Source organism: Eublepharis macularius, chromosome 9 (genome assembly GCF_028583425.1).
Source record: "Eublepharis macularius isolate TG4126 chromosome 9, MPM_Emac_v1.0, whole genome shotgun sequence".
NCBI classification, from domain to species: Eukaryota; Metazoa; Chordata; class Lepidosauria; order Squamata; family Eublepharidae; genus Eublepharis; species Eublepharis macularius.
In genome coordinates, this window is record NC_072798.1 from 44,492,582 (window position 1) to 44,612,445 (window position 119,864).

Genomic DNA, 119,864 nt, shown 5'->3' on the forward strand with positions numbered 1-119,864 from the left:
AGGCTGAAAAAAAATCCAGCTATTTATGAAGGAAAAGAAATAAGATAGCAGCCCTAAACTTCAAGCAACTTCCCTAGTGCAAAATTTCTTCAGAATAAAGTGGTTTTAATAACTGATCACATACATAAGGAACAATTAACTCAGCACAAAGCTAAGTCGTCTTGGCACTGATTTTTTTTTATCTTATGCTAAGAATCTGCAAGAACAAAAGCCATGTGAAGCAGGGGCTGTAGAAAGGAGAGAAGTGAGACTGAGCAGAAAGGTTGACTGGATCCAATTTACTGTTTAATCCTCTAGCAAAAGAAAGCCCTCTAATTCTCAAGGCAATTTGTTCCACTGTTCCACTTACCATTATTAGGAAATTCTTCTTACTACCTAGATGAAACTCACAGTTCCATCCTAAAGCAGATAGTTTCAGGTGGGTTACTGTGTCTGCAGTAGAAGAACAAGATTCAAGTCTAGCAGCACCTTAAAGACCAAAAAGATTTCCAGAGTATAATTTTTTAAGTCTCAAGTTCCCTTTGTCAGAAACCAAAGTAGAGTTACACCCTTCTAAATCAACTGAAGTCAATAGTTTTGGAAATGTCATGTGTATAGAGAAGGCAGAAGACACAGAATACCTGCAGGGGGCAGCAAATCTGACAGACAACAAAATAAGAGATTTCTGCCTCTCTTCTGTCCTTCTTGCATGTCTCCAGATTAGTCTTCTTAGGCTTCTTCCTGCTTCTTCCCAGAAGTCCCTCTCTCCCAGTTTAGTAAGGTAGTTAGTATCTATTCTATTTCTATGTTTTCTATCAAAAGTTGTACTTCCTGAATAAACTCTCTTCATTCACTCCTTAATGAGACTCAGAGCCTACAAATAGGTTTAGAAGGCACAACTCTGCTTGAGATAGCACTGTCATCTTGTGAGTTGATTTGTTTAGAATATTCAGGGCTTTTTTTTCAGCGGGAACGCAGTGGAACAGAGTTGGCACCTCTTGAAAATGGTCATATGGCCAGTGGCCCCGCCCCTTGATCTCCAAACAGAGGGGAGTTTAGATTGCCCTCCATGCCGCTGGAGCAGCGCAGAGGGCAATCTAAACTCCCCTTTGTCTGGAGATCAGGAGGTGGGGCCACCGGCCATGTGACCATTTTCACCGAGGGCAATTTAAACTTTAAAAAACTCCCCCCTTGTTCCAGTTGACCCAAAGTGACGTCATTGTGTGGTCCTGAGTTCCACCACTGAGTTCCACCACCTCTTTTCCCAGGAAAAAAGCCCTGAGAATATTTATATGCCATGTTCCATAAAAATTGTCATGATAGCTTACAACAACAATAAAATATGGGTATATTAATAATTATTACAACTGATGTGTTTATAGGAAGTGTTATAGTATGTTCTAGTATATTTCAAGGTATTCAGGCTACCTGGCTGTAATTTTTGGGTACTTGTATTAAAAGACAGCAACTATATTTGCCCATATCCAATCTGCCAACTCTATATTAATTCTCTAAGAATGATCAAAGATCACAGAATAAATTTCATTTAATACTATAGGTTGAAATCAATTTGGGCTTGAACTTAGACATTTATTTATTTGTTTGTTTATTTATAGTCCGCCTTTCTCACTGAGACTCAAGGCGGATTACATAGTGTGAGATCAGTACAATCAGTAGCAAGGACAAGGGTAGGCATTTCCATACAGTGTCAAGGACATTTCCATAAACAATGTCATAGGGTAGATGAATACAAGTTTATAGAGTCATAGCATTAGCAAGGATCTAATACAGGGTTGAAGGATTGCTGAAACGGAACATAATCCATTCTAGGATTGACATTAGACAACATGAAGCACAAGCAGTATATACGAGTACATATTCAAAACAACAGATAATATGTAAAGAAACATAATGGTGGAGCCCATGGTTCCCAACTCATTGGCCAAGCATCCAAGACCCCCTCCCTACAATACTGAGGGGTTGACTTAACATGTGCAGAAAGCATATCCCAGTGGGTTATGGGCACTCACTTCAAGCAATGATTTGAATGTGTGAAACAGCCTTCATAGCCCGAATTCAAACCATATACTCCCAAACAAAATTCAATAGAGGCTGTTCACATATTCAACTGGCAGGTCGATGATATAAATGGATGAATATGGTTTATTTATAAATCAAAAGTTAGATAGGATTAAAAAAAGATGAAAAGTTTTCTCTGTTTAGGCACCAAATATCTAGACTTGGTCATATTTATTTATTTCTCTTTCACATTTTCTTTCTCTGCGAATCTAGTCTAAACACACCACTTTGGGAACATAAAGTTCCAAAGAAGTTTTTATTCAATTATAGTTGGAACTTCAGCTAAACACTGGCAACCTGATTTTATATTCTTTGCCTTCATATTTTTAACATCTAAAGAAAAAATATCTATTGTTATGATGGCTAAGGACATCTAGAAAAACTGGTTCTACACAGAATTTTTCAAGCATTTTTCAAGTATGTCAGTAAGATTCATTCTGCTTCTTATATACAAAATATATTGATTTTATATGCAGATTGTTTCTGATGGAAAACAATAGGTTACAGGTGCAAATTTGTAAGATATACATCTGCATACATAGTCTAATACTAATAGGGAAATGCTGGAAGATATCTCAGTTGTTAGGGTTATGAAGAGAAAATACTGCCACAAAAAGAAGACAGCAGTACCTTTTGGATTGGTCCCCTTACAAAATATAGGATGGATCCAAACTAAATTTCCCACTAACAGAAATTCTGCCAATTCCCCTTTCTTGTAAATGACCCCCCTCCAAGTTATCCCTTGGGGGGTCTGCTGTCACCCCAGAAGCAGATTTTTGTAGAGATCCATGGGCTGCAAATTGAGGGGAAATGCAGGAAAGTTCCATTCCTCTGTTGCAGGAATGTCAGATCTCCTGCTTTTGCAGGATACATCCCACCCCCTGCCTGTTCAGCTGGGCAGTAGGAAGTGGGAGGCAATTGTCCATGTTGAAATGACTACAGTTTTAGACAAATGCTAGAGTGTCAACAGCAACACCAATATGTCACCACACCAGTGAGGAAGAGCCCCCAACTGGAGGGTCTCCCCCACTGTTTGACAGCCGCGTGCTAAAAACCCTACCTGCCACATGTTGTCCCCCCCCCCCACACACACTCTACTTAACACTCTAATCAGAAGAGTAAGATTTATGAGACAAAGGAGGATACAAGCACAGGTGACCTCAGTCAGATTGAAAACTTTCCAAATCTTAAGAACTCATTTTCCAAGTGGTAAACGAAAAGGAAAGAAGCCTTGGCAACAAACTCAAACCAGAGTACACGTTTCTGGTTTCAGAAAAACTTTCCATGAAGGAAATCTACTTCTAGTAGCCTTAGGCATTATTCGTACACACAGAATGGAAGAATGGACTGCTGGTGGAGAATCATGGAGTGATTCTGGAATGCTCTGTATTCAAAATAGGGTTGCCAGCCTACAGGGGATGGCTGGAGATCTCCTGGAATTACAACTGATCTCCAGGTGACAGAGATCAGTTCCCCTGGAGAAAACGGCTGCTTTGGAGAGTGGACTCTATGGTATCATACCATTCTGAGGCCCCTCCCCTCCCCAAACTCCACTCTACCCAGGCTCCAACACCCAAATCTCCAGGAATTTCCCAACCTGGACTTGGTAACCCTAATCCAAAACTCCCTGCAAAAGCAAAGAGGTAGAACCCCCCTCTCTCTGTGTCTGCTGATCTTGTTTTCTGTTTACATAGAATTTTTTGAGCTAAGAGGCATTGAACCCTGGAATCCACTTCCTGCTGCCCATTTTACAATTTCAGGACTCTACCACCTCGTTTTCCCACATGTGTGAACTAGGCCTTATTTCTGATGGTAGAAGCATACAGAGCAATCAGAGCTGTTGATGGGCAGGCTGAGATTCAGAAGGAGGTGGTCCTTCACTGCCAGTAGGACCGAGGCCTCTACTCTGAGCTTCTGTGGCAACTTGCTGAAGGAAAGAGCAGTTGGTCTGCTGTGATACAGTGCCAAGACTGAGTTGGTTAGAGAACAATACCATACTAGTAACCAAGTTAACAAAAGATTCCACCTGCTCTAACTGGCTATACAGGCTAGACAACTCGGACTCAGCTCCTGCTCGCCCCCAGACTGTCAGCCCTGACAGCTATGAGAAAGCACCAGTCCACCCAAATCCTTTCTTTCTCTTGCACCTTCTACAAGCAGCTGCTGTGTGTTGCTAGTGGCAATTTTGGGATACATCTAAATCTACAGTTATCAGATAATAAATGTATCCCAACTGCACTTTAAGCTCGCAGGCTGCAGCCCACCTGCCTGTGAAGCCAATGCAAAATTCTCATGGTTTTAAGATGGCACCAATAGTTAATATCAGGAAGCTAAAAGTTGACCAAAATTGCTTATCATAATTTCTAAATAAACTGCTGTGCTCATTGCTCCATTTTGACAACAGTAATAAATACTTACAAGGGACTGAGAAGGCTCGGCTCTGTAATGTGCACACAAATACACATAATTTATGATGGTCCTGCTTTACAGGTTCCTGTAGAATGCTAGGCTCAGCAGAACAGGGCTGCGCTTAGTACTGCTATTCATCAGAATGACACTTGGTGGTAATTATGTCCTTCCACCTGCAAACACAGAGGCTGATCCAGGATGCTCCTGTCTCCACAACAGCATCTGAATTTTTGAAGGGTAAAATAAACAAATGGTCTTTGCATTTCAGAAACAAAAAGCCTGATCAGCAAATTACACAGATTATAAGAAAAATACACATTTGTGATCATTATTTAAAACCAAGTACTAGTATAACATTCTCTATCAGATAAAACTAAACAGAGGCTGCTTCCACACGTCCTTAATGGGATGGCCTGCCAATGGAACTCTGGCAGGTTATCTTACTCATTACACACGTCATCGTTTCCCATGCACAAGAGGGTTATGATGTTGTTGGTTTTCAGGCGTGTTTTGTGAGACCTGTTTTGGATTATGTTTATTTTTGATGCAGGTTTTCCACATGATCAATGAATGCAGAGGCTTTTTTGCACTTCAGAAGAGCCCTCCCACAAATCTCCAACCCCTCCTCTCACCATTACCCCTCCTTTAAATATCACGCATACGTCTGGCTCACATGTGTGAACGTATAATTCCCTCCCCCCCATTTTACTTTTTTAAATGGTCCTTGTACTATTACGATATCTATGTATACAAAGGGAATCATACTGCAATGCATACTACATTGGATCACTCAAAAACCGGACTACCAGTCTAGGAACAACATTGAGTATGGAATGCCATTTCTGCTTTTATCTTAAATATGGAATTGTGCGATCGGCTACTCTACTGTTCGCTTATTTTTGTATTTAAAACTTTGAGTGGGAAATCAACAGTATGGAACAGAGTACTATGCATGCGCAATTTCTGCAGAAGCTGAAAGACAGGATGATGGTATAGCATAATCCCACATGCACTAAAAAAAAAAAGGGAATTTGGGCGCGAGTGTGCTAACATCATTTGTGATGAGGCACAGATAAAGAACACATTTTTCTGTTTTGGGAACTTTTTCCGCAACAAACACCCGTAAAACACACATGAGGATGATGCATGTGAAAGGTGAGTTCTCGAAACAGATTGGGAAGATGTGGAAGCGGCCAGAATTTTGTATTGTCGAAGGCTTTCACGGCCGGAGAACGATGGTTGTTGGGGTTTTTCCGGGCTGTATTGCCGTGGTCTTGGCATTGTAGTTCCTGACGTTTCGCCAGCAGCTGTGGCTGGCATCTTCAGAGGTGTAGCACCAAAAGACAGAGATCTCTCAGTGTGAGAGATCTCTGTCTTTTGGTGCTACACCTCTGAAGATGCCAGCCACAGCTGCTGGCGAAACGTCAGGAACTACAATGCCAAGACCACGGCAATACAGCCCGGAAAAACCCCAACAACCATCGGCCAGAATTTTGTCGTTATATTAAAATCACTGGGCGGAAAGACTATCCTTTTCAATACTAACACTCCATTCCCAAGAACTCTCCCCTTGGAGTGAGCCCCGTTGCATAAACTTTAGTAAGATTCTGAGTAGTCCTACTTAGAATTGCACTCTAGCATGACATAGAAAGTCAGAGTTTTAATTTGAAGAATAAATTTAGACTTTAAATCCACTATTCAGCTTGTAGTGTTACATATATGTGTATGTGTGTTATGTGCTCTCAAGTGGCTTCCAACTTATGGTGACCGTATGAATTAATTACCTCTAAAATGTCCTATTAGTAACCATCTTGTGGGCAGCCATAGCTTCCTTTATTGAGTCAATCCATCTCATTTTGGGCTTTCACTTGTCCTAGTGCCTTCAACTTTTCCTAGCATCTTTTGGATACATCTTTTCCTAGTATTATTGACTTTCCCAGAGAGTCTTGTCTTCTCTTGATTGAGGTACAGTAGCCTCAGTTTAGGCATTTCAGCTTCTGTGGAGAACTTAGGCTTGATTTGATCTAGAATCCACTTATTAGTCTTTTTGGCAGTCCATGCTATCCTTAAAACTCCTCTCTTACACTGCACTTCAAATGAATTAATGTCAGCTTTCTTCAATATTCAACTTTCACATCCATACATAGTAATGAGGAATCCCATAGTATAAATTATGTTGGTCTTGGTCACATATGAGCTATGCTCAAATATCAATTCAGACAATCAAAAATTGGAGTGATAAAAATGTAGGTTAAAGCGCAGTTGAACTGAGTTCAGCTTGCAATGAAATAACTGCTTTTGAGCAACACTTTGCTTATATTCACCTTACCTTCACCACATATATTCCAAAAGCAGGTTGAGGAACAGGGCACCCATGGCAGCTGCAATTTATAGCCAGCCTGTAGTGATTTCAGACAGCTAATGGAATTATGTGCATCCAACATGATGCACACAACTGTCTTCCCATGAGCTAGAATCGTTAACAGTCAGACCTGGACTCACACAAATAAAAGGCTTATGAATATGGCAATATATCATAAGCCCCTCTCTGTATGTGGCTGGAAAACGCTGCACAGAAAAGCAGGAAAATGGCTGCCAGATCTCATTCAGGAGCTGGAAATTTAGTGATGTATCAGTCAGCAGACGAGACCAGCTTTCAGCCTCCACACCCTGGAGACATGCAAGAGTTCCTGAATTAATCTCCTTAACACATCCTACCAGTCTTCCCTTATCCATTCTCCCATTCCAGGCTATTGAGGGCTTTGATAGCCTCACTAGGGGTGTGCACCACCAAAAAGTTCGGGTTTCCTGCTTTGGGTTTACCCAAAGTGGGGGGAAAATCCAGAATTGTCAGAATCCCGAAGCAGCTTGGTATTTAGCTCGCTTCGGTATGCTCTGTAAAGATTTGTAAATAAAATAGGGAGACATTGTTATTGCACGGGAAATTGTGTTTTGTTGCTGCCATACTTACCGTGTTGCTCCATATTTTGTGCTAATTACTTAATTTTGGAGCCATGTCCAACTATGAGGGATTGTTTATGTATACTGAGGAGGATAAGACACGCATCATCTCAGAAATGTCCTCCACGCCCTTTTCTTTTGAAGATAGTACTAATACTATGGATACTGATTGGAACAATTTGCAGTTTTTAAAGAAAAAACAGAAACGGTACCAATTGCATGCGGGGTCACTGATTGAATATTGTAAAATTAATAAAATTCCGAGGGGTCTCCGTATACATAAACCACCTGGCCTCTTTCGAGACCAGGAGGAATTTAAAAATAGATGGGCTGCAGTATTGAACAAGTGTTCTATGGATTTGATGCTACTATTGGTGGAGACAGCACAGGTTGAGGTTAAAAGCATAGGTAAGGACATTGAAGCCCTAGAGACTAAGCTCAAGAATAGCTTTGATGAGGAACAACTTAAGAATAAGTTCAGAGATATTGAAAAACAGGTTAATGACTTTGAAAACAAGATGAAGGAAGTCAAAGTGAAAAAATATCAGAGGGACAACAGGGACTATGCTATGGGACGTGTTTATAGTTGGTGGAATGAGGATACTACCAAGAAAAAGAAGGTGTCCTGGTCTCACCCCTTAACCTTTTCTTCTGATTTGGAGACTACCGAAGGGGAGGATACTGATACATCATTAGAGGAAGGGATGTCCACTAGATCTATGACCACACGACCAAATAGGAATACACGGAATTATGAAAATAGGGGCCGTTTTTTACGAGGGGGCCGGCCCAACAGGGGGAGACGGACTTGACATTAGGGAATGTGGAGTGTGGGCAATCAGACCTAGTGGTCAATCTCTCCAGTAGGACCCTTTCAGATATGGAATTAAGAGCTCTTATTAAAGGGCTTGGGTTTGTACCAACTCCACATTACAATGATTTTCAGACCAGGATAGATGTCTTTAAATTGATACGACAAATTAAGTTAAAAGCCTTCTTTGATGGGACAATGACAACACAAACAGAGACAGGTATACATACACGTTCCACATTTAACCCCACTGTTAATAATGCCCATATCCAGACTTTTGAGAGAATGTTATTGAGGGAAATTAGCAACATAGAAGCTAGAGTGAACACTGAATATAATAACTTACCAAGAGGGGAGAGGATGGCCCTGAGAAATTTAACATCGGATAACTCTATCATAATAAAAGAGGCGGACAAGGGGGGTGCCATAGTTGTTATGGACAAAAAGGATTACATGACAGAGATAAATAGACAACTCAGCAATGAATTAGACTATAGGGCTATTCCCACTGATCCAGTAAAGAAGATCAGTTTTTTGATTAAGGTAACATTGGATGAGGCACTGGCATTAGGATATATTACAGAACCAGAGTATAGGGGGTTAATTAATCCTTCCCCCAGAACACCGGTGCTATATATCCTACCAAAAATCCACAAGGAAGGATTCCCACCGCCGGGGCGTCCAATAATATCTGGAAGTAATTCAGTATTGGAACCCCTGTCAAGATATTTGGATCATTTTTTGCAGGGCTTCGTGAGAAATTTACCAACTTTCTTGTTGGATACGGGCGATTTTGTAAGGAAGTTTGAGGGATTTAAGTTACCACCTGGGGCAATATTGATTACTCTTGATGTTGCCTCATTATACACTAATATCCCACATGAGGAGGCACGCCTAGTAGTAATGGAGACTCTGGATCTGAGGGAGAATCAAAGACCACCTACGTTTTTCCTTATATCTCTCCTGGAAATAATATTGGAGAACAATTATTTCAGAGTGGAAGATAATTTTTTTGTTCAGATTCGAGGCGTCGCGATGGGTTGCTCTGCGGCACCTTGCGTGGCGAACCTCTTTATGGGGAAACTGGAACGTAATTTCTTTTGCAACCCTGCTTGCAACCCCTTTTGGAAGGACATCATTATATTTGTCCGTTTTATTGATGACCTCTTTTTGGTGACAAATGGGAATGTTGATACCCAGAAGTTGGGAGAGTGGATGAATGGGGTACATCCGAATATCAAGCTCTCTTGGCATGCAAGCAAGGAGTCTGTGGACTACTTGGATGTGACCGTGTATAAGGGGGAGAATGATACTCTAGCAGTACGACCATTCAAGAAAAAAACTGATAAAAATTCATTATTGCACTATAAATCTTTTCACCCTGGCCATTTGAAGGCTAATTTACCCTTTGGACAATTCTTAAGGATAAAAAGAAATTCCACTAGGGATTTTGATTATAACATTGAGAGTAATAGATTACAGGAGAATCTCAAACAACGGGGCTATCCAGAGAGGGTATTGCTTATAGCCAGACAACGTGCTAAGGAGGTAAATAGGAAAGATTTATTAAAATTAAAGGAACGTGCAAAAGTGGAACGTCTAGTTGGAGTCTTTGACTACAGCAGCAGGGCTAATGCCATTAGACGGGCAATTTTGAAGTACTGGCCACTTGTCAATGAGATTCCTGGCTGTGAAACTCCTCCACTAGTAGCATTTAGAAGAACACGGAATATCAAAGACCTTATTATTCATTCCGATTTAAGTCATAACGTTAACAAGGTGGATACTGGGCTGCCAAAAGGCTTATACAAATGTGGGAGGTGTAAACAGTGTTCCTTGATTATGAGCTTAGATGATATGAGACAGATGGGGATACATACTATACGTGAGTTTGTTAATTGTAATACTGAGGGAGTTGTGTACCTAATAAAATGTCCATGTGGATTAATGTACGTGGGTAGCACCATACGTTCTGTCAGAATCAGACTTAGTGAGCATCAATCTAGAATAAAGAACAACGTATTAGAAGCCCCATTGGTTCCACATTATCAGGAAAAGAAGCACAGTGAGATGGATATGAGCTTCACTGTGCTGTTTAAGACCCATAAAAGGGGTCATGAGGCAGCAATAAGAGAGCTTCGTCAAAAAGAGACCCTTTGGATTTATAAACTGAATAGTCTCATACCTAATGGTTTGAATATAGCTAATGACTTTACCTGTTTTTTGGGCTAGTGACCCTCAGATTGTGGATCACTTTAAGAAAGGATAGTATACTAATTGGGCGTGGAAGGGCTGTTGTAGATAAGATGATTATGAGATAATGGATTGCAAATGGTGAAAATTGGAAAACTGATGACTAATATGGAGTGGTAGCTGCATGAAACTTTGAGTGAGTACATGTGATATTGATTGTATATGCAATAATTATTGCTGTATTGTAAATGTAAATTATTGTAAGATGGTGTTTAATATGTGTTATTGCATGTTTTTCCAGCAACTGTGTTCTTTGAGAAAGAGTTTGGAAACGGATACAATGGTGATCTGGACCTTCCGTTAGAATAATGATGTCACAGAATTATCAATGTACACCTAAAGAATACACGTAAAGGTCTACTTGTGATCTGTGAACTACACAGTTTATTGGAACCAAATCTTGGACTATACCCAACTCCAGTTGGAATATAAGGCGAGCTTGTATGAAATAATTAATGTGTACATGGTGCTAGGAAGCATTTGCACTTTAATACCTGTTGCAATATTAATAGAGCACTTGAAGCACTGGACACTTTATGTATGGACTTTGGAGCATATATGACGCCTGCAAAATAATTTTTCCTAGAACTGGTTACATGTGGTATAGTTCTGTTAAATTATGCAATTACTGTAAATAAAATAGGGAGACATTGTTATTGCACGGGAAATTGTGTTTTGTTGCTGCCATACTTACCGTGTTGCTCCATATTTTGTGCTGTAAAGATTTGGAGCATACTGAAGTGAGGGGGAGCAAACACCCACTTCCATCTAGTCTGGGATCAATAAAATAAAACACCCAATTTTAGATAGTATTAAATTTTCCACTGTGCTACTTGATCACTTCTCCTGCAGATGCAATGGAAGAGAATGTATATGAACACAACTGGAGATCATTTTTTTCTGTACCAGACATATTTCTTGCATCTAATGGCAGGACCTGTACAAGAATAGAGTTCACTGTAAAGGAAATCTTTACCTATTGATCTGAATACCATGCAGAAGGAGCAATAAAGTAAAAGCAGTTTTTCCCCAGGTGCTCATCTCTATCTTGCCCACCAGAGGCCCTCAGAGTATTTCTAGATTTGACTTTATTTTAGAAATTATCTTTGCAACACAAGAACAATAACCCAAGTATATAGGGGAATGGAGGAACTGAATTCACAAAACTGAGTAACACTATACTTGCTTATAAATCTTAACCCCTCCCTTCTTATATCACAAGTTCCTTAACATTAAGTCACAATCAGAACCCTATTCTTTAGGAAGTGGATTTCTTAATCTTTTAAAATAACATTTTCATTTACGTTCTTTTTACAAAACAATGTAAACAAGAATGGTTAATTTTTTTTCATGCAATGGTAGTTGGGGTGGAGGATTATTTATTATTGGCATGTCTTTGAAAATGTTACTATGGCATTCTCTCCTCTTTAAACACCAGAGGTGATGGGAATTTTTAAAATCCCAAAATAACTAACTAGTTTATTTACTTTAGAGAGGAAAGGTCATTAGGTCAAGTGAAACCAGGGTTGAAATTTCTGAGGTCATTCAACACACACACACACACAAGGTAAAATCAGAACATGCAGACATTTCTTATACTCTTCACAGATACTTAAAGGCCTTTTTTTTTTGAGGCTTTGGTTCCCTTGTTTTTCACCAAGCACTCGTGTGTGTGTGTGTGTGTGTGTGAGAGAGAGAGAGAGAGAGAGAGAGAGAGAGAGTTAGGAATGCTAGTACCCACTTTCTAACACCCCAATCCTCTTCTCTTCATATTCTAGTGTTTTCTTTCTATTAACTGAATCTGGAGGTCTCCCTCCCAGGCAGTTTCCAACCACACCTGACCAGGGATCTCTTCACTCTCCAGAGCTACCTCCCTGTTTGACTGGGAAGGAAAATCTCCTGTCCTTAGAAAATCCATGCCCTTTTCTTTGGCTTGCTTGTGATTCTGCACATACTTCCCAAACCTCCTTGCCAACTTTCCCCAGTTCTCCTGCTGGTGTTAAAACTACTTCACACTGGATTCCTCTCTGCTAGGACTGAAAAACACCTTGGAGTAGTCTGTCACTCAAAGCTCTCTGTGTCTGTGAGGGATTAACTCTTAATAGTTCTGCAACTGTGTGTACAGCAGTTCTAGGCTTTTTAAAATGTGTAGTTTGTCATAGTTACATTCATTTTATTTATAACCAGGTCTGCTGCATCCACGGTCAAAACTTTCTTCAGTCCTTTGAATAATTTAGCTTTCCTGTATAGTGGCTGTTAAAGCTGTCATCAAATTCTTTAATACCTAATAGGCTGGAGGAGCCTTTTCCATTGGAAAATTGATGAGCTTCTTTGTAGGTTTGTGACAAGAGTAGTTTTGTTGCCTTGGGGTCTGGCTCTGGTGTCTGAGCTCAGGAAACCTGATAGGGCTTTTGAAGTGACAATGGTGGTCTCAGTTATAGTCTGAGTTACAGCAGGGAAACAAGTTATAGCAAGGAAACCTGAAAACAGGGGGAAGAGACTAAAAGTGAGGAAACAAGATGGAGTGAAAATGTGAACATCAGAGAGAAGCCCTGACTATCCAATGGGAAGCTGGGCATGACTAAAAATGTGGTATGATGTGCAAACATTGCCCTTTTTCATTTGGTGGAGGGCCAATGTTTGCATATGGATGGGCCTTTGACCTGTGGGGGTAATTTTGAGGGCTATGGATGGTCATTTGGTCTTTTGTCCAAGAGCGGGGTGACTGTTTGGAGGGCAGATGGATGATTCAGATTGCTGTAATCCAAGTCCTATTACATTGCTTATCAATTTTTTCATCCTATTGATTGCATTGATTTGCACTGTGTAATATATGTTGAGTCTCAGTGAGAAAGGCAGGTGAAAAACAGTTTAAAAATTAAGTATAGACACAGGTAGGTCTCCATTTGTTTAGAAGCCATGTAGTATACAACGAACAGTTCCCATGAATTTTGGAAAAAAAACCTTCATCTTCACACATTTCAGCTTTGGCTCTTCAACAAAAGTCATAACACACAATGCCATTTTATAGTACAGCTGAACCAACTCTGATACGTTAAATAATATTACTCAAATGTCCAAGGCATCTTTTGTGACAACTCTTATTAGATTCCTAAGATTCTAATGCAATGGTTTGACATTTTCATATGTATACTCACATTTCCCAAGATGACAAAAGGTCAGAAATTTGTATTGAAAAAAGAAAAGCTTTATTATTACACTATATAATTACATTTGGATCATAAGTAGCTAATATCTCCAGAATCAGAACTCTCTTCGTTTTCCCATTTAGCACACTTTTATCCTACCTCCCCCACCCCATCCCCAGGAGGATGGTGTACATTGCTTTCCCCTGCTTCATTTTAGCTTAACAAAACCCCTGTGAAGCAGGATAGGCTGAGAGAGTGACTGGGCCAAGGCCACCCACTGAGCTTCATGGCAGACTGGGGTTTTACAACCTGTAGCTTCATTTTTTAGCTTGCCTTTCCTCTGTTCACATTTAGTGTTCCTAATGTTGCTTGGTATTTGAAAAATTTCTATGCCTTCTTTCCTACTTAATTTCCCAAGACAGAAACTTTTAGAAACATTGACTCAATATATTTAGATGCCTTAATGTCTGATCTGCAAACCACAGATGGAAAAGGGGAACATGTTGCAGGCTTGCATGCTCCGTCCTCTCATCATACAGCCAAATAACCAGAGTTTGCTATGAGGCACAAAGTATAGTTGGTACCAAGGTTGCCAACTGCAGTTTGGGAAATTCCTGAAAATTTGTGGATCTTGGGGAGGGGAGGGTCCTTGGCAGGGTGTAATGCCATAGATTCCACCCTACAAAGCAGCCATTTTCTCCAGGGGAACTGATCTTTAATGGCTGGGCATAATTTGTAATTCTAAGAGAAATACAGTCCTCACCTAGAGGTTGGCAACCGTCGTTGGTACTAATGAAGATTATTTGTAACCATGACCTAAAACACCACTTCTTCTAATTGCACTTTCAGATTGTGACTTGGAGGCAATATCCAGTTTGTACTAAGCCATAGTATGCACTCTTTCCCAATAGTCAGTTTGCTGCGTGATGCAATCTGAGAAAGGACATGGAAAGCTGTGCATAAAAAGAGCACAAGTCCATTGTTCATTCCCATGCTTTAGAGACAGGACTGCGATAAGTGAAAGGATGTGTAAAAAAACAGATTGCAAATTACAATTAAAAAACTCAAAAAAGTAGTGGTGTAATGGATTTTATTGCTTTAAATAATATCAGTTGTGCGTAAAGGGAACACAGGAGATAAATATTAGGGAGTTTACATTTTCTTACACAGATTTGTTACTAACACAATGTAATCACAATTTTTAAAATGATTAATTTACTCTGCTTAGAATTACTAGGTGTTTACAGCAGTTTGTGTTGGTTTACTATTTAATTTTTAAAGCTCATCTTCGAAGTACTTTTTCCAGTAATTTTGGAGAGGCTGTTGCTAATACAGGACCTCGACAACCAGTACATTAGTCATTATTAGAAACAGACTAAATACAAGCCAAAGCTCCACTCTACAATCTTTTACTGGCCAACCAGTTAGATGTGATGGAGGCATTCACATGTAACTATACATAGGTCCACCCTTTCATGAATAAAGCAGGGAGTGTGTATTTTTTTAAAACAAGGGGAAGCACATTGGCAAGGGAAGAACCTAAATCCTCCTCCATCCACACCTTCACTCTCATGCTCCATAGCTTTCAGCACTTTTCTTTCAGCCTAGATCTGAAACTTGAAATGTAAGCACTACAGAGCATGATGTAGTAAGGCAGGGCAGATGGTCATACAGGGTTTTGCTTCCTTGGCATGTGGGCTTTTTTTAAAAAGACATTCTCCTTGATTTAGATATGAATAGATGGACATGGATATAATACACATGAATTTGAACCTTAAACATGGACACTTTTGCTTATACTACCACACGCACAAAGCAAGTCCCATTTACCTAAACAGAAAAATCAAAGTTGGCTTAGAATCATACTCAAAACTTAAACATAAGTTTTCAAGTTGTTACTTTTGTAGTGTTTCTTTAAGGTGTTACTGGACTTGAATCCTGCTCTTCTTGCAGACCAACATGGCTACCCACCTGACAAGCTATCCAGTAAGTGCATTTTGGGAGTCATAGAGAAAGATGAGATAAAGCACCACCCAACCCCATTCTGATGTCTCCAACCACCATTGGATCTAGATACTTATTAGTGAGTTCCAGTGGCTTATATGGTTAATTCCACCCTGAAATGATGTTGCAAGCAACTAATCTCCTATTGTTCTAATTGTTGACATAATATTTCTGCTCTGTGAATGTCCTAGATCTTGATTCTATTGTATTCACTTGCAGTATGCAATTCCCCCTTGATCTCAGTGAGAGGCAGATTATAAACAATAAAAATAATAAGCAGTCATTATTTGTAGCAGACTTGTATTGTCTTAGGATGTAAGATAAATTTATTCCAGAATTGTCTCAAGTACTTTGGTAGCGAGGCAGTGGAAACATATTTTATATAATAAATAAATAGGAGCCTCTTTTGTATTATATGTACAAATATCAAATTCTTCTCCCCTGATCCAGCAAATCCATGTGTGCAGCATTCAGATTGGTGCAAATTGAAAAGACAGGTTAATTGAACCATCAGGCATCAGGAGAAAGGCCTGAGAAATTGTGGGGTGGGAATGGAGACCAAACCAACATGAGAAATCCCAGTAATCTATGATGAATGAGAAGTCCCAGAAACTATATTGGGTGTGGGAGAGTATTAAAAAAAAGGCCACTCGTGCTCATTTAAATAAAGAATATGTCAAGGATGTGTTAACTGTGCAACCAATGCAAGAGTATGGGAATTGCTAGTAAGGGAAGAAAGAGGAAAATAGACTTAAACCAATCACTATTTTTACTAGTTAAAAAAGTATCAAAAGCCATAGATGTGGATGAAAAAATATGGGAGATTAGAATGATAGTGATTCTGTTAGACTGATAAAGGTTGGTGTTTTGCTGGAAGAGAATCCTTGAATGACCAACATTCTTTAGCCCCTTCCTTTAAAAAACACGTCACAGACCAGATTGAAAACATGCTGTTCTCAAGTATGGGCAGGAACAGGCTGCGGGAGGCTGCTTGAGTTCACCTGGCCGATAGGACAGCCGTTATGGGGTCCCAAATGCCCAGAGTCATTCTGCCGCCCCCCCAGGCACAGCTGGTGCTTCTGCTTAAGGATGAGAGCCAGACTTATACCAATATGAGTGGCCAACCAATAGTCTATAGACAGAGGTGGTCAGATTAATTGCATCTGCATTAGACTAGAAGCTCGGACAAGTATTGGATATACTATAGAAATATTCTCTAAGAACTATAACTAAATTATATAATGAACAAACACTAGAGAGTGCTGTGAAAATGAAGTGTTGGATCCAGAAATGGTAAGGAAAAAGGAAAATGTATTTCGGACAGTTTTACTTGTACAAGCATCAGCAAAACATGGCAGGAACACACAGCATTTAAATATAATCTTTTAAAAAGTATGCTTTAATTTAATTTAGCTCTGAAACTCAGAAGAAATACTTTGCACTTCTTGGGAACACGGAGGACAGATTGGGAGGAACACTGCTGCCACCCACAATACTCTAGCTGTGTTTTTGTTTGCTCCTTCTGTCTCATGTATGCAGCCAAGAGGCATGAAGCCTTGATTGTGAGCCAAATAGCAAGAGCAAAAAGGCTCTTAGTCTGATGCTCATCCCATGTAGGTTTGGATACATAAGTACAACCACCTCCTCCAATGAACTATATGCACAAACCACTTGAGGAGGAACTATATACACAGTATAGGCCCTAAAGGCTCTATTGTCCTGCTTCCATTTTCAGATACACAAACCTTATACACCATAGCTCAGAACTGGTTTAACTAAGTTGCATGCACAGCAAGCTACAAAACACATCAAGTCCCATTCTGTGCACACACATCTTTACAGCAATTAATAAAGTTTTTCCACAATAAAAAAATGTGCAGTAATGTGTACAGAGGAGTTCCATAAGAGATGTCAAGGTAGAAAATCCTGTGGACTTGAGCTGTTTTAAAGACCTGGATTTTCAAGTCTCAATTAAATATCCAAATGCAACAGTAGTCTGCTGTATTACAGTAGTAGTTCCATTTCTTGTACACTACAAAAGCTGTATTTTCAAATCCATAAATAACTGAAATGAGATGCAGAACTAAATGTTTAAGCTGCTATACTAGATTTGACACTTATTTGTGAGTATGTCTTCACTGCAGTTTTCAAATAAATATGTTCACTTCAGGTACAACTGTTACGTACCAGCCAAAGCCTCTTATCACACTCGCTATCCAGAACCAAGGGGTAAATTGGTTGTTGTGATATACATTGAACTGTGGAATCTGTCTATTCGTACTGCGCTGTTTTAAGGGGGATGCACATCTCAAGGTACATTCAAATGCATACCGCTTGTCGACATTCTAGCACAACCAGACAGGTCTGTGGATCTTTTAAAAGTGCAACTAAAGCAGGTTTGCAGAGTCATGAAAATGAACATTTCACATTCAGTAAACGACAATGATCGATCTATGATTTTTGGCAGGAATCAAAATTTCACTCAGTAAAGATGAATTTCATCCTTGCTTTCCATGTATGTTCAATCTAAAGATACAATATGGTTTAGAATGCCATTATTGGGGGGGATTTAACATCGATTATACTTAATCATACTTTTCTTGACCCCTAAATACAGTGAAGTCACAGCAAAATATAAAAAGGATTGCCTAAAATGTTGCTTTAATAAGTATATACAAGTGGTAGCAGCACCAGCTTCTTGAGAACTTATAACTTTTTATACAAAGCCTGGTCCACACATGCAGGAGAAATGAAATGAGAATGAGGTGGTAAAATGGATCAGACCACTTCAGATTGTAGATTCTAGCTCTGAATGATCCTTCATAAGAAAAACTGGGCAAATTGAAAAACTAACACAGCAGGAAGAAAGTTTCTACCTCCCCCCCCCCCCCCCACACACACACCTTGTTTGCTGTAATGGTTTTCTATTTGCAGAGAGTTAAAAGAGAAGCATTCTATAATGTGGCTCCATACCTATATTCTTAAGTGGTACAGTCCAGTCAACCACTTCTGCTCTCTGTCACCCCATCCTCCTGCCTATGATAATCAGGCCTCAGCCTCAACAACTTTTACTCTAAGTTAGTTACATAAGGGAGATTGCACTAGTAGTGAAAATAGTAATGCTGCAAGAAATGCCCTAAAAACATTAAAATAACATGATATATACATATAAAATCATACAGGCAGATTATTTCAAAGGCATTTAAATTGTGCTTATAAATGTTAGGTGAGGTTTGGAAGAAACTCCCTTACTTTGCAGGTACAAGCTTATTGCTCAGAATATTACTTATCTTACAAGGGTAGTTTGCCTATTGCAATGTAAGCATACCAAGTGCTGTGGCAGCATTATCTCTGTCTGAAATGAAGAGTTTCACAAAATCAGAGTATATTAAACTGGTTTCATTTGCTTAAACTCAGCAGATCTCAGCACGGCTTAAAGCTGACTCATATTAGAAAGTGCTAAACATACACCTGGATCAAAACTATAATAATAGTATCCCATGATTAAAAACTAAAAGTGCACATCATGTTGCTAAGGCATTGCAGGGGTTAATCTGCTTAAGGCAAAGATTTGCAAAGTGATCTAGTGATACTGAAAGCTTAATCAGACTTACACATTACAAAAATAAAAAGATTTAATTGTAATGATCAAAGATAATACTGCATTTTTGGGTAATCCACCTGATCCCAGTCCCACACATATTACTAATCCAGATAGGATATTGCTAGTCAATTGGCAATGAAGAAATTCTATTTTAAAATACTGTTTAGATACAACAGGAAGGCCCAATTTTCAAATTCACTTTTTGATTTTTAAGGCCACCCTCAGCTCTTATATCTGTAAATACTAGAAGTAAATGCTAAGTGGCAACACTTCATATTTACTAACATAGATGCTTGCTATTCTCAAAATTTCCACTGACATGGTACATATCAGGCATGTGGGACTAAAAAATATTTACTGTATTGTCAGAGCAATTGTAAGCAGAGTTACTCCAGTCTAAGCCCATTGATTTCAATGAGCTTAGACTGTAGTAATTGTTTAGGATTGCATTGTAAAAGTGCCATCTTGTGACAGTTCTCTCACATCAAGCATGAAATGTGAAAAATGGCTTGAGGTGCATATAATACACCCTACAGTGCCCCATAATGATTCAGTATACTACTGCCTTAGGGAAGGCAATGGAAAATGTATTTAGCTCCTTTTTGTGGTGACTCAAACTGTTTCATTAAAAAAAAAAGTTACCATTTCAGTTACCATGTTATTGAACATTTGTGTTCACTTGAACAAAGCACCTATGGAAAGAACAAGCATGACAACCAATCAATATTCCTAGTATTTTACTTCCTGAGTTTCTTATTCCCAGTCATGACAAAATAATTATCATCTTGTTTAGTTTTCAAAGTAGGACCCTTTAACCCACCAGGTGTTTCTTTAACAGTTACAGTGGTGACCTTTGCTTTTAAGGAGGGATTCTTATTAGCTGGATCATGGATTTTATCACTCTTCTGGGAGGTTTTAAATGAGGATTGATTTTTGGTGGCAGCCTGTGTTGCCTTCCTTCTGGTCTCAGCTACGGTAGATGTCTGGGGGAGACGGACAACCGACAGTGGAGTACGCTCGGGGCATTTTGATGTGCTGGTTCCTACCTGAGGTCTTGCCCTGCTACTTTGGACCTTCAAAGTGGTTGAAAACTGACCGTTTACAGGGGAAGATGCAGTTTTACCTTTTGATCTTATAGCAGGTATTGATTGTGATGATTTATCTGCTGTAAGTGATGAGGCTGAAACTAGTTGTTTGGAACTAGTAGCAGTTCTGATATTTTTGACTTGGTTAGTTTCAAGCACGCCTCTGGATGACGGTAATGTTTGAGAGGTAGATTTAGAAGCAGACTTTGCAGAAGGCTGTTGAGAGCATGCTGGGTTACGAACATGAAGGTTTCTGTTAGATCTTGTTGAGTGTTTTGCAAGAGGAAGCTTAGGTTTGGCACTCAGCCCAGCTTTGCTATTAGAAGAAACAGACTCTTGTTTGGAGGTCACCTTTTTTGTTGTCCCAGGGAGCTCAGAAAGTTTACTTGCTGAACAAGAAAGAACAGGATGAAATGTAGCTGGAGAATTCTGGGAATGTACAGGTTTGACAGATGACAAAATATGTTTTGGAAGCAATTCTGAAGAAGTTGCAGCAGTTTTTAGTAAGGTAGATGAAGAACCTTTATTTGTAGGTTGCATAAATTTTGAAATACATGCCGATTTATGAGTAGCAGTAGTGGTGGAAGACTTGCAAGACGGCTGGCTGTTATTTACTGAAAGCCCTTTTGACTGAGGAGGGCCCACTGCAGATTTTTTGGAAGAAGGTGTGTGCGCTGCTGCTTTTGAGGTAGCTGATTTTGGAAACTTAGCCACCGCCTGCTTTCTATTAGGTACAGGAGAGTTCTTTGGAGCTGAAACAAGAGTAGAAGGCTTTGAATTTTGTTTCTGATATGTATCAACAGCTGATATGGGATTCATAAGAGGTGGTTGTGGGGCTCTGGTGGATGAATCAGGAATCATCTCACTAGATGCACCTTTTTGAAATGCCAAGATTTTTTGTTCCAATGTTGCAAACTGCAGCACTCGACATGGGTCATATTTAAGTAGGAAACCTTGAAGAGTATCCCAGCCTCCACCAACACGGACCATCACATGCTTGCCATGTAACATCTAGTAAAAAAAAAAAGAGAGGGGGGGGGGGAGAAAAAGTAGATAGTAGAATACCTGCTTAAATTCTACAATTTATAGCCATTGTATTTTGGTGAGTTTAAAAGCCTCAGATGCAGCTTTTCCAAGGAACTTTTGATAGGATTTTTCAAATGGCTTTTCCAAGAAGTTATACATATGTCTCACTCTGTCCCTGAAGACTACATCACATGTCCTCTGCAGAAAGTGGAGAACAGGGATATAAACTGCTAACATTTACTGATGCGGGTCAGTTATTCTTAAGCTTAACCTAACAGCAGGAAATAGGGACATCCCTCCAAGCTTATCAGGATGATGTATATATGAATAAGATTAGGTTTGTTCTAGCAATTTTGCAGAGACATCAAATAAAACAGAACTCTAAAACAACAACAACAACATTCACCCTTCAGGAGAACCACTCAGAGTGGTTTACAAAGTATGTTGTTATTATCCCCACAACAAACACCCTGTGAGGTGGGTGGGGCTGAGAGAGCTCCAGAGAGCTGTGACTAGCCCAAGGTCACCCAGCTGGCTTCAAGTGGAAGAGTGGGGAATCAAATCCAGTTCTCAAGATTAGAGTCCCGCACTTTTAACCACTACACCAAACTGACAGAGCAAAGTGTTTTGATTAACTGTACTTACTCGAATGAACAGTATTCGGTCTCCCAATCTATAGCGTCCTTCAGATAAATACTCAATTGAAAATCTATGAGAGCAACTGCAAGGAGGATCTTCAGCAATGTGCTTAACCTGTATCGTGTAAGATTTTCTGAGTTATTTTCTTGCATTGTTCAAAAACCTCAAAGGTGGACTTCCTGTTTTTTTTATTTAACAGAAGTAAAACAGGGTTGCACCTACCTGTAAATGTTGTTCATCAAGTGTTCTTCTGTGAAGGCACACATGGGAACTGCGCATACGCATGTGGGACTGCACAGAAGACATGATGATGAACATCCATTTCAACGGGAAATTCCTTCCCTTCTGCAACAAGATCCCCAGGTACATAAAACTTAGTCAATAATGAAATGCACATCATTTCAGTCATTCCAGTATAGTTTACATAAGAGCATAACAGTTTTCACTTTCTGCATTTTAATTTATTTTTTCATGATAATTAGTTGACACATTTATGGCTATAATCTTGGGAAGCGTTCACCTAATAAGATCAAGAAGATCTATGAATCTGGCAGTGTGCATGATTCCAGCCTGTTTAGGAATCTACATTAAAGCATAAAGGTAATGCCAGAACTAACAATTCTGTGGTGTTGCACAACTAGATTATTTATCCTGAGATTATTGGACAACAATATATTAATTGAGTTATGGTCACTAGCCAAACTAAACAAATAAACTCTGAAGTTGTTTCTTAAGGATAAAACATTAAATCTGTTAATCTGTTGCTGTATGCATTATCTTGTTCTCAGTGCATTGTATTTCAACTTATGTATTACCATCTACTGCTTGTTTAATATATCATATTTAATACTATGCTTTGTATGGATTTCTGCTTTGGTTCAGATTTTTGAAATCCCAGTCCTGTTAACATGCTTTTTATATGTCTCATCCATTTGACTGCATTGACATATACTGCATAATCTGCCTTGAGTCTCAATAAGAAAGGTGGATTATAAATAAATAAACATTCTGTGGTTATTATATGATCAAATAGTATCAAAACTGAAAGAATAAATAGCTAAAGAAGGGGGCCGTCTAAGAAAGAAAACAACTTTTGAGCAATTAATCACTGGAGATTTAAGACACCTATTGGGAAAAATTTGTAATATGTTATTACAATATGACAATGAAACAGAGGAAGGAAAAAATTGTATGACAAAATGGATGAGTCACTGAGAAAATCTTTGGACTAAAGAAATTAAGTTTACTGAATGTCAAATATTTAGGGAGAGCTGGTATAAAAGGTGTTATAGATGGTATACTACCCATAAAGAGAGCAAAAGCAAATAAAGAATATAATGAAAAGTGTTGGAAATGTCAGAACAGATGCAACATTTTATCACACGTGATGGACATGTAAAAAAGCAAGAAAATACTGGACAGAGATACATGAAGAAATGCAAAAGATACTAAAAGTTAAGTTGGCGATGGATCTGAAAAAACATGCAATTAAATATCTTACCAAGAAATATTACAAAAATACACAGTGAATTAAGTATATGGTGATAGCGGCAAGAGTAATATTCGCAGCAATATGGAAGGCAGTGAAATGTCCAGATTAAAGGAATGGAAGAATAAACTGAATGAATATGTGACAATGTAAAAATTAACATCTTTTATACACAATAGACCAATTTCAAAAAAAATTGAAAGGTTTTTATTATATAGTTGAAAATCAAGATTAAAATTAAATTAAAACAGAGAATGACAGAAAGGAAGACTTGGGTAATGCTTTTCAATAGATATGAAGAAAGATAGGAAAGGCAGAATAAAGGTATTTAAAACAGAAATGAAATTAGAAAGTAAATTTAAGTAAGTTCTATAACGCATGATTTGATTATAAAGATTAAGTTCGTAATTTGTAAAATAAATAAATAAATAAATGCTTCAAGTGATCTTTGACATGCAAATGTGAACATATTTGCATATTCACTTCAGTGGAAGAGCAGATAATATGTAGATACTGCAGAGCCAGTTGATACACATGGAACAAGCTTTCAAAGTCTTCATAGGACAAAACGTATGTGATCTTACTGCTTCATGTAACTCTCCATGATGACAATATGATTTGGGGGTGACAACAGAAGATACAGGATCCGAAGACATTAGCAGAGTCTCTTCCAATTCAATTTCTTTCTCCAGTTTTACTAATACAGGAGGTTCAACTCCATATCTAAGGAGAAAAAAGAGGGTACGAGTGAAGAGATAACCCAATGTCCATCTAGCAATACCATCCTGTTTCACATAGCAGCAAAAGAGATGCCCATGGAAAGCCTACAAGTGTGGGTTAAATGTGTTTTGTTAGGCAGAAATGTGAATGGATAACATAGTCACATCACATAACTAACGTGTGCATCATGGTAAGAAGTACCCAATTTACAAATATGGCTTCAAGAAAAATTCAACTTTTATTTAAAATAAAGACAATAGTTTGAAAGGGTACTGCCAGGGAGCACTGAAGGCTCAGTCCTGTAACCTGCACAGACAGTTTCCAGCCTTTGCAAATAGGTCTCTGCCAAGCAATAAACTTCCTGCACTTGCACACCAGTATAGTGTGGACGAGGGATCTCAGTAGGTATGCCGGCTAGTGTATAAAAAGGGATCTGATGTCCCACAGATTGATGTCACTGGTGATGCCCCTTCTGTTGGGCATCAAATGGCAAATTTGGAATTATGAGACATTTTCAAAAGCATGACTAAATTTCAAAAGTCTGTGAAATTTTGATTTGTGGTTCTCAGTTCCTTACAATACAATATGGCCCGTATACTTCGTTTTTGCTTGGCTGATATCATATTGAATGATGTTCTGGTGGGTTTCATGTTCCAAATCAGGATTTCTTGTATGGGGTCTGAATCTCTGAAGGAAACACCAGAAAGACACTCAACGCAGTCAAATGCTCTATCCAGAGTACTGTGCAGAATACATACCTTGAAGCAATGCGACCAATTTCCAGCAGACAGAGGTATACCTGTCTTGGGTCCTTGTGCAGGACTGTGAGAAAAACAAAAGTGTCAATGGTTTGCTCTTTAACTAGAGATTAACTTTTACTTAAGAAAAAAAAGTTGTAGATAAAAATACAGCTACACAACTTCAAAAAAGAATCTGTTTAACCTTTACCAGGGATCAAAAAGAACATAGGCCGCTATGGGAGAATGATGAGGGAAGAGGCTGAAGTATGGAGAAACAGTTGCCACGCTCCCTGTCAGCAGGGGAGAAATGTAAAGATTCAAAACTTTATGTCCAAGCATAAGAATTTACCACCCCAACACAACACCGCTCTATTTCTCCCTCTCTCAAAATCACTGAATGCAAAGGGCATTACAGGCTATGAGAAACTCACCCTTGCTAATGAGATGCTCTGCCAAAAATGCACAAAGCATGTATTTATGACACAAAGCCTGCTACTGTAAGTAATCTGTAGCCTTTCAAATACTTTCAGCAATGTGTAAGAAAAGATGCAACACTGTGCAAGTTTGGTGACAGATTCCAGAATGGGGGAGGGAAATTCTAACTATAAACTTTGCCAATTCCATTTACTGGGTGGAAATTAAAGCAGTCTCTGTCAACTTGCCTAGCACATCTGTAGATTGCACTAATGCAAAATATTCGACAGGCAAAAAATGAATAAAAATACACAGCTTGGAATATGTGCTTCATCAGCCCTGAGCCTGCTTGCGGGGAGGGTGGAATATAAATACGATAAAATAAATAAAATAATAAAATCCAAAAATAACTGGAATTTAATAAAAGTGAAAGCTTAGAATAGTAGTGACTGCCAACTCTCTGAAGTGCAAATCAACACCTGTGAACTGTCCTAGTTTGAAAAAAATCTTATGCAGCAAACAGTAAAAGCTGTGTCTCAACAAGCACAAACATTTCACAATTGTTTAAGAAATACTTTCATTCAGGGTTGGGAATACATGGGTGTGCATCATTTTAAAAAGACATGCAATGCTAATGCCTTAATTAATGGATACAATTGTGAACTACTTTTCTTAATGTGCAGTCAGAGATTTCGCTACATCTGGAAAAAACTGGTCCACCAGCTGCTGTTTACGAGTCCTGTATGAGAGACTGGAGGTAGGGAGTCCAAACTTCTAGATGCAACACCTGTGCAAAATCTATTTATGTTGAATGCAGCTGAAGTACTTTGGAGAAGGTAGCTCTAAATGTGTTTGTTTTTGTAACTCTCTAGTTAGAAAAAATTCAGGAAGACAGAAACCACACCTCACATTTCTGATGCAGAATGCTCCCATTAAAACCAGAGAGGCCTTACTTAGCTGCCCAATTTAGGGGCCAAATTTACACAGATCTGTCAGTGGTCCATGCACTAAATGGACAGTTTATTCAGGAAAAGAACAAGAAAAGAATCCTACTCTACTCAAATCAGGAACGTGGAGAACTATTAAGTAGACAAGCATGAGTTTTAACATCCTTTACTAACTGTTGCATCCCCCATACTCATCACCCTTTTAATATCAATATAATTTGACACCAATAAAAACAGCATATATCACTGTGGCTCATTTATGCCCCAAACACTTCAAATCTGAAACACGTAATCTGCTTCCTATTTGATACAGCTTGCCCAGAGAGCAAGAGCAGGAAGCACTCTAAAGGTGCTATGGAAGGCTTTAACCTGGATTAAGTGGGAAATTTCCCAGGTACAAACAAGTACACAACAATCCCTTTCCCTCCAGACACCTTCCTTTTGTATCAAGGTATTTGCATTCTATCATCCTCTTCCACATGCTAAACTTTGACTGTTGCCATTTCTGTATTGTCTTTTTTTCAGGCTCTGAAAAGAAAGGGCCTCTAAGCCAGAGAAATGTATACAAAATCTGGCTCACTACCTTGCGTCTCCGTCACTCTGCAGAGCCTGAAGTTTCTTTACGTAACCACTGCAATCACTCTTCTTGGAAAGCCACATTCTGTGATGCTCCTCACTCTTACAGGGCACTGCCAACCATTTCAGGGACCTCCCCCTCTCACTATTCTACATGAACAAGGACACAGCTTTCACCCATTCACCCATTCGCTGTCAGGTCTGAGAAAGTTGAATCTCAACAGGAACACAACAAATTTTCCATCTAGGCCTTGTCAGTGCATGTGTGCATGTACACACGTGTTTGGTGATACAGTGAATGACCCAAGCAATTTTAACATTGTAATTCATCACCTCTCAGTTTAAGTTTGGAATGTTTGTTTGCCATTTAAAAAAAAGATACGTCTTCAGTGCATTCTGTCTTCAGTGCATTTGTCCATGTTGGTTTTAAAACTCAGTAACTTTTTTTTGCTTCTAATGAAGTTCCAAGAGCAACAGAAAGAAAGCTCTTTGAAATCCTGATTTTGTTTTGATTGATTTTGCTCTATATTAAGCATAAGTTAATTAGTATACTTTCCTGAATTATATCTTTCACAGAGGTATACATGCCATCTCTACAAACAAGGCATTCTCCAACAGAATCATAGGAACTATTTCTAACAAATATTTCTTTAATTCAAATATCTAATTCAGTATGGACTTGAAAATGAAATGAATGCTAATGAAGCTTTATGCAACTATTCTAAAAGTTCCGGATTCATTAGGAATAATTACCTAAGCCTTCAGACTCAAAGAGGTAAGTTTCATCCACCCCAATGGATCTACACCAATTTAGAAAGTTGGCTGTGTTATCTCTGGCAAAAAAGGATCCTGAAGGTGCATCCTTCTTACATGGGACTTTTCTCAGTGGAAAATCCTGGAAAAAACGTGGTAAAATTCATAGAATATTTATTAGAAAAAAAAATTTAAAAAACATTTTTATACAAACAAACTCTCACAATTTCCATTGCCAATGGTGTGGATGGGAAAAATAATGGAAAGCATTTTAGATTTCCCCCCAAAAGCAAAAAACCTGCCAAACCCCTGCAATATGGGCATATAGTTCTAATGATGGGAAAGTTTTTGACTGACAGTATTGAGAACTGGGATGAGACAGGAACAAGTAGACCAGCACCAAGGTTTGTGGCTTTAGTTGTCAGAATCATTTTCTGCAAAAGGAAAAGGTGACCCACAACTGACTGACTTGCTGATTGTCACTGGAAAAACAGCACTTGGCAAAACATTTTTAATACCTTAAAATACCTTACTAGCAAAATATAGAACAAGAGTTGTGGCATATCAGATGAAAATTAGGACAGTATCTGAAGGCTATACAGAATACTGCTCTAGTATTTAGAAGCAGAAGACTGTCAGCAGTCTAACATGAGATTCACTAGAAGGTATAATCAACCATAAATTTTAGTTCATATGCAGTTTTAGACCATTTGCTCCAGGCTAATATTTGTAGTACAGAGAAAGAGATTTTTTCACATCTCCAACTAAGTTTATCTTTTCCCCTTCGGAGGAGCATAAAAACTGTTCCACGTCTCATTCCTTGTCAATTTTGTCCCATCCCCCACATATACCACTTTCATCTCTCAGCAATCCTGGTGACACATACTGTGGCTACACCACTTTTCTCTGATCTTCCTGTCAGGGCTTGTCGCTGCCGCCACTGGGCAGGGCCCCAGCTGGGCCAGCCCTGACATCAGAGGGGTGCCAGGGATACTGCAGGACCCTGCTCTGTGGAAGGAGGGGCGGTATACATCACCCAGACGCCCTCTCAGTCCACTTGCTGGCCTGCTCAACCTGGCCGGCTTACCCTCTGCATCCTCCATCATCTCCTTCTCCCAGAACTCTCCTCCAAGCCTCCACTCTCACACTGCTTTGCTCTCACTCCACACCATCACTCCTTACTCACACCCACCACCTCAGAGCTCTTCCTAGCCACCTTATATAGGGTTTCCTTTCCCCGCCCCGCCCTCCTTCTAGGCTTGTTCCCTCTCCTGACTTGGCCCAGCTGTGCCTCCCCTCAGGTGTTCCCCTCCTACCACTAATCCCTTCTTGGCTTCCTTGCCTTGCTGGCAGGGTGGGGTTGAATGCGAGCCATCCCCAGCTGAGGTCTCCTTGGCCTTGCTCACGAGGAGCTGCCCCAGCCGGCTTCTGTGCTGCTGAGCATACCTGGCCTTGCTCGCGAGGAGCTGCCCCAGCCGGCTTCTGTGCTGCTGAGCATGCCTGGCCTTGCTTGCAAGGAGCTGCCCTGGCCAGCTTCTGGGCTGCCTGCTCATTGATGCCGGGCGGGGCTACCCATCTCCTCCCCCAGAATGCCTGTGGTAGCTCCACCTGGAGGGGCTTGGCTCCTAGCACCTCCTGAGCCAGGCTGCTGTCCTCTAGCCAGGGTGTGGCTCTGGGCTGTAGTGGCTGCTTCTCATCCTTGGCAGGTAAGGGCTCTGTTTGGGCTGTTGCTGGGTCCCTGTTCCCCCTGCCTTGGCCCTTTGCCTCTGTCCTGCTTAGCCCCCTCTCTTCCCCCTGGAGGTTAGGACTGGCTGGTCTCCCCCTGCTCCCCCCAGCCCTCTGAGGCTTGGGCCTTTCACCTCCTCCCCCTGGAGTGGGCAGGTTCTGGACCTGGTTGCTGGCTGGGGTGGTAGGGCCACTGCCTCCTGGTTGCCTCCCACTGCTCCCTCCTGGCAAGTCTGGGGGCTGGGACCCAGACCCCGGACACTCCCATCGTCCAGCTCATCTGTTGTCGCTTCCTCTTCTCTTCAGGAAGCTTCGGGGGACCTGGGGGGTTAGGTTTAAAGGGCCCTTTCACAAGGGGCAGGGCCCTTTAAACCTAACCATTCCCTCCCACCCTTTCCTCCCCACCCACCCCCACTTACCTGGCACCAGCAGAAGGGAAGGCTGGCCCTCTCTGCTGGCCAGCCACACCGGTGCAGCACCGGCAGGAGGGAAGGCCCTCTCTGCTGGCCAGCCATACCGGCTGCGGCGGCAGCAGGAGGGAAGGCCCTGTCTGCCGGCCAGCTGCAACAACGGCGGCGGCGGCGGCGGCAGTGAAAGCACTGGCTGCACAAGGTAAGTGAGGTGGGGGGATGGGGTTAAATGGTGGGGGTGAGTGTTCATGAGTGGGGGAAGCCTTCCCCCTCCCTCCTCACTCCAGTATGCTCCAAATCTTTACGGAGCATACCGAAGTGACCTGGAAACCCAAACCCAAAGCGGCACACCGCTTTGGATTTTGGGGATTTCCAGATCTTTTTCCCGCTTCAGGTAAACCCGAAGCAGGAAACCCGAATCTTTTGGGGTTGCACACCCCTACCTACAAGCCTTAACCCCATCAGCCATCCACTTTATTTTCTGCTTCCCCACCACCTTGCTCCCTGTGTCAAGTGATGAGTAAACACCCTTCAGCTCAGGAATAAATAAATACCCAAACTGAGTCCTCCAAAATCCCACCACGCTTGTAATTATACTGGAAGCCCACCAAACTCCCTTGTGAGCCCCTAAGCCTTTCATCTCCTTCCCTCCAGCCAACGTACCACCTAAAAATATACTTTACCAACTTCCCTGTATCCATACTTCTGGCCAATCTCTTGTACGGCGACTATATATCAGATTTCCAGAAAACCTGGGTGTAAAACACTGTTCTAGTGCTAGCTGCAATACCCATGCCCCGATTCCAGATTTCATTCCTGTGACAAACTATGACCTACATGGCTAGCCATGACACAGATCAGCAGCAAGCCTACCCACTTGAACACAATTGCAGAAAGCTCTTTCTGGAGCTACCATAATTGCAGAATGGACAACAATGCTGGCCTGTGGTCATATTTACATGAGCACGGGCAAGCATTAGCCAAAGGAGTCATATGCACAGGAAATTCAACCTTTATACTTCAACAGTACTTACCCTTAAATCACTTGGGTCACAACAGTTTTTAACTGTGTTTTGAATTATTTCAGTCAACATGCACAGCAATACACCATTATCAAGTTCTTCCAACAACTGTTCAGCTGTAAGTGCTGTACCTGCAAAATAGCCACATCCTTCCTTATTGGAGCGACGACAAAACTCTCAAAAACTGACAATTCAGGAGTATGTAGGCATAACCACAACCTGAATTCACTAGAAGAATAATCTCTACACACACACACATCCTTTTTGTTGTATTTTGCAACTCATCCTCCGAACACTGCCACCAGCCTAGTTGATACATGACTAGAAAGCATTGTGAATGGCAGTTCTTACAACACAATGGAAACAGTAGTGGTGGAATTGGGCAGGAACCATAAAGAGGCCAAAACTGAGAGATATACCCTTACACATGGCACTTCAGAAATACGACGTCTCAAACATTATAACATTCATCATTCAATTGCCGTAAAAATGTGGGGATACAAAGCAATTATTTGAATTGCAATCTGTTTCTCAAGAATGACTTTAGAGAATGTTCAGATCTTGGGAGTCTGAACAGTGAGCGCTTTTAGAAACAGATACAGCCATGCGCAAAAGAGATTATGGAATGGCATTCTTATGTGCCCTTAGCAAGGAATAAAACCACTAACAATGAAATTCTAAGCAGAGTTACTTCAGTCTAAGTCCATTGACTTCAATGGGCTTAGACTGGAGTAACTCTGCTTAGGATTTCACTGTAAAACAAAGACCCACAGAATGAAACTTACCAGAACACACTTCCAACTTTTTTCTATACACTGATGGCTATAGCTTTGACTGGACATAGGAGAAAAAGTGTCTGTAGCTTAGGGCTGCTAACCTGGTTACATCAGACTGATTTTGTGGTGTTTCCAAAGAAACCCAATTAAGTTTAATTGTATGTGACACCACCACACAGCCTACAAATACACAAAAAATTGTGGTGAATGTTTATACCACATATGCACATTCAGTAATAATGACAATTGTGTTTCTTTTATAAAAGCTATGGTTCTATTGCAGAGAATTTTACTTAAGATTTTAATGATTTATAAAGATTTCTAGCTATCTCTATGCATTTATAAACATAGAATCAGAGCTGAAAGGGACTTTGAAGGCCATCTATTCCAACCACTAGCTCAGGGCAGGAAACTCAAAGCTTCAGTGTTTTTAAATGCCCCTGTGGGATGGAGCACTTTCCCTCCTACTCCGCCCTTTTAAAAACTGGCTCTAACTTTTGACTTTTTGCAGGAAATCTGCACCTAGGGTAAGTAATTGCTCCTGAAGGGCCAGTCCAAACTTCACCTTATCTATAGTAGTAAGAACTGGCCATATCATGCTAACCTTTGGTTGACAATGATTAGGAGGATGGCTGTTACAAATTTACAAAACATATAAAGGTTTGTTGTAACTTTACCCAACAAGCTGGATAGCCAGATTGACAGGTCCTCTTGCATAGGAACCAGAGTTGCCTCATGTCGGACGGATATCCACTGGTCATAAAGCAGAACATCTGCTAAGCCTGGGCCATGCCTTGGAGTCAGAGGACTTCGTGGGCTCAAAGGGGGATCATCTCCAAACCACACCTAAGGATGATATCAACAGCTAAACTTAAGCGGTTGACTACATTTTGCAGACTCCATGTACAACAGTAAAAAAAATTACTAACCACTACAAAGCTCTTTCAAAAATTAAACAGAAGGGTATTAATTCACCAGTGACAGTATTCAACATGTTGTCTATGATTCACAATTATGTTTTTTAAAATGGTGACAGTATCTTACGGTCCCAGGGTACTGGCTTGTCCAGTTGTGTGGAAAGGTGGCATAGAAATGTTTTTAAAAAATAAATGTTGGAGAATGGGCCTTTGGACACTTACCGTGAAGGGTCCTTCTCCTCTGAGGACAGGAGGACATCTGTGGGGTGTTTCCCACCGTCCTATCAGGGAGGCAGGAAGTTGAAACTTCTTCCTCTTGTAGGTGGGACCACCCCCTGGTCTTCAGTTTGGGTGACTCCCCTCAGCAGTGTTGACTCCTTCATATAAACTGTAATCTATAACTATATCAACTTGTTAATAACTGAAAACAGAGAAGATAAAACACAACGTGCCGAAGAGTGGCAACTAGGAACAGATGAAAAATCACACATACAGAAAATCACAGTGGAATCAGAAAATACTGGTATGAGGTCGGTGGTCTTGATAGTAGACGAAGATCCTGGGAGGGCCAGATGTCCTCCTGTCCTCAGAGGAGAAGGACCCTTCACGGTAAGTGTCCAAAGGCCCATTCTCCCTCTGAGGCAGGAGGACATCTGTGGGTGCTCCCAAAGCAGTCCTTCATCGACCGGGCGGGATCGTATCTTCGTCTTCGACCACATGTTGTAGAACTCTCTGACCGAAGGCTGCGTCCGCCGACGTGTACGTGTGCAGTTGACAGTGTTTAATGAACGTGGATATAGTTGTCCAGGTGGCAGCTTTGCAGATGTCGTCAATCGATGCGTTACGTCTGAGCGCTGCGTTGGTGGCTGCACTCCTCGCTGAATGTGCTGTAATTCCCGGAGGGATGTCCAGCTTGAGGGCTTTGTAGGCTTCCCGAATGCACAACTTGATGTTATAGGCAATGGCCGAGGACGACATGCGCTGACCTAGTTTTGGCGGTGACACATTTATGAACAAGGAATCCGTCTGGCGAATCTTTTCAGTCTGTATTATGTAAGACTTAATAGCCCGACGGACATCCAAATTGTGCCACTCTCTTTCCCTGGGATGACTAGGGTTGGGGCAAAAGGACGGCAGGTTGATCTCCTGTGCCCGATGGAAGGTGGAGTAAGCCTTTGGTAAGAAGAATGGATCAGTCCGTAACACCACCTTCTCCTTGTGGAAGATGCACAGATCTGGCCTAATAGACAGAGCGCCAAGCTCCGATATCCTGCGCGCCGAAGTTATTGCCACCAGGAAAATGGTTTTAAGTCTCAGCCATTTCAGAGCGATGTCCTTGATAGGCTCAAATGGTGGCTTGGTGAGTGCTGATAACACGACGTTCAGACGCCAGGTCGGGAACCGATGCACCACTGGAGGGTTGAGCAGGGTGGCCCCTCTGAGAAATCTCTTGATGTGTTGATGAGACGCGAGGGGAATGCCGTCAATCTCCTGAACGACAGTACCAATTGCCGCTATTTGTTTTCTCAGTGTTGCTGGTCGTAGTCCCCTGTCTAGCCCCTCCTGCAGAAAACCCAGGACGGAATTTAGAGAGGGACCGAGGGAATCCACCCCCTTACGTCGGCACCATCTGTGGAAAGCTTTCCATGCACAATTGTAGACCCTGATTGTGGAGCCTTTTCTGGAAGCCAGGATGGTATCTATGATCTTTGGCGCGTAGCCCTGTCGCTGGAGACGTCGCCTCTCAATTTCCACCCTGTCAGTGACCACCATTCTGGGTGGGGATGACAGATAGGGCCCTGGTGCAACAGATCCGCGGATATTGGCAGACGTACCGGGGATGCCACTGACATCCATCGTAGATCGGAAAACCAGGGACGCCTGGGCCACCACGGTGCCACTAGAATCACAGTTGCCCCTTGCTCCCGGATCCGTTGAAGTAGCTTGGGTATCGTCGGTAACGGCGGGAAGGCGTATAGAAGGGTCCTTGGCCATGGGCATGTGAGAGCGTCTACTCCCTCTGCTCTGGGATGGAAGAACCTTGAGTAAAATCTCGGTAACTGAGCGTTCTGATGAGAGGTGAACAAGTCTACCTTCGGAGTTCCGAAGTAGTCCGTCAGTAGGAGAAAGACGTCCCTCTTGAGGGTCCACTCTCCCGGGTGCAGGGTCTCCCTGCTCAGCCAGTCTGCCCGGGTGTTGAGAATTCCCCGGATGTGCTCTGCTCGAATGGAAGAGAGGTTTCTCTCCGCCCATATCAGGATCTGGTTGGCTTCTCTTTGGAGACCTGACGACCTGGTCCCTCCCTGTTTGTTGATGTATGCTTTGGTAGCTATATTGTCCGTGCGGATCAAGACGTGGCAGCGAAAGATCCGTCCGCCGAAGTGATGCAATGCCCTCAGGACAGCCTTCATCTCTAGGACATTTATAGGGAGTTTCCTCTCCTCTGACCAGCGTCCTTGGACTGTTGGATCCCGTCTAGGATTGCGCCCCATCCCAACAGGCTGGCGTCCGTGAAAATCTGCGTCGGATGATGCAATAGAAAACTCTTGCCCTGGCCGAGGTTTGAGTCCTTGGTCCACCAGAGAAGACTTTCTTTTACCGTCTGTGGAACCTGGAGTTTGGTATTTGCTTTCTGTGCAATGTGGAATTGAAACGGTCGTAGCAGGGATTGCAGAGGTCTGGTGTGGAACCATCCCCAGTACATAGCCTCCGAGTTTGCCACTAGGAGACCCAGCAGTTTGGATAATTCCATTATCGGGGAAGAAGGAGATTTGACTACATCCATTACTAGTGCCTTGGTCTTGGTTCTCTTTTTCTCTGGAAGAAAGAGACAGCCCTTCCTCGTGTCTATCGTCAGACCTAAGTGTTCTAGCCGTTGCGAGGGCGTCAGAGAGCATTTTGCCCGGTTGACAAGGAACCCGTGCCTTTCCAGGAACTGGATGGTGAATGCTGTCTCTTCCCGCGAGGCTTCTGCCGAAGTCGATCTCAGGAGAATGTCGTCCAGATACGGGTGTACATGGATGCCCCTCTCTCTGAGCTTCATTACCGGAACAACTAGCAGCTTGGTAAAGACTCTCGGAGCTGTCGCGAGGCCAAAGTGCATTGCCCTGAACTGCAGGTGAGTGTCCCCCACGCAGAATCTGAGGAACCTGCGATGGGTGGGAGCAATGGGTACATGCAAATAGGCTTCTGTTAAGTCTATTGAAGTCAAGAACTCTCCCTGCTGTAGGGCTTCCGCGATGGACCGGAGAGTTTCCATCCTGAAGTGTCTCAACTTGATGAACCCGTTTACATACTTCAGGTCCAGGATGGAGCGCCAATCCCCATTCTTCTTGGGAATAGTAAAGAAGATCGAGTAGACGCCCCGCCCCTTCTCGTCTGAGGGAACCGGCTCGACGGCTCTTATGTCTATCAGGTGTTGTACAGCCTGGGAAGTTATCGCGCCTGAGAGGGTCTTTCTTGAGAGGTGAGCGGAGGAACCGTTCCGGTGGGAGGGAGAAGAACTCTATTACGTAACCGCTTGAGACAATTTCTGAAACCCAGGCATCCGCCTTGGAGTCCATCCACGCCTGCTGGAATAGAAGCAGACGTCCCCCCACCGGAACGTTCAAGGAGTCAGGGCCGGGGTCCCTTGTCATCAGTATCCTGTCTGTTGCCGTGAAGACCCTGAGATTTCCCAAATTTTGCGTGGAAGTTTCCTCGTCTCGGTTGTCCTCTGGATGAGCCCCAACCGCGCTTGTGTTCTTGTCTGTTCCTAGGTAAAGTGTGTTGGGTTCTGAATGGCTGGTAAGAATACGAACGTCTCGGAGTGTATTTCAGTGAACGTGGGAGGGACTTCTTCTTGTCCTTGGTCTCCACCAGGACCTTCTCGAGGGGCTCCCCAAAGAGTTTTCCCCCTTGAAATGGGTAGGCTAAGAGAATCAACTTTGCTTGTAGATCTGCAGGCCAGGTTCTAATCCAGAGGAGACGTCTGACTGCGGTGGTAGAGGCCATGGCCCTGGAGGTAAGGGACAGAGAGTCCAGAGTGGCGTCCGCCGTGAAGGTACAGGCCTTGAGAATCCTGTTGGCACCCTCCAGCAGTCGTCTATTGTTGTTGGGGAGCAATTGGATGAGTCTCCTTGTCCATACCACTGCAGCTCGTGACACCGTGGAGGCGATGGCTGACGCTTTGATGGAGGTGGCTAATGCCTCGTGAGCTCTCTTGAGTATGGCTTCACCTTTCTTGTCCAGTCCATCCTTAATGTTGCCATGTCCATCTTCGGAAAGCAGACCTTGAGACTGCAACGCTGCCACTGGTGCGTCTACGATGGGTACCTGTAACAGCTCATCAGCAAAGTTAGAAACCACGTAGATCTTTTTTAAGGCATGAGGGACCTGCTTACATGCTGCCGGCATGGACCATTCAGCCTTTAGCTGACGTTCAAAAAATTCAGGGAATGGGAACACTCTAGCTTTGCTTTCTGACCTGGGGAAGAATTCCCTGTTCCCTTTGGGCCTAGCCTTGTGTCCCTTAGTCTTTGCCTCCTCCTCCTCCTCCCCCTTCTCGGCTTCATTTAAGTCCAGAGCTGAGAGGGTTTTTGATAGCAGATATTGGAAATCTTCCATCTGAAAAAGTCTATTGGGCTGGTCAGGAATATCACTATCAGCCTCCTGATCATCTTCTGATAAAAATTCCCCACCCTCAGATTCCTCACTGAGGGACTGCTCTTCCTCCCTCCACCTGGGGGATGGGTCTGGCACTTTACTCTGGGGCTGTTTTCTGGCCGCCTTGGTGGGCCACGAGCCCCCCTGGGGACTTCTACTAGGAGCCTGGGGCACCACAGTGGCTCTGGAGGAGGATGGACTAGGCTGGTCTGAATTGCAGAGGTCCAATATTGCAGCTCTGACGGAGTCCCTAATAGCCACCAGCATCTCTGGGGATAAGGGAGAGGAAGAGGCAGCAGCACTTACTTGGTCTTCAGGAGTGTCAGCACTGAGACTCTGTGCAGGAGTTGCTGTTCTGTGTTGCCTATCTCCCGCCGGGAGGTTGGCAAGCACGTCTTTGCGTTTTGGCGGGAAAGCACTGTCTGCGGCTTTTCCCGCCGATTCTGAGTCCTGCGCCGCTGCGCCGCTGTCCTCTCTCTTCCTCCTGCGTCCCGCGGCTTTCTCCGGCTCCCGGTCAGTTGTTCGGGGCCGTTTTCTGGCGGGCTGATCTGTAGGTGACACTCCTCCACCGGGGGTCCGATCATGCCTGCGCGGCAAGTCGGAGCCGGTCGGGTCTGCTCCCGCCGCCGGCAGGACGGCTCCAGGGAGGCAGCCCTCAGCCCTCTCCATGAAGGAATCTTCGGAGTCCGATGACTCCCTTGTCTCCATAGAAGCTTTCTCTCTCCAAGATATGGACAGAAGTAAGGTAAAGGATAGAAAAAGAAAGTGAAAGTATAGGTAGCAGAGCTAACCTAAACTAGAACTGCTCTCCCCTGAGGCAGGAAAAGAACTGAAGACCAGGGGGTGGTCCCACCTACAAGAGGAAGAAGTTTCAACTTCCTGCCTCCCTGATAGGACGGTGGGAAACACCCCACAGATGTCCTCCTGCCTCAGAGGGAGAAGCAGTTTCTCTACATACGTTGCACAATCAACAGAACCTCGGAATCAGTACAGAATCTAATGAAAGTTTCCAATTTGGAGTTCAGTTTGAAGTTTTCAGATAAAGATACAACCAGTTTGTTTTTGTAATGTATAATGTTTCCCTACATAATTGTGGCAGAAGAAATCAGAGATTTTGTCAGGCTAATGTTTAATATAAAGAAAGATAATTCAGATAATAATAAAGATAATTTCATTTTGCTCACCTGAACCGTATGCTGCATGGTGATCTGTCCTTTCTAGCAACAGAAAGAAGACGACATATTTACATTAAAAATCCCAAACTGCTGGAATCATCCTTAACTTCATATAACAAAGTAGCATCCCAAAATACAATATTTAATTCATATAGTACAGGTTAGCGTGTAGATCAAGATGAGTAGCCATGTTAGTTTGTCTGTGGCAGTAGAAAAGAGCAAGAATCCAGTAGCACCCATAAGACTAACAAAATTTGTAGTAGGGTATGAGCTTTTGTGAGCCACACAACTCACTTCAGATTAGCCTGTAGTAACACTCAAGGCACGTTTTATAAGCCTCTCAGCTCTTCTTAGACTTACTAAATTCCTGGCTTTCATTCTAAATAAAGTTTCTGACCAACATGATTACTAAGGCAAATTACAAAATGGTATGACAAGGCCAGGAGCACTCTATACATATCATCACTACAGCATGGCAGCAAGACCTTTGCACAACATGGCCTTTTATTATTACTGCTCCAGATTTACTTTTAGATTTACTAGATTTATTACTGTTCAGATTTACTTACTACTATTTAGTTATATGAGTACTATGGGATCAAACTTTAGTTTGCAAAACTTGAGCAAGGCTGTCAACGATAGGAAGTTTTGGAGGGCATTTATTCATAAGGTCACAATAGCGTCTTGACGGCACATAACACATGCACGCGCACACACACAGAGTTATTATGGCACAGTGCATAACAATGAAATAAAATTGAATAACAGTATTATAAAGTGTGTAAAAGCTTTCTGTTCCTATCCGGGTAATGTCCCATAAGTTTCAATAATATAAACAACTGTGATCCAATTGCTTTCAATGGAGTATACTCGTAACTAATTTAATTTGCATCAAACCTTTCTTGCTTGGTTGCCTGGAGACCATTCACTGTCAACCTTGATCCCACAATGCATGAAAGGAGACGCAGATAGCATTAGCACAGTTGTACTGGCGCGCGCGCGCGCGCGCGCACACACACACACTTCTGCAAGGACCCTAGTACATGCAGAACCCAGTGGATCCAAGCGAATAAGTCCTTAACAGGAAGTTAAGAAATACTCTTGAGTTTGGAAACAGAGTTTAAGGTGATATTAAAGAAATAAAATTATTAGGGCACAGTACATTGCTCAGTACTCTCATCATTACAGTGTAAACCTAATTTATAACAGCATTTGCTGACCAGATTGCAATATTTAGAACACACACACATTCATTTTCATTCAAATTTACCTTCCTGCCAATCTGCAATATATGAGTGTGCACATATGTCTAGGGTTGGCAGATGGGGGTCTGGCCTAATACTAGACTCTGGGGAAAGGAGGGGGGTAGTTACCTTTTGTGTGCACTCCTAGGCAGCGTGATGAAATCACTGTAGGAAGTAATGTCATCCCGCTGACCTCTCCACTTCTGGCCGGGCTAGCTGGCTGCTCTTGGGTGGCACTGCACTGCCACAGGACACCACCTGTGCCCATCCTGGGCTGGCTGGCTGGCCACTCCTGGGTGGTGCCAGACTGATGCAGGAGGATACCCGGATGGCTAGAGTGGCAGGCCACTTTTCTGACCTGGCAGCAGTGCCGCACAGCTGCAAGAGGCTGGACTGGGCAACTGACAGAGGAGGGGGAAAGGCTGGGGTCCAGGCCAGGTGTCCAGTATTTGGGGAACTGTTTTCCCAGACAGTCCCCCAAAATAACAGACTATCTGGGCCAAACTGGACACCTGGCAACTCTATGTATGTCTATATATCCATTCTGATACCAACATTGCCAATATTGCAAATTTAGGATCCTATCAGAGATCTATTTGGCTTTCTAGTTTAGCTCTAGCTAATTTCAGAGCACAGATATATTTTGAATTAATCATATTTGTCAAAGCACAAGTTCCATTACTTCTCTCTTACCCTTTCACCCCCTCCTCGCTACAGGGAAAGGTCAGAGTATAACAGGGCATTACTAATGAGAGCATTATGCTCCCCATGAGTTGGTCCCATGGAATACATTTGCTTTTAGCATAAAAACTCCTTTGTCCTAACAACAAGCCTGAGTAAGAGGCTTCATTGACTATTTAGAAGAAAAAATATGGCTGGAGCAGTCATCAAAGAAGCTGCTCTCATTAAAGTAAGGAGCCCCACACAATCAAACAAGGGCCTCAATATGCCAACTTCCAGCACAAGAACAAAAGGCAGCCTAATTTACAGTGCATACACAGAGCTTGAACAAAGCAAAAAAATTACAAAAATGTCCACCATCTTCACTTTTCAGGAATGCCTTTTTGGAAAGGCTGGGAGTTTGAAGAGAAATGTCAAGGCTACGGGTTTTAATGTGTCAAGGCTACTGTTTTTAAACATAGTTTACTTGACAGCATCACACATGCCATAAAATGCCTGTTAAAATGCAATCTATACTTACAAAATTGGTCTCAAATTAGCAGCTTTAAATGTGTACTGCTCAGCACCGCAAAGTTACACGGTAAGCCTATATTACATGCTTCCAGCCTTATACTATGCTATTTTACTTGGAAGTAAGTCTGTCTGAGATCGAAGTTACCTACACCCAAGTGTATACATACAATGCAATCCTAAGATCACCTTTCTGGCAGTAAGCTCCACTGAATAGACATGAGTAGGATTCTGAGTAGACCTGCTTAGGATTGCTCATATAGTATTGCACAGGTACTTCTCAAGAAAGCCCCTTAAACTCATGAGTACTTAATTTAGGGAAAAAAACATACACAGGAATATGCTGCATGGGTGGTATAAGACGGCCAACACATTGTGTGATGAGGATGGCAACTATGAATCTCAGTATGCCAAAATTACATCAGTAGAGGGTGGGTGGCTGCTTGTTGGCTCTATAATGCATGGGAAGGTGAAGTTGGCAAGGTACTCTTCAGTGCATGGCTAGTCACTGCAGAAAACTTGCTGTTCACAGGGCTGTAGCTACCACATGGCAAAATTCCAAATGTCCACCATATAATGGCGGCCATCTGAAACAACCCTCTGAGCAACAGTAGAAAAGGTTTATCCATCTCACCACTAAAGATGAAAATGCAACTAGAACTGTGACCACAGACTAGCTGAACATTTAATGACTTATACTCCTGAATTGTAGCATGGACAGTCACTTACCAAGCCCATTTAGAAGAAATTGAACAGGCTATATCTGTCATTATAACCAGTTAGATTTTGTTGAGTAAGATGCTGAGGAAGATTTTCCCTCCTTTTTTAGGAGGAAACAAGGGAGCGGGGGTGGAGCCATCAGTAGTTACACCCTTCCTCAAAAAACAACACATAAGAATGATGACCACAACTCAACAAACCAAAGGATTAAGCTGATACAGGCCCGAGGGAAGGAAGTGTGCAGCCTGAATCACTGACAGAGCACACAGTTCTCAAGGGCTTAGCTGACTCACCCACATGTTCTACTTCCACCCTCATGGTTAGCCTCTCTCTTTCCTGATCTGCACACAATTTATGACAGATTTCGGTCAGGAACTCAGGCTGATAGAAAAGTTAGTACAGAGGTTTTACAAGGCTTACTGCAAAGCCTCAACAGTCCTCTTAATATATAAAAAGCCAAGAAAACATTCCTTTTATTTGGATTAACTCAATGAAACATAGCAATGTGCAAGAGTTTGAGTTCGTTATCAGGCCAGATGTTATAAAATAAAAAAGAGGGGGGAAAACCACAGATTTTTCAGGCCACAGATTTTTAAAATCTTTTCATGCCAGCATATGGTAGAGATATTTAGGCAGATAAAACAGGTATCAAACAGTTGCAGCCCATAAATGCAAGAGGTAATAAAACAATTAAACTTCACAGAAGCAATTCCCCACAATGTCTCTAATTCTCTTAACCACAGAGACTCAAGATTCCCTTGTTGGAAGAGACAGCAGAAATTGCTTGAAAGTCATGGTATTCATTGGATATAAATTACAATATTGAACCATATTAGGAAGTCACAAGGGGGGACCTGCAAGGACTTGCAGGGGAACATCTCATTTCCCCCTCCACTATTGCCTCTTTCCCTTCCCTGAAAGCCCCCATACTCTCCACTTTTCCCACCTCCTTCCCACCAGCCAACCTACCTAAATCCTCCCCCATCTTCAGTTTTTCTTCCTTCCCTAACCTTGACAGCATTGCCCTCTGAAAGGCTGGCCAAGTTACACAGTGCTGGGCCTGGCACAGTTGTGTGGGAGGGATCCCTCAAGGGCTTCCGTAGAGCACCCCACTTTCCCCTGTATCTCCATCTCCACACTATTTCCTCTTTTACTCTTCCTGGCAGATCTCATGCCTTCACCTTTCCCTGCTTCCCACTCTCCTTCCCACCCACCCAGCCTCCTAACTTTTATCTGCCTCACATATTCAGCTATTTGTTAATTTACTTCATTTATACCCTTACTTTGCTCCACAGCGGGGACCCGAAGCAGCTCACATCTCTCTTCTCTCCTCCATTTTATCCTCACAATGCTGCTGCAAGGTAGCATTAGGCTGAGTGTGTTTGACTAGCCAAGGTCATCCAGTGAACATCTGTTGGGATTTGCACGTGTCATTCACTTCTGTCATGAAGGGGTTAATCTGTTTCTGTCTTAGCTAGGCATAATTAATTGGCATGAGGCCAGTTAAGTGTGGAGTAACTGTTCCCGCCAGGGCAAAGGGGAGTTGCATGCCTAATGAACTAATCTAGGATCAATTATTGAATGACCAAGTTTATTGGGGGCAATTAACATTCTTTCCTTTGTCCAGGACGCCATTGCCCACTAGTCAGTTGCACAGTTACCTCCAGCATGTAAAGATGTAGAAGCTAGTTAGCTCTTCTTTATTTTATCACCAATGTAACCTTTATTATGTTATCCTTTATGTAGTAAACATTATTTTAGAAGCTGAACACATGTCTCTGTGATTCTTTATATGCTGTGCAAAGCTCTACTCTGCTAAATATTATCATAATCAAAAATCATAAGTCATTAACCCAACAACATCCATGGCAGAGTAGGGATTTGAACATAGGTCCTAGTCTGAAACTCTAACCATTACACAACACTAGTTTTTGTGAGGTAGTTGCTGTTGAACAGTGGTGAGCAGCCAAGGCTGGGTAGGTCATGGAAGTCACATGGTAGGTACTGGTGGTTGCTGCCAGGTCTGGCCCTGGTGAGTTCCTCCTCAAAACAGCCCTAGAAAGGGCTCCCTCCCCCTCCCACAGCTGACAGAAACCAAGACTGGCTGACAGTACTGTTGTGGCTGTCTAGCAACAACCACGGCATTCATTTCTAAAAGCTACAGGTGCTGCTTCTACTACTGGTGCGTGTGTGTGTCCTTCACTGCATTTTTTAATTTCAGATTCTTCTGCAAAGATGGAGTATTTTTCAGGTTTGCAGAAAGATCTGTTATCTGCTCATGGCTCCAATCTCTGGATGTAAGTATCCACAGATCTGGCCATGCTGAAAATCAGATATATTGATATAGCATTTTCATATTCACACACTCTTGCTTATTCCTGAAAAATGTGCATTTTCCTCTTTTTAATTTTGAAACATCTGGCCTGATAAAGAATTCTAGGGAACATGAATGCTTGCACACTACTATGAGTCACTGCATTGATCCTAATGAAAGGTATTATATTGACTGTGTTCTTGGCTTTTACTTTTGGACAGACATGGCTGAAAATAACATCTTTCAATATATTCCTGCCTGATTGAGAGTTCTGTGAATTTCAACAGCTTGTTCCCTTTCTAATATAACTATTGTAGTAGCTACTAAAACATTTTGGATCCTGCTTTTGGATCCTGACTCCCCCTCTGCACTCATTTGGTAGTGCAATAATCATTAGCAGTTGAAGCCATCCTGTGCTGCAGGTGTACTCAGACGTCATTTTAGCAATTAGTCCACAATGAGCGGAGACACTGGGCAACTGATACAAGTGTTAATTCAGCAGTCCCTAACCTGCAATATAAATGACTCAATCTTTAATTTAGAAAAAAAGGTTGCCCACCCCAAAGATGTTCATATACTTATGACATGATATTTTTGTGTGTGTTCATGCAGGCCCACACAGAAGAGGCAGAGGTACTCCTTCTAAATACTGGTCATAGCTATAGTTGGGCTGGAAGAACCTTTCTGTCAACTCCAAAAAGGCGATAAAAATTTTGAGTAGCAATATTTTTTACTTCATGAGCACAATGCAGACAATGAGGCATCTAAGCAACATTTAACTCAATGGAGTTTTGGCACCACTAGCTTCCTCTGGATTGCTCATCAGGATAATATTCAAAATAGAGGAGAGAGCTTCTCCCATTTTTAAACAATTACTGTATTTAGCAACCATTTGTGCTTAAACATGAAGTTTCCAAATATATGATAGCAGATGGTCACTTATATAGACTTTTGGTCTATTCAGTTATAAAACTAAATCTCCTCTCTCTATTCAGTAGCTTTCTCTTGATAGAAGTTCAGCAGCCATTCTGTAGAGCAGAGGTCCCCAACATGGTGCCTACGAAGTGTTTTTTGAAAGTGGAAAAGGCCAGGGTGAGGCTATTGCCCAGCAAGGCTTCTGTTTGTCCACTGGGGACTCAAAAAGTTTGGGGACCCCTGCTGTAGAGAAGGAGCTTTTTCAAAGTTCAAGCTCTAATAGCTACCTTTCCACACTTCCTTCTCTCCTACCAACAATTCTACCTGATAGTTTACCTTCCATCTTCAGCTTTATTCACACCTTACACTGTGTTCTTCTCCATTTATCCTCACATCATCCCAGTGAGGTAGATTAGGCTGAGAACATGTAACTAACCGATCACAGAATGGGGATTTGAACCTCGGTCTCCCAGTCCCTAGTCTGAAACTCTAACCACTACACCATACCAGCTTTCATGCAGTAGCTGCTGTTACAGAATAGCAAGCAGCCATCCTAGGTCAGCTATGCAAGTTCCACAGTATCAAGTTTTCCAGTGGTTCCTGCCAAGCCTGGCCCTGATGATTCCTTTTTTTTAGTTCAAAGTAGCACTGGAAAGGGCCCCACCCCCTCTGACTTCTTTACTGAGAGAAGGCTTGAAAGCTGGCAATACTGCTGAGGTTGTCTAGCAACAGCCACTGAGGGCATTCTTTTCCTAAAGCTACAGGCTATGCTTCTATTATTTGGGGGACATTCAACCCCCTAATGTAGTCTTTTTAAAGATTTCTCTGCAAATCTGAAGCTTTTTTTTACGGTTGTAGTAACATCCGTGGTATGTGTTTGTGGCTCCAATCTCTGTATTTAAGTATCCACAGATTTGGCCAAGCTGACTGACATCCTTTCCCTTGGAAAATTCTGGCAGACTTCTGTGATGCCAGTCACTGGGATGGGCTCAGTTACACAGTGGGTTCTTGCAGGGGGCACATCACTTTAACTTGTATTCCTCTCTCCATTTCTTCTTTCCCTCCTCCTGGCAACCCCCATAACCTCCTCTTTCCCTGCTTCCTTCACTCCTTCCCACCCAGCAATGTATCTTTTATTTACTCCTCTCCCCCATTTTCAGCTGTTATTTACTTCATTTATAGCCCACCTTTCTCCACAGTGGAAATGCAAAGCAGCTTATATCAGTGTACTCTTTCTTTTATCCTCACAAAACCTTGTGAGGTAGCCTAGGCTAGGAGTATATGACTGGCCCAAAGTCACCAAGTGAGCACCGTGACTGAGTGGGAATTCAGACCTGGGTCTCCTAGATTCTAGTGTAGAACTCTAACCACTACACAACGGTGGCTTTTGTGGGGTGGTTGCTGTTGAACAGTAGAAATCAGCTGGCTGAGTGAGTCATGCAAGTCAAGTGATATCAAGTTTTCCAGGTGGTTGCTGCCTGCTGCCAGGCCTGGCCACAATGTGTCCTTCCTCAAAGGCAAAACAGCCCACCTCCCCAGCCAGCCTTCTAGTAATAGAAATCAAGGCTTGAAGGCTAGCAATAATGTGGCTGCCTAGCAATGGCCCCAATCTCTTGATTTATGTATCCACTGATGAGGCCATGTTGAGAATTAGATATATTGGTATGCTTCTAAAAGAGCCTCTTACTGAGCCAGTGGCACTAAACGCCTAGACAATTTAACAGTGAGCTATTCATGGTTCACAGGTGCTCCATACACCTGGGCTGAGGTTCCATAGACTTCACTGAATCCAGTCTCCAACAGTGCGGTCCTAAGCAGTGCACCCTTTTAAGTACACTGAAGTAAATGGATTTAAAAGGGTGTAATTCTGTTTAGGATCACACTGTAAAAATTTCCAGTTAGTATTAACACTCTCAAAATTCCAGAGTTTGATAAACTTCTAGAAGGAAAAAAGTATCAAAGCATGAAAGAAAAATCCATAGATAATTAACCTTCTATAGTTTGATTTGGAACATATTCACACAGAGCCAAGGAAGTAAGCCTGCTTTGAGCTGCAACCTGGACAGAACCAATGTCGTTTTTAAGGCATTACTTTAGAAATGAACACTGAACTTCTGAACATTCATCAAAATCCAGTATAGTCTGCTTTGGCTCTGGGATCTATTCAAAGAGGATGTTTGCAGCCACACACCTGCAGAAGGGCCTGTCTCCAACAAGACTCTTGCTTTAAGATTTCCACATATTTATTTCTGGCTATCGTGACTGAGAATGTGCTTTATAATTTTGGGAATCACAGAATGGTATATACAGAGTACAGTAACGCATAGTAAGTTGAGAAAAGTACTTCCCTTCTGTAATTCAAAATTTGAGGCCTGCAGAAGTAGTAATAAGGGGAGACTACTTCAATTATTTCACACCAAGAGGCAATACTGTGTTCAGGTCAAGTCTGGAACCCAGCCAGGCCATGCATTCCTCTTACAACATCAGAATACATATCACCTTCTCTCATTTGTATCTATCAGAATACAAAGATCTTTTACGAAGTTGAGTCTACAGCTATGGTTAAACTCTAGAAAGAAAACCGCATGACAGCCTCTCTTCAACTGCACCACTCAGTAAAATTCGTGATTTTTGGCACACTGTTAAATAATCAGCGTTCTTGCTTTCATAGGCTATCCCAGGGATTAATTTTATAACCCCCCCCCCCCCCCGGAAACTGTGCCCGCACTATCCCATGCCTTCTTAAAGCGAAACCGGGCTTAAATCCATCATTAAGTGCCGCTCAGCACAAAAGCTGGAAGGCTAGAGGGAACTCTCATCAGCCCCGTCCCTGGTGCGCTCCCGGGATAACGTTGTATTGCAGCCTGCATCGTGGGGAGGGGGTACTTACAGCAACAGCCCCCAGCCTCAGCCTCCCCAACGCATCATCTGCCAGACAAGCTCGTAGCTGCAGCGAGGCCCTTCCAGCTCTCCCTGATTCATTCAGTTGCGTCCGCCTGCACGGTTCGAAAGGCCCAATCAAGTGGTGCGAGGAGGAGCCGAGGCAGGGGAGGAAGCACCTTCAGTGAGCAGGGGAGGGGATGGTTGCCGCCTCCGGCCTGATTCAGCCGGCCTGTCAGGAATTGTGGGGTAGTGCAGGCGCGGATTCAAATCAAAGCCCAGCAGCCGTTTCCTGCGTTTGGCCAGTTTCTGCTGCTGAGGCAGCGTCAGGACGGCCCCTGTAGGCTGCTGACAGATTCCTGCCCAAGGCCGGAGTGGGCTGGAGGCATTTGGGAGTGGGAACAGAAGCGCATGTCTGCGCGATGTTCGCCTCCGGCTGGCAAGCCCGTTCTGAAGCCAGGGGAGTGGGTGGCGATGTGCGCGCGTGATCTTTCCTCATACGCTTCGGAGAATGACTTCCAGGCAAAACCCGAACATATAAAAGCGCGTCATGGCACAAAGGCTGCTTTACTTAGGTATGAGGAAATTTTCCCAGGACCAAAACAGACACGAGGCCTGCCCTTCCTAAGTGTCCTAAGCTTGTCCCGTCAGGTTTATTTTTTAAAATTTGTTTTAAAAGGTGTACCTCACCATTTCCATTTCCAAAGGCAGCCAAAGTGGATATATATATATATATATATATATATATATATACAGCCACAACGTTAATGTTTAGCCTCCACAATAGATTTTTTTTTTTTTAACGGGGAATGAAAAGCCAGGTACTGGAGTGCAGGGGACCAGTGGCAAGGATGCTGCTTCTGTAACAGCTGATCTCTCTGATGAAGCTAGGACAGGAAGCAGCATTTCAGGTGATCAACAACACAAAGATGGGATGCTATGGGGGACAGGTAGTCCTTCAGGCTCCTTTATGAAACATTGTTTAGGGCTTTGTTGCTCAAAACCGGCATCAGGAGATTACCTGGAAATGGAGGCAAAGGTTTCAATTCAGGTATTACACATGAAGTAACAGATACCAGTCAACGCACTGGGCATCACATTCTAGATCAACCATAATTTCTAAAGCATCTTCAAAGAGCCCCATGTAGAGTGCAAAACAACAGTCTAATCTGGAAGCTATCAAAGTATGCGTGGCAGCAGCAAGGCCACTCGCTATATGAATTATTTACAGCTGTGTTCATGTGCACCATTAACACACCTGTGGCATATCTGTCCAGACCACCAATCAATAGCATTAAACATTACATATATATGTGATGTGTGTGAGTGTGAGGGAATGCCTTTGGGGTAAATGTTTTACCTGTGGCCACTGTCCAATATTTCAACTTTTGTATGTATATATGACATATATGCATGGGACTACTGTATGTATAGAGCTGGGAAATAAGATGTGTTCATCCACATGAACATTACACATGAAATGGTGGCTTTTATGTGTAAATTGCTACAGCAGATACATGTACATTCGCATGTCAGCAAACATCAGCTGTCTCCGAAGCATTTTTACTTGTCTATCTTGTGTTTATTCCTCTACCCATTTTAAACAATCAATGTAATACAGGTTCATAGGAGGTTTGTTTGAAATGTGCAATGTATCAGATTATGTCATCATTCTCACTAGTGAAGTATATATAGAGAAAAAATGGAATACAAGAAGAGGCCCTACTTTCAGCAATCTCAACCCCTCCTCCAAAAGATAGAAACAAGCTGTAAAATGAATGATAAATACAGCTTGAAGCTGTTCAAAGTCCTTGTGTCTGCCATGGCTCATGTTGACATGTGTACTCTGGGAATTCCTTGCTTGGAACTCTCAAGAGCATGTAAAGTTCTCCATTAGGGCAACCATCTGCTCCTCACAACCGTTTCTGGCCAGGAAAACTGAGGAGGAGAAGGCTTAAGGCCCTGCTCCTTCCTGATCCAAATTGGGTTCAAATTGGGCTCATACAGGATTTGTAGAGGACATGTGGAAGACGTAAATAATTTGTAATGTGATTAGGACCTCAGAAACAAGCTCTCTGTTGGCAACACTAGAATTCATTTTCAAGTAAGTCTGTTTGGAATGGTGTTAGTAGCTTTCACCTCCTAACCTCTGGAAAGCAACCCCACCCCCCAACAAAATAAAACAGCATTTAGTATTACAAATTGCCATTTCTGTCATGATTAAACAAAGAAAAACATGTTTAGGCATTGACTCATTTTTACTAAATCCTTACAGTGACTACAACATTGTCTGTTAATGAAACATTTGGAATAGCAAACATGGAAATCTCATGATTTTCAAAGGAAGACAGAGAGATACAATCAGAATGAATAACAGTATACCTCAGGCATGCAGGAAAGATACCTTTTTTGTTCCAAGAGGCTCAGGTTCCCGTGTGAAAGTCTTACATAATGTTTGGCAAATAACGAACAATGTTGATATGAAAATGGCATTGCATAGTCTTTGTAAACTCCAATAAAGAAAATTTACTATGAATGCTTTTTGGTGGTTTAAATATATATGTATATATATAAAATAAAGATCCTAAACACATTTACATCGAAGTAAGTCCCACTTATGCCAGATAAATGTGCCTAGAATGACTGTTAAATCCGTTCTTCTCACTGAACATCCCATATTTCACAAAGAAGAGGTGTAAACTTATGGTCATTAACTCTCCAAGACATCAGCATATCTGCATGGTGGTGGTTAAAAGTCCGCAGTTCTGTAAGACGTCCCAGGAGACATGCGAAATGTTGAGGATTGTCTGTGTGATAAAGTTTGCAGAATTTCTGCAGAACTTCAAGCAGCGGCTCTTGAAGCCTTTCCACGGATTCTCTGTCCTGTATGTATTGCCGGTCTAGTTTTGTATTTCAGAGAAAAGGAAAAAGTAATGAATGTTACTTTAAATGTACAGGAGGAGAAGCTCAGAGCAAACAACTATTAATGGTCCCTGGCCCCAGGGAGGCCCGCCTGGCCTCGACCAGAGCCAGGGCCTTTTCGGTCCTGGCTCCAACCTGGTGGAACGCTCTGTTTAATGAGACCATGGCCCAGCAGAATTTGTTATCCTTCCTGTGGGCCTGTAAGACGGAGCTGTTCCGCCAGGCATATGGTTGAGGCTGTGCTGGGCCCCCACCGGCCGAATAGATGAGAACGAGTCCCTCCCTACTAGAAGCATCCACCATCTAAACTTTAAATTGTTATACGGTAAGCTTTATTGAAATGTTTTATAGAGTGTAATCCGCCCTGAGCCTGCCTGTGCAGAGAGGGCGGAATAGAAATTGAAACAAACAAACAATCCAACTCCAGATGAGCCTATGTGAGCTACATTATTCCCTTGTACAGAATTGCATGATCAGTGTATGTATCTATAAAAACCTGCTGTCATGTAATGTGGGAAGCAACATTTAGTTTCTAAATAGGTTTTACTGAAAACAATGAAACATGTACAGTCCTGTCCTAAGAAGAGTTACACCTAGGCCTATTGACATCAGTGGACTAAGGTAACACTGAGTAGAATTGTACTGTTTCTTACTGTTATAGAAAGTGGAAGAATGGCGAATCAAACCCGCTTCTCCAGATTAGAGTCCCGCTGCTCTTAACCACTACAACAAACTGGTGTAGTTTCTTAATCACTACACCAAACTGTATTAGCAGTTTTTCCAATAACTTGCCCCATATACTGGTCATCTGTGTCTTCAGTCATTCATATGCAGAGAGGTATAGACATTTTTCTGATTGGTGGTCACTTGTTTTGGCCATACTTTTTTACCCAGTCATTTATATCATGTTTTGTTTTCTTCCTGCCACATTATTTTATAGTAATTAATTGAGAAACTGAAATTACCTGGAGATAAGATAACTATTGCTGTGAGTAAAGCATATTCTTCTTGTCTCATCTTCAGTTCCCCAACACTTTTATAGAAATTGAACATGGGAGTTATATATTCATCTGAGATACCTGTTGCAAAATATTGAGAAGTATTTAAATAAAACATGAAAAATGTAAGTATCTCACTAGTCAAGTGAGTGAACAGAGTGGATATCACAATTATTTACAGAATTCTGTAAATGGATCATATTGATGAATACTTACTCTTCCTCAGCTCTTAATATATTAAAAAATTGGACTACATTTTTTTCTTTAATTCCATATAAACACCAAATAATACCCTCCTAAATATAGATCTGTATTTTAAATAAATGCCCACAGGTCTAACAATAAATGCCCACAGTCTAACAATAAGCAAAGGTAAAGTAACTATTAACTGTGGAACTCCATGCTTTGGGAGGCTTTTCTTGCTCTATCATTGTTGATTTTCAGATGCCAAGTGAAGGAGAACTTTTCGGTCTCATTGAGCGCTCTTAGTTATAAGTTGAACTTGTGCTGATGATTTCTGTTAATATTGATTTTTTAATTGTTTTCATTTAAAGTGTAATTGTTATGAGGATTGTTAATTTTAATTTATTTTTTGTTGGCTGCTTTGTGGGTCAATAAATTGAAAGATACAAATTTTAGTATCAAAAGCTAGAATCTAGAGAGCTATTTTAGGCACACCCAAATGTGTGTGTATCTTCCTTTGAAAATAACAACCCCTTCCATATTGTAAAGGTCTTCACAAATTGCCCTCAGTTATCCAGTGTGAAAAGCTGTTTCAGAAACACATAACCAGTTGCACAGTACTTAGGATCCAAACCATTATATTTAAAATTACCTAATTTAAGAGAACCCTGTAGTGAAAAGAATATTAAGTGGACACAGGAGGCATATTGTAATTAAGGTAATGTTTTTGGATTGCCTGGAGAAAATACTAAAATACTTGAGTAGTTTAGGTTTTGGTTTTTTTTAAAAGTGACAAAGGACTTTACAGAGGTTTATAAAATTAGAAGTTGGGGACCCACAAGGACTTTTGGGGGCCATCTCATTTTCCCCTCCCACACTATTTCCTCTTTCCCTTTCCTGAAAGCCCCAATAGCCTCCGCCGCTTTCCTCTTCCTACTCTCATTCACACCCACCATTTCCCTTTATCTGACCTCCACCCCATATCTTAGCTTTCCCTCCCTCACTCTACCTGGCAACCTCTCCCCAGGAAACCTATGGCTCAGTTGTGCATTGCCAACCACTGGGTTCAGCCCATGTGTGGTGCTGGCTGGGTCCTGTTGTGTGGTGCCTAGAGTTGTCTTTGTTTACCTTGAAAGCAGTGTGTGCATGTGTGCACGCGCATATTCCTGCACCGCCTTTTGGGGGGGATTTTTCTTCTTCTCACCAATGCTTTGCATGCACATGTTCCAGATGCCTCTAGGTGGCAGTGGTTCTAGGTGAACCTTTGGCCATTTGCTCACAAGGGCATAATCCTGTGCTACTGCAGGTGGGGAACAAGAGTTGGTGCAGAAGCAGGGAGCCATTACTAGAGCTGGAGCTGGACCCTGAGGCAAGGGTACGAGTTGTGCTCTAGTAAATCAGCCTGCTTCTTTAAGCTCCCTATAGTCTCTCCTCCTCAGAATATCAGCTCATAATGTAACATTAATATGTTATATTATTAATATGAAAGTAATAACATTACTTTCAAATTCCAACCACTTACATGCAGTTCTTCAACAAGTTTTAGTGTGTGTAGAACCTTTTGAGAAATGGCAGAAAAAGGCAGGTATGCTAAGCATCTATTTGCTGCATATTAGTATATTGTTCTCTTAGGATGAACTATGACAAAAGCTGCTGATTTTCCACTGTGATTTAAGTCAACATAATCAGATGAAGTTGGCTAATAAACTACTGAACAGCTGTTTCTGCTAAGCTTTCAGATTTCTTTAGAAGATGAATGCTTTTAAAATTCAAACATGCCATTTTGATCTGTGATGCCAAAGCTGGATGTCAACAGTGTTGTTTTTAAAACCTGTACAAATCTGTACAAGAAATGGGTCTGGCCCCAATACTGAAAAAGTCATGCCTGAGCTTAGAAATGTATTCTTCAGAAATGTTGAAGTCATGAGGGAAGGGATTTTTTTTCCAATAAATTTTTTTGGGAAAATTGAAACGTATGCAATGCTTACTTTCGTTTCAAGCCTAAACTTATTTTAGTGTGTTGACCTAGGCTTACCAGCCCAGGGCAGGGAATCCCCCACTCCCACCTGACTCTCCCTGGCCCCACTAACCTGGCTGGCAGGGGCGGCAAGGCATGTGTTATGCTGGAAACTGACATCATTTTCCAGCACAACTGGGGAGCTACAGGTAGCAGTGAGGTCCAATTCATTAAAAATTGCCTGTTTGGAAGCACTTTTTAACTAATCTGGCTTTAGCACAACCTGCAGCTCCCCAGTCGTACTAAAAAATGATGTTATTTTCCGACACAAAAGGGGAATGAGGGAGTGAACACGTTTCACGTGCATGCAGAAGGTACATGCCCTAGTTACCTGCTCCCCAGGCCCCTGTCCCGCCCCCCCCCCAGGCTTCTGGGAGACCTGGCAATCCTACTTGACCTCATAAAATGTGTAATATATAAGTATATAAAATTGTAGTGTTTGGCATAAGTATGAAATTTAAAATGATGAATGCCTTAGTTTCCTATAAGTAAAATTGCAAATATACCCAGTGCTAAAGAAAGAGAGCTGTAAACAGCTGTACAGTGTGATACCTTAGCACATAATAACATAATAATAACATTCGATTTATATACCGCTCTTCAGGACAACTTAATGCCCACTGAGAGCGGTTTACAAAGTATGTCAGTATTATCCCCACAACAAAACACCCCGTGAGGTGGGTGGGGCTGAGAGAGCTCCAGAGAGCCATGAGTAGCCCAAGGTCAGCCAGCTGGCTTCAAGTGGAGGAGTGAGGAATCAAACCCGGCTCTCCAGATTAGAGTCCCATGCTCTTAACCACTACACCAAACTGGCTCCAAACATGTTTTTGCTATCTGAGAGTTAGGGAAAAATAAACATTGAAAATTGCTCAAATTTTGCAGTACACAAAAATAAGTGTTATATGGACAGAAAGGGTATTATACAGTTGCAATAGAACTAGCAGCATGGTTGGATATAACACTGAACTATTCAAGGCTTTTTACTCAGACAGAAGGACTGATTATAGGGAGTTGGTCTCCAAGAGATGCTTCACTAATGAGTTAGGGACCATAGACTTCACCACTATGTTGCCTTATGTACTATCTGTTGCTTTAAGTACGTGCTCCTATGTATTACCTGATGCTTTAAATATGACCCTACTGAGTAGTTCTGTTGTCTAATGTCAGTCCTAGAATTGCTGATGCTCTATCTCTGCATTTATTCAACTCCGTATTGGATTTTTGATAACGTTATGCCTTTGTACACTTGCATTTATTTACCCAATGGCATTGTTTATTGAAACGTTCTTGATATTGATTGTACTAATCTCAGTCTCGGTGAGAAATGTAGACTATAAATTACATAAATAAAATAAAAATAGTGTATCATCATCATATACATTATAGCATTGTTTCCCAAATTAGTCATATTTAAGCAATAAATATATCCTTGAAAATACTTTATATATACTGCATACACAGGATTTATCATTAAGATTGTGTTACTTAAATATCTTCATACCATATATTCTGAATAAAAACTTGTCCTAAGAAGTGTCTCACTCATTCAAAAACAAAATATTTCAAACAAGGGGTTTTCTCTAGCACTTCCCAAAATTTTGAATTTTTCTATTGGAAAACACGTAGCTCAAAGTCATGTCCACCCTTTGCCTCGTCCACAAAGCTCTCAAGGCTGCCTTGCAGTGGCCTGGTGTCCCTACATTAGACCACCCATGCTGGGTAAACCACAGTCCTCAGCATCAATTCCCCACCTTCAAGAAATTCAAGAGTAGAGAAAAAATGGTTAGAAAGTAGCCTCCATAGTGACTTTCTAGGATTTTCCCCACGCCTCTACAGTCTTTACCACAGAGATTAGGGGAAATTTCTAGTGTCACTCAGAAGTGATGTCACATCCTTCCTAAACTCCACCCTCCCCATGCATTGCCCTCATAATCTCCTGGCATAATGCTCGCATGCAACTCCTTCTGCAGATTTTTCTAAGGCACCATGCAGCGTGCAATCTGCCATGATACACATTGTGGCTGCTGATATTTTCATCCAGTGATAACATATTGAAGGATGATTATTTTTCTTAGTATACCTTCACAAGATTGCTGTCAGTGGTCAGTAAGATGGGCACCTGCTGGAGTCCCAGACCTAGCAGAAGACCCATTGCCCATAGGAGATGCGTGGTCCTGCCACTCCCACCAACTATTTGAAGCCTGTCAGGACAATCTCATTTTCTAGTGGGGCAGGTCACTTAAGAATAGCAGTGGCACTGGCTCACTCATGTAAAAGTTGTTCCTTGCTCCCTCCAAGGTGATTTTCCTCCAAGGAAATGGGCTGTGTTTCATGGGCCTCTGGGATGATGTTTCATTTCCTGTTAAAAGCATGGCTATATGGAGGCAAAAAAGGGACCACACTGACATAAGAGTGTCACTACCTCACTCAGGCCCTTCTCCAATTAGGAAATAGGAGATTGCCCCAGAAGCTTTTGCAGCCTCACAGTAGCAACGCCACATTTATTGGTGGGAGAAGGTGACTAATAGTTTCTGGTCAGTTGTGTCCCTCTGTCAGGCTGTTGGCATGGATACTTTCTCTTGAGACCTGCCTCACATACCCAGAGAGATAGGTAGGGTTTGTGCCAATGTGTGAATGCATGTGTGTATCTATGGGGAAACATGTGGAATGGAGGACGGATGAGGCACACTGGCATACTTAGTGAAGGAGAGAAAGCCACTAGAAGACATCTTGCTCAGGCCCTCCCAAAATCTGGATTTGGTCTTGTGTCTTTAACCAACATGGCCATCAACCTTTTTTGCTTATACATCAGTAGAAGACAGGTCACTGCAATGCAATAAAGCATAAATGAAGGTGAGGCACAGGATTCAGCAATGTGTAATAATAGAGGGGGCATGATTCACAAAATTATGCTTGGTTTGAGAATGTGGTGTTATAAGCACATCCCTATTTTCTGTGAAATACTGCAAAGTGTTATCATCTTCCTCTAATGGGAAACAAAGAATAGCATAGACACTCGAATTATGTTGCAATCCAAAATAACAGAAACTCAACATGTTTCAACACCCTCATAAAACAACAGCCTGAAACCAAAAGAAGATCAAATAGGAGGATTCTTTTTCTTTTAAGGAAAAAAAAAAGAACCCAGCTCCATAACTGTGTTTTATTCATCTTCTCTACCCGCCTGTTTTCACCCTTACTCCTCCTCCTCAATACTTTGATTGCCAATACTTGTTTTTAGTCACAAGAGGGGGCTACTTTCCTATCTAACACAAAATAGTTCAGTGCCTGTTCTGCAAATCCCAGCCATAAAAGTCAGTAAATGTTTACATTATTTCAGCTATTTTCATCTTACCTCAATAAAGGCTATTAAATTCTATCAACATGTGTTCAAAATATGTGGTTCTGACATCAAAATACTGCCCAATTCCTTGTTTGAAAGGGGGTGGTCTTTTTACAGCCATTTGCAAGAATATTCTATTATTCAATTATCAGAAGTAGCTGCTGTCACACTATAAGACAGTAAGAGGGCTTTTATAGGGCCCATTGTGTGTTCTGGCTTCTACATTACTAAAACTAATGGACTTGGAGCAGTATCCTAAATGGAAGAGCTTTGAGACTCCCATATACAAGGAAGAATACAAAATAAATCTTAATAAAATATATACAAAGTATACAAAATATTATCAAACAAAGTCTGTTGCTGCTTTACTACAGTAAATACATATGCCATATTAGTACAATTTGCTGCTTAGTATTTTGTTTCATAACAACCTGCTACACAACCTACAAAGTCATAGAATGTATTGCAATGCAAATCCAATTCATACAACCACTTTTCAGATATTTCCTACTTCTTGCATGAATTATATCGTTAATTAATTATGCAGATCTTCTAATACCTCTTGTTAGCATAGGAGTAACTGGGATTTTTTTCACACAGCTCATAAGGCATAAGCCCGTAATTTGTGCACATGATGGCTGGTTCATCTGACCATTGTGCCACATATATTGTGTATGTAAAGAGGAAAAGAAAGGCTAAAAGAGTTGCAGAAAGTGTCTCAAATGACTGAGTTACTAGTTCCCTTGACCAAAGAACCAGTTCTCAGGGTCTATTAGCATTTTAGATTGATCTTGTATGGGCTTGTCTTTTCTTTACAAAATCATGTATCATCATACAATGTTAATTTCCACATGTCTTTGAGATACTGAGATAAGCCATGCACTATTGCTGCATGTTCTTTGTAGAAGCCAGTAAAGAATAGAAACTGAGAACGACAGCAGGAATAGTAATGTTAAAGGGGTAGAACTAAAGAACACCTTTTCCAGTTATATATAAAATTAACCATAAAATATGTTTCTCCAGAAATAAGTGACTGGGTTGAGCGTGCTGACTATTGTGCTGGGAGGAGGCTCATTTCTGGTACCATTATCGGTACCAACACCCATTTCTGGTACCATTATCAAAGTCTGAACCCTTGTACTGTCTATCCCACCAGTTAAGATTCTCTTACTCTCTCTGTGCCTCTGCCTGTAGTGGTGGGGTGGGCAGTGACCAAAGACACACCTTTTTCAGTGGTGGCACCTCACTTTTGGAATCCCATGATGAGGCTCACCTGGTGCCTAGCTTACTGTCCTTTAGATGTCAGTTTGAGGTAGTGGTTAGTGTGTCAGTCTAGGAGACCCAGGTTTGAATCGCCGCTCTGCCATGAAAACTTGTTGGTTGACCTTGGGCTAGTCTCAGTCTAACCTACCTAACAGGGTTGTTGTGAAGATTAAATCTAGGAGAGGAGAATGATGTAAGCTACTTTGGGTCTCCATTGGGGAGAAAGGTGGAGTATAAATGAAATAAATAAATGAAAATGAAAATAAGCACCAACATCCCTTTTTTTACACAGGCTTTTGACTGAGGGTGGGGAGGAATTTCCATCTTTTAAAAGTTGATTATGGTCCACTGCTAGCTTGTGGACTGTTTTGTGAATATAATTTCAAAATGCTGAAAGTTGTTTTGTGCTGCCTTTATATGCCTTGCAGGTTTTTATGCAAGGGGTTTATCCCTTATTATTGGTAATTTTAAAATGATCTTGTTTAGTGTTTGCTTTATGAGCTGCCTGGTGCAGGTCCATGGAGAAGTGGTGTGCATGAAAGAAAGAAATAAACCAAGTAGTCCCTGCAGTGCTGGCGAAGCTACTGAGCTTTGGTTCTTCTTCCTGGTTCCAGTGGCCTACCAAGCACTTTCTCTGAAAATGAAATGGCCACTCTGCCCCCCTGTTCCCATCAGTCCTCCTATTCCATGTTTTGTACCCTCTGGACTTCTGTTAGATTTATTGCTTGAATTTCTGCCTGGGTTAATCCTTGGCAGCCTAGCCAAGCGGCCCATCCTGGAACTTCTAACTCTGGGTTTGTATAGGTCATCAGACACCTGGATTAAACTAAATGCTATAAACTGTTCTCATTTTATACAGCCTCTTAATTAAACGATGGCCAAAAGATTCTTTCCACAGCTGAGTACTCTTTCCACCTCCTAGAAAGAAAATAGTATATACAACTTTGTTCTTCCACCTGTAAAAAAAATTTCCTCAAGGAAGCTCATGGGGATTACACAGATAAACCTGCACTGAGAAAGCAGGTAATACATATGATCTTCATGACTGAGCCCAATGAGAGAACCGTCTCTATGTTAATTGTAGCTTCAGTCTTATGGGAGCTATAAATTGCATTTTTTTGGTCTTCCCAAATGAAACTTAATCACTTCTATTTATTATGCATCCTATTTTAATTTCCTTCTTCCATAATAAGTATTCAATTTATGTACTTTCAGAAACAGTCTTTAGTAGAGCTAGATGTTTAAATTAAAAGAAAAAGAAAAACAGCTGTGAGGGAGACTGTTTTGCACTAATTACTTATGAGCATGACTGTTGTTAATATGGATGAGGAGAGCTTTCATCTGGATAGGTCTGAAACTGCCAGTGGATATTAACTCAAACAGTAAAAAGCTTTTGTTTTACTGAGAAATAGACATACTACTTACTCGTATTATTGTTTATTTCACGAACCCAATTCAGAAATATTCATTAGAAACTTTGATGTCACTTTTAAAAAATGTAATTAAAAAGTTCTGAAGGAAGCCTTCTTGAGTTTTGTGGCCAATGACTTGGCTCTCCATGTGCCGTTATCAGCCCAACACAGGGCTTATCTCAGATCCATCCTGAGCACAAAAGGATACCAACAAGTAGGGGGATCTCATTTGGTTAGAAACCCCTCCAATAGATCCCTACATGTTTCAAAAGGTCAGCTTTTCATCAGAATACTTAATTTAAAATTGCTACAACATCAGTCTCTGTACAACTATGTGTTCCCCCCAAAGACTTGTTTTGTAAATGTTTTGAGAAAACTACTGCATTTGAAAGATTTTATTAATTCCATTTGCTACTGAAATCTAAGGCTTTGGGGAAAAACTTACTCTGTAGAGGTAGTGAAAGAATGAAACTAGGAATAAAATTGTTGAAGTATTAAATATTTTTCTTTCCCATAATATACTCTAGCCTCTGTTTTGTGAATTCTAGTGAAAACAATGAAGCTGTTGTAGTGAAAACAACATAAGGGGGAGTCTATAATTAGAAAGCTGCTGGGACTGATGACAGTCTTGGTGTTAACACAGAAACATCTATACAAAGAATTTTCCTGACGGTTTATGCAGAAGAATTCAAGATAGCATTGCACCTCACAAGCCATTTGGCCAATCTTTTTGCATTAATAAATAAAGCCCTTTGGCATCAGCACAGGAATGAATGCTGAAAGGTCATCACCAATGGATCAATGTGGTTCCTTTGTCATGCTCGAAAATTCTAATGCAAAATAGGATAGGAAAAGAGAGATCATAAATGTCCAGAGATGGCAGGCGTATCACAGCCAGCTTTGTGATTGGTGACAAAAGAACGAACAGCTCTGTGATTTTTTTAGGCATTTTATTTGCAGCTTTTGTAGTTGCATTTTTCAAAGACTGGCGATAAGTTTGACAGTCACCTTCACATAAACCTACCTCAACTTGTGAGATGTGTATCTATGTGGGGTAGGTCAAAGATCTGGATTCTTCCAATACAACTTCTGAACTAATAGATTTATTATAATTAATTGCATTATGAATACTTTGGAACTTAAGGTTTTTAAACAGTCTGAGTCCTTCATTTTGCTATGTATGAGAATCTCATCATTTAGGTTTTTACTAAGCTAGCCTAATTGGGAGGAAACAGAAAAATTAAGCATATGCACTGGAGAGGAAACGTTCAAAACAAAGAATGTAAGACATCTGCATAAGGGATGATGCGTATGGAAGGTGAGTTCTCGAAGCAGATTGGGAAGATGCAGCTTTGGGACAGGGAAAACCCCCCAAAATTGGACCGTGTGGAAGTGACCACGATTCATTGGCTGTTTCCACACATCCTTAAAGAGACGGCCCATTCACCAAATGCGGGTGACTGGCTGTTTGGCTTCTGTTTTTTCAGCACCTTTTTGGATCTGCACTTTCCCGTGGTCCCCAAAAAGGGAATGGAAGCCAAACAGCCTGCAACTGTTTTGAAAACAGAGACATCTGGAGTGAAGTGGAAAAGCTGCCAGTATCCAGTGAGTGGGCCGTCCCTTTAAGGATGTATGGAAACCACCACCATCATCTATATATAGCATTAAAGTAGAAATCCAAAAGACTAAGCAGTCAAATCTATAAAGAATGCCTCTACCAAAAGTGTTATGACCTGCAAAACCCTTTTTACCCAGAAGCTGGTTTCCCTATCCAATATACCCACCACAGAGTGGTAAACCTTGTACTATTGCTTTACGTCATTTGTGATAACTGAAGTAGGTGAGATGATTTTATTGGAATAACGTGATGGAAACGGGTTTCATTGCCCTAATTCATTTATATATATCCTTGAGCAAATATAATATGTTATAATGAAATAGTTTTATTCACAAGGACTATATTTTTATGATCAAACATTTCCTTGATAACCTTTGGACTCAAGGCTGATTGACTGGCTTGCTACTAAAAACTTAGAAGAGCACCAAGTATTTTTGCTTGGCATTTCAAGAATGAATGCTGTTCCTTCTACTAGTCATCTACAACACCTACCACTGTTACGAATTCTTTCTTCTAGGAGATCAGCATGCCCTATAGGGAGTTTTCTGTTGAAGATCTCAGCTGACCGAAGGAACATGGCTTCCACAGCTGAACCCTTTAACAAAGCAATCTGATCCTCATGGCCAAGGGTTTGAAAGCCTAGAATAAAATGAAATTGTTGTCAGTCTTTCTCCCAGCAATTTCTACAGAAGAGGTAGAACAAAATTTGAGTCCAGTAGCACCTTAAAGACCAACAAAATTTTTCAAATATAAGTTTTGTGAAATACGTACCTGGAGACCTGGAACAGCTGCTACAGAAACACCATCTGTTGGACTACACTAACTTCAATACTTCACACCTTTGGGCCTGGACTGTGGCATGGCTCTCTGTGAGGTATTTTGTGGTGGTTAGAGGTGATCTTTACCTGAAGCAGGATGTGAATGCACCATTCCAGTGCAGATGAGAGGAGGTGGATATGGGGGTAGGGCTTATCAAAGTTGGCCAGTGGCCACTAACTCTATGTAATGCCAGACTGGTGAAGCATAAAACTGCACTCTTCACTGGGTTGTTACAGGAAGAGGGAACTGATCTTGCTTGCATAAGAGACATGGTTGGAAGACAATGACATGGTGTGTTTGTCTGAATGAATTCTACCAAATTATGCAGTCCTTTGTCAGCCCCTCACAAGTGGCTGGGGAGGAGGAATGGTGTTTATCCTCTGTGAGTCCTTCGACTTCCACAGGCTCCCAATACAAACTATAGCTAGCATTGACTGTATGCTCGTTACATTGGGAACTAAGGAAAGATTGGGCATTCTGCTTGTTTACTGGCAACCTAATTCCCCAGTAGGCACCCTTTCTGAGTTGGCAGAGGTGCACTTGGACACAGTGCTAGAGACACCTAGTCTGATTGTTCTGGGTGACTTTAAGATTCATGCTGACTGTTTCATGTCAGGGCTGGCCCAGGATTTCACAGCTTCATTGGCATTCCTGGACCTCATTCTCTCTCTCAATTAGCAACAGGCCCTCTCCTTGGACTTTGCACTGAGTCTTTGAAGGATGTCTTCTTTTGGGATTGGAGATTTGGCCTTAACTGTGGTCTGATCATTATCTACTGAAGGTGAGGGTGAATATGATCTCAACACCCCATAAAAGGCAGAGGGGCTGTTAAAAAGGTCAATCCACAGGGGCTTATGGATCCTTCAGGAGTCCAAATATACACTGAGGGATTTTAGAATTCCAAACATAGGCGTCTTGATATTGCAGTGGAATCTGGCGACGTGAAGCTCTATAAGGCCACTGAAATAATTGCTCCTCATCAGATTCTCCCACCTTTGTCACAGAAGCCTGCTCCATGGTTTACTATAGAGCTGGGTGACCTAAAGAAAGCTGGAAGATGTCTAGAAAAACTCTGGCAGAGTACTAGTGCTAAATCTGATAGAATGTGCTATGGAGACCACTAGAAGACCTACAAAGTGGTGGTGATAGTAGCAAAGAAACATTTTTTCTCCACAGTGATTGAATCAGTTGGTTCACAATCATCCCTAAGATATATCGACATCTTTTGACCCCTAAATTTAAACCTTTACTGGCTCAAGGACAGACAATTAGCAATGACATCTTTGCACGTTTTTGCTGATAAAATAGCACAAATACACTCTGATCTGGAGGCCAGCTGTCATATAGATGAAGAAAAAATGCTTAACATATTGGCCCATTTATAGATCATTTTGATTCAGTTACAGTGATGGATATTGACAGGATCCTGAAATCTATGAAGACCACTACTTGCCCTTCTTGGCAGCTATAATCTTGTTAAGAATACATAACTGAGCCTTTGATGTCTTTCTTAAATCAGTCACAAAATCAGGGCACCTTCCTTTAGCCACTCAAAGAAGCAGTCATCATCCTTTTGCTACTTAAAAAAAATCCCTAGACATCCCTAGACAAAAATGATGTGGCCAATTATCACCCAGTTTCTAACCTTCCCTCTCTAGGCAAAGCGATTAAGAGTGCAGTAACTAAACAACTCCAGGTCTTTTGGGATAGTTCTGGGGCTCTGGAGACTTTCTAGTCTGGTTTTAGGCCAGGCTATGGAACAGTCAGCATTGGTGACTTCAGTTGATGACTTCTGTCTGAATGTAGACAAAGGCCACGTTTCTTTGTTACTCCTCCTGGATCTGTCTGCAGCCTTTGATACAGTAGGCCATGCCATCCTGTTGAGGTGGCTAAAGGCAGAAGTGGGTATCAGGGGATATGCCTTTGCTTGTCTTAAATTGTTCCTCATGGAATGGACCCAAAGGGTTGCAGTTGGAAACTAACTGCCCTCAGTTTGGAATTATATTGCAGGGTTCCACAAGGCACAATTTTATCCCCCATGTTATTTAACCTCTACGTAAAACCTTTAGAAGAAATCAGTTGGAGCTATGGAATTGGCTAATATGCGGACAATACCCAGCTGAGCTCTGTCTTGCTATCCAAATCCCCTGGTGATGCAGTAGAGGTCTTGAGTTGCTTCCTGACAGCTGAGGTTAAATGGCTGAAAGCAAACAAAATGAAACTGAATCTAGACAAGATAGAAGTGATGCTGGTTGCAAGACAGAGATCTTGAAGGACATTGTGTTCCTTACTTTTGATGGGGTTCAGCTGACCTTTGCAGACTTAGTTAAGAACCTAGGAGTTATACTGGACCCAACACTGCTGCTAGAGAAACAAGTTAATGCAGCTGCAAATAAAGCCTTCTCCCAGTGCAGGCAAGCCTGGAACATGGCCCCTTACCATGACATGGCTGATCTGGCCACTTGGATTCATGCCATGGTAACATCCATACTAGCCTTCTGTAATGGCTCTCTACATATGTCTTACCTCAAAGTGAACTCGGAGACTCCAGCTGGTGGAAAATGCCATACCTCGATTACTATCAGGAGCATGCATATTACATTCATTGTGCAGTCACTCCATTGGCTACCCACCAGTTACTGTGCTTAATTCAAGATTTTGGCTATTACATACTAAGTCCTTCATGGCCTTGGCCCCGCATATCTGCAAGACCATCTCTCCCACTATGTTCTGCCCCGGCAGTTCTGCTCATCTGAACAGGGCCTTCTGCAGGTACCACCCTGCTCATAGGCAAAATCAATGCATTTTCATGCATCACACACATTCTCTGTGTGTGAGTCTCACCTTACAGAATTGCCTGCCTGAAGAGGACAGGAAAGTGCTCACTTTCCTGACTTTCTGGAAACTATGCAAAACTGAATCATTCAGGAGGGATTTTATACATGGGTAGTGGAGGTGTGCTGTAAGGTAATGGCACAGAGATTTGTCTCCAATTAAGGGAATCTGGCCTATACTAATTGGGTAGGTCTGTTGGTGTAGATATGTTCCTGCTGGGTAGCCTCTACATCATTTAATATGTTTAGTCATATTACTTATATTTTGCTTCAGCATTGCAACAGCTCTGTACTTAATTTATGCTTGTTTTTGAAGTTTCTGCAATTCCATACTCTACTGTCTTGCTTTGTTGAATGTCACAACTGTGGGTCATGCCATCTCACACTGTGCAATCTATCTTGAGTCTCAGTGAGAAAAGTAGAATATAAATAAAACAAATAAAAATAAAGATAGTTAAGTCCTGTCAATAGGGAGAAAAATATGATATAAATATTTTATGTAAATAAAAATTGATACACTTGCAGATTTGGCACATGCCCAGTGACTATGTCTGAAATGTGTATGTTCGTTTTCTTTCTCAAGCTGCCAGGCATGAATCCATTCAAGTCTGTCACATATGCATGTGCGTGTAATCTTATTTCAGATCATGGGATGATTACCTTCAACTTGATTAGCATATTACAAATTAAATTCCTGCTTCAGTGTTAATGGAGCGCTCGTTGCATTATCATCTTTCAGTGCTCAATTGAGTACTTTCCAGCTCTTTTATTTGTCCACTGGCTCCTCTCTCCAATTGTTTTCTCTTTAATTTACATGAAAGAAAGGAATGGGAATCATAAAAAGGGATTTAATATAAAGCTATATTAAAAATAGACATGCATGTGGTTGAGAGAGCATGTGTCTATATAGCGATCCCTGTGTTTATACAATTGTTTATTGTCTGAAAGGTAGCACAATAGTTCTTTGCTTATTTTTATCCGGGGCAATTTCCAATGATTACACCTTTCTGACCTGTGCCCAAATGACCCAGACTGGAGAAGAGTATAGACAACTGCACTGCATGGAGCTAATCTGCATAATTTCTAAATCAACCAGGGTAACTAAAGGATCAATGCTAATCAGGTCTACTAAGAAGTAAATCTTTGATTCACTGGGGCTTACTCCTAGGAAAGAGTCAAAACTACGGTATGTTGTGGTGGTCATCAGTTTAGTTGGCTTTAAAGGGAGATTAGACAAATTCATGGGAAATAGGTCAAACATGATGGCTAAATGGAACCTCCCTGTTCCGATGCAGTAATCATCTAAAGTCCAGTGTTGGGGGCAAATAAGTGGGGAATGCTTTGGCCTCCATGCTCTGGTTTTAGACCTTCTTGGGTGACTTCTTGTGTGAAAGAGAATGTGGGACTAGACAGATCTTTGGTCAGTTCCAGCACAGTTAAGAGAAGAAAAATGTACAGCCCTGTTTACAGATGCAGCTGACTGGGAAGTGAAAATGGTCCCAAAACGAGCCAAGCTGAGCAGCCCCACAAGCCAGCACTGCATAGGCCATTCTGTTCAGCAGCACCAAGGATGGGCATTCGCTCACCCATTGCTTCTGGCATTAGAGTGGGAAATGACTGTTGGTGAACTGACACCAATTACCATTACAAAGGAAGAGAATGAACCAAGTGGCCCCTGAAGCGCTGGCGGAGTTGTTAGAGCTTTATTATGCTTGCCCCTGGCCACCAGCAGTCCTCTAGGGCAGTGGCCCACTAGGAAATTTCCTTGTAAGTTAAATGGCCAGTCCACCAGTGGCTGAAACACTACTTTTTGCAGCCTACTGATAGAAAGAGATCTGTAGTGGGAAAGTCCTTACAAATTCTGGTCATTATGAGTATAATGAAGCTAATTTTTAAGAAGCATCCCAAAGAGGTAAAAGATACCTTCAATTTATTTTCAGCAATGAATAAATTAAAATGAAATAACTACTTGAATGCTAATAAAAACTGCATCCTTATTCTTTATCTTCTATATAAAGGATTATGTGGTTCTAAATCTTGAAGAAAACTTCCAGTTCTTAAAGAGCCAAACTAGATGTTACTTTTTATATGAGTTCACCATGGGGACTACTACCATACAGTCCCAGTGGAAAATCCTGTATAAAAAGTAGAGATGGGCCTGATTCTGATTAGGACCACAGCATAGGGGGAAGAGGGGCTCTTGCTGTCCTTCCTCATGATGTTTTGGCAGAGAAAATGACCTGGCAGCTGTGGAGAGCATTACTCACTCTCAGGGCTTTTTTTCTGGGAAAAGAGATGGTGGAACTCAGTGGGTTGTTCTTGGGGAAAATGGTCACATGGCTGGTGGCCCCGCCCCCTGATCTCCAGCCATGTGACCATTTTCAAGAGGTTCCGGAACTCCGTTCCACCGCGTTCCTGCTGAAAAAAAGCCCTGCTCGCTCTGTCAGGAGGCTACATGTGCACTTCCAGCCTCCCAAGGGGGTGAATAAAACCTGCCGCCCTGCAGCCTCTGGGTCATTTTGACTGCCAAATTAATACAGGGAGAAAGAAGGAGCCACTCCACCCCTGTACCCTGACACACACACACACACACACACACACTCCGGTGTGCTTTTTACCCAGGAGTTACCACTAGGACATGCAGCCGTAGTAAGGCTCCAATTTCCCTTGGCAAACTTATCTAAATATTAACACCTAGTTTGGCTTTAAGTTAGGTTGTTTTGTTTCTTCCTTTTAGATGGTAAAGAAAACAGTCCTATATATTATAAGCCTTAGTATAACAGGTATATCAATATAAAAATACAGAGCTCTTGGATTCTGTAACTGAAACATGGGTGGATATTTAGCACATCATACCTGGTAACCTTGATATCAGTCAATAAACATGATACACAGAAGCTCAGAGATGAATGGAATAATGAGCAAGATCATCCAATTCTGCTAAAGCAGTGAGATAAAGTTTTAAGCCTTATACCTGTTGCTGCTATGGATCTTAAGCTGCAACTTCTTCAACAAAAAATTATGTTTAGGGTATATTGGACACCACAGCACCTTTTTACTAAAAGATTAAGCAGTGTCTAATTGTTGGTGGTATAACTTACAAGATACATCTCTTAAGCATATGCTTTGACATGTCCAGTTATTCAGTCCTTTTGGGAGGAAGTCATTACTCATATTAATTTTGTATTAAAATACTCATTTATTTTGAGGATGTTAATGTACTTTTAAACTATTTGCCTGTCTCTTGGAACCTAACTAATGGTCAATGGAAATGGACCCTCTGTGTCCTTACAGTTGCTAAAAGACTTATACTACAACACCGGAAAGACAAAAGCCCATTTCCTATAACTCATTGGACTGAGGACCTTATGAACTTATCAATATTTGAATGTATTACATATAGACAGCAATTGCATATGGACTTATTTTTAGATATTAGGAAAACTTTTATACAAGAGTATGTATAGATTTGCCAGTAGTGTATTTGTTGCCAGGATTGGTTTTCTTGTTCTTTCTTTTTCTTTCTTTCTTTCTTTTGGTACTAATAAATAATTTTTTTTAAAAAGTACCTGGTAACCTTTTGGTAAATTCCACAAGGACCTGTACGTGACTGGTAGCCATTTCTGTTAAGATGAGAAAATTTTCTTCAGCACTGAATTCCTCTTGTAACTGAGCATTAAAACAGAATTATTATTGTTAGTTGTAATAGTGGAGGGAACAGTTGTAAACCACCACTTGCTCTATGGGAGCTTGGGAATGTATCAAATTGAGCGACCAACCCAATATTCAGTTGAAGGACATGAGATGATAGAGACTGAAAGCACAAGAAAACAAGTTATTCTAGGCCTTGAAAAAGAGAAAACAAAATTAGTAGGATTCTCCAATTTGAATTGAATCAGGTGCATCAGGTATCTGTGAAAGTGGGCCTGTGTAGGAGTGTGTGCGGGTGGAATACAGTGAGGTGCTTTTGAATTTCCTTGGTGTGAGCTTAATAAACGTTACTTCTTTATCCAAAAACGTTCTTTCTGGCTTTCTCTCTGTCTCCCTCCTTCACTTATGGAGAAAAGTCCAGCACAGTCAGAGTGGATTTGGGCGAAGGTCCGATCATCCTTTCATATTATTTGCACTGGGCCTGGTCTCATTTTGCCCCTAACAAGGTCAAGTAGCATTCTAGGCTTCCCCACACATGTACATTATGCTTATCAGGAGCAGGTGTAAATGCATCTCCTGGGAGGGCCTATTCCACATTGCATTAAGAGGAGAAGCAAAAGCCAGGCAGATCTTGCTTATCCAGCAAGATGGGTAAGAGTACAGAAGACAAAATAGACTGGGTTGGCTACCACTACTTTCTACCCTTTCCTACATCTCAGTGACAGTTACCTATTTATGTTTGGCCCTCACTATCTGGCTGTTGTTAAGCAGCCAATGAGAGAAGAAAGAAGGAAAAGCAAAGGTATCCTGTCCTGTCCTCTAGACCCTTTTCTTTACCGGTGTGTAGAACCTCCCTAGGGTTGCCAACTTTGCGTTAGGAAATTCCTGGAGATTTGGGTAGAGCTTGGGGAGAGCATAGTTTCAGAATGGGAAGGACCTCTGCATTGTATAATGTCATAGAGTCCACTTTCCGAAACAGCCATATTCTCTATGTTTTCCAGTGTAATTCTGGGAGATCTCTAGATCCTACCTGGAGATTGGCAACCTTAAACCTTCCCACCCTGCCGTTTATACTCTGAGAATGTGAAAATACTGATAAAACCCTATGTAACAGATATTTTCTATACTAGCTGGAATTTCTACAGGAAATTCTTTTTGGAAAAAAATGGTTCTTGAAATATTTAGATAACTGCTGTATTAAATTGTATACTTACAAGCTTTTTAGAAACCTCAGGAGGAATTCGTTGTTTATTATATGAATCCATGATATAGTGAAGAAGGTTCTGCTGTTCAGGGGTTAGTTCTATTTTCTCCTATACTGGCAATAAAAATAAACCATAAGCTTCAGTAAATCGATGTGATCACCTACCTCTTACTAGTTATAGTTTGATTTGAACAACAGAAGCAATTTTTCTTATCTATTTAAATATACAAACCTGACAAAGATATAATCAAAAACTGCTTTGTTTGTTTTTAATAAAGGTGTTTGTGTATATATATGGTTGCACTGATTTTCACCAATTCCCCCTTCAGGACTTGAGAGAGCCCCAAAAGGTGCCAGTGCTGACTATTGGTGAGTACTGCCACACACAAAAAGCCCAATATTTCTAGAATATATTCATTTTACATACTATCCAGACTCTTTATACTATATTTACCTTTCCAAAGTTTTAGCAGTAGATCACATTAACCAATAACCAATATTTGGTAATATGAGAAGGGAGATTCTATAAACATCTACAGCCATAATAAAGTGTGCTCTGCTAGCAAATGAATGCTTAGGATAGACCACAGTCACTACAGCCCCACATCAGTACCCCAAGCCTTAACATTATACTGATGACATTATTCTTACATCATCTGATATTTCAGCTGACAGGCATTTACAAAACCTCTTTGTCACCTTCATGTAAACTGTATGCAGATCATGTCCTCATAAAGCACAAAAATTAGCCACGTCCCTAAAGCTCATAATATTATTCCAGTTTGATCCCCAATAATATTGCCAGAGACCACACTTTTAATGTCATCTGCCAAACAGGATATCTGTATATCTGCAAGAATAATAATAAGTCATCTATGAAAATACTGGATGCTACTAACACGTAATTAATATCATATAATCTTCTGTGTTCAATAGTGTATAAGACTACACAAAGCTGTAGTGTGCAAGATATTACAATAGTTTTATTACCCTGTAGAGTTTGGTCGTAGATGAGACTTGTTTAAAATCAGGTCCTTCATTATCTTCACCAATTGTCTGGTCTGCAGGTTGTGGTATAGTTTTTCTTAGCCGCTTTGACTTGCACTGTATTTCTGTTAACAAACCTGAAATTTTGCATACAAAGAATATACAGGATTTGTACCTGTGTTTCTTTAGCATCTGGGTGAAATAAATGAGGACCAAAGATCTATCTACATGCAATCTAATATGTTTCTGCTTATCTATGTACTTCATAATTATAGAATAAACAGCAGAATACTGGTAAGGTGCATCGGACAATTGTTGATCTAGTGAGCAAAAAAGGGTTTTGGAATATTTGTAATTTACAATGCAATCCTAAGAACACTTTCCTATGAGTAAGCCTCATTGAATAGACCTGAATATGAAGTTCCAGTGCAGCTGAATTCAGTGGTCTTAGAACAAGGTTGCCAATCCATCCCGTCCTCCCCCCAACAACCAGCAGGGGCAAAGATGACTGCAAAGGACAGAGGGGAGACTTACTTTTTGCCACACATGCTCCCTAACAACATAATGATGTCACTTCTGGAAGTGATGTCATCATGTTGCTGGTCTGCCAGAATTCTATGGTTTTGCCCCCAAGCCATGGCCTCGATGACATGCTGATGTCACTTTTGGGGTATGAAAGAAATTATGTCAATGTGTCTGCCAGTGACATCGTTATATTGCTGGCAAGAGGGTGCACAGGCCACTAAGTCACCCTTTCCCTCGTTATTTTTCCTTACTGGCCAAGTGGCTGGTGGTGTGGGGCAGGAGATGCCCCACTTCCAGTAAGGGAATGGCAACCCTGTTTTAGAATGATCTAATTTAGCATTGCACTGTAGTTAGGGCAATAAACTTGACCTGAATATTCAAGATATGATTCTGTGTTTCATGTTCAATTATTAGGAGGTACAAATTCCTTGCAATCACTTCACATTTGTTCTACTTACATCAAAACACTAGAATTTGGAGACAGAGAGCAGAACCACAAGTGACAAAAGGCACAGATTTGACACTTGTCTGCTTCCCTCAAGTTTTGATGGGAAATGTAGGCATCCTGGTCTCGCAGCTTCGCTCTCTGACTGCTGTCCAATGGACTTTTCAACTGTCACTTGTCCAACATTCCGCCAAGCTGCCTACATTTCCCATCAAAACTTGAGGGAAGCAGACAAGTGTCCAATCTGTGCCTTTTGTCACTTGTGGTTCTGCTCAGATTGAAAGGATAGAACATATAGTTAAAAAGTGAGGCCTACTGAACCTTGTGTTTTTATAAACATTCCTGTGAGAGAAGGGTGGATTTATCCACAGAAGGATTAAGGGTTTATCCTCAGGCAAGTTAGAGCAGAACCACAAGTGACAAAAGGCACAGATTGGACACTTGTCAGCTTCCCTCAAGTTTTGATGGGAAATGTAGGCAGCTTGGCGGAATGTTGGACAAGTGACAGTTGAAAAGTCCTTTGGACAGCAGTCAAGAGAGCCAAGCTGCAAGACTAGGATGCCTACATTTCCCATCCAAACTTGAGGGAAGCTGACAAGTGTCCAATCTGTGCCTTTTGTCACTTGTGGTTCTGCTCTTATTAGTGGATAACAAAATGTTTTTACTATTCAGAAACATAAATGGTATATCGTATGGAAGTTTAATTATGGAGTATTGCATTTATTTGCTGTGTTGCAGGTATAAAATGTGCTTTAACTTCCAAAGACACCATACAGCTGCAGACCAACAGAGAAGGTAAATGTTCATCCAAGGACATAGCAATCATAACAACTTAAATTAAAATAGGAAGGGTTTTCTTTTTCAGAATAGGCTCACATGAGGTCTCTACTTTTGAGCTTGGAGAGCAAGAAAATAGTATCTTTCAGAGGCTAGATATTGCTGAAAAAGATATCATGAAAATGCCTAATTCAGTTGTGAAAGCTTTTAATATCCTGTATATTATAAAATTATGCACCATATAAAAGAAACTTCCTTTGTCACTGAAAGAAGAGGAAATTTACAGGATCAAAATAACTGTTGCACGTGATATCTTGAAGAAGTAAAATAGTATTTATGATAATCATGCAAACACTAGAAATGGCAATGAATTCCAGTACTGGTATGGCTTTTTTAAAAAAACCTAATATGAATAGAATAATGCTCATAGCCACTTCATATCTTATGGGATATAGCTGATGGGTGTCTGTCTATCCGTACCATGTCCTTCTGCAGCAAACATTGTCATGTGTGGAAGGGAGTTCTTAAACTCACATATATAGGCCCTCTAACCAATTGTAGCTTTCCTTCAAAGCTTCAGATTTGAATCTTTCTTGACACATTACAATGGCAATGCAAACACACACAGTAGACAAAACAGAATGTCAGAGTGTCAGTTTCCTTGTCAGTTCTCGAGCCAGAGCTACGCCATTTTACCTTGCTATAATCTATAGTTGTTTAGTTTTCCTCCCTCTAGGCCCAGGTGGTGCCCAGGCCGCATATATCCATGGGAGCGAAGAATTCTTACCAGCACGTTCCGGCCAAAGACCTTGACGTCCTCGTTTTCCCATGCCTTCGCAGACAGTACTAAGGGGGGAGGCCGGGAATGGGTGTTTGAAGTGTTGTTACTTTCATGTGTCATTCTCAACAAAGCTTTTGTTCAGCCAAGGGCCTCAAGTCCTTGGATCGTGGACACCTGTATCCTGAGCATATTCTTCCAATAAACCTTTGAAACCAAGAAACCTTGTGCTTCTTGCAGAGGGGGGGAGACGAACTCTGGATGACTGGGATTCCATAGTCTGACATTCTGCCTCCCTATGGAATCCCAGTCATCCAGAGTTCGTCTCCCCCCCTCTGCAAGAAGCACAAGGTTTCTTGGTTTCAAAGATTCATTGGAAGAATATGCTCAGGATACAGGTGTCCACGATCCAAGGACTTGAGGCCCTTGGCTGAACAAAAGCTTTGTTGAGAATGACACATGAAATGAAAGTAACAACACTTCAAACACCCATTCCTGGCCTCCCCCCTTAGTCCTGTCTGCGAAGGCATGGGAAGACGAGGACGTCAAGGTCTTTGGCGGGAACGAGCTGATAAGAATTCTTCGCTCCCATGGATATATGCGGCCTGGGCACCACCTGGGCCTAGAGGGAGGAAAACTAAACAACTATAGATTATAGCAAGGTAAAATGGCGTAGCTCTGGCTCAAGAACTGACAAGGAAACTGACACTCTGACACAGACCTTGTCTTTCCTATAACATTTAAAGAGTACCTACAGAACAGGAGTTTTCATAATCAAATTAATTGAATCAAGTATACAGGTCCTGACAAAAAAACCCCCTGTATTTTTATGCATACAGAACAATATGGGTACTTTCTGGTACATTTGAATTAGATATGCCAACCTCCAGGTGAGGCCTGGAGATCGCCCAGAATTACAGCTGATCTCCATATGACAGAGATTAGTTTCCCTGGAGAAAATGGCTATGTGGGAGGTGAGCTCTATGGCATTAAACCCTGCTGAGGTCTCCCCTCCCCAAACCCTTCCCTCCCCAGGATCCACCCTCAAGTCTCCAGGAATTTCCCAACACAGAGTTGGCAACCCTGTCTGAAATACATGTTGAATCAACAGCACATGAATAAAGCCATAAATATTTATAAGACTGCCTCTTCTTTTTTGCAGTAGAGCAAAATTCCAAAGGAATAATTATTGTATTATGAGTTAAATGAAGCAAAGTCCAAGGTAACTTTAATTTCAAAGATACCTCTTTATTTAAAGACGAATTACAAATAGGAGTTTCAAGTTTAATTGCTCTGGCTAACCCTGAATTTTTTTTAGAAGAAAAACAAACTGCAAAAAGTATACAGTACCACTCCCTGTTTGAGAGCTATTAGGCAAACAGTGTGCAAAATGTCCTCATTGCTGCACTTTAGAAGGACATGCTTATGTTTAAGTTATGAGTTATATGAGCTTCATAGTAACAAAGTACAGGTTTCCATTGCAGAGGAAGATTCAAGTGGCAGCACCTATTGTTGGCCTTTGTTACTCTAGGTCAATTTGAGAAAAATGATCAGTTGATTTAAAAGTTTCCAGTATCCTTGGTCTGTATTATTTACACTGACCTATTTTTTAACTTTATTCTATTATTAGTTACTGGTGCTGTTGCTGTCCTGAACATTTTCTTTCTCTCCCTGTTTCTTATTGGAACAGATGAAGTTGGGTTTTACCCCTGTGAAGGTTTATTTTCATGCAACACCTTAAGTACTATTATCACTTTGGCAACATTGGTTTGCTCGTTTATTCACTGGTTGGAAATAGGGCCTATCTCAAGATCTCTGTGGTCTGTTAAATTTACAAAATGGAAGATTAATTATATTATAATTCTTGCATGAATTCTAAACATTGACAGAGGCTTTTGTTTTCCACAAAGCCTAACAGTTAATATAGCATCTCATTATCAGATTGGAGGATAGAAGCATATTAAAAACTCAGAGTAGATTAATTTCCGGTATGAACCTAAATTGGTTTGACACCACAGTTCTGCTAAGATGATTGGAACCATCAACAAGGAATACAGGCTGGCTGCTGCCTTAGTCCCAGCCCTGCAGCTTTATACAAAGAAGTGTACATCAAGAAGCGGAAGTTTAAAATGAAGTCCAACTTTAGCTCCCATAGCAATAATTAAGCTAACATCAAAAGTCTGTATATATAACTCCTTCTTTCAGGATATAATACATTAGTATAAGTATGTTTTGTGATCAAAGATGATATTGACGAATGTGATAGAAAACCATGGTTTAAATTTTATTACGCAGTCTCAATAGGACTGGTGAATTGGCTGGTTTTTAACAAGCAAATGTAAATCATACCAACTGGCTTTGATTTGTGTTTAGGTATATGGGAGATTCACGACGTTAACATCATGGATTCATTTTGCCTTGGCCCACATAATACTAACGGGATGCAAGATGCAGTAGTGGGATAAGGGGTCTCGGCCAAACAGGGGAGTGAGGGAGGAAACTATTTGCATTCCTGCCCTTCACTCAGTGGGCATTGGCTGTTTCTCAAGTGTACATAAAAGCAAGAAAGGCAAAACAAACTAAAGCATTGTAAATGTAGGTTTGTGTATCATATAATAATAACATTAATAATAACATTCGATTTATATACCGCCCTTCAGGACAACTTAATGCCCCCTCAGAGTGGTTTACAAAGTATGTCAGTATTATCCCCACAACAAAACACCCTATGAGGTGGGTGGGGCTGAGAGAGCTCCAGAGAGCCGTGACTAGCCCAAGGTCACCCAGCTGGCTTCAAGTGGAAGAGTGGGGAATCAAACCTGGCTCTCCAGATTAGAGTCCCGTGCTCTTAACCACTACACCAAATTGGCTCATTAACAATATAGACACTGGAACAATTTTAGGAAAATAAAGTCTTTTCGTCCTCATAGAAAGTTTCTTACAACTGCAGCCTATCACATTTTCAGTGCCTTTCTAGTGAAACTGGTTATGGTCACTGAAGAAAACTTTAAATAAGATGCTCTTCAACATTCTTTTGTCACAAGCCATCTGCTTTTCTACATTCTTTAGAACAGGCACCTTGCTATTATTTTCCTTAATTTTCAGAGAAATCCTAAGCAGAGTTACTTCAGTCTAAGCCCACTGATTTCAGTGGACTTATATGGGAGTATCAGAGCCCCGTTGCGCAGAGTGGAAAGCTGCAGTACTGCAGTCCAAGCTCTGCTCACGACCTGAGTTCGATCCCAGCGGAAGCTGGGTTCAGGTAGCCGGCTCAAGGTTGACCCATCCTTCCATCCTTCCAAGGTCGGTAAAATGAGTACCCAGTTTCCTGGGGTAACGTGTAGATGATTGAGGAAGGCAATGGCAAACCACCCCGTAAAAAGTCTGCCAAGAAAACGTCATGATGTGACGTCCCCCAATGGGTCAGTAATGACTCGGTGCTTGCACCTTTACCTTTTTTTTATATGGGAGTAACTCTGCTTAGGCTTTCACTGTTTATTTGCGAACTCTGTAGTAATATTTTACAGGAAGCTGAGCAGAGATGTTGTCCACTAAATAAAGCATCAGTACTCGGGCTTTTAATTTTTCTAGTGGTAGTTGTTGCATAGTTGAGGTTGGATCCCCTGACTAGGCTAGCATTTTTTACTTATTCCCCCTCCTGCTGTGTGCACCTCCTTTTCATTCCTCAGAGTCGCTATCCCTCAGGAGCAACATTTTGTGGAGCTCTGTAGCCTATAATGGGAGGGGGGAAGCAGGAAGGTTCCATTCTGCTGTTAAAAATCTTAGTCACTCTGGACCCATCCTTTAGATCCTCCCAAGGTAACATCTTGAACTGTACTCATTTACAACCTATATTCCATAATTTGGGGTATAATGTTATTTCCCCAGCCTCTGCAAATGTACAAAGAATTCACTGCTATGTATAAATTGCACAGACTTCTCAGCTGAGATGGAATGCATTAAATGATCCAAATATAATAAAAACACTTAGCATTTTATAGTGTTCAAAGCACTTCATATACATTATTACAGTAATCTTGTATACATACACTCAGCCAGCATTCCCACTTGCTTGCACTTTTGTAGACGACACTCCTGACACTTTCTTCTCATGTACATGTCCATCTCACAATTCCCTCCATTTTTACACTTGTATACAGCATTTTTGGTAATACTTCTTCTGAAGAATCCTAATGAATTAATAGAGACAATATGCAGGATAGGGAGTCAGCTGGACAATAACTTGTGTTATAAAAAACAAACACCATGACGTGTTCATATGAGGGACCATCTTTCCACGTATGAACTCATGGGCTAGTAATCCTCTCAGTGGTCTCTGTTTACTATACCACTTGCTTACACTCTTCGGTGTGCTTTGGTTTTCTCTATGGTGGATCCAACCTTATGGAACAATCTGCCTGAAGAGGTCAGGAGGGCACCATGCCTTCCAGGGTTCAGAAGGGAATGCAAGACAGTTTTGCACAGACTGCTTTTTGTTGATTTGTATGAATACTTTATTGATTGAAAGGATTGTCTGTGATGAGTCAAGTATGTCAATTCTACAGATGTTATTTGGTACATTTAGTGTCCTTTTAAATGTACTTCTTGCATTTGTTGCAAGCTGCCTTCATAAAACATATCGATACAAGCATTGCAGAGATGCAGGTTTCTTTCTGATAGAAAGCTAGTTGCTATAAAGCACAATTATATCCGTCACTTATACTAAGTAATGACAATTATTCCTATGCAGTGAGTCCTAGGCCTTGAAATGTTCCTGCACGCCATTTATTTCAATAAATAGACTCAATTTGTGTGGACACATATGCAGAATAAGGCTGCAATCCTAAACACACTTACTAGGGAGTAAATCTCCAAACATACATGCTTTGGATTGCATTGCATGTCTGTTGGGATTACCAGTGAACCTGGGGCAAAGGAGCCTCCTCCTTCAGGCCATGAGGACAACCACTCCTAATAGTGATGAAATGTAGCTGTTTAGCCAATGGAGCTCAAATACAGTTACCATATTCTGGTTCTTTTTGGTCTCACTCTGTGATAAATACATGGGACTGCAAAGGCAACACTCAGGCAGAAGCTGTGCTGAGTGCTCCCAGGAGAATTCACTTTGTATGCCAGTCTTATGGAGCAAGCCCTGCCCTGCTCTTCCCTGCCCTTTCTCTTTAACAGACTCACCCATAAGAACCAGATATTAAGCCATAAGTCATTGGGCCACTGAGCCATGCCCTGGTAGCTCAATAGGTAGCTCCAAACCTAGTGATGCACATCCTGCCTTGGGTTGTGTGTATTTATTTAAAGAAGTGTAGCTCTTGTTGTTATTTCATATTAAAATGGAGGAGGAGGAAGCATTGCAGAAGGCAGTAGCAGACAGCAAGAGAGACAGAGGAAAGAATCCCCTCCAGGAGAAACCACAGGAGGAGCTAGTCAAGTAATAGTTTATCCTGTGCACATTTTACCTGAAAGCAAGTACCAGGGGGCAGTGGGGGTGGGGAATAGAACTTACTTCTCAGTAGACATATATAGGATTGTAACAAGGACCGGGGAAGGGGGTGGGGAACAAATGAGCAAAGCAAGTTACTTCTGAGGTCACACACAATCCTTCACCCACCACTAACACCAAACCTGCCTAAATAACAATACAATTGGTAAGGGAAACATTTGGAAATTTAATTTTGGATTACATATCCCTTAAATATATACTTTGCCTATTATCTAACAAGTACCTGTTTATATTTAGAAACAGCAAGTATTTATTTTTCTCATAGTGTCACTCAGATTTCCCTCTTGGCTTTTCTAATGTCCAGTTTTCAGACTTAGTATTATCTTAGTCATAAATATTTATAAGTAAATAAGTCCAAAGATTAAAATTACCTAGTTGGTCCAACCTTGATAGATCCCTTAGGGTATCTTGCCTAAACTGTTCTAATTTAGACTCCTCACCACTGAATAGCGTTGCCAGCACTGCACCTGCAAATCCCAGGAACTTTTGGGGGCAAAGCGTGCGGCGGGGGAGTATCCTGAACACTGTGATGACAATTCCAGGTGATCTCAGGAGTGACATCGCTGCATCCACGATGTCTCCCCCCCCCCCAGTTTTCTCTTGTTGCTAAATCGATTGAGCAAGAGTGATTAAGATTGAGGGTGGGAATTTGCCTGCTGCTGGCAGGATCCTGTGGTAAGCCTAGCTCTGAGTTCTGCCAGATACAGTTCTGAGGACAGCTTCCATACAAACAATTAATTTCTGTGTTCTACATTTACATTTAGCTAGAGGATCCACTTTATTTAAATGTCCTAGCAGACGTTATGCATTTTTTGTGGATACTGGGTAACAGCAAATACTTCCCCTGGCTTACAGCTGGGGAAGGAGACCTGTTCAGAGTGCTTGGGAAACTAAAAAGGAGCAGGTTCCAGGTCAGATTACCATCTCTCTTTCTTGTCCCCATGTTGCCTTTCATTTTGTATACCAAAGTCTCTAAATCTCATCCAGTTTATAATTCCTGGCTCAGGCATGCCCCTAATTTAAAGTAGACTTTGAGGGATTTTTGTTACAGAATAATAAAACGGCATCCTTTATCAACAAAACTGGCATTTTGCTATGTCCATTTCAAGTTGCATCTAAAATGTCTTATGTACGGTATCTATTGAAATATTTTTGACTGACACAGAGCTCTTTTGAAATGCAAATCATTTAGTGCTTTAACTCACAGTCACATTTTTTGTTCCATAATTCATTAGGAGTTTAGCACTTTTCCATATACTGAATCAAGGAAGGGGAATGAGAGATTTAAAGCTGAATATTACAGTGCCAGTTAAAAAAAAATTCACTAGTTTTAAAAATCATAATCCCAGTCTGTATCTTAAACAAATACAAACATACAAATACAAAGTCCACATTCTTTCAAAAATCTATCAGTGATCTCAAAAATATCATATATGTAATAGTTAATATTAAAGTTGGAAGAATACATTTGGTTGATTTTAGGAAGTGTTAAAATGCAGTATTACTTAGCCAATCTTTTAGGCAGTTTGAAATTAACTTGCACTGGACCCACATTTCCTAATGTGTTGGTTTAATCATTGTTTGTGTGGCATACTACTGTCTTAATTTTTCTGTCTGAATATATTGATATTGCTTGAAGATTTTCTTTCTATAAACTGCCCTGGGTCTTCTCAAGAGCAGTAAGCTGGTATATAAATGTTTTAATAAACACACAAATAAATAAATCTCTAGGTATTGTATTATGAGAAATGAAACACAAAACTGGTATGGAGATTGTTTAGCTGAATCCAGAATTCACCACAATTTAAATATGTAAAAATATTTTACTGAAAGACAAAATAATCAGTGTTAGGGAATTAATTTCTCTTAGACTCAAATATCAATATGCTTATGTCATGGTAGATACCTCCAACTAAGCATACTCCTGGCTTACAGCATTTCGTTGAAAAGATGCCACAGTTCCAAAATGCCGCTTACTGATTGAATTTGGTTTGGACAGCTCTACCTGATAAACTGCTTGCTTTCAAAATGTCCACAGTTATTCCTCAGACAAAATATTTTTTTAAAAAGTAACATTCCCATGATTTCATAATGAGCTATACTAGTGTGAGTGGCTAAGTAAAGGACAGAGAGGGTTACTAGAACAACTTCAGTATAAGTAGAAAAGAGCAAGAGACCAGTAGCAGCTATAAGACTAACAAAATTTATTGTAGGGTATGAGCTTTCTTGAGACATATCTTACTTCTTTCTCTGGCTCTTTTATCCTGCTACAGACTAACATGACTACCAATCTTGATCTAAGTTCAGTATAAGCACACCATAGTTGTACACCATAGCTGATAGTTATGCAGAATAATTATTCTAATTCTGACTTCTGAGGTACAAAATTCTCTTTGTGAACAGGTATCTTTCTTACTAATTCAATGGGATCCACTGAAAATCAACCTACACGGCTGATTTTTTAAAAGTATTATTTATATTTTAATTTATAGTAGAGGCCATACAGAAAAAGGCAGCTAAATGATCAAGAAAATCCATTTACTAATCTAACTATATTATTTCTTTCCTTCAAACAAAGAAGTCAGAGTGATGTACATAATTTGCCCCTTTCATCCTCCCAGTGACTCTGAAGCTGAAGTGACTGGATCAAGGTGAATCAATGAGCTTTGCGGCTCATTAGAGAGCTGAACCCTGGTCTCTCACAAGCTATACCATTGCAATCTGTTGGCTCTCTGAACATCTGATTTATGAAAAAAGCTTCCCATGAAGCTTTCTTCATGAGAAGTTATCTTCTATGAAGTTATCTTCTATGAAACTTATGCATTTTTTCCTGCACACTAGAAATACTGGGTCACCTGCAATTCCATTCTGATTACTGAAAGTTGCTTAAATCAATGATCATGTGCAGAAAGGTCTTCTGAATGTGCACTGGGAGGATACCACTCGTTGAGCAGCGTGAGCAAAGGAGTGGTCACATCAGATCAGCTGGAATTATTAGGGAAGGCATTTCCAGCAGGAGAACTTAGCCATCCTTTGCTCAAGAGAATGCATTCAAAATCCCTACTCAAAAGAAATGACTAGATCAGGATGTATCTGTGCAAAACATCTGAAGTTTTTGGCCATTCCTAATCAGCTACAGACTCTGGCCTTAAGCTTATATTCAGCTATTGTCTCAAGTGTCTAAATCTGGCTAAAGAGATAATGCTACCTGAAGCAAACATAATTTCCTATTCTGACCATGCTTCAACATTTAGTTAGGTAAATGGAATATGACATATAAATAGCCTCATGCTCTACTTTTAGCCATTTAAAATTATATCTTACCTTTGCAGCCTTCACAAGTAAGGGCATTATAATGATACCCAGAGGCCTTGTCCCCACAAACAACACACAGCTCTTCGCCTTTTACTCTTCCTGAGGAAGGACCCATTCGAGACTTCTTGGCAACAGGCATGCCCCCCAGTTCCGGCTCCTTTATTAAAAAGTTATCAGAAGGTATTTTCCTGAACTCATACATTACAGGTGAGTACCATTCTTCAGGCTGCTGGGAACAAAAGCCAAGGCTGGAGTAATGAGGTGAAGAGACTGGCGGCTGCACTGGAGAGAAATGTACGGTGTTGTATTGTGAATAAGGGGATGCATCAGAATATTGCTCAGGAGAAGTCATTGGCTCTGGAAACACACCTAGATAATAACACAAAAAAGAAAGTCTATTATTATTATTAGAAAATATACGCCACTGGTACAGCTTTTTGTTCCCAAAACATTAGTTTAAGGGGCTGCTTAATATCATTTTTATACTTCCCCCTTTCAATCTCTATAGATGTTCAGTCATCCTGGGTTGAACATACAGAATAAGTACAATGGTTCCACAAATGGTTCAACATTTGTGTCCTGTTTACAGATCAGCTCAAATTCAGGAAACTTCATAAAGGTTGAGTGATCAAATATTGGTTGATCTGCAGCCTGGATAGGTTATGACATTGATTTGCAACCAGTTCAACAACTAATTTGGAAAATCCAATGTTATTTTCAAGACAGCTGAAAAATGATGATCTGCTTCAGTCCTAAAACTCATACCTTAAAGGACTGCTTACCATTTACCTATGGACCTTTATCCCACTCTTTGTCCAAGGAGTTCAAGGTAACCCCATTTTATCCCCATAACAACCTTTTGGAGAAGAACAGGATAAAAAAATGTCTCTGGTTTACCAAATGAGTTTCATGGCAAAGTAGGAATTTGAACCCAGGTCCTAGTCCAACTTTCTATCTACTTCATCACACTGGTTCTTAGGTTTGCCAACCTCCAGGTGGGGCCTGGAATTTTCCTGGAATTACAACTTACTTCCAAACTTCAGAGATCAATTGTCCTGGAGAAAAACGGCAGCTTTGAAGGGTGAACTCTATGGCATCACACCAGTGCTGAGCTCCTTTTTTTCTCCAGACTCTGTCCACCTAAGGCCCTGCCCCCAAATCTCCAGGAATTTCCCCAGCCCAGAGTTGGCAACCCTACTTACTCTATAGCTACTCTGTAGTTGTTACATGAATTTACTCCAGAAATAAGAGGTCACAGGATTTCAGTAAATTGTCTCTAATTGTCATGTTACTAAATATCTGTGTGCCAATGATTTTTCAATATTTGTCTGCATTATAGCACACTTATTTATTTATGACGCCTCTCCAGAAAACTGCTCAAGGTGGCTTACAACATAAAACAAAACTAAAATTAAAACAATCAAACCAAATAAAACAAACTCAAACAGCAGAAGAAATAATCCAGCACTAAAACCAGCACTAAAACCAGCAAAAATGTTTTAGACTGACACCTGAATACCAACAAATTAGGCACCAGGTGAACCTACAGGGAGAAGACATCCCAAAGTTTGGATGCCATCACAAAGAAAACCCTGGTCGAATCCACATTCACCCATTACCCACATGTTGATCAGATATCTTCCGTTTGCCTCCAATCCGTGATTTTTTCCTCTTCTTTCACATTCCTGCTTCCAATCCGTCTTTCTCGCGCGTCCCTCTGGTCACACGGCCGCTCGAAAACTGCTTTTTTGGGCGGGACCTTTTTTCCCCACCCATTTTTTTTTATTTTTTTGAGCGTACTTTTCCGTTATTTCGATCTTGCCTTATAAAAAAACATCATTGAAGATAATGGTGCCTCTCTTTCCCCCACTGACAGCACTGATGGCTCTCTCCCATTTCTTTTTTGGAAATTTGGAAGCATGTGGGAAGCTTTCGTGGGCATTTCCTATGCAGGACAGTTCAGTGCCTGAATTTTACTGAAGTTTCACTTTCTTGGAGTGTCATTATTTTGATATTTCGTAATTTCGGTATTACAGTAATATATATATTAAAAAAAACAGTTAAAAAGGAAGTTTCGCGAGTCCGTTCTGAGGATGGATTCACCCCAAAATGATTTTTCAAACTACCAGATTTGATTCAGAAACAGCATAATCAATAAATCCAATGCTATGAAGTCAAAAACAGTCTTTTGCAGACTACGGAGCACTTGCAAGTTGAATCAGCCAATAGGAACTCTCGGAACAGCCAGAGAGACAGGAAGGGGGGTGGTTTTTAAAAAAACCGCGTAAATTGCGCATTGGCCTGTTCACGGCCACCGTGAAATTCCCGTTGAAAACCTGTGACCACATATTCGGGAGAAATGCGAATGAAATGTGTCTGTTTAATGAGGTAATGTGACCGGCACTCGGGATTGCGTGGGGAATGCGGAGAACATGCGACTTAGAATGAGTAATGTGGATTCGACCCCTGTCTCATGAAACTACTCCCTCACCTTTGAGGGCAGGGGTACAGAAAACAGCCTCAAGCTGAAGAACAGACATTCAATTAATATATATTTTAGCATTCACATTGCATGTACTTAATATCAGACACTTTGGTTTGACCAAGAGTCTGTTCTTCAGAGGAGTTATAGTTTTTCTTCTCCCTGCTTGTACCCAAAATGTATAATCTGTTGTTTGTAATCCTCAACAAGAGGGTTCTGTACCAAATCGCTACCAAAAAAAGATAAAGTTAATGGGGAGTAACTTTGAAGTTCCTGTCCTTTTCATGATATTTATAATGTTTTATAGACTGAAACATTTTCACCGAAAATATAAAATATTTAGTAGTTGAATTTTTTTAGCATGAGATTTTCACCAATACAAAATTGTAACAAAGAAAAAGGAATAAATATTCAATATTATTGGCTTGATGCAGGGATTCCTGATTCAAATGAACAGAACAGAACTCAAAGAACATGATCACCTACAACCCAACATGGATTCCTAAACCTAGATCATCCATGTTTGCATAAAATGCATACAAACCTTTCTTTTATACATGCAGCATAAAGAAATTAAACCAAATAAACAGGTGATTCTACTAACAGGAGCAGGAGTAAGTTTGCCACCTCCCGGTTAGGAAATTCCTGGAAATTGTGGGTGTGGAGCCTGGATAGGGCAGGGTTTGGAGAGGGGAAAGACCTCCGCGGAATATAATACCATATAGCCCACCCTCCAAAGCAGCCAGTTCCACGGGAACTGAACTCTGTAGTCTGGAGATCAGTTGTAATTCCAGGAGAGCTACAGGCATGACCTAGAGGTAGGCAACCCTAAGCAGGATGTAGATTTACCAGGCCCTGGGAGGGGCAAAGGATCCCCTGCTCCCAGCCTCCACTCCCTCCACCTCTCATATGGCTAGTGAAGGGCATAGGAATGGGGTAGGAAACTCTGGAACACATGGTACGTGCCAGCAGGCTCCAGTATCATGCTGGGAATGATGTTATTCCAGATGCGATGGGGAAGGGATGGGTTGTGCTGGAGGCCAATTCAGTTCAAATTGGCCCCAAACACTAAATTTGGGGGTGGTTGTAATGAATCAAACCCCATTGTGACCCGTCCCTTCCACATCATGCTGGGAATGATGTCATTCTCAGAGTGACATGTAGGGTTGCCATTAGAGTTGCCAGCCTCCAGGTGAGACCTGGAGATCTGGAGAAAATGGCTGCTTTGGAGGGTGCAGTCTATGGCATTATACCCCACTGAGGCCCCTCCTCAAACCACACCTTCTCCTGGCTCCACCCCCCAAATCTCCAGAATTTCCCAACCCAGACCTGGCACCCCTAATTGCCATGTCCCCTTACCCTCCTGGTGGGAGGGGGGACCCAGTGCTTACCTTCTTGTTGTTTCTGGTGTGCTCCTTGCGCACTTCATGCACACATGCTCCCACACCTGCATGATGATGTTACTTCCCAGAAGTGATGTCACTGTGCATGCATGGGAGCGCACACACTCTTCTTAGTGGGCCAATGTGGGCCCTAAACAAGCCCTATTTGGCCTGTTTGGAGTCAAAATTGGCTCACTGCGAAGTGTGGGAGCACTCCCACACATACATGACATGTCAGTTCTGGGAAGTGACATCATCGCACCACACCAGGAGCAGGTCCAGGAGGCCCGTTCTCATGCCTTTCCCCTTCACTGGCCAGGTGAGTGGGGGGGGAAGAGGGGGGGAGTGGGGGATCCCCAGTCCCCACCAGAGGAATAGGATCCCTGGCGACACAGGGGCTTTCTAGAATACATGCTGTACTCACACACATGATGTAAGGCCTCACTGATGTGACCCCCGCAACACCTCCTATCTTCTACTTTCAGCCCCCAAGGACCTGGCAACCCCAAGCAGGAATTAGTACACTGGCATATATGACCGAAGAAACAATTTAATGAATGAACAAAATTCCAGTCCAGTAACACCTTAAAGGTCATCAACATTTCCCAGGATATAAGGTTTTATATGCCTTTAAGATACTACTGAAGTAGAATTTTGTTCTGCCACTCCATACTAACATCACTATCCTCTGAAACTAAGTTTAATAAAACAATGTAGATTACTTGAACAAGTTAAAGAAATACAAAAAAAGGCTAAAAAACCTACAAACCATACAAAACCTAAATTGGCTTGATTATTTGACCTTCAGAGAAAATCTGTGCTGAGTGATCTTAACTTCCCAGTATACTGACCCTGAACATGAGCTTCCATTTAGCTACCATTGGACAGTTATTGATAGGCTGGTCTGCAAATAATTTGTCTACCATGGTTGTTGTGGGTTTTCCGGGCTGTATTGCCGTGGTCTTGGCATTGTAGTTCCTGACGTTTCGCCAGCAGCTGTGGCTGGCATCTTCAGAGGTGTAGCACCAAAAGACAGAGATCTCTCAGTGTCACTGTGACACTGAGAGATCTCTGTCTTTTGGTGCTACATCTCTGAAGATGCCAGCCACAGCTGCTGGCGAAACGTCAGGAACTACAATGCCAAGACCACGGCAATACAGCCCGGAAAACCCACAACAACCATCGTTCTCCGGCCGTGAAAGCCTTCGACAATACAATTTGTCTACCTTTTAAAAAGCCATCTGGTCTACCCATGCAGCAGAATGAGATGCTAAAATCTTCTAAAGTAGTAGAGTGGAGTGTACCGCCTCACACTGTGGATGAGGGATGCCATTTTTCAGTGGCTCCACTAAAAAACCTTCATTGCAAATTAAAAATAACAACAATAAATGGAACAAGATTTGGGTCCCAGACGTAACACCTTAAAGACCAACTAGATTTTCAGGTATGAGCTTCTGAGATTTAGAGCTCCCTTCGTCTGATACCAATAAAAAGCAAGCCTAGCACAACAGGGAGAAATGGTCTAGACCAGCTGTCTCCTTGCTATGCTTACAGGAAGGAAGCAATACATATCTGATTCCCTCACCTGCAGACTGAAATGTACAACTCATTGTATCCCCCTGAGGTAGGGGGATATGCTGCATGTCATACCTTGTGGCAGTGAATTCCATCAGTTAATTATACATCATGGAACAAGCAATATGTATGTTCAATATTGCTTTATGAGACTCAGTGGGTTTTGTTTTTCCTTTTGTCACTGCAAACGTGGCAAGCTAGGGTGAGGAGAGAGAGAATTTCAGCAAATGTTAGGTCAGGAATGCAATGGATGTATCTGGAAAGGGAAATGATTTTGAGGGTTTAGGTTCTCAAACACCACCATTTTTCATGCTCAGTTTGTGGTCTTGGGAAAATCACTTCTCTCTCAGAAAGAATCATTCATTCCTTTTCTAAAATTGATGTTGAATTTCAGCAGCAACTGAGGGGCCAAATGCATGGTCTGGTGTTTTGGCCTCAAGCCTGACGTCTGCATTGTACATACCCAGTTCATGGCTATGGGAATGACACTTGTCTCCATATGGTCCAGTATTCTGTTTTCAACAGGGACTAAACAAATAAATTTAGGAATCCAACCACAATATGAGAGCAATAGAAACCTCCTAGGGTTTTTTGGTCTCCAACACCAGATATTCAAATAAAAAAGAGTCCAGTAGCACCTTTAAGACCAACCAATTTTATTGTAGCATAAGCTTTCGAGAATCACGTTCTCTTCGTCAGATGCATGGACGGCAGAAGGAAACTGGTCAAATATAGAGGAGGGGAGGGGAGGGGGGAGGAGGAGAGGGAGGATGTAAACAACTCCTTTGATATGGAGATGCAGACAGCTCCTTTTGGTGTGGGGATCAGTTTGCTTGTGTAAAGGTTCACCATGGAATTTCCATTTAGCTATCATACCTGATGTGAGGCTTCCAAGGGTGGTGTTGGAAGGGGGACAAGTAGGAGGAGCTTGTTAAGGTAGAGCTGAGGGGTGGTAGGAATGGTGGGGTGGAAGTGTGGGATTAGCTGTTTCGTTGAATGGGGAATGTAACACTTCCAGTTTTGGTGGGAGGCACCAGCCAGTCACTGTGTCTGGAAGTAATCTGTTCTAACCTCTAGCTGTTCAGTTGGCTCTCCCTTCTCACTATATACAAAAAAGTATAACAGGGTGGAAGGGAAAAGGTTGAGCATAGCTCACTGATCAATGTATGGTGGCCACCTAGCGCTATTATATTTGTTGGAGTAGGCAGAACATTGGTTTTATCTGTAATCTGATCCTGCATGAACCTCTTACGTTCTTAAGCAAGAATGCTTACTCAGGATCACAACACAGCTTAATTAAGTCTTAATGGTTAGGTGATCCTATGTATTATTGCTTTGGAAACTTAAAACACAGGAATTCTAGTTTTTTTAAAAAAAAGTAGACCACATAAGACTCAAGTCAGTTCACCCTTCACATAGTGTATGCATCCTCATTCACAATTGCAAAGACAGAAGTACACAAGAAATCTGGGTTTAAGACAAGGAAAATAATAAACAAAACAAAAATAGCATAGACAAATGAGCACGAGATCAGCTTGCTGTAACAGCATTAGGTACCTTTGGTTATTAGCCCCAGTTTCTTGATACAGATATCTGTATAGTTAAAATAGTCTTATCTGGTATTCAGGGCTGCAAACCAGCCCTAAATACTAGAGCTCAGAAAATATCTTACCTTGGGAAGGTTTAAGTCTGAAAATTGATGGAACAATTCCAAAAAACAATACTTCTTTTACAGCATGGATCTCCTCAGCTTCCTTAACATCCCAATACTTTACTCAGAAGTGAAAATTAAAACTTCCTTTAAGACTAGCCAAGGAAAGACTAGGCTAGAGGTTATGTAGTTTACTGATTAACTTTTGTATGAGGAGTCAGTTTGAAAAATGTCTGAGAAAATGACTATGCCAAATTTCCTGTGCAATGCATTAAAATCTAAGTACCTGCCTCTGAGAGGGCACACTTACGAAGCCATGTTCAGTTCTATTCACTTCTAAAACTATACAGCTTTACTTGAAGTACTGTTTTTTACAAATTATATTAAATGTATACAGTATGTGCCATATTGGAATAACTCAGTGGTGCAATAGTTTGTAAACTACAACAATATCTGCAATCAGATATCAGACTCCAATCTAGATAATATTGAATTGTACCATTTTGCCACACATAAAATTCATCCAGAAACTATTGCAAGGCTTGAGGTCTAGCAACACCAGGAGAATGTGCCAGTCCTGCAAACTTCAGAAGAAATACTCAATCCCCAGTTATTTATTTGTTAGAAACTTGGGTAACTTAACATTCAGATTGCGTCTTCTCACTATTTTAGCTGTGGGAAAATAAATAAATGTATATAATCCAATTAGTTCATTGATGATCACAACACCTAAGACAATGGTTACTTGTATGTGGCTAGAAAAATATTTTTGTTTTTAAAAGTGTTCCTTTGCCTCACCAACTCTTCTTGCCTCTGAGCCCTGTATGGAAGGGTTTCCCTCAACCAAACATAGGAAAAGCCTTCTTAACATGCAGTCAATGCCCCTCTCCTCTCAGCGCATGAGGGCAACACTTCAACTCATCCAATCCATTGCAGTTCCAGAAACTCTACACTAGCTTAAAGTAAAAATAATCCCAATAAATATCTACCATCTCAGAAGATAGTGCTGTTGTTTTAGTTTTTTTGTACATTCAGAAATTGAAGAAGCAAGTGCTGGGTGGATTGATATAGTTTACCTCAGGCAGTGATTTGGGGTACCATTAAAGGACAACAAATGGTCATTATGATATTTTTGTGGTGAAGAAAACTATTTAGATTTTGCAGATGTTGGGTGCTCAAGGCATGTCTATAATCACCAATATATCCTTTATAACTGAATCAGAGCTGCTGACTTACTGTTATATTGGATAAAATTAGTTTTCATCAGTATAAGAGGAGAACATGTATTTAGACTTAAATTCTCTTAGTTCTACAGAAAGGAACTGTGGGGTTTAAATCCTTTTTGTTACTGGTGTTAAGAGAAAAGAGTAATTTTTCCAAAGATTAATGAACTATTAAATAAGATAATTGAATAGGTTAGCTAAATATTTGGTATCGAGCTGCTTCTTGCAAAAAAAAAAATCAGCTGGCTTGCTAAAGGCAGTTACATTAAGATCAAAGTGATACCCGCCAAGAACAATTGAATTGCAGCTAAATATGAATATGAAATAACCTGACAGAAAAAAGGTAGGCTGCATGCTTTTAAAAAAAAACTTTTATGTCAGAGAGTATACTCCAAACATAAATGAATAGGGATATAAATGGCAAAGTCATTTCATGGAAAGATACAAGCATGAGAATAGTTTGTAGACAGAGCCTATGATTTCAAAGGAAATAGCAACTGGATCATTGTTTTTACAAGGTCCAAGGGAATGGCAAACAAATGTGTTCATGCTTTGCAACCACAGCAGGTAGCAGAGCCTTATAAGAGTTGAATATTGTACCGTCCATGGGTTATGTACTGCTACTGCTGCAACTGATGTCATGTTCATAGCTTGGGCTTGCTTTTGCAACTGGACTGAGCAATTTCTAAAAGGCCAAGGCCAGTGCTGGTGGTAGCTTTATATGGGGCACAGGTTTTCCAAGACTTTGCTTTCTGCACTAGCATTTTGTATTCAGATAATGAAAAAAAAAAACCATTTTCATTAATGTTATACCAAAACCAAACAAAGACATTAATGGCATATTAAGTAACAGTAAATAAAAATTTGGGAAGCTATTAGAACATCTGATGGAGGTGGAAACCTATTCCTCCTCCACTGTGACCCCCATTTCTCTACTCTTACTGAGCTTCATTTCCTCAACCTTCTTCTGTCCCTCCAGGCTGGCTCTATTTCTCTTCCCCTGTTCTCCCCAGTCACTTACTTTCCTACCACCTCACTGAACCACCCAACTGCTCCGTCATCCACTCAGCTGCTCACTTTACACACTCTTTTCTTCCCTCCTTTCCTTTTCTTACTCCTTTCATCCACCCTCTCACAGATCCCACCATCTCATTTTCCTCCCACTCTTTTCTCCTTGCTTCTGCTTCTCTCCCAAACTTGTGGCACAAGTTTTGGGCATTGTTTTGGCTGCTTTGGCAATTCAAAACACCACACATAGTCCCCTCCTCCCCTTGCAATATCTGCCACCATGTACCAGTTACAGTCCTCTAGTTGCCACCTTCTGCTTGCTTTGCATCGCCATCTACCAGATGAAGGTCTTTTTAGTAATTGCTCCCATCTGATGATGTGGGGCGGGGGCACCTTCCTTACAAGTTTTTAAAAGTTACTGTAAGGATATTTGTTAGGGGAAGTTAATGGAGGTTTTTTGTATTGTGTATGGTTATAATTAGTAACTATATGTTAATTTGAGCTAGAAGGGAAAGGCAGGGTAGAAATATTTTAATCAATTAATTAATCACTGTTTGGAAAGATCTTTTGATGTATATTTTATTTTATTTTACTTTGTTTTTGGGGGGGGGATTTCTACCAGATTTGCAGAAATCTCTCAGTCCTGTAAGATTTAAAGATTTTTAATCTGCATGGGAGCACAATACTTGGCTATTAGAAATATATACACAAGCTGTCATTATTTGGGCCCTTGATTTTATGGGAAACGTTTATATTCTAATATATTTTGTGGAAAACTGCCCTTTAAAAGAGGTAACAAAGAGACTGGAGACCTCCTTTCACTTACCTTTCTCTTACCTTTCACCTCTGAAAAGGCTTTCATCCTATAACTAGAGCCAGAATCTGCCCAATGTATGTTCTGTTTTGGTTTTACCCATGTACTGCTACCAAGGCTTCTGTTGTGATACACCAAATGTGTATTCTCTTCCCCACTGGATTACATTTTAGGATTATTGACTACCCAGATACTTGGACCTCTCCCTATTAAATCAGACCTTTGCTGACCTGAATAGATAAGTAGCTATATAACCCCTGTTTCACCCTCTTGCTCTGCTTCTTTGGTCTTTTGCTTCTCCTTATGAGTGGAGCTTGGAATGTTCAGTTCCTTTATTGACCACCTGATATTAGTTAAGGTTAGCAAGCATGCTCCTTATGCTATTGTAGTGTGAATTTGGGCTGAATTACAATATGGGTTACATTCATACATGTAAACATCTATCATTTCTGGTCTTTAATGAATTATAGAAAAGAACAACCAAAATCAATCTCTACAATTTTTGTTAGATTCCCAAGTCATTTAATAAATATATCTTTTAACATCTCTGAACTTTTCTAATTTTTCCCCTACAGTTTTGGTTGGCTGTTCATTTATGGATGTTCTTGTTTGCTTTCATATTTAAATCATATTATGCCACTTAGAATTCTATCACAAGTAAGTGGATTACAAATTTCAAAATAAAAAATAAATCTGTTGTGGTCTTTGTTTCCTGAAGGGAAATGCTTGAGCATTTCTAGAAAGAGAATTCAGCTTACAGAAGTTTGCTAGAAAAAAGTAGCATTTCTCCCCATATTTTGAACTGAATTATCATTTGGTTCCAAGTGTATTGTCTGACTTACCAAATAAATGATGCCCTTCAGAAAGAGAAAATCCATCAGATACAGGGACCTGGGAATGTCCTATTAAGTTCATCTCTGATCCCATATAGTCCTTGATTGTAACAAATTAAACTTAAAACAAGAACCTGAAAAGACACAGAAAAAGACAAGATACATTAGCAGTCCTAGTTTCCTGATGATGATTCATGTGACTGGGGCAGCCCAGTTGTAGCTGCCATTCTTGTGTAAATTGTGGAAAGCATCCATTAGCAATGGTTGCACCAATTCAACCATTACTACTTCAGTCGCAAGAGTTTCACACAATAATTATGAAAATTGGGAGTATGTTGGAATGACAGCTCTTGTTGGTAGCTAATGTGAGATGTAAATTCAAGTAAGAACCATGGCAACTTTCTCTGGTGAAATAATGCAAACTAGTTCCCCTTAATGCTACTGAAATTCATTGTTCTGTAGGATGGCAAAGAAATGCACATACTAGTCATTGATAAAACAGAAACTCCATCAGCAGATCTTTGTTCCTCTAAACAGAATGTTGGATTAATGTGCCCATTTGCAATTATTTTATTTTATTTATTTATTTTTAAAATGCTATATTTTTATACCATGTCTTTCTGCCCTCATAGGGGCCACCAAGGTGGCCAACAAATTAAAACATACAAACTAAAATCAAATTATAAAACCATTAAAATCAACCAAAACACATCATTAAAGCAGTTAAAACCAGAACTTAAAAACACACGCAAAGACATTAAAAACAACAATTAAAATATTTAAAACAGTTAAAACATTGGGCATGAAAGAGGGATCACTGAAAGTATACCAAACAGAACAAAAAAAGTCTTCATCCGTTAGTTGAAGATGGCAACAAAAGGAGAAGGACGACTCTCCATAGGGAGAGAGTTCCAGAGTTCTGGTGCCATAACTAAAATGCCCTCCCCCTGAGTTGCCACATTTCTAATCTCAGAAAGCAAAGTACCCAAAACAGGGCTTCCAAAGATGGCTGCAGTAGATGAGTAAGTTCGTAAGAGTAGGTGGTCTTTCAGATATGTTTGTCCCAAACCACATATAACAACAACAACAACATTCGATTTATATACCACCCTTCAAGTCAACTTAATGCCCACTCAGAGCGGTTTACAAAGTATGCCATTATCCCCACAACAAAACACCCTGTGAGGTGGGTGGGGCTGAGAGAGCTCCAGAGAGCCATGACTAGCCCAAGGTCACCCAGCTGGCTTCAAGTGGAGGAGTGGGGAATCAAACTGGGCTCTCCAGATTAGAGTCCGGCGCTCTTAACCACTACACCAAACTGGCTCTAAAGGTCAATATCAATGCCTTGAATTGTGCCTGGAAACCAATTGGGAAGCAGAGTAGATGGGCCAAGGCTGGACTGATATAGTCCACACGTAGGGTTGCCATGTCCCCTTACCAGGGTTTTTTCCTGGGAAAAGAGGTGGCGGAACTCTCAAGAGGGAAATGAAAAAGAAACACACGGGATTCTTTGAAATCATATTATTTTCAAGCACTATTGCCGAGTATTTTCAAGAGGTGCCGGAACTCCATTCCCCTGTGTTCCCCTTGAAAAAAAGCACTGCCCCTTACCCTCCCAGCAGGAGGTGGGAGACCCGGCACTCATCTTTAGTGTGGAGATCTAACGTGCGCAAAGTACATGTGCTCCCAGGGGCCACGCGATGATGACACTTCTGGGAAGTGACATCTTCATGCAGGGCCCTCTGCTGCCCCTGGGAACGCTCCTACACTCCTCAGTGGGCCAATTTTGGTCCGTTTGGGGCCAAATCAGGCCTGTGTGGGGCCTAAACTGGCCTGCTTTGAAATGCAGGAGCTCTCCAGGGCCCTCCCAGCAGCGCTCCTGCGCTCCACAGTGGACCAAATTGGGCCTGTTTGAGGCCCAAATCGGTTGACTGCAGAGCGCAGGAGCATGCCACACTGCCCAGGAGTGGGTCCTAGGAGGCACGTTCCCCCACCTTTTCTCCCCACCATCCAGGTAAGGGGGGGTTAGAGGGTGGGAGTGGGTCTTATGTAGTGGGTACAACAATTTCCAATAACTCTTTATTAACAGGAGCATCACTCAAAGCACAAATATCAAAACAGAAGTTATAGAACACTCAACTCCCCTCCAGAACAAGCCCACACTTAACCTCAACCAATAGCTAACACCCGGTATCCAGAAACCCTATTCATTAGTTCATTAGTCTGTAGGGGAATCCTGATTGGCCGGCTCAACAACACGGCCAATCGGAATGCAGCTGTACGGAACCTTCTACGAAAGCCTTTTTGCTTGAAGCTCCCAGTACACTACACCGGGGGATTCCCTGCCGCATCTGGAGGATTGGTAACTCTATCCTTGCAATCCACTCAAGTCAGCATTCTGGCTGCAGCATTCTGCACCAATTACAGTTTATGAATACTTCTCAAGGACAGTTGAACGTAGAGTACATTGCAATAATCTAATCTAGATTTAACCAGGGCATGTATCACAGTGGACAAATTTTTCCTGCCCAGGAAAGGTTGCATCTGGCTAACCAGATGAAGCTGGTAAATGGCACTCTGGGCCACAGCTTAGAGATTCCATCCAGACAGTGGGGATGGGGGGAATCCTCCACTCCCAGCCTACACCCCCTGCCACCACTTACCTGACTGGCAGGGGGGAAAGGGGGGGAGTGGGTTTGCATGGGCAAGCATGCAGCAAGTGCTCTGCCAGCGAGATGATGTCATTTTCTGAAGTGACATCATCGTGCCTGGCAGCAGGCATGCTCCTGTGCTTCACAAGGGCCAGTTTTTGCCCCCATGGCTGAACTGGCTCCACATAAAGTGCAGGAGCACATCTGTTGCGAGTTCCCAAAAGTGATGTCATCATATTGGCACACAGGAAAAACACTCCAAATAAGTGCCAGGTCCCCTCCTCCCACCAGGAGGGTATTGGGACCAGGCAACCCTACCACAGCTGCCACCTGTTTATCCAGTAGTAGGCTTGGGTCAAAGAGCACCCCCAAATATGGGCCTGTTCCTTCAAGGGGAATGCAAATCCATCCAGAATGGGTGACGCCTTAAATCCTAGGTCAGACTTTCCGCTCACCAGTAGCATTTCCATCTTGTTGGGATTAAGCTTCATTAGCCCACATCCACTCCAAAACTGCTTCCAGGCACCAGTTCAGGGGTTTTAGAGCCTCCCTGGAATTAGCTGGAAGTGTGAGATAGAGCAGAGTGTCATCTGTATACTGGTGACAGTGCAGCCAAAATCTCTGGATGACCTCACCCAGCAGTTTCATATAAATGTTAAAGAGCATAGGGGATAAGATAAAACCTAGCAGCACCCCACAGTCCAACGACCAAGGGACTGAGCAGCAGTCCTGCAGCACCACCTTCTGAAACCTATCTTCTAGGTAGGACTGAACCAGTGCAGAATGGTTCCTCCTAATCCCAACCCACTCCCTCTGTTCATCTCCTGGAGCAGGTTGTCCATCAGGGCAACCGAGGCTGTTTTGGTTCCATAACCAGGCCTAAAACTAGATGGGAAAAGATCTAAGAAATTTACCTTAATTGACATTTTGTTTGTTTGATGGACTGCAATATGCTTCAGTTTGATTTTGCAAAGCACAATAACTTTTAACTTTTTATGATTAGAACTAGTAGTGCCTATTTGAAAGTTGAGGGATCTTTAAAAATGAGGTTTTGATTTACGTGCATAAATCATTCTCAGGGATCATCCCTTTTTTTTCTCCCTTAGCATTACTCCAGCTTTGCTAATTAAAATATAATGACCTTGTCCATGCACAGTTAAAATAAACAATTTATTTTAAAATATCAAACATTTTTGCAGAATGACAGTGGGGACTTATGCAGTTGTCAAACAATTTGAAAACGTTAAGATTAAATGTTTAACAATAAATAATATGGTCTATATATCCAAACTGAACCTGCTTGGCATGCTACCTCAAATTTTCTGACCAATACCTATTCATACAATGCCTATTCTGTCCAAATGGGAATGCTGAAATATATGGGTAATCTTCTCATGGAATCAGTATAGTCTCCTTGGTCAGACATCTGGGAAAAGAAAGGATATGCTCAGTCTCATGGTATCTCAAGAATGTCATCAAGCTGTAAAGAGACTGGTGAAATTTTAGCCCATGTGTACAAATTAAGTCCATGTTCAAATGTAAAAGTAGTGAAGGGATCCATCTGGCAGACCAATGTGATTGCTGCTGGGCTCAAATGATTGCCTTAAGCAACGTTTGGGTGGAATCATTTTGCATTATACTCTGACTTGGAAGAGTATCTCTTGCTGTCCCCTGCAAAATTTTTCAAAGATGTTGACATACTTTGACTAAATGGGGCATCCTTTTTAGTCTCTTGTTAAGAAGGACAGCAAGTGAACAGCCACTGTGTGGCGGATCTAGCTCTGAGAGGTCTTCTGTCTAGAAGAGCGGTATATAAGCGCAGTTGTTGTTAAAAATTGGAAACAAGAAAACTTCCATCAGTTCATCTTTCCCTATAACTGAAACATTGAGATGAGAACATTCACAAATTATGAAAATGTTCCTTATGCATTTCTTATATACGCACGTGGTATATTAGGACATGGACTTAGTGGAAAGACAATGTAGCCTATATCAAATGATACTTCATTGCATATGGGAATTACTTCAGTCATAGATACATTTCCATGCTAGATGGTTGAAATGCCTCTCAAAGAATTTCATTCTTTTCTGTCAGTTTTCAAGACAATCATCAGTAGAAATTAAAGAGTGGGTTCAAAGATATCCTTCTCATTTTGGAAAAATCCTTCCTTTTGATCCAACCCAATCGCTACAAGTGATCAGGGATAGCAAATTTACTCCAATTTTTCTTTGTCATACTGGGAAACAGCACCATGATAACCAGGGCTTGGATAACTGTTTCTGGCCCCTATTACCCTGTTGAAATTTCATTACTGAAGTATTCGGAGTCAGTCTATAGAAGTTTAGTTAGTTGGTAAGATAAAGTGTATGAACTGATTAGCATTTGTAACTATACCATTGTATAGCCAAAACTGACCACAGTTTAGTGGGTTGGATATAGAGGTGGGCACGATCCAAAAAAAATTACCGATCAAGCTGATCATGGATCTGCGCTGGCGACAACCCCAAATCACCAATCCACACCGATCATCTCCCGTTTCCAATCTGTGGATCAGATCGGGGAGGCCAAAGCGGAGGGGCGCCCCGCTGTTCCCAGCTATGTGGGAAGGTGGGTGGTGGCGGAGGACCTCCAGGCCCGGAGGGCACGGGGAGGCGATATTCACACACACACACACTTCGAGCAGAGGGGGGGGAGTTTTTAACCCGGCGACGAGCTGCCTCCCCCTCAGGGAGGGGACGTTCACACACACACACACACACACACACACACACACACACACACACACACACACACACACACACTCTTTGAGCAGAGGGGTGGAAAAGTTTTTAACCTGTTGATGAGCCGCTTCCCCTCAGGGAGGGGACGTTCACACACACACGCGCGCGCGCGTGCGCACTTAGAGCAGGGGGGGAAGTTTCTAACCCGGCGACGAGCCGCCTCCCCTCAGGGAGGGGACGTTCACACACACACACACACACACACACACACACACACACACACACACACACACACACACACACACTTAGAGCAGAGGGGGGGAGTTTTTAACCCGTCCCTGCCTCTCCAAATAGAGATACCCCGTCAACATGTTTCAGCCAGCTTTTAAAAAAAAGCAGGGACAGAATCCTCCATTCCTCCCCACTCAATTTTAAAAGCAAGCAGCCAGTCTTCCAAAAGCATATTTTAAACACACACACAGAGCCGTGGATGAGGTTTCCCCACAAAATACAGTGTTTTAAAAGCAGGTTAAAAACAGAGTGACAGACAGAAAAACAGCCATTCCTCCTACAAAGCCCCGTTTTTTTAAAAAGCAAAAAAGTTTGGAGTGCCCATGGCTACAGAACACCCCCTTCCCCCTCCCTCCCCTGGGTCTCTTCGCCCAACTGGTGGTGAGTGTGTTGCTGCTCCGTGGTTGGAAGGAAGCCCTGCTGATCAAGGAAAGCTGGGCTTCCATTCAGGTTTCCAGGGCGACAGAAGGACGGCAAACACAGCTCAGGCATTCCCCTGGCTCCGTTGCCTCGGGAATAGATTACTGGCGCCTGATTGTCTGCATCCCCGATCAGATCCTGATGGCCCGAATCAAGCCCCGATGAAGCCCCCCCCCGAATGCTAGATCGGTCGCTGTGGACAGCACCGATCCGCTGGGTCCCAATCACGCGAACGCCATTATCGTGGGTATTTTTCTATCGTAATGCTGATCGTGCCCATCTCTAGTTGGATACCACAGAAGGTTTCTACTAACAGAAGGGAGGCATTTCGCCCCTTCTGCTACAGACCTGTAACTTGACACTCATGTTGTCTGGTGAGGCAGTCTCCCAAGAGCAACTTTTTGTGGATTATTTAGGGAAGCATTGGGAGGGAAAAGGTAAGGAAGTCTTATTCTGTATGATGGAAATCCCTTCTGTCAATGGAGATTAACTGCAGGGTTCTCCTCTGTTCTTGATCCATGTGATTCATATACAGACAACTGATTTAATTTAAAATGTTTATTTGGCAAAACACAATCATGTAGAAGTCTGAAATAGCAAAGACCAGGAACACATCAATCTAGGGTCTTCTTTTTAAAAAACTTCTGAATATATTTAGAGGGAATAGAGTTTCATTTTAACATCCAGACATGATGCTTAGGATGCATACATTCCACCTAGGATGAAAACATTGGCTTTCATGTTTGAAAAGTAGTCTTTGGGGACAGAAGTTTTTTCAAAATTATCCAGTTTGCTATTCCAGGAGTTACTATCATCCTGAACGTTCTTAAAATCGATGTCATCTATTCTCAAAAAGATTTATAAATGCTTTGGATGCTTATTGAATATAATCTGCAAGTAATTTTTTGCATGATCTCAGTTAATAAAATTAAACTTAACTATACATTTATTGTCAGTTTTTCTTTTAAAATTTCATTTACAAAATTAAAATCTTGACTGAAATTAATAGAGGTCACTTCTAGTTCTGTGAAGAGGTAATGGTGGTTAAGTTTATGGGGGGGGGGAAGAACAATATAAAAAAGAAAAAAATAACATTAACAGAATATATAAAACACATTTAAACTAGAAAATATTGCTCCTGTCCATCTCCTTACTTACTTTATACTCAGACAAACGGCCATTCTCCATGCTATGTGGAAAATTGTTTATGAAACAGAAAGGGACCTTCAAAAAACAATCTGTGACATGATAAGATGGACTGTTTGTTAAATGAAAGAAGAAATATTACTCAGTTCTTCATCCTTACATAGAATTTAGACAGCAGAGATTCACTACTGCCAAATATCTTTGGAAAATAGTAAAAACAGTATGCTATGAGCCACAACTTCAGGTTTCCCATGAAAGGAGAAGCAAAAAGATCCAATAAATAGAATTCAGTCCAGAAATAGTCACTAATTCTAAACAAATGTATCTATATATGTAATTCTGCCTCCAGAGTACAGATGAGAAAAATCCTTACAATGAAGCAGGCCTCTCAGAGGTTGAGACTTGAGAGTAGAGATGGGCATGAACAGCAATGCGAACTAAAAAAAAACCCACGAACACCCCAATCTGCTGTTCGCAAACAAGCTGTTCATGAGGCCCCATTCTAAATGAACAGATGGTCGTTGTTGCTGTTTGTTGCTGTTCGTCAAGCCAGACAGTCTGGCACCTGCAATCAATTCCCATAGCAACTCAGGCAGGGATTGTCTGAACTCTGTCTGAACTCCTGCTGTTGCCCTGGAAGCCCCAATCTAAGCCCCATTTAGCTTGATAAGTAACTACTGTGGCTTCCCCCGGTAAATACTAGCAAAAAAAGGTCGAGAGAAAAAAAGTCCCGCCCAGGGGAGAGTAATAATAGTTGATAGTCAGAAAGACCAAAGAATCATATATTGAATTAAATCATACACTAACAATACAATGTTCAATGTGTAAGCGACAAGCTTATTTCCTTTAACAGTGTATAATTATAACAACATTAATAAATATGTTTGCAACTGACTGTCTATCAATTCATAAATATAATCAACAAGCAAGAGTCCCATTCTTGAAGTTCCAGGGGTGTAAATGCAAATAGTAACCAAGTAAGTCTCTGAGGTTATGTCACTTTAAATGGTTGCGTCTTTTCTTGTCTTTTTAGCTGGAGCTATGGAGAAGATGGAAATGCAACAAGGGGAAGATGGAAGTCCCAAGAAGATGCCCAGAACTAGGGCCAGCAAATTTTCACTCAGCTCTTCGTCATCAAAGACATCATCAGGGGCAATCAATGTTTTCTCCATGCAGATCCTCATTGAGTGCAAGCCATTTACAACACCCAAAAATGACGTGGAGCAAGACCAATGCCAAGCTATTATTTATTATTGGTACCTTTCCTGCTGCCTGCTCAGGTAGGGTTTCTGGGAGTGGTGCGGTAGGGATCGACCCCTTCAAGTTCCAGGGCTGCTGCCAGGCTCTGGGGCCAAGCTATTATTTATTATTGGTAGGGTGCCTGCTCCTGCTGCCTGCTCAGGTAGGGTTTCTGGGAGTGGTGCAGTAGGGATCTTGATGGCTGGAGGAGAGCCTGCTGGCCCCCACAAACAACGAACAACAAACATGTTCATGACAGGATCATGTTCGTCAGTGTTCATTGTTTGTTGTTCGTGGATGGCAACAAAAATGAACATCATGTTCATTTTTTTTCTGTTCGTGCACATGTCTACTTGAGAGAGGCCTGAGACAATTCTATTTTTTAAGGCCTCCCTCCACTGCTGGGCCCAGTGCAGCTCTAGCCACCAGCAGAGGAGGAAGAAGGTGTATTATCTGTACAAACACAGACAATGCTCTTGTTTTGGGAGTAGGGTTGCCATGTCCCCATACTAGGGTTACCACGTGCCCGCCAGTGGTGGGCAAACTCCCAAGGATTTGCTCCCTTATCCACCAATCGCTGAGCGATCGGTGGGAGGGGGCAAACTCCCGGAGCGTGCCCACCACTGGCACGCTCTTCAGGAGCATTCACTGTGCGTGCGCTCCCATCCCTCATGCTCGCCGCGGAAGCATCCCTGCACTCCAATTTGGCCCCAAACTGGCCAAATCAGAGCACGGGAGCACTCCCACGGCCAGCGCAATGACGGCACTTACAGAAGTGATGTCATCATGACGCCACCGGAGTACATGCGCTGATGCATGTGCACGAGGGTAAGTTCCAGGCCCCTATCCTCCTGCTGAGAAGATAGAGGGACCTGGCAACCTTACCCCATACCCTCCCAATGGGAGGGGTAAACCCGGTACTCACTGATATGATGACGTCACTTCCAAAAGGGTTCAATTCTTTTAGAATTGTCCCATTTGGGGCCAAAATCATCCCCCATGCAAAGCATGATGATGTCACTTCAGGAAGAGACATTGTTACACCCCACTTGGAGCTTGCTCCACCTGACCTTTGCCTGGGCTGCCTGCCAGTGGCAGGCAATCACCGGGCAGCTTGCATCATCAGCAATTGGCAGGCAATGGGGCAAACTGCTGGGAATTTGCCTACTATTGGCAGACACCTGGGAACCCTATTGTGGGGGGATTAAACCGCTCCAATGTATTTTTTTCATGTTTTCACATTTTTCTTCAAACTTGGAACTTCCTCCAAATTTGCAGAACTATCTGTTTTCTGTCAGTTTGGCCCCAATCTGTAGATTTAAGTATCTGCAGATGTAGCCATGCTTGGCTATAAGAAAACTCAAGTGGCGAGCCCACAAGGACTTGCAGAGGCATCGTATTTTTCTCCCCTGCTGTTTTCTCTTTTCTTTCCCAGAAAGCCCCTATAGCCAGTTACTTTTCCTGTTTCTTTCTTCCCACCAAACAGCCAACCTACCTTTATCTCCCTCCTTCTCTACTCCTCCTGGCAGCTTCTCCCTGGGAAAATTCTGGCCCAAGTTTTATTAGTTCATTTAACAAAATGTATGTCTTGCATTTGTGCCTTCACAAGGGCCACCAAGGTGGCTAACAAGTTAAAATATACATAATAAAACCACATTTTAAAACAATAAAAAACAACCAAAACAATAACAACATCATTAAACAGTTGAACCAGTTTTAAACTATTTTAAAACAACAATTAAAACATTTAAAACAGTTTAAAACATTGGGTGTGAAGAAGGGATCAATAAGGAAACACCCCACTGGTGGAAAATGTTAACAGAAGGGGACTGATGAATATCCATGGGGAGAGAATTCTGCAGTTATGGTGCCATGATGACCAAGAAGGCCCTCTCTCAGGAGGAGCAGGTCATCATCCACCAGGATGATCAAGGCTGCTTCAGTCACTCAGCCAGGCCTAAAACTTGATTGGAAAGGATCTAAACATTTTGCCTCATCCAGGAAAGCTTAAAGCTGTCCAGCCACTGCACATTCAATCACCTTTGCTTAGGAATGGAATGTTTGAGACTGGTTAGTAGTTGTTGAGGTCTCCAGGATAGGCTTCCTTAGAAGTAGATGCACCACAGCCTGTTTCAAAGCTGGTGTGAACAAAGGGTTCCCAACCTCTCAGTCGAGGCAGAGGATCCCCAACTCCCAGCTACCGCCCCCCGCTATCTCTTACCTGACCAGCAGGGGAAAAAAGGTGCAGGGAATATGAGCTCTGGAGCACTCTCCTGCCAGGAATGACATCAGGCATGACGTCATTCCTGGTGCAACAATGAAGGGAAGGCATGGGGGGGGGGAGGTTTGCTTAAAATCAGCCAATATATCACATCACTACCAAACAAGGTTGTAGGGTTGCTAATTCCAGGTTGGGAAATTCCTGGAGATTTGGGGGGTGGAGCCTGGAGAGGGCAGGGTTTGGAGGAGAGAAACCTCAGCAGGGTATAATGCAATAAAGGCCACCCTCTCAAATGGCCATTTTCTCCAGGGGAACTGATTTCTATGGTCTGCAGATCTGCTGTAATTCTGGGAGATCTACATCCACCAGCTGGGAGCTGGCAACCCTATCTTGGTAGCTGTTGTAGATGGCCTAGCAATCAAAGACTGTATCAAAATTGTTATCCAAAATGAGTGCCTAGATCCCCCGAGATAGACAGATTTAAGTGATCATTTACTACATGATGAAAGTGAAAGATGATTGAGGCAGGGGGAGAGAAAGAGAAGCAGGCCTGAAGGGGAGGGGGAAGAGTAGAGGGATGTAGCAGACCAGAAGTATTGGAAAGAAGAAGCAAAAGGGTAAGAATTGGAGACATGAAATTCGACACCCCAAAAGTTTCAGGGCTCCCCCTCTGTTTAAGTCTTAATTCTTACTGGAGTCAAGGGGTTGGCTCAATCTTCATCCAACCCTTGCTTGAACAGAAGGACACTTGTGTTCATGCAACTGACCACTGTAGTGCAAGGTGCAACTTGGGAGGTGGGGGTGTTTGTGGGAGGTGGCAAAGATCCACTCTGTGGATGGAGCTCTGCTCCAGGTTCTCTGGATCCAAACCACTGGTGTTCAGTCCTAAATAAGATGTTTAGGATTTTTTTAACAAAATAGATGTGAGATCCAGCTTTGACAGTAAACTAATAATAATAATAACAACAACAACAACAACATTCGATTTATATACCGCCCTTCAGGATGACTTAACACCCACTCAGATCGGTTTACAAAGTATGCCATTATTATCCCCACAGCAAAACACTCTGTGAGGTGGGTGGGGCTGAGAGAGCTAGAAGCTGTGACTGACCCAAGGTCACCCAGCTGGCTTCAAGTGGAGGAGTGAGGAATCAAACCCGGTTCTCCAGATGAGAGTCCTGCGCTCTTAACCACTACACCAAACTGGCTCTCAAACTGCTCTAAGGGGTCTCATTACACGAGATGTTAAATGTGAGTAGGGACTTGTGTTTCATATCCTGACCAGGACTCACCTTCAAAATCGTTGGGGTGGATCCAAATCAGCATGGTGGCAGGTGGGGCTTCAGCCTGTCTTGCCTTCTATCCCATACTTCTTTCAAATCCAAAAAAAATGAAGGCAGGGGTTTGTATGTTCCACTTCCAGTTCCACATGTCTACCCACATATCCAAGGCAGACATGTAGAACTGGCAGTGAGACAAACACTGCCCTCTTCCCAATCCAGCCATTTTTTTTCCTTTTGCTGTTGAAAGTTGTGTAGGATGGAAGGAATAAAAGGCTGGAGCCATGGTCCACAGCCAGTTGAACTTCCCAAACTATTTTGAAGGTGAGTACTGGCCAGATGTGAAACGTGAGTTGGGTTGCGGGAAGTCCTAACTTACATTTCACGTCTCGTGTAATGAGACTCTAAAGGCTTTAAACAAATGTTTTGTTTACTTCCCCTACTAATGATTGTTCTTATGCAGTACATATTGACAGTTAATCCAGATTCTAGGCCTGAAGAGCTTGTTGCCACTATAATACTCATAAATCATCAATATAGTCACATTGGCTTTTGAAATGGGTACTTTGGCAAAACAGTAAATTTCATTAACTGTAACACATATATAAAACAGGTAATCTAACAAGTTCCTTTGATGTAAAAATGAGTGATATTGTTATCAGAAATGGCATTGGCAATATTAACTGCAATAAACCTGTTAGAAAGTTTGATATTTGATATCAATTAATTGCCAGTGTAATAATTATTTACTCCTTGTTTAACAATGATGTATTCTAGTAAGAAGCTAAACCTAGTAATTTAGCAAATGATTACAGATTAACATGGATTGAAATGATGACAGTGAAGTTCCAGGAACGACATATGCTATAGCAGTCATTCCTTTTCATCACCTTATTAGTTTTATCTTCACTGAAGTTCTGCTTCTCAAGTGATTGTGTGTTAGGATATACCATGTTTTCGAACTTAGCCTCTAGATCAGCGATATTTGTAGGTTTTCATTAAGCATTGCATATGAATTCATATACTAGCTAAGAACCAATTACACAAATTCAATAAAATCTCAGAGAAACTACACACACACTAAAACAATAGTATTGCAGGAAAATACATTAAATAGTAACTTACTTTCACAGTCTTCTTGTAGTCGATGAGTTAACACTGAATCAGTGGTTCTGCGCTCAGTCCAAAATCCTAATGATTTTCAAACAAGAAGATTTTTGTTTTGCTTTTCGCACTACTGCTGCTGGAGCCTTCAGCGATAACATGCCGACTTTAGGCTCACTCTCATCTCTCCATTGGCTCAGCACTGCAATGTACAAAGATTACTCATTAACAGCTCTTTTCTTTGCTGAACCAATTAAGCAGGCTAAAAACATTGGAACTTTCTGAAAGCTAGACAGAGATCAGCTCCCAGATAGGAGATACTTTTTATCTGCTGAAGATTCTTGTAGAACAGCCATGAAAGGCACATTGTCAAGTACTGACTTTTGCTTCTGTTGAATAAGACAATCAAAAGCTTGCTGGCATCGTTTCTATGATTCCAGTGGCAAATGGTGTCCCAATTCCTGAAAGTGGGATTGGGGCACCTGATTTTTTTAAGCAATACCCAAACCCTGTTTAACAGCATAATTGTAACGAAGTACTTTCACCACTTGAAACCTTCAACTATTAGAAATGCACATAGTTTATCATTATAAGTTTAATTTTAACTATTATTTTTTCAGTATAATGATATTTCTGAATTCTTAAGCTTCAGAATTTTTATGTTATAACTAAGAATGATAGTTCTCATTTAGTGTATCTCTATTTAGCAAGTACACTAAAAACCAAGATTTTTAAGGTCTTATGTGGGACATTTTGCTTAACAAGGTTTACCTTTTCCTTAGGGAGCTAATACATGCTCATGGGGAGGCAGAACAGAAGTTTATAAAATATTACATGATATAAAGAATGTGGACAGAGAAAACATTTTTTATCTCATAAAACACTAGAACATGGGGGCATCCAAAAATTGATCAGCAGTAGATTCAGTACAAACTAAATGCAGTATCAGGCATCTGACGAAGAGAACTTGATTCTCGAAAGCTTATGCTAAAATAAAATTGGTTAGTCTTAAAGGTGCTACTGGACTCTTTTTGATTTTAGTACAAACTAAAGAAAGTCATCATCATAAACCACATAATTAATGAGTGGAAATCACTGCCATGCATTGTAGTCAAGGCCTTTGTATTAGATGGCTTTGAAAGAGGATTAGACAAATTCATGGAGGATAGGTTCACCTCAGTGGCTTTTATCCACAAAATGGGACCTTCATGTTCAGAAGAGGTATACCTGTGGGTGAGGGAAGCAAAAGCAAGGAGACTTTAGCATCTGTGCCCCTGCTGTGGGCATCTGGTTAGTTTCTCTGCAAAGAAGGATGCTGAACTAGATTGGTCATTGGTCCAATCCTGCAGGGTAGTTCTGATGTTCTTATGATTCCAGAATGCGTGCATGGCTATTGATGTTCATTTCCTTCATAGTTTAGGCAAAGGTCCAGTAGACAACAGTGGAACTCCTTCACCGTAGATCATTTATGGACAGGAATCCCATTTTTATAATATTCATCCAGCCCTACCACCACCCAAAGTCTTCCCATATGATGTGTCTACTGGTCAGCTAACTGGGCTGTGTTGCATGATGCTTCTGTGATCAATTGAACCACCTTCTGAATCATATGAAAAATCTGCAGGTCAGCTCCATACAAACCTGAATCACAGAAATACCAGTGGGAAAGAGACATTAAACAAGGTCATGAAAACATGTGTACTTGAATTAAGCATTCTCTAATCTGTGCATGGTAACAAAAAGGTGTTTCACTGAAGGACTTATAATTCATTTACTAGCTCCTAGGTAAGTTCCATAGGCTCCTTAGAGAGATTGCATAGCAAATTATACTTGCACCAAATCTTGAACAAGGAATTATTCAAGTTCTTATGCAAGTGAAGGAACATCTTTGGATTTGGTTTCACTTTGCTCATGCAGCTCTCAAGTGTGAATCCTAAAACAGCTCTTCTATCAGTAAAAGACACTAGTTTTATATGATGAAAAGCCCAGCACACTAACACCCTTATTCTGTCCATATTTACTCAGAAGTAAGTTCCAGTGATTTCAGTTGGACTTTCTTCGAGATAAGTGTGCATAGAATTGCAGTCCTGTATAGATTCTCTGATTCATAGCTTGTCATAGAATCCTTAAGACTTTGCACAGACAAAACACAGATAAACCCATTTGGTTACTTACATCCCTCTTTTGTATACTTTGACCCACTGAAGCAGCATATTAACATCAGTTAGGAGGCTCTTCCTAATTTGGGCTGAATCCACACGGCTCAAGTTTGCTGCTATTTTCCTGCCATTTATGCGCTTCTCAGAGGGCTGTTCACATACTCTCACCTCAATCCCGCCATTCTCTCACATCTGTTGCACTGCGCCTCAGACAAGTTTGTCATGCTTTCCAATGCTTCTCTTGTGCAGTTCTCACCATGGATGTGAACAAATAGAAGCGGTTCACAAAGAGACCGCCCCCTCTTAACCACCCCCACTTCCTTGTTTCTTGCCTTTCCGGAACACCGTCCCTCTTTGCCAAGCAATTCTTATGGTCCCAACTCTGTCCAAGGCATGCCCGCACCCCCGTCCAGTTTTTTTTTAAAAGGTGCTTTCCTAGCGCTATTGCGCAATCCCGTTTCAATTCCCAAGCGGTTTGGGAAGTGATGTTGTAAAAAGCCCATGGAGGCATTGGGGGTGGGGCACCATTTTTATTACAGTGAATAATGTTTTACTGCCGAAGGACAGCCTAGGTAATTTTCGATAAGCGGACTGTGCCTGCAAAGGTTGACTCTTTCCTGTTTTTTTTTTAAATTTAAAATTATCGGTATAGCAAAAAATCACTATCCTGTAAATATAGTTGAGCAGTAACACAGTAGTCTGTGGTAATTGGCCATGCGAACACCTGTGTCCCACCAATGTCTGCAGTCTTTTTCAGTGACCCATTGTGCTCTCCTGGGGCTCTCTGACCAACAGAAAATGCTACTTTGGTCTCACATGGTCTGAGCGTGCAATGCAGCGTGGTGTTTTCTATGAATCAAACTTATTTGCAATACAGCGGAAAATCGATATAGCAGAAATCTCTCATTAAATTAAAAAAACCATCATGTCGTCATTGGCGATGGCAGATCTAGACCTGCCCCTTATCCCGCTTTTCTCCCAGGGATGTGAATGAAGCATAGCATGTCGCTGACTCAGTAGGAAAGGGAATGTGAACACAGCCTGGGACATTGCAGGATAAATGCACAGGAAAACTGGAAGGTAAAGAAGTGTGGATTCAGCCCAGGATTTCCCTGTGTTTTCAGACCATTCAGATGACCAAAACTGGGATTCCGCTGGAATATTTAAAAACACACAATCCTGCTGTGATACGGAGGCTTGCAGTGAAGGTGGGATTTACCTCACATTTTTAACTGGAGCAAATTCCTCTGGTTTTAACTGGATGGGAGTGATATATTGACAAACAAATCTGGGAATTTCACTTCTAAGGGGAGTATTAAAAATGTTAAATTTAATATGATGGTAATGAAACAGAACTAGACTTACTATATGTCCCCACCTCCCTTCATTTTCACAGGCTAAATGAGTGCTTGTGTTTAATTTTTTTTTACCAAACAGTTACAATTGTGTGAGTGTTTGTATGTCTATGTGAATATCATAGCCGTTGATCATATTGACTTCCACTGTATAATCTGCTTTGTGTGTCAGCGAGAAAAGCAGACCATAAGTCAATCAATCAGTCAATCATGACAGACCATACATAAGCATATCAAAATGTATACTCACATATTGCAGGTCACACTTCTGGGAACTGGTTCTGATTTTGTTTTCAAAACAAAAGATACACATGGATAAAAACCATTTTTGGTTTAGTCTTTATTTTTCTTTATAATTTTACATGTGTTCTGTATTCTATTCTTTATTCATTTTCATCAATGTGAAGGACATTTCCAACAGTAACTTTTTCCTTGTCTGAGTGGATGAAAATGAAAGGGAGGTGGGGAGCAGGATTGGTGCGTTGTGTGGCACCTTCTCTCCCGTCTGCAGCACTGATCCCTTTATTCCATTGTATGCAAGCAAAACACTTGTCCTTGTAGTCTAGTGTTGTAGCCTGAGGCAGAACAGAATAAATAGCAAAGAGAAGCCACTACACTGTGGTAGAATCAAATTGTAGCCCTTCATACAGGCCAGTAAATAATGTAAATCACATTTAGGAAAGACGGCGCTATCAGTATAATTGTCTTTGGAGACCAGATCTGTAACTCTGCTGATTGGTTAATATCCCTGTAATTTACATATCTGCCAGATTACTTTCTCATCACCTTTGCCCTCCCTCTGACAAACCCGTTTCCTAATATTAGTAACTCCTGTAAATTTTCCAGTACAAAATAATGTTAATAAAATATTAAAGAACAGGTTGCATTTACTTAAGTTTTGTGTAGTTAAATTCTGACTGCACATTCCTGCTACAAACCTCTGCCAAACTGGTATAGACAGGGAGAATGGTGGGTCACAAAGTTAAACGTGTGTTTTGTAGACAATGATTGCTCTACTGTCTCACAGACTACAAGTCTCTGAAAGTTCTGTCAGTACACAGTTTCAGAGGTACTCATACATAACAATTAATATGGCCATTGGATTTTGTACAGACATCACTCTTCTTTTTTGATGTTCTTCTGTCATGATTTATTCATATAAGAGTAAACAGAAATTATTAGCTCCATCACTGTTACGATTGTAATGTTTTCTGAAGTTTGGGCACCCATGAAAATAACACTTTACAATAGTCTAATGAAGAAAGGACATTCTCATTTGAATGATAGACAAATTATTGCTAACTAACAATAAATGTTATCAAATATAGATAGTCAAGAACAGATAAAGCTGCTACCTCAGAAATATATACAGACAGGAGTGTCAAAGTTTCAGGCAATGTATACCAATAGCCATTTTTCTAATTAGATTTTTAAATGTAAGTATTTTATACACACAGAGAGAAAGTGAGACTAAACAAAATAGCCACAATCCAACAACTACATTATATTGTTGGCTACAGAAATGCAGTGACCCATATATATCCCATACCGGCACCCTTCTTCGTAGTTCCGTCAAGTCAGGCCAGACTAGATTCCAAGCTGATTCGGGCCCAATCCGGGCCAATTTGGGCCTGAACTGGGATTATTCAGGCCTGGATCGGCCTGGATCAGGCTGCTGTGGAGCACAGGAGTGCTCCCAGGGTGGCTTCAGCCCGCACAATGACATCAATTCCCACATGAGATGACATCACTTTCCTCCCGTTGGGAGGACAGGGGGACCTGGCAACCCTACCTAGAACAGAGGGTCATGGATGGCAAGCCTTCTCTCCCTTCTGGGGCATTGGATTGCCCATCTCAAGCAGGAGATGAATAAGATATACCGTGGTGGTGACTCTTACTGTGAACATTAGACCGGAACAACTCTTTTTCTTCCTTTTGAATAACTGCAACAGCCTTGGTGAAAACTCTATTCTCCCTTAGTTATGTGGTCTTTCTCTTTTGGTAGTTTGCTGTAGTTAACATTGTGTCAGTTCTCACTGATGTGCCCGCTGCTTGGTCACCTGTCAGAACTTTGTGTATGCTCAGAGGCTAATCAGCTCTCCTAAGTGGCTGATAAGGGAAAAGCCTGGTTCAAGCTGGGGTTATGGCTTAGGGTTGCCAACTTCCGTCTCCCAGAATTACAACTGATCTCCAGGACATAAAGATCAGTTCCCTTGAAGAAAATGACTGCTTTGGATGGTGGACTGTATGCCACAATACACTGCTGTGATCCCTCCCCTCCCCAAACCCTGTCCTCTCCAGGATCTGGCTCCAAAGTCTCAAGAAATTTCCAAATCCAGAGCTGGTGGCAACCCTATCCAGAGAAAAAGCATGCATAACAGGCCTGATTGAGCTCCAATTTAAAATTTAAAAAACAGCAATGGAGCAATAAGATTATCCATGGGATCTCCCATCTTGAATTCTAGTTTGGTTCTTACTATGCAGCATTCAGCATTTGGAATACATTTCTACAATGTTCCAGTTTAAGCTGCATTTATGATAATACTGGCTCTCCTACCATGATGTATTTAGGAATGTTTTTTCATCAAGGGTTATGCAGAGTTTAAAAAGTTCTGAAGAAATAATTGTCTTTATGCCACTAATGTTTGTGTGCATTAAATGATAACCCATTTTGTTAGTATCCTCTTTGTAATCTTCAGTTCCCATGTTTTGACATTTTTAATGTTGCACAGCTCAGAAGCAAATGTTTTGTTTATGAGAAATGTTTAGAGAGCCTTAAAATTGTGAAACAGAGTGGAAGTGGTTGTAATAACTGAAATTGTTCTCTTTTTATTCTTAATAATTGTAAGATAAAACATCTACAATAATTTCTTAATGAATAGATTTGCACTATAAATGTAGTATCTCTGTTTAAAAAGTATACTGATTAAGATGTATGAACTGAATAAAGGCTGCAAATCTCATTTTAGCCAAGAACTTAATAGATGGCCATAGGGAAGCCACAATCTCTCAGCATCAAACCCCAACTGCAATATGGGGATAATAATACTGGCCTTCCTCAAAGGATTGTAACAAGGGTGAGTTCAGAATGTAAAGTGTTTTGAATAGAGATGGGCACGATCCAAACAAAATTAAAGATCCAGCTGATCGTGGATCGGGGCCGGCAACGATCCCAAATAAATGATCCACACCAATTATCTCCCGTTCCCGATCCGTGGATCGTGGATCGTGGAGGCAAAAGCGGAGGGGTGCCCTGCTGTTCCCAGCGATACAGGAATGGTGGGTGATGCTGGCGGCATCTGTGTTTGTGTTTGGCCATCTGTGTTTGGCCATCAGAGCTGCCTATCAGGATTTGCAGGGATGAGATTGGAGTGCTCATGGCTACAGAACACCCCGTTCCCCCTCCCTCCCCTGGGTGTCTTCTCCCAACTGGTGACTACTTTGCTGCTCCGTGGTTGGAAGGAAGCCTTGCTGAACAAGGAAAGCTGGGCTTCCATTCGGGTTTCCAGGCGACAGAAGGAGGGCAAACACAGTTCAGGCATTTCCCTGGCTCCGTTGCCAGGGGAATAGATTGCTGGCGCCTGATCCCCGATCCGAGCCCGATCGCCCCGATCCAGGCCCCTCCTGATCGCTGGATCATTGGCTGTGGACAATCATGATCCGCCGGGTCACGATCGCGCGATCGCCATTATCGTGGGGGTTTTTTGATTGTAATGCGGATCGTGCCCATCTCTAGTTTTGAACATTCTAAATGTATAACAGGACACTCCTGCCATTGCTTTCCAGCCTGGTGTTTGCCACCCTCAATGTAATTCTACCCTATGCACAGCAGGAGCAATGGCAGAATGTGAGAGAAACCCTAAGGAGGTATATTCATTTGAAAATCCTTTTTATTCAATGGGTGTTTCCCCCCAGAAAATGTTCTTAGGATTGCAGCCCATGTTGTTCTTGTTGTCATTGTCATATGAAAGCCTCATTTATAAAACCTGTGAGCTGACACAGAGGTTATGATGTGTGTGAAGCAGTGATTTAATACATGAGGGGGGGGAGGAAATCATTTTGGTTCCTTATTGCATTCCTTGTACGCCCAAAACAAAGGCAGCAGGGTGGAGCACAAAACTTCAGCAGCAAGATAGTAGCATGAGAGCCGGTCATTCATGTCATGTAGTTTGGAAGTGTCAAGGTATGAGGAGCATCATGCAATCAGGTGGGTCCTTCAGGTACAGGCAAGCATTCATCCTGAAGAATGGGGCAACAATTTGCCCGTAAGTGGACAAGGATATGCAAACATCAATAGAATGCCAAAGAAAGCAAATTCTGTGTCTAGATATTAGTTTAGATTAGAACTATAAAATAAAATAGGACAGAAGCTCAAACAAATATGCAACTAACAAAATAAAGTTTGCTTTGGTAAGTATTGCCCACTACCCGCAATTTTAAGCCTACTTCTGCTTTATTACTCTCCACAAATCATACGGACATCCCTATCCACTGCAGTCTCCTGGAAAAGCCTTTCTTAGGGCATGTCATCTTCTGAGCTGGTGGTGACTAAAGCTGGGGCTTTCTCAATGGAGGAAACACCATTCTTACTCCCTTTTGAGGATTCTCCTGGCTTCTTCTTTGTTTGCAGTTAGAATTGTCATTGTTTCATGCTGCTTTTGTTTCGCTTTTGTTACACTTTGAAGTATTCTTGTCTTGATTTTGTTGTTTTGTTTTTTAGGGTAACAAAGGAAGTATGCCAATCGTTTCAGGAATAATTCCGAGTGTACTTAAACAATTAGACTATCATCACCATATACACAATTGCCATAAATCAATAGTGGGGAACTAGTGGTGATGATAGTCTAATTGTTTAAGTACACACGGAATTATTCCTGAAACGATTGGCATACTTCCTTTGTTGTTCTAATTTGTGTTGGTTCTTTGAGGAAATTAACCCCTCCCTTGGTTGTTTTTTAGGGTGACTTTCAGGTCAGGTTGGTTCAGTCTATGTGCTGCTGCTGTTTTTAAAATGTACCTTCATTTTTAAAAAGACCTGTATATTGGTACATTTTTAATGAGAGTTGTTTTGATTTAATAGTTGTTAATATTAATAATGAAGTTTAATTATGATTAATATAGTAAATGCAGGCTGGTTTGAAAATCAGAAAAAGTCACCTATAAATATTTCAAATAAATAAATTGCAGTTCATATCCTTTTCCTTTTTCCTTATCCTGTCCTTTTCTTTCTCATATGATTACACTGCCCAAACGCTCAAAGTCTCTTTATCTGGAAGATCGCTGACAGATTACCAGTAAACTACTATTCATGTCATTTGTTCTTCTTCCTCATAATTTTCTTTGTTCATTTTATCCCAGATTTGTAACCAAGATTACCAACTCCAGTTTGGGAAATTCCTGGAGATGTGGGGGTGGAGCTTAGGGAGGGCAGAGTTTGGGGAAGAAAGGGATGTGAGGCCATAGAGTCCATCTTCTAAAGCTGCCATTTCCCCCAGGGGAACGGATCTCTGTAGTCTGCAGATCAATTGTAATTCTGAAGATCAACTGTAATTCTAGGAAAACTTCAGGCCCTGCCTGGAGATTGGTAACTCTGTTTGTAGCTACTCAGGCTCCTCATCTTCCCAATTGTATAACCATGTCTAAAAATTAAATGCTCATAGAATCATACATCAAAATTAGGGTTATTTAACAAAAACCTGTTAGGACTGCTTAGAAATAACAGCAACAGTTCATTAATATGCATTGAAGTGTGTATGGGGGTGGAAGTGAGAATCAGTGTGTAAGTGGTAAGGACTCCTTGTAGCTGAGACACTTATATTTTTTTAAAGATGCAACAAATCTTGTTTTAAGGCTGTACTGTATACTCTCATTTTATCAGTTTAATCATTGACTAGATGTTGCTTCATCTCTTCAGTACTTAGGCCTTTAAAGTCAACAGATAATAATGTGAAATAAATAAAACCTTTGTCACTCACAGTGCTGCATAAGATTTTATGTAACTCTCCTAAAAATGAGAAACCTTTGAACAGTATGCCAGCAATATGCCCTGTATTGCAAAGCAGTTAATAGAGTCTGGTTTGGAAGGCTTTTGATAGTTCCAGGAATTAATCAGATATTGTATGACTCGTCTACAAGGGACATGTTTAATTTCCCATCATGCCAGGGTTCTTTGTTCCACATAGGCCTTTACCACGGCTTCATTCCAGTTTTGATAGATGTCTGCTGTTATCTTTCCTTCTTCCTGTGTTCTCCTGATTCCCGTTCAATTTTGTTTGTTTGGATCCTATTCTTCATTGTCATGCTGACTCTGCCTTCTTATTGTCAGTCTAATGTCTGTTTTATCCTTTCTTCATGGGTATTTCTTTACACAATCTGTAATTCATTTATGAAATTCACTACCAAATTCACTACCTGATCTCCAAGCAAGGTTGCCAGGTCACCCCTGACAACTGACAGGGAGAAGGGGTGGAAGACTTACCAGAGTGAATGTTCACTGGCAACGTAATGATTTCTCTTCTGGAAGTGATATCATTACGTCACTGCCATGCCAGAACCACTCTGGTTTGAGGGAAAAACTCCATGGCCGAATCCACACGTCTCAAGATTTCCGCTTTCCCCCCACCCATTATTCGCTTCTCAGAGGGCTGTTCACAAACTCTTACCTCAATCACGCCATTCTCTCGCGTTTTTTGCGTTGCGCCTCAGACGAATTTGTCATGCGCTCAAACGCTTCTCTTGTGCGGTTCTCACCGTGGATGTGGACAAATAGAAGCATTTCACAAGGAGACCGCCCCCTTCAAACCACCCCACTTCCGTGTTTGCAGCCTTTCTGGAACACCATCCCTCTTTGCCGTGCAATTATCAAGCTTTTCCACTCTCTCCGCAGCATGCCTGACTGCCTGCCCCCCCTTTTTTAAAAGGGGACTTTCCCAGCATTGTTGCACAATCCCGGCCATAAATCTTAATCGGGGTGCTCCAAAATCCCTGCAGAGACATCAAGGGGTGGCGTCATTTCCATTTCCGTGTCATTTTTAGGATGCCAAACAGTTGGAAATATCAGTGGCTGTTAAAATTAATTTTTTTTAACTGTTGAAATTACCGTTATAGCAGAAATCCGTCATTCTAACATTACATTCAAGCGTCAAATAATTAGTCTGCCCGTTTGGAGAGTTTGGATCACCCCCACCTTAAATATCAGTTCAAATTAGCCTGCCAGAATAATGGTCCAATGGATTTCAAAGAAGAAGGCACAGAATAACATTAACCAATCACAGGCATCATAGGGGTGTGGCCTCGCCATAGCAATTTAGCAAAAAAATGCTATAGCGGAAATCTGATGAAAAAATGAAAAAAAAAATGAATGTGATGTCGTCATCAGCGACATTGGATCTAAACCTGCCCCATATTGTGCGATTCTACCAGGGATGTGGACGAAGTATAGCACGAGGCAGCGGCAGTAAAAGAAGGGATGTGAACACTGCGGGATAGAATCCAGCGTGATTAATGCACATGAAAAGCAGAAGGTAGGGAAGTGTGGATTCGGCCAATGTTTTTTGCCCCCAAACCAGGGCTTCATTGCCAATGTGACATCATTATCGGGTGCAAAGGAAATGGCATCATTATGCTGCTGGCTACATGACAACATCATCAGTAAGGGCTGTGGATGCTGCTGAGTAGTCCCAGTTTCCCCCCTTTGGCCATGTGAGCGGGGGTGGGGGCAGTGGCTGGAAGTGGGGGGCTGCCAACCCTATCTCCAAGCTACAGATCAATCCCCCTGGAGAAAATGGCTGCTTTAAAGTGGTACTCTGTGGCATTATACCCCCATGAGGTCCTTTCTCTCCCCAAACCCTGCCCTCCTCAAATCTCCAGGTATTTCCTAACCCAGAGCTGGTAACCTTCGACCTAGGCTTACGAATCTCCAGATAATTTTCTCTGTTGCCTACCACTGCTCTGAGTTGCAGCGGGAGAAAAATAAATAAATATAAGCTTCCAGCCTAGTTGTCAGCTTGTAACTTCCAGGGTACAAGCCGGAAATGGCAATGATAGCTGCAGAAATTGCTAGAAACTCTATGGCAAAACCACCCTGACAGCCCAAGTGAGCCTGATCTCATCAGATCTCAGAAGCTAAGCAGGGTCAGCCTCGGTTAATAATTGGATGGGAGACTTCCAATGAAGACCAAGGTTGCAGAGCCAGGCAATGGCAAACCACCTCTGTTAGTCTCTTGCCATGACAACCCTGCCAGGGATAACCATAAGTCAGCGATGACTTGATGGCACTCTCCACCACCACTATGGCAAAACCACAGAGTTTTACCATAGAGTTCTGCAATTCCTAGAGCTACCTATAGTCACTTTTGAGTTTAGGGATACCAGGTCCCCTTAACCTCATGGCTGGAGTGGGGTGGGGGGGGGACCAGCATTTACGTCTGTGAATTTCTTGCATGTGTGCAAAGTGCATATGCTCCTGGCAGACGCAATGATGTCACTTCTGGATGGCTATGTCACTTCATAGCGGCTAGCTGGGCCCCTTTGTTAAGGGCAGGAGCATGGCTACCACTGGGTGCAATGACATCACTTCCAGAAGTGATGTCATCATACCTGTGAGGAGTGCACTCGCTGCATGCTGGCCCAGAAGGTTTCTTGCTTCCCAGGCTCATTCCCCAGGGCCTCTTCCCCCTACCAACCAGGTGAGTGGCAGTAGAGGGCAGAAGCTGAGAGCGAGGGATTCCCCGCCCTGCTGTGGCACTGGCAGCACTATCTGAGTTGTAACCTGGAAGTGACCTGCCAGCAATGAGGCTGGAGCCTTACTTTTATTTATTTTTGTCCCACTTCCCCCCTGCTGATTGCCAAGCTCAATATGGCTACTAACTAAAGCCCAAATTAGGTAAAACAGCTGCACATGGATCTCTAGGTGACATGCAGGCCTGTTTAAATGGGCAAAAATTGTGGACATGATATATTAATGGAGCAATGGGAAAATATGTGGACAAGAGGGCTGAAATTTACATTAAGCTCCAGTATTAAAGAAAATGTTTACAAAATGATGTATTGTTGGTATATGACTCCTGAAAAATTGGCTAGAATGTATAAGGGGGCGTCAAATGTATGTTGGAAATGTGCTAAAAAAGAAGGGACATTTTTTCATATGTGGTGGACATGTAAGAAAGCAAAGAGTTTTGGGGGTTGAACTAGGGTTGAACTTGCTTGGCTATATCTGTCAACCCACAGGAGAAATTGGCTGGCAAGGTCTCGTATGCTGGCATCACACTAGCATGCTGATGTCACATCTGGTCAAAAATTAGATGGTTTTACCAATTGGGGGGGGGTAAATTTTAGAGTGCCCACAGCTCCACTTCTGATTTTTACTAGAAGTCATGTCAGTACATACTGTATTTCACCCAAATTCCTCTGCTGGTACTTGAGGTGCCTGTGGGCAAAATGAGGGTGCCCGGAGGTCTCCCACTACTGCAGAAGACCCAGCATCCCTATGCAGGTACCCAACCTGAGTCACCACAGGGGATGCCCCATTTTCCCAAGCTCAAACTGCTCCCCCTAGAGCTGCTGTTTGTCCTTTTAGGAAACATAAAGAACACATATATGGTTCTGTTCAAAAGTCAACCAGTCTTGGTTTGTTCGTGAGAGAAGACATGAATCTGATTCATGGCTATGCTTTTATGCGCCTTCCTCCCCTTTTATCCTTCCTTTGTGCATGCACATTTGAAGAGTTCTTAGTTCATAAATCTTCAATTTAACTTCATTTTGTTGTGGCATCTTCATGTCGGGTACTTGGACATATTAATTTTCATTTCTGTCTCACAAACAAGGATTCCAGAATCAGACTGAGTTAAATTGATAACTCCTTAAACCAGAAAGATAAATGCAAAGTGTACAAGCCAGGTAGGAGAAGATAAAAATTTAGAGTATGTTAGCCATAGAGTTGCCAGCTCCCCGTTCCCTCAAAGCAGAGGACAGGGGGTTGCTAGGCAGGAAGAGGAAGGGGACTCCAATTCTTCTTCCTTGTGTGTGCACTCCAGAGGCTCTGCTGACGTGACTTCCAGTTGAAACTCCTATGTTTGGAGCAGCTTTGGCCCCACACAGACTGTACAGCTTCCAGTACAGTCTGTGT

General features: G+C 41.5%; 2 protein-coding genes across 5 annotated transcripts; both read right to left on the reverse strand.

Annotated features, from left to right (window-relative positions):
- Positions 1-19,969: 19,969 nt before the first annotated feature.
- Positions 19,970-47,699, reverse strand: GAS2L3 (growth arrest specific 2 like 3). The gene is made up of 9 exons (XM_054988979.1): positions 47,582-47,699; positions 38,317-38,349; positions 32,249-32,417; positions 30,808-30,926; positions 27,639-27,780; positions 24,967-25,030; positions 24,073-24,211; positions 22,006-22,113; positions 19,970-21,345 (listed from the first exon to the last, which is right to left on the reverse strand). The coding sequence occupies exons 2-9, from the start codon at positions 38,332-38,334 to the stop codon at positions 19,987-19,989; spliced, it is 2,118 nt and encodes a 705-aa protein (XP_054844954.1). The 5' UTR covers positions 38,335-38,349; positions 47,582-47,699; the 3' UTR covers positions 19,970-19,986.
- Positions 47,700-49,822: 2,123 nt separating this feature from the next.
- Positions 49,823-106,399, reverse strand: NR1H4 (nuclear receptor subfamily 1 group H member 4). 4 transcript variants are annotated; one of them, XM_054988297.1, is made up of 11 exons: positions 106,246-106,399; positions 96,255-96,359; positions 93,158-93,282; positions 82,190-82,549; positions 77,397-77,537; positions 70,826-70,959; positions 69,846-69,944; positions 68,550-68,649; positions 61,820-61,966; positions 51,459-51,572; positions 49,823-50,471 (listed from the first exon to the last, which is right to left on the reverse strand). In XM_054988297.1, the coding sequence occupies exons 3-11, from the start codon at positions 93,240-93,242 to the stop codon at positions 50,233-50,235; spliced, it is 1,419 nt and encodes a 472-aa protein (XP_054844272.1). In that variant the 5' UTR covers positions 93,243-93,282; positions 96,255-96,359; positions 106,246-106,399; the 3' UTR covers positions 49,823-50,232. The 4 variants fall into 4 exon arrangements, with proteins under 4 accessions (XP_054844272.1, XP_054844270.1, XP_054844271.1 ...); XM_054988295.1 differs by lacking the exon at positions 96,255-96,359; XM_054988296.1 differs by lacking the exon at positions 106,246-106,399 and having other exon boundaries at positions 96,255-98,538.
- Positions 106,400-119,864: the final 13,465 nt, after the last annotated feature.

Coding starts and splice junctions, on each gene's coding strand:
- GAS2L3 (XM_054988979.1), bottom strand. Junction 25,031..27,638: donor CTTTGAGTCTGAAGGCTTAG/GTAATTATTCCT, acceptor TTTTTCTCACAG/TCCTGCACAAGGACCCAAGA. Junction 22,114..24,072: donor ATGGAGAGTTACATGAAGCA/GTAAGATCACAT, acceptor TACACGATACAG/GTTAAGCACATTGCTGAAGA.
- NR1H4 (XM_054988295.1), bottom strand. CDS start 93,242: ATGGGATCAGAGATGAACTTAATAGGACATTCCCAGGTCCCTGTATCT. Junction 70,960..77,396: donor AGTGGGAATGCTGGCTGAGT/GTATGTATACAA, acceptor GCAAAATTTCAG/GTTTGTTAACAGAAATACAG. Junction 68,650..69,845: donor CTGAGGTTTCTAAAAAGCTT/GTAAGTATACAA, acceptor TTTAATGCTCAG/TTACAAGAGGAATTCAGTGC.